This window comes from Zingiber officinale, chromosome 10A (genome assembly GCF_018446385.1).
Source record: "Zingiber officinale cultivar Zhangliang chromosome 10A, Zo_v1.1, whole genome shotgun sequence".
NCBI classification, from domain to species: Eukaryota; Viridiplantae; Streptophyta; class Magnoliopsida; order Zingiberales; family Zingiberaceae; genus Zingiber; species Zingiber officinale.
In genome coordinates, this window is record NC_056004.1 from 2895977 (window position 1) to 3020949 (window position 124973).

General features: G+C 39.6%; 6 protein-coding genes and 1 long non-coding RNA gene across 9 annotated transcripts; 5 read left to right on the forward strand and 2 right to left on the reverse strand.

Moving 5' to 3' along the window:
* Positions 1–44013: 44013 nt before the first annotated feature.
* Positions 44014–44749, forward strand: LOC122028028 (TIR-only protein-like). Its single transcript, XM_042587053.1, has 2 exons — positions 44014–44552; positions 44662–44749. The coding sequence occupies exons 1-2, from the start codon at positions 44014–44016 to the stop codon at positions 44747–44749; spliced, it is 627 nt and encodes a 208-aa protein (XP_042442987.1).
* Positions 44750–54989: 10240 nt separating this feature from the next.
* On the forward strand, positions 54990–56653 carry LOC122027404. 2 transcript variants are annotated; one of them, XR_006124406.1, is made up of 3 exons: positions 54990–55518; positions 55604–55731; positions 56523–56653. It is a non-coding gene; the product is annotated as an uncharacterized LOC122027404 (long non-coding RNA). The 2 variants fall into 2 exon arrangements; XR_006124405.1 differs by having other exon boundaries at positions 55604–56653.
* A 10894-nt stretch (positions 56654–67547) lies between these two features.
* LOC122028045 (gibberellin-regulated protein 5-like) lies at positions 67548–68217 on the forward strand. Its single transcript, XM_042587069.1, has 3 exons — positions 67548–67660; positions 67732–67762; positions 67864–68217. Exons 1-3 carry the CDS (start codon positions 67577–67579, stop codon positions 68043–68045), a joined length of 297 nt encoding a protein of 98 aa, XP_042443003.1. The 5' UTR covers positions 67548–67576; the 3' UTR covers positions 68046–68217.
* Positions 67946–69378, reverse strand: LOC122028044 (heavy metal-associated isoprenylated plant protein 25-like). 2 transcript variants are annotated; one of them, XM_042587068.1, is made up of 3 exons: positions 68771–69378; positions 68603–68684; positions 67946–68514 (listed from the first exon to the last, which is right to left on the reverse strand). In XM_042587068.1, exons 1-3 carry the CDS (start codon positions 68780–68782, stop codon positions 68318–68320), a joined length of 291 nt encoding a protein of 96 aa, XP_042443002.1. In that variant the 5' UTR covers positions 68783–69378; the 3' UTR covers positions 67946–68317. The 2 variants fall into 2 exon arrangements, with proteins under 2 accessions (XP_042443002.1, XP_042443001.1); XM_042587067.1 differs by having other exon boundaries at positions 68318–68514; positions 68767–69378.
* Positions 69379–69462: 84 nt separating this feature from the next.
* On the forward strand, positions 69463–70387 carry LOC122028043 (HMG-Y-related protein A-like). Its single transcript, XM_042587066.1, has 2 exons — positions 69463–69612; positions 69697–70387. The coding sequence occupies exons 1-2, from the start codon at positions 69568–69570 to the stop codon at positions 70174–70176; spliced, it is 525 nt and encodes a 174-aa protein (XP_042443000.1). The 5' UTR covers positions 69463–69567; the 3' UTR covers positions 70177–70387.
* Positions 70388–73306: 2919 nt separating this feature from the next.
* LOC122027303 (uncharacterized protein At3g17950-like) lies at positions 73307–74462 on the reverse strand. The gene is made up of 2 exons (XM_042586239.1): positions 74165–74462; positions 73307–74098 (listed from the first exon to the last, which is right to left on the reverse strand). Exons 1-2 carry the CDS (start codon positions 74237–74239, stop codon positions 73616–73618), a joined length of 558 nt encoding a protein of 185 aa, XP_042442173.1. The 5' UTR covers positions 74240–74462; the 3' UTR covers positions 73307–73615.
* A 1832-nt stretch (positions 74463–76294) lies between these two features.
* LOC122027942 (nudix hydrolase 17, mitochondrial-like) lies at positions 76295–77579 on the forward strand. The gene is made up of 3 exons (XM_042586957.1): positions 76295–76599; positions 77017–77314; positions 77403–77579. Exons 1-3 carry the CDS (start codon positions 76526–76528, stop codon positions 77520–77522), a joined length of 492 nt encoding a protein of 163 aa, XP_042442891.1. The 5' UTR covers positions 76295–76525; the 3' UTR covers positions 77523–77579.
* The last annotated feature ends 47394 nt before the right edge of the window (positions 77580–124973 follow it).

Genomic DNA, 124973 nt, shown 5'->3' on the forward strand with positions numbered 1-124973 from the left:
CGGCCAAAGTGTGGTTCATGGGTGCTTCAAGGTGGCCGGCCCTAGCTTGGGTTCAAGCTTGGTGTGGCTGGCCCAAATTAAAATAAAAGGATTTTTATTTTTTAAAATTTTTCTTATGTGGATAACATGATTTAAAATAGAGTTTAAAAATTTAAATCTTTCCTTTTATAAGATTCTACAAAAAATTAAGAGAAGAGCTAAATCTCTTTCCTTATTTGTAGATTAAAAGGTTGATTTTAATTTTGGTAAAAACTTTCCTTTTTAATCATGTTCATGATTTAAAAGAAAGTTTAAAAATTAAAAATTCTCTTTTATTAGTTTCTACAAAAGATTAAGAAATGATTTGATATCTTTCCTTATTTGTAGATTGAAAAGAGATTTTAATTTTTAGAGATAACTTTCCTTTTTGGAAAATTATCCACATGTTTAAAAGAAAGATTTTAATTTATAAAATTTCCTTTTTATTAACCAATCATGAAGGGATAAAAATTATTGAAAAATTTTATAAATTTCCAGAAGCAAATAAGGAAGTTTTAATTTGTGTTTAAAATTTTATTTGCTTGGAGATTTGTATATGGTCGGCCATTGTAAATTGAGAAGAGAAAAATTATTTTTAATTAAATAAATATTTCCTTTTCATGGCAAAAGAATTAAGGAAGTTTTTATTTAAATTTCCTTATTTGCCAAGACCAAGGATTATAAAAGAGGGGGTAGAGGTGCCTTCATGTGTGAACGACTCTATTATTTTTCTCCCTCTTTTCTTCCTTGGTGTGGCCGGCCCTTCCCCTTCTCTTCTCTCCATCCTTGTGGCCGAACCTCTCTTCCTCTTTGGAGATCAAGTGGCGGCCAGATTTTAGCTTGGAGAAGAAGGAGAGAAAGCTTACATCCCTTGGAGCTTGGTTGGTGGAAAAAGATCTTCATCTTTTGGAAGCATTGTGCTTGGCCGAAACTTGAAGAAAGGAGAAGAAGGTGCTTTGGTGGTTTCTCATCTCGGAAGATCGTTGCCCACACAACGTCCGAGGTTAGAAGAGGAATACGGTAGAAGATCAAGAGGTCTTTCTAAAAGGTATAACTAGTATTTTCCTTTCCGCATCATACTAGTTATTTTAGGAAATAATACTAAATACAAGAGGCATACGATTCTAGTATTTTGAATTTGTTTTCGATGTTGTGTTCTTTTGTTTTTTTCTTTTCCTTGTGATTTGATTGTTCTTTTCGGTTGACTTAAAGTTATTTAAGGAAATTAAATATTAACTTTCCTTAAAAGGCTTTGTCTAGTCGGTGGTGGTTGTTCTCATATCCAAGAAGGTCATGTGCCTCGCCACGTTAGTACTGGGAGCCAATTTTGGAAACTAATATTTAATGAAATTAATAACCTAGGTGATTTGGATCAAACGTGTTAAGTTCCGCAGGAGATCCAAGTCAAAACCTAAAAGAACAAATAAATTAAACTTAGGATCAAACGTGTTAAGTGTTGGAGCAATCTAGTGACCCTAGGTTTTGATGTTTGGGCAAAGGTTTAAGTTAGGTTTATTGTTGTATTTGATATGCATTGTGAGTGTGCAGGATACAGGTACAACAAGGAAGTCCAAGTGTGATCTTGGCAAAGGAGGAAAGTCCAAGGATGAGTCTTGGCGGTGTAAGTCCAAGCATGTAGTCTTGACAACGTAAGTTCAAGTGTAACTTGGCAATGGATGAAGTCCCGGAGGCGCGACCTCTTGGCAAAGGAAGACCCGACAACAATGACAAGGCCGATGGAAGCTCCAGAAGGCAAGACGTGAAGGATGGGGAGGCATCCGAGGGACGCAAGGCTGATGGAGGAGGCTAGAAGGCTAGGTCTAGGTTGGTCGGGCAGGGACGAGTGCTGAGAGATTGTACTCGGAGTAAAATACAAGAATTAGGGTTTACTGTAGCAGTACTGTAGCGTTACTGTAGCAGTACTGTAGCAGTCGACTGCATGTTTTAGCAGTCGACTGGTGCAGTCGACTGGCAGTGAACAGAATGTGTGAAATCGAGCCGTTGGGGTGTAACGGTCGAATTTCCACAGAGGGCAGTCGACTGCATGTTTTAGCAGTCGACTGGTAGGCGGGGTTTTCAACCCGCGGGCTATAAAACCAAAGCTTGGGAGCTTGGTTTGAGTTGACGAAATTAGACTTGGTTAAGGTCTAATTAGTAGTCTACAAGTGCTCAAGAGTTTTCCTTGTGTCCAAGAGGTCTTGGTGAGTTTGTGGTGAGGTTTCTCCACCCACAAGGAGTTTGAGCTAGCCGGAGGTCTTCCGGGGAGTAATCCACCGACGGATAGGGATCGTCCACCTTACGGACACGCCGTGGAGTAGGAGCTTTATCTCCGAACCACGTAAATGATCGTGTAGCTTGGTTTGCATTCTTTCTTGTCTTATATTTTGTTTAGCTTGTTTATTTTTGTATTATTCCGCTGCGCAAGCTAACAACGTAGGAAGCGAACGATTTGGGTGAGCCGCTATTCACCCCCCTCTAGCGGACGTCAAGGTCCCAACATTAAGTTCCGCATGCGATCCGAGTTTAATTTAAAAGAACACATGGTAGCTAAGAAAAGGTTCAGACCTTTGTACAAAATTTTTGTACAGTGAAACCATTAGATTTTCCGAGTAGCAACCAACACTTTAGGGATTCATCAATTAGCTGGGTGCTCGATTCTCTATCAAAGATCTAAGAACCTTTTCTTATTTTCTAAGTGTTAAAGTTGTTTCCTCTCCAAGGAGCCTTTGTCTCTCTCAAAAAAAAAAAAAATATTTTCATAAAATTCTTACCAGAATCAACATGGCTGACTCGAAATCTATTCAAATGTCTATTATCATGTATGTATCTCTGCACCTCTCTAATGACTCCCCTCCTGCGAACCTTACTTTGTATTACCAAACAGTTGCTAGTCTGCAATATCTCTCTTTTACTTGACTCAATATTGTCTTTGCTGTTAACAAACTGTCTCAGTTTATGCATGCTCTCACATCTCTCCACTGTGGGGATTTTAAGCATCTGTTGCACTATCTTAATGGTACATGCTCTTATAATCTGATTCTCCGACGACACTCCTCTCCCTCTTTGCATGCCTACTGTGATACAGATTGAGCTAGTGATATTGATGATCGCACGCCCACTAGTGCTTATATTGTGTTCCTAGGTTCCAACCCAGTTTCTTGGAACTTCAAAAAGCAAGGTTCGGTTGCTCGCTCGTCTACTAAGGTTAAATATTGTAGCATTGCCTCTACTGTGGCAGGACTACAATGGGTTCGATCTCTTCTTAATGAACTGGGTGTGGACACTGTGGCATCTACAATCTCTATCTATTGCGATAACATTAGAGCTACTTATCTCTACGCAAATCCTGTGTTTCACTTACGCATGAAGCACATTGCTTTGGATTATCATTTTGTTCGTGAACTGGTTCAGAGTGGTAAAGTCCGTGTCTCTTATGTCTTATCGTCTGACCAGTTAGCTGATGATTTGATGAAACCACTTTCCAGTGTTCGACTTCACCTTCTCTGTTCCAAGATTGGTGTCTCTACGAGTCATCATCTTGAGCGGACCTATTAAAATATCTTGAAATATATGATGCATAATTTTTTTTATATATGTTTTCTTATTTTTTTTTTTGTATATATTTTCATTTTATCTTTATCTATTTATGATATATATAAATATACTTTGTATTATTAGTCTTCTTGAATATAAAAAATATATTCTTTCAATATCGTTAACATAGCTGATCTCAATGAGCTTTTTGGTTGCGAAGAAGCACAGAAAGAATGTTGCTTGGCCTTTTAATACCTTTATCGTAAAGAATTCACCGTATTTAAATCACACATTAATCATGTTGTGTATAAAATATTGATAATTTAAGTCAGCGTATCGAAGAATAATTCGAGATCCTATTTGCTTGTATAATTAGTTTGAGAAAATGAATTTGAATGAGAGGTAGAGAAAGTCAGCGAATTATTGGTAACTCGCTCCTTAAATTGCAGACAGATCTTTCCAGGCTCGAAATTCACCACAGAAATTGATGGCATTCACTGCAAAGTAAATATGATGACAAATCAAATATAAGCACTTAATAAGCTTCAATAGACTATGGATTTTGGCTACGAACTTGTCCGGATTTCACTTGGGACGCCGGAAATTAATCTAGACATTCGTGAATAAATTTATACATTTACCTATTTTTTTTTTTATTTTAGAGGTATATTATATATATTTAAGATTTAAAATTTTAAAATTTAGAGTTGGCCTATAATAGATTTGAACTAATAAGATTTTTTCTCTAAGGTTCAAGCTTTCATCTTAGATTATAGTATTCAAAATTAAAAATTTTAGATGTTCACATGGTATATTATATATATTTAAGATTTAAAATTTTAGGATTTAGAGGTTGACTTATAATGAATTTAAGCTAAGATTTTTCCTTTAAGATTCAAGCTTCTCTCTTGAATTATAGTATTTAAAATAAAAAATTTTAGGAGCTTAAGAGGTATAATATATGTATTTAGGATGTTTTAAGAAATTTTTATTTTTAAAAATAAAAAAAATAGAGTCGAGGTGCCTAGATTAAATCCAGGCGCCCGACCAAACATTTCAAAAAAAAAAAAAAAAAAGAATCATGGACGGTTCCGTAGGGAACGGTCCGCAGGATATCATTACACGAAAAATCCAGACTCTTTATTAACTAATTCTCAATTAATTTGGTAAATTCTAAAATTAAATTACGTTAATATCCTTTTTTCTTTTCATACCGAAAATAGTTTCAAAGTTTATTAATAATACGCATCAATTAGGAATCTATATTTCAAGACTCAATTGCGGTATATTATTGAAATTTTTTCTCATTAATCAATCAGGAAGCTAAAGTTCGAAACTCAGCTATGATGTATTATTGAAAATTTTTCTCATTAATTAATTAGTAATCTAGAGTTCGAAACTCAGCTGCGACGTATTATTGAGAATTTTTCTCATTAGTAATTTTCTATGATTTCTCACATTTTAAGATTGATAACACTATGAGCGGAGAAGTTTCTATAAATACCTTAGGCCGACGACATTAGAAAACATATTTTTCTCGAGCGTTACTCTTACATTGTACTATTGTATAGGTCTGATGTACTCTTACCTAATTTATGAGCGGATTTTTGATGAAGATTAAATGTAGTTTTTTTATCATTTAATATTCGATATAAAAAATTAAATTAATTTTTATTTATATATATTTATGTATTATATTATACGATGTAATGTGTGTGTGATTACTAGCATATATTAAAAAACAAACAAGAGGTTAAAATTGATGCTTATTTTTCAAATGCAAGTGCATTTTTATTTAATTTTTGAATTATTGTATAGAACAAACTATTTATTTTTCAAATAAATAGCACGGTGGAACTGAAATTTTTACATTTTCCGTCCTTTTTAATTTTTCGTTTTTATCTTTAAAATTTCTATTCCGCCAATTGTATCACATAATTTGACTTTGCCTTCAGAAGTAAGAGAACTGAACACTGGTAAAGAAGTGCAGTTATTTCTATTCTTCTGAGAATTTAGTAAGGACCTCAAGAACTTTTATGTTGGTATAGCACCGCAAGCAGCAAAATGGAAGATCGAAGAACCACGCCACTTTATTTTTTTTTTTTAAAACAAGTTGTTTGATTGATTGGCGAATTAATTTGGGATAGCACATCTAAAATACAAAGAGAGAAAAAGTTCACGAGGAGCCACTAGATAAAGACATACAAGAAAGTGTGTAAATACGAGAAAGAAGATGAAAAGTTAGACAACGTACCCATTCTATGAAATAAGGTATCATAATCAAAATTAAAATCGACATAAATTAAATAATAAAAATAATATTTTCAAATTTATTATATTCATTATTATAATTGTATGTCATATTTAATTTTTTCATTATTATTTGAACAATTTTCTTTAAATAAGTATATTTGCTTTAATAAATAATAGATCAAAGAATTAATTCTCTATTTTATTTTTTTCTTATCTATTAATTTCACCATAGTATCAGAGTGATCTTCTCTTCCTCCCAATTTTCCTTATATCAGCTATAGAAATTTCTACGTACTGATTTGATATCATCGTCTACAGTATGACAAACTCGGTAACTTAGATGATGTCAATAGCAACTTCGGCAGCAATAATTTTTCTTCTCCTTTCATCAATAATTTTTTTTCCATCGATGACAGTAACTTGGGTAACATCAATTATAGCGAGACAGAGTTATTATTTATTTATTCTATTCTTTGATTCGTTTTATTTTTCTATTTATTTCTTTTTTTTTCCTTCCCTGATGTAAAAACAAAGCAGAAAAATAAAAATGGAAAAATAGAAAAAAATAAAAAAAAGTTAAAGAAAAGAAAAGTGGAAAAAAAAAAGGAAGGGAAAAAAAATATAAAGCATAAAAAATTATCTTCTTTAAGTTCTATTGAGATCTCTGCGTCATCACAAAATACCTCTTTCCCTTTTTATATAGTTCCTTCTTTTTCCATTAAACTCGATCATGATAACTATTTACTATGGAAATTATAATTTCTTCCATTACTTTGTGTTCATGATTTACTTGGTCATGTTAATGGTACTTCATCCCCACCTCAAAAAGATAATTCATCCTATGCTATTTAGTTTATGAAGGATCAATTAGTCTTGACTTGTTTAATCTCATCAATTACTGAGTCTATACTTCCCATGCTCGTTGGCCTCAACTCCTGATCTCATCAGGTTTGGGAAGCTCTTAATCATTCTTTTTATCTCACTCTCAAGTACGGATTCTCCAACTTCATCTACAGTTACAGTCTATGCAACGAGGAGATGCTTCTATCAATGTTATATGCAATCAGTCAAGACCATTGCCAACAACCTAGCTGCAATTGGACATCTGGTCTTTGATCTAGAACTATTAATGCATGCTCTTACAAGTTTGGGTCCTTAATATGATAGTTTTGTTCCCAGTGCGATGACTCGCATGGATAAGTGTCACTCGTAACTCTTTATAGTATGCTATCTTCTCATGAAAGACTTCTACAAATACAATCTCAAAGGATGTCAGATTCTTTATCTTTATCAGCTCACATTATTAGCAAAGCTTCACAATCTGATCAACATAATCAGCCTCCTCCCCAATATCGTCATCAAAATCAGATTGGAGGTTTTAAAGGCCGAGGTTGAGGTTGAAGTCAAGGTCGAGGTCGAGATCAAGGACGCTGTCAGATTTACTTCAACTATGGTCATTATGCTCAAAATTATTATAAAAGATATGATTCAAATTTTTAAGGACTTGTATCATCAAATCAACCATCTCCTTACCTTAGCAATCTAATACTCAATCATCTCGTTCTGGAGCATTCTTACTCTCCATCCCTCTTAATGCAACGTCATCAATTTCCAAAACCCTAGGATGACATTCGAATTCTAGAGTGACTTATCATATTATATCGGAGTATGATATTCTTACAGAAGCTTTGCCTTATCATAGACCCAACATGGTATAAATAGGCAATGACTCATGTTTGCAAATTGCTGACATTGGAAGCACTTCCTTTCATTCATGTGGTCCTATTTTTCGCATGTGCAACACTCTTCATGTTCCTTCTATTACTAAAAATTTACTTTTTGTATGTCAATTTGCTCTTGATAATATTGTATTTTTTGAATTTCATCCTCATCATTATCTTGTGAAGGATCCCACAATAAGAACTATTCTACTCCAATGGGACACTAAAAACAATCTTTATCCTCTTCAACACACCTTTATCAAAACCTTTGTTGGAAAACGTACAGATAAATTCTCTTAGTATGCAAGTCTTGGTCATCCGTCTCTACGTCTTGTTCAGGATATTATTAATCATTTTGGTTTACCAACTTCTTTAGAGTCATCATCTCATTTATGTGAAGCCTGTATGAAAGTAAAATCTCATAAACTACCTTTTACATCCTCTACTCACAACTCTAGTTTTTCTTTACAAATTATTCACTCTGATATGTGGGGTCCTGCTCCTATTCTTTCTAATTAGGATTTTTTTACTATGTTATTTTTATTGATAACTTTATCAAGTTCACTTGGATTTTTCCTAGGAAAAGAAAATCTGATCTCTTTGATATTTTTTTTTCATTTTTAAAAGTAGTTGAGCGTTATTTTTGTTGGACCGCGGGGGTTGGCTAGAAGGGGGAGGGGGGGTTGAATAGCCTGCAAATAATAAAACACAAACTCTTCTCAACTTTTCTTAAACTAACACTTTCATATAAAATAAATAAGCAGTAAATTAAAAGAAAAGAAGAGGCACACAGAGATTTACTTGGTTACAATCGGGGAGGTTGTTAATCCAAGGAATAAGTAGCACTAGTATCTCCTTGAGGCGGAGAAGCCTCTTACAACGATGAAGCGCAAAGAAATAGAAGCTAAACTACAACTAGAATCGCACAAGTGTTGGAATTACAATTCTTGAGTTGATGAAAAGCTTCTGGACCAAGGCTGTATTTATAGCCTTGGTCGGGGCGACCCGAGGGGGTTCCAGGCGCCTTGGGGGGATAAAACTTTATTCCCCAATGTTCAGATCGCAATTGACACGATCTGGTCAAAAAGTCAACTTCGGGCGCCCGGAAGGGTTCCGGGCACCCCGAAGGGGTTTCGGGTGCCCCGGACAGTTCCGGGCACCCCGACTGGGAAAGTTAACCCTGTTGACTTTTTTCAGCCCGAGTCTTTTGCTCCGGCTCCGTTCGCCTCAGACTGAGTCTTCCGCTCGCTTGGGTGATCTCTGCCATCTGGAATAGGGCTCACCCGAACCCAACTTCCGGTCTTCTCGAGCAGGCTTCCGCTCCGGCTTCTCGTCCCTCGGAATCGCCGCGTGCTACCTTCTCATCCGCCAGCGTACTCATCCGCAGTCTTCGTCCCTCGGTCGCACCTCGTGTCGACCTTCTCGCTAGCTGCGTCTCTTGCTCCTCGAGCAGTCTTCCTCTCCGGCTTCTCGTCCCTCAGAACCACCGCACGCTTCCTTCTCGTCCGCCAGTGTACTCGTCCGCAGCGCCTCGTCCCTCGGACGCACCGCGTGTCGTCCTTCTCGCTAGCTTACAAGACCTAACTTAACTTGTTGATCACACCAAAATAATCTTGGGGTTCTATCAATCTCCCCCTTTTTGATGCGAGCAACCCAAGTTAAGATAGGGTAAAGATAGACATAAAAATAAACTAACTAAATTTGCAATTAAGTGCAGAAAGATAGAAAATTTAGATTTTGGTTTACCTCCCCCTAGACTTATACTTTTCCTTCTCCCCCTTTGATCACATAAAAATAAAAATGGGGTTCCGAAAAAAATCTAAGGGTTAAAAATAAATTTCTAACTTTCTTAAAAAAAATTCTAAGTTTGAATAAATTCTAAGTTTAGAGAGTTTGTAATAATTTTTAGCAAAAAATATTCTAAGTTATACAATTTCTAAGTAATACTTTAAGTAAGAAAATATTCTAAGTGAAGCTTTAAGTGAGAGAATTTTCAAAGAAATTCTGACTTAGGAAATTTTGCAGAAATATTTTTAAAAAATTTTAAAAGTAAAAGTTTAAGCATAAATTTCTAATTTCAGAAGAACTTTTAACTTAGCCTTTGAATTTTTCTAAGTAAAAGTTTTACGCAAAAAAAAAAATTAAAAAAAAAATTTGAAAATTTTAAAAAATGATTAAAAGAATTTTTAAAGTATTATTTAATTCTAATTTTAATGTTTTATAGAAAGTTAATTAAATATTTTATTTCAATATTTTGGCTTCCAAGTCGTGGCGAGGCACTAGGCCTTCTTGGTTATTGGAGCAACAACTACTTCCTTAGACAAAGCCTCATAAAGAAACTCACTGTTTAATTTTCTCGCTGAAAGCGCTAAGTCTAAAGTTTTAATTTAGATCAAATTCTCTAATTTTTACATTGTGATATTTAAATTTCCACTTTAGTTTATCATAATTTCTCAAATCACAATTTTTCAAATTTGAAGCAAAAAATATTGAGCATGCAAAAAATTGTATAATCTGCATTTGTTCTTCTAACATGTCATTTTCTATTTTTAGCTTGTTTAAATCCTTTAATCGACAAGCTATTGTTAGAGTTTCTTTTATTTCAATATTCTTTGTTTTATTTTCAATTTCTAATTCACAAAAATATTTCGATAATATATTGATCGAATTAAGCAGTTGGTCAGGAGGTGAAGGTCGTACCTGACTTACCTTTTCGGCTGTTAATTCTCTCCCTGCTGAGCTTCTTTCTCCCGATGTTGCTCCCCCTTCATTGATGCTCTCGATGCTTTTTGAGGAAGAGTTGATTGCATCCTCTGGTAGATACTCGGCGGTGAGTGTTGTTCTGACAATTTCCTCCGTCTTGGATTCTTCTGACGGTGGTTTGGTGTCCATCGAGGAGTTGGATTCCACTTCAAGTGTTTATTCGTAGAGCTTCAAGAACTTTTCCCAAAGTTCTTTTGCGCTTTTGTGCTTAAAAGACTGGACTCGGCCTTACCATTTGTCATGAATTTGTCGCGTTGCTTGTCAGTCCATTGATGCTTCTCAAGTTCTTCTCCTTTTGCGTCCTTTCGAGCTTCATAACCAAATTCCATTATTAATAACATATTAAAATCAGTTTTAAAGTAAACATGCATTCGTCACTTCCAAAAAGCGAACCCCCCCTCGAACGTTAGTGGGTAGATGTTCATTCCGGCCATCTTGTTACTTCAGTCAGCCGTTAGTCTTTCTGAGGCGCCTTGGCTGTGATACCACTTGTTGGATCGCGGCGGCCGGCTAGAAGGGGGGTTGAATAGCCTGCAAATAATAAAACGCAAACCCTTCTCGACTTTTCTTAAACTAACACTTGCATAAAAAAATAAATAAGTAATAAATTAAAAGAAAAGAAGAGGCACACAGAGATTTACTTGGTTACAACCGGGGAGGTTGTTAATCCAAGGAATAAGTAGCACTAGTATCTCCTTGAGACGGAGAAACCTCTTACAACGATGAAGCGCAAAGAAATAGAAGTTAAACTACAACTAGAAGCGCACAAGTGTTGGAATTACAATTCTTGAGTTGATGAAAAGCTTCTGGACCAAGGCTGTATTTATAGCCTTGGTCGGGGCGCCCCGAAGGGGTTCCGAGCGCCCTGGGGGGAAAAAACTTTATCCCCCAACGTTTAGATCGCGATTGACACGATCTGGTCAAAAAGTCAACTCCGAGCGCCTGGAAGGGTTCCGGGCGCCCCAGAGGGGTTTGGGTGCCCCGGACAGTTCCGAGTGCCCCGGCTGGGAAAGTCAACCCTGTTGGCTTTTTCAGCTGGGATCTTTTGCTTCAGCTCCGTTTGTCTCAGACCGAGTCTTCCGCTCGCTTGGGTGATCTCTGTCATCCGGAATATGGATCACTCAAAGCCAACTTCCGATCTTCTCGAGCAGGCTTCCGCTTCGACTTCTCGTCCCTCAAAATTACCACGTACTTTCTTCTCATCCGTCAGCATACTCATCATTCTCGCTAACTATAAATTCTAAAATAATATGGATTTTCTTTAAGTGTCAAAGAAAAAACAATTAAGTGTCTATTCATGAATTTATTTTTATAGCACCATTTTATTTTTTTATATAAATATAAGAAATTTTCTTAACTTCGAGTTTTTTAAAATCTAGAGTCCGCCTTATCCCATCATGTTAAAATAGACTCCGAAAAATCATAATAAAATTCTATTACGAAAAATCTTAACAGAATTTTATTATAAAAAAAAAAATTCTCGCATGGGCTTTTAATCATATGAATCATCCGTTGATTATAGTTTTATAAATTTTTATTTATTTTTTATAAATTTAATTAAAAAATATTAATGAATATAATTTATATAAATCATCCGTTGTTTTTTCATCCGGACGTTCTCGTATTGGCTTTCAATCATATGAGTCATCCGTCGATTATAGTTTTATAAATTTTTATTTAGTTTTTATAAACTTAATAAAAAAAATTATTGATGAATATAATTTATAAGTTTTTTTCCATGTTGAGAAATGGTTCAATACAGCTAATTAATCCGCAAGAAATGATCATAACGGGAAAACAAAAGAATCTCTGTATTTTCAAAATTCAAAGCTATTGTCCACTTAATCATCGGAAACAGGCACAAGAGTTTGAACCATCGTACTCATCGTCTGTCTTTACTTCTACGAGGAATTTGAATCTCTCCCTTTCCAAATCCAACAACTGCATGCGGAGAAATTAGAAGAAGATGAAAAAAAAATGGTCAAAAGACGCGAAAAGAGAACGATGGTGGTAGCAGACCGAACTTCATAAGAAAAAAATTGCCGGCGACCACGATGACAGAGCGGCGGCTGTATTTACTGTATGCCTACGTTTTATTTTAGACTATGTTTAATAGGTTATAATCTGTCTTATAATATAATCAGGATTATATTGATTATTTTATTTATTTTAATTTTAAATCTGTAATATAATATAATCTCGATTATAAAAGTTAGTGAAGTTTTATAATCTGGATTACAAAGTAAATATTATGTAATCCGATTACATTATGAAGTCACTGTTTAACCAAAATTTCAATGCTGAATATACCTCTAGTTAGTCGCCGGTTGCCGGCCGCCGCTGCCGTTCGCCGTCACCGGTCGCCGCCGTTGTCGGTTGTTAGCCGTCGATTGCCAGTCGGCTCCGCCGGTCGTCAGCCGCCGACCGCCGACCGCCACCGTCGGTCGTCGGCCACCGCCGGTCACCGCCGCCGTCGATCGTCGTCGTCATCGGTCATCGGCCGCCAGTCGCCGACCGTCGGTTGTCAGTCGACCGTCATAGGATGTAAGCTCCGACAGAGATGCAGCGACTGTCGATAAAAGTCGTAGGATATTTTTATCATTTTTTAATAATATTAATTACATTCCTTATAAAAAATAATAGATACCAAACAAAAGAATATAATCATCCTTGTAATCAAAGATTATATACATTATATTATCAAAGGTAGTAATATAATCAAGATTTCATTACATTACATTATATTATAAATTTAATTACATTATAAGATAGATTATATTACATCCAATCAAACGTAGCCTTAGGGATGTATTAATAGTATGTATTTAGTTTTATTTTTATTTTTATTTTTATTTGACTTAAATTCTAGATAAATTATTTGGCCGTTAATATATTATAATTTTTTAATCTCTACAGCAGTTTCATTCTCACCTTGTACTTATCCTTTTTCCTAAGCGAGAAGACTTACAATTGGCGGGCTGGAATGGACTAGATGGGAGTCTCTTTCTAAGCTTGAGGAAGAGTAGTAGGTATGATGATTCGTCCCTTTCTTGTAACCTTCTTTCATTTTGATAAATCGAATTGAGCATGGAAACAAAGAAGGAATTAGGGCTAACGTAACGAGGAGACTAGGCAGTAGGCTCCATCAGAGTTGAGAAAGGGCAACTTCAAATGAGGAATCATAGCAATCCTATTCAACTTAGTTAGACTTATCCATTACCAGATTCATAGGATGCATGGGGCATATGTGAGACCTTGGTTCACCGAGCTTATAATCAGAAACTCTCACTTAACTCAGGACTCTATGCTTAAGAACAGAACGTCTGACGCGGGTAAATGCTCTATCAACTATTATTGACAGATTAATTATTTTTTAAAATTTTTGGACTATTATTGAGATTATGTTTTATTTGTGTGTTTGTATTTATTTGGATGTTTATCAATTTATATCTTGTATGTTGGTCCTTTTTCATTAGTTGTATATAATAGATTGGTTTTTCTAATGGAAAGTTAGGAGGCATGATGAAAAATATAATTTCATATTTTAAACCAAAAGCCAGTGCATCGACTAGAGAGGAGCATTCTTCAACTAATGTTGACATCTCAAACCTTGATGAAGAACATCCCGTCAAGTATGAAAGAGTTGATAATGATGTTAGTGTTTACGTTCAACTAGATCCGACCATGCGTACTCCAATATGACAATGCCTAGTCAATGAAAGAGATACTATCAAATGAGCTTATATCTTAAGAGGGTCATATGAACCTCTTATGGAGTACTCGAAAGCCAAATTAGGAGAACAATATTGACAATTTCAAAAATGTTGGTCTGAGCAATTTCTTTAATTGGAGTACTCTCCTAATAAAGATGCAGCCTTTTGTTTCCTATATTTTCTTTTCCAAGAAAAAAAACTCATTATTCTATATTTACAGTTGATGGATTTAAAGGTTGGAAAAAAGTTACTAATGGGAAGAGATGTGCTTTATTGATGCATGAGACATTATTCTATATTTAAAGGTTGGAAAAAAGCTCATTATTCTATATTTACAGTATAGGATAGGTAGGTTTTATCCTTTGAATCTTCCCTTATGAAGATTTGGTTACTTACTGGCTGATAGTAGACATGATGTCCTTAAACTATATTGTCGTTTATGTAAGCAGTGACAAATCTCACCCAAGACTCTCCCTAATACAACTCAATTCTTATGAGTATGTTCGTTCTTGTCCATGAACACGCTTCGTTCTATGAGAAGCTCTAAAAATTGTGTCTCCAATTCTCTTCGAAATGGCCCCACTTCTTTCTCACATAGGTGATCCCTTAAGAGTATTCCGCATTACTCTTCTTGGATCATTAAAAGTCGTGTGCTTAACCTCCAACTTTCACTGATTCATTGGGTTGTTTCCCTACAGTGTGTCTAGTCAGTGCAAATTAGTTGTTCCTTTAAACCTAGTTCTTGGGATCTCCAGTCAGCATAGGTTGGGTGTCCTCTGCACTGATCGCTGACAACGACATCAAGCTCATTCCTCGTGTTGAGCTCTCAACTAACTCTCGATTTAACCTTTTGGTTAGCGGGTTCGCTAGGTTATCCTTTGACCTCACATAGTCAACAGTGATAACTCCCGTTGAGAGTAGTTGTCTAATGATATTATGTCTACGACGTATATGTCTAGACTTATCATTATACAAATGGCTTTGTGTCCGACCAATTACTGATTGATTATCGCAGTGTATGCGAATTACCTGTTGGAGTGTATACTAAAAGTCTAGCTTTTGTAAATATTTATTTTGAAATAAAAGAATCATATTTGGTCAATATCTACATTTATCTGTTAAATGAGATTGTTCAATTAATTTATATAATAGATAACATGTAGTGTGGTGTCACACTCAGAAGATCATGTTATCGTTTCTTTATAAAGTATAAACAACTGCTCACGACTAAGATGGAAAGGAACAAACCATCATAATAGTTGTAGTGTAATTAATTATTAGTTTATCTTGATTAATAAATTACACTGATACACTTTAAGTGTATTGAGTAGGATCATTTAGGTAAGTTCTTTTTGTACTGACTTAGTAAAAGAACTAGACCTTAGTTATAATGGAAGTGTGTGCTCTTAATCCTAATATAATAACAAGCACATATATTTAATATTTATTTCTTTGACTTATCAAAGGGTGAGGTTTAGCTCGATAAATCAATATGCCCGATAAGTTGGGAAATGATATTACTTATAGTGTGTGTTGTTGATTATAGAAGGAATCTGTGTCCTAGTTATCTAGGTTGAGAATGTCCCCAAGAGGAGCTCATAAGGATTGTCATGTTAAACCCTGCAGGTGGACTTAGTCTGACATGACAATGAAGTTGAGTGATACTACTCTTGGAGCTAGATATTAATGAAGTGAGTTGTCAGTAACTTACTTAATTAGTGGATATTCGTTATCTTAAACACAGGGAGACTAAGATACTCATGATAAGAAGGAGCTCATAATGTAATTTGGGATTGGTGCGGTAGTGCGATAATAACTCTCTAGTGGAATGAGTTATTATCGATGAACTTGAGTTGTGTGTTCGGAGCGAACACAGGATACTCAAGCTCATCGAAAGGCCAAAACCAATTTCTCCTCTAGGTCCCTGTTGTAGCCTCATTATAGTCTTAAGTCCATCCAAATGTAAGGATCTTCTTGGTGTCCAAGAAGTGGGTCGGTCCAATGCTTGGTGACCAAGCAAGGGTCAGCCACATCCTCTTCTATAGGGGCCGACCCTTTGCTTGGTGACCAAGCATGAAGAGGCCGGCCACAATATTCAAACAAGGAGGGTTGTTTTTGAATTTTTAAAATCTTCTCTTTGTAGAAAACTATAAGTTTTAAAAGAGAGATTTTAATTTTAAAAACTTTATTTATTTGAATTTGGTCACATGTTTTAATAGAGAGTTTTAAAAGTTTTAAAACTTTCCTTTTTTAACCATCCTCATGGTTTAAAAAAAAAAGGAAGATAAGTTTTAAAATTAAAATTTTCTATCATCATGTTAAAAAATGAAATTTTATAAGAGAAGTTTTAAATTTTAAAACATGGTTTTAATTTTTAGAACTTTCCTTTTTTAACTCCTACTTTAGGAAAGAGAGCTTGTAAATTTTATAAGAAGATTTCTTCTTGTAAAATTTTTAAAAAATATATTTCCTTTTCTCTTGATGAGGTGGCCGGCCACCTTGCTTGGTGCCCAAGCAAGGGGGCCGGCCATAATTAAAATAAATAAAATTATCATCAATCAAAATTGGTGATTGATTCAATCAAGAGGAAAGAAAAGGAAAAATTAAAAGGGAAAAGGAAAAACTCTTGGATGATTTTATTTTTTGTAAAAAGTTTTTCCTTATTTGCCTTGGGAAAGTAATATAAAAGAAGGGGTGAGGGGGCTTCATGAGACACAACTCTTATTCTTTTGCTTGGAGATCTCAAGTGGCCGGCCCCTCTCTCTCCCTTCTCTTTTCCCTTTTGCTCTCTTCTCCTTGGTGGTGTTGGTGGCTGGATTTTAGAAGAAGGGGAAGAAGTTTTTGGGTGGTGTTCATCTTGGAGGATCGTCGCCCACACGACGTCCAAGGCGAGGCGAGGAATACGGTAGAAGATCTCGAGGTCATTAGCTTACAAAGAGAAGGTATAACTAGTAATTTTCTTCCGCATCATACTAGTTATTTTCTTTGTAAGAATTCTAAATACTAGAGGTAATTAGATCTAGTTTTTCGAATTAGTTTTTTGAGATTGTGTTTTCTTCTTTTTCGAATTTGTGATTCGATTATTCTTTTTGGTTAACCTAGAGTTATTTAAGGAAATTAAATATTAGCTTTCCTTAAAAGGCTTTGACTAGGCGGTGGTGGTTGCTCCCATATCCAAGAAGGTCATGTGCCTCGCCATGCAGTCCTGGAAGCCAATTTTAAAAATTAATATTTAATAGAATTAACAACATAGGTGGATTTGAATCAATAGTATTATGTTCCGCTTGCGATTCAAATCTAAACCATTAAGAACAGATAAGTTAAATTTGGAATCAATGATGTTAAGTTCCGTCTGCGATTCCTAATTTAACTTCTAAAGAACACAATAGGTTATTTAAGGAAAGGTTCGACACTTGTACAAAAAAATTTTGTACAATGGAACCGATACGTTTTCCTAGGACTAACCAACATTGCTGACACAGGTTTCAGCCATTGTGGAATATCTTCTTAGAATTGTTGTAGTCATTCAACCTCTTCACCACATTTGTCAAGAGCTACAAACTTATATTCCATCGTGGATCTTGTTATTACCGTTTGCTTAGAAGATTTCCAGAATATGACTGCACCTCCAAGAGTGAATACATATCCACTCGTAGACTTAAAGTCTTTTATATTAGATATCCAACTCACATCATTGTATCCTTCGATCATAGTAGGATATCTCGTATAGTGTAGTCCATATTCACGAGTATATCTCAAATACCTCAGAACTCTTGTTATCCCTTTCTAGTGCTCAACACCGGTATTGCTCGTGTATCTATTCAGTTTATTTACTACGTAGGCCAAGTCTGGTCGTGAACAACTCATCAAGTACATCAGACTTCCAATCACTCAAGAGTACTCTATCTGAGAAATACTTTCATCTCGATTTTTTTTATAGATGTTGACTTGTATCTATCAATGTTCGTGCCAACACAGTATCACCCTTGGTGAATTTCTCAAGAATCTTGTCCACGTAATGGGACTGACTAAGAACAAGTCCTTCTGTTGTTCTAAGAATTTTGATTCCTAAAATCACATCAACTAGGTCCATGTCTTTCATATCAAATCTTGAGTTCACCGTATCTTTAATGGATTTGATTATCTTATCATTACTCCCAATGATAAGTATGTCATCTACATATAGGCACAAGATGACATAGTCATTCTCTGTGATTTTCATGTAGACACATTTATCACATTCATTAATCTTGAATCCACATTCCTTCATGGTATTATCAAATTTCTCATGCCACTATTTTTGTGCTTGTTTCAAGCCATATAACGACTTCACCGATTTATACACCTTGTTTTTCTATCCTAGCACAGAAAATCTCTCAGGTTGCTCTATGTAGATTTTCTCTTCTAAAACCCCGTTTAGAAAGATAGTCTTTACATCCATCTAATGTATTTCAAGATTTCATAGAGCGATAATAGCGAACAATACTCTAATGAAAGTTATCCTCGACACCGGTGAATACGTATCAAAGTAATTAAGACTTTCTCATTGTCGGTATCCTTTGATTACCAATCTGGCCTTATACTTATAAATTGAGCCATCTGACTTCATTTTCTTCTTGAAGATCCACTTGCAACCTAGTAGTTTATTTCAAGGAGGAAGATCCACAAGTTCACAAGTGTGATTTTGCAAGATAGAGTCTATCTCAGATGCAATTGTCTCTCTCCAATGAGATCCATCAGAAGAGCCTACAGCTTCTGAGTAATTTTGGGGCTCACTTTCCAACATGAAAGTGATAAAATCTGATCCATAGGATTTTTCTACCCGAGCTCTTTTGCTCCATCTAAGCTCAACCTCCATTGGTTCCTCATCATCATCTTCACCTTGTGTTTCATATGCCCGCTTTGAGGAGCTAGCATCCTCTCGGGTCTTATATAGAAATACATGCTCGAATAATGAGATATTTCTTGATTCTATTATTGAGTTCTTATGTATCTCCAGTATTTGTGATTCATACACAACAAATCGATACGCACTGTTGTTCTGTGCATATCCTATAAATATGCAATCAGCAATCTTTAGTCCTATCTTAATCATTTTCGGATCAGGCACCTGTTGGAACCCCAAGGTGTTTTGATGTGATCAAACAAGCTAAGTTAGGTCCTGCGTTTGTTTAACCCTTGTGTCTAAGTGTGCAGGAGCTTATGAACACAGAAAGTCGAGCGGAAGACGCGGTTAGCGAGAAGGATGACACAGGGAGAGAGCTGACGGGCTCGGTGAGTCTGAGGGATGAGGTGACCGCGGAAGAGTACACCGGTGGACGAGAAGAACGTGCACGACGTTCGAGGGACGAGAAACCGGGAAGGAAGGCTGCTCGAGGAGAAGGTCGGAAGTTGGGTTCGGGTGAGCCCTATTCCGGATGGCCGAGATCACCCAAGCGAGCGGATCCGGAGGAGAAGAACCGGACCGAGGCGGGGCTGAACTAGAGAAGAGTTCCCGGACGAAAAAGTCAACTTCTGTTGACTTTGGGCTCCGGGGTGCCCGGACCTGGATTTTGACCAGGATCGCGTCAAACGCGATCTAATCGTTGGGGGATAAAATTTTATCCCCCCAGGGCGCCCAGAACCCCTTCGGGGCGCCCCGACCAGTGCTATAAATATAGCACTGATCTGCACAGTTAAATGATATCACTTGTAATTCATTTCTTTCTGTGCTTTCTATTCTTTTGTACTGTCAACGCTGTAAGAGGCTACTCCGCCCAGAGGAGAATCAGATAGTGCGCCATCTTTGCCTTGGATTAGCAATCCTCTTATTGCAAACCAAGTAAACTCTCTTTTGTCTGATCTTTTAATTTAGTCTCTTCTTTTTATTATTACAAGTGTCTGTTAATTAGTTGAATATCCGAGAAAGGTTTTTGGTTTAATTTTTAGGTTTTTGGTTTAATTTTTGTAGGGCAATTCACCCCTCCCCTCTTGCCGGCCTCCAAAGGGACCAACAACACCAACACTTTGGCAAGACACCCTCACATTCGTAAATATTTGTAGGATGGTTGTCTTCCATTCCACAACTCATAAGAGCTCTTATCTATTTTCTTTCAGAGCACCTTATCTAAAAGGTAATTAGTTGTTAACACAGCTTCCCCCAATCCAAAGCTCAATAGAAGAGCATTCATCATCTTCTTTAGAGTTTGATTTTTTTTGCTCAACAACTCCATTTTGCTTAGAAGTATAATGAGCTGTTGTTTCGTGTCTGATCCCATGCTCAGCACACAATTCAACAAACGGTGATACATATTCACCGCCTCGGTCACTTCAAACCATCTTAATCTTTCTATTAAATTGGTTTTCAACCTCATTTTTATAAAGAGCAAATTTCTCTATAGCTTCATCTTTACTTTTGAGAATATACACATAACAATATTTTGTATTATTATCTACAAAAGTGATGAAGTATTTATTACCACAACATGTTGGCGTTCCTTTTAGATCGCACATGTCAGTGTGGATTATGTCAAGTGGTTTGTTACTTCTTTCAATATGTTGAAAGGATGACCTTGTCATTTTCGCTTCAATACAAATCTCATACTTGTGTTTTGGGCCAAGGTGGAATGTAGGTATGCTTTGCATATTTATTAATCTACGTAACACATCATAGTTAACATGTCCTAGTCTACCATGCTACAAACATGAAGACTCAAGCATATAAGTGGAAGAACTTTCATTTTTATTTATCTTAGGCCTAATGGCCATTACATTGAGTTTGAATAGTCCATCAGATACATAGCCCATTCCTACAAATATTCCATTCTTGGACAATACAACTCCGTCTGACTCAAAAATAATGCGAAAGTCATGCTTGCTTAATAGTGATCTGAACACTAGATTCTTCCGAATATCCGGAACATACAACACATTGTTTAGATCGCAAGGTCCTTGCCCGAGGTCATCTTCAGCTCCACTTTGCATTGGCCCATGATGTCCGAGGTTGCTGAGTTCCCCATGAACAGTTTGTATCCAATGACTTCTTCGAAGTTATGGAGCAACTCCTTGTTGCAGCATAAATGCCCGATAGCTCCTATATCGATCAACCATTAGTGCGGGTTTGAACTGACCAGGTTCAGTTCTGAGACCACTGCACAGAGGTCTTCCATTTCTGGTCCCTCGTTCAGGTTGACCTCTTGCTTCTTCTTCGGTTTCCTGCACTTCGAAGATTTGTGACCTACTTGGTCACAATTGAAGCACTTCCCAGAGAAATTCTTCTTGATGATGCCTCCTCTGGGTCCCATCTTGGAAGATTAGGGGTTCTTCCATTTTGAGCTTTGACCATGCTCGACCACGTTGGCCTTCACAGTAGCCTGAGAGAACAACTTTCTCTCTAAACTCTTGTTATCTTCTTCGATGCGAAGTCTAACAATGAGTTCCTCCACATTCATCTCCTTCCACTTGTGCTTCAGGTAGTTCTTGAAGTCCTTCTAGTCGAGAGGCAGCTTCTCAATGATAGCGGTCGCTTAGAAGGTTTCACTCACAACCATCCCTTCTGAGTGAATCTCATGCAAGATCACCTGAAGCTCCTGGACTTGGTTGATCACCATCTTGGAGTCAACCATTTTGTAATCTAGGAATCGACCCACAATGAACTTCTTGGCCCCTGCATCCTCCATCTTGTACTTCTTGTCCAAGGACCCCCACATCTCCTTAGCAGTTCTCTTCATGCTATACATAGCGTATAGCGAGTCGACAAGGAGTTGAGGATGTAGTTTCGGCAAAAGAACTTAGAATAAGTCTATGCCTCCACTACACTGATGGTCTGGGTATCAGCATCCTCAGCATGCTTGGGAGGGTCCTCAGTCAAGAACTGAGCCAGGTTGAGTGTGGTCAAGTAGAAGAGCATCTTCTGCTGCCACCTCTTGAAGTTTAATCCATTGAACTTCTTTGACTTTTCCCCATGATTGATTGGCACAGTTCCAATCGGGGCAGAGGGAGCCTTCAGGTGTTGAGTCTGTTGCATAACAACATTCTGTTCTATGGCCATCTCAACAGAACCAAAGTCTGTTTCAAGATTGTTGGCGAAAAACAATATACTGCCAGAGATTTATGGGGTATTAGCTGAATTTAAATACACCGAATTAAATTCACTTATATGTCGAAATGGCCTGAGCTAATAATCTCAAGCTGCCAGTAGAAGCTGGTGTCTGCCAAGTGCTTAACGCAGACTTCATAGTGGTCAACCGAGAGAGTTAGATGTCGACCGAGCGAAGAGGCTGATCGAAAGTAGAGTCTTAGGCCAACTGAGCGAAGCTTAAGGTCGACTAAACGAAGAGTCCGACCAAGTGAGAGGCCGACTGAACGAAGAGTTAGACCGAGCGAAGATTAAGGCCGACCAAGTGAAAGGGCGAGCGACCGAGCGAAGAGGCTAACCGAGCAAACCAAGGCCTGCGATAAACATAGTTTCCTTGAAATAGATTTGCCCCACTTTCGGCTGTGCTTCAAGGCTTTCTCGGGACGTCTGTTTTCCAGAATACAACGGTGAACCATGATTCCATCAAGCACTGGTGGTCATGGTGAACTGAGTGGTACCCGAACTCCCCCATGCATTTATTCACATCCTCAATGCATGTGAATCAATATAAATCAACCAACATGCCATGAAACTCCCAATGTGGGACTAAAGTCTCATTCACAATAGAGCTTCTTTCGTCTTCCACCTCTTCTCCATGCACATCACTTATATCCAACAAGTACTAGGTATGATGATTCGCCCTTTTCTCATAACCCTCTTTCATCTTAATAAATCGAATAGAACATCGAATCAAAGAAGGAATTAGGGCAAACGTAACGAGGAGAATAGTCTCCATCAGAGTTGGGAAAGGGCAACTTCAAATGAGGAATCATAGCAATCCTATTCAACTTAGTTAGACTTATCCATTACCAGATTCATAAGATGGGGCATATGTGAGATCTTGGTTCACCGAGCTTATAATCAGAACCTCTCACTTAACTCAGGACTCTATGCTTAAGAACAGAACCTCTGATGCAGACAAGTGCTCTATCAACTATTATTGACAGATTCATTATTTTTTTTGAATTCTTGGACTATTATTGAGATTATGTTTTATTTGTGTGTTTGTATTTATTTGGATGCCCATTAATTTATATCTTGTATTTTGGTCCTTTCTCATTAGTTGTTTATAATAGGTTGGTTTTTCTAATGGAAGGTTAAGGAGGCAAGATGAAAAATATAATTTCATATTTTAAACCAAAAGCTAGTACATCGACTAGAGAGAAGCATTCTCCAACTAATGTTGAGATCTCAAACCATGATGAAGAACATCCCACCAAGTATCAAAGAGTTGATAGTGATGTTAGTGTTTATATTCAATTAGATCCGGCCATGCATACTCCAATATGACAATGCTCAGTCAATGAAAGAGATGCAATCAAATGAGCTTATATCTTAAGAGGGTCATATCAACCTCTTATGGAGTACCTGCGAGCCAAATTAGGAGAACAATATTTGACGATTTCAAAAATATTGGTTTGAGCAATTTCCTTGGTTGGAGTACTCCCCTAATAAAGATGTAGTCGTTTGCTTCCCATGTTTCCTTTTCCAAGAAAAAAAAAGCTCATTATTCTACATTTATAGTTGATGGTTTCAGAGGTTGGAAAAAAGTTGTTAATGGGAAGAGATGTGCTTTATTGATGCATGTGGGGAGTCCCACTTCACCATATAATAATGTCATTCAATCTATGAGTGTTTTGATGAATGCAAGCGGTCACATTGATAAATTGAAGAATGCACAAACTTTAGAAGAAGTGAAGAAGAATAGATTGAGGCTTACAACCACAATTGAAAGCATCTGTTTGCTTTGTTTACAAGGATGTGCATTGAGAGGACATGAAGAATCTTCATCTTCTAAAAATTAGGGCAATCTTCTAGAGATGATAAAGCTTATGGCCAAAATAGATGTTAATATTAATAATGTTATTTTATAAAAAATACCAAGAAATGTAAAATACATCACCAGATATTCAAAAAGATTTTTGCATATTCTTGCTTAGAGAGTGAAAAAAAATACATGAGGAGGTTAGGAGTGCAAAATTATATATTTTGGTGGATGAGGCTAAAGACATATCAGAGAAAGAGTAAATGGCTATTGTGTTGAAATTTGTTGATCATGAGGGCTTTTTAATAGAGTGTTTCTTTGATATTGTGCATGTTACTGATACCATCATGGTAATGTGCTTGGGCAACACCAATTACATATTAAAAATATTCAAGGTCAAGGATACGATGGAGCTAACAATATGCATGGCTCCTAGAACAAGCTACAAGCTCTTTTTTTGAGAGATTCTCCACAAGCATATTATGTACATTGTTTTGCACATAGACTTCAATTGATGTTGGTAACTGCTGCTGAAAAGGAGAGTTCTGTTTGGCTATTTTTTTTCTTCAAAATTGACTTCTATTTGTAATCTTATTAACACATCACCAAAATGTCAGTTGCAATCTACCCAAGCTATTGAAATTATAAATATGGTTGCCACTAGCATTCGCGAGACATGTAATAAACTTAATCATATAATTTATAACTAATTAATCAAATTGAGTTGTCATTTGATATCTCATTAATCATCAATTTTTTTTTTTTTTTTACACAGGTACTGGCCTTAATCAAATTGGTACTTTGAAGCGAGATGGTAAGATGCGTTGGAGTTCTCATTTGAGTCAATATGTAGTATGATATATAAGTACAAATCAGTGATTGTTGTGCTTAAGCACATGGTGGAGGAAGCCTATCTTCGAATTCTATACGTGGGAAAGCTACGGGTTCTTTGATTGTGCTTAGATTATTTGATTTCATATTTTTTTTATATTTGATGCACAAGATTATGGGGATAACAAATTTACTTTGTCAAGATTTGCAAGAGAAGTCTTTATACATATTAAATGCAATGGATCTTGTCTCAACTACAAAAGCTTTACTTCATACTTTGAGAGTAGAAGATTCTGATATTCTTCTAATGATTGTGCAATTAGTTTGTGAAAATAATGGTATTGAAATATCATATATGAATGCTTGTTATAGATCTACTATAGGACGTTCATGCCAGCAAAGAGATTCTATTACATTTGAGCACCATTATTATTATTTTGATATATTCAATGCTACAATAGATTTTCAAGTGGAAGAGCTAAATAGCAAATTCGATGATGGGGTTGTAGAACTTCTTAGACTTAGTGTTGTTTTAGAACCTCAAGACAACTTTAAGTTGATTAATGTTGATGATATTTACAATCTTGAAGAGAAATTTTATCCGAGTGATTTTCATGAAAAAGAACTATATTATTTGACAAATTAGTTGGAGCATTATAAGTTAGATATAATTTATCATGAGAGGTTTCAGAATATCTTTATTGATCCTGTAATGATAGGGGGTCCAATCAAAGATGGGTCAAAGTAAGGAAGATCGGTTGACGTAGAAGATAAAGTTAAGCGGGGTATCCTAGTCCGCCGAGCGAACCATGCGTGACGAGCGGATCGGGGGATGGTTGAGCAAGCCAATTACGGCCAAGCGGATGGTAATAGCTTCGTAGACAAGTACGTCGGGCTCTACCCCGGCCAGGTAAAATGACCCTCCGATAACAAAGAGAAATCAGCAGCAGTTGGTCTCGCCGGCCAGGCTTTGTGTCCGGTCAGAATGGGATAATCATGAACAGTCAGGACACAAGGAAAGAGACAAGTTGGCAGGCCCTGAGGACATCGCTGAGAGAGGAGGCCGCCTAGCCGAGTGGACCCTGATCAGCTGTGCATGACCCCATCAAGTATCTTATCATATCCTTTTGGGAGTTTGTGTCACTGACAGTAGCACATATCCAGCAGACAGTCGTACTTTAGAAGCTTCTAGGTTGTCACATCAAAGAATTATATGGTTGCTTAAGGAATAGTGTCAGAGACACTTTTTGACCTCTCTTCCTAGGACACCTAGGAAGATGTGCCTACGCCTTGAAATGCATGCATGAGCACCATGTTGACACTATAAAAGGGGGTTCTTAGCCACAGGGAAAGGTATGCATAACTTCATCTTTTACATCTATTAGCTACAGTTCTTTGTTTCTTGAGATTGCCGGAGACTAATTTGAGCATCGAAAGATCAATTCCTGGAACCCCGTCACGGCCCGGCACTATCGCTTTTGTGCTACATGATTACATGGAGTCTTCACTACGTCAACTTTGAAGCCACATCTCCAGATTTTCATCTTCGTTGTTTTTGAACAGGATCATTTACCATTTCTGAATTATGCTAAGGATTAGTAGAGACTAAAAAGCAAAGTATTATCACTTAATTGATAAGATGATTCTTCTTGTTTTAACGCTTTTTGTTACTACTACGACAACGGAATGATCATTCTCAGCTATAAAATTTTTTAAAACTTTTCTTCAAAATAATATGGAAGAAGAGCTCTTGGTAGATTCTATAATTTTCTACGTTGGAAGGGAGTTTACTACAAAGATCGACACTAATTCAATAATAGATGAGTTCCATTCTATGAAAAATCACAAGGCACATCTTCAATAGTTTTATCTTTTTCGATGTTGTCCTCTCGGGACGGTCTAGTGGCTAGCACATAAGGTGTTGCCACCATCTTTTTCGATGTTATTATGTCATTTTGTGTAGTTAACATTAAATGTGTTAGTGTTTCTTGATTATAAGTTAGTCTATTATTATAGATATTAAATATTAAATTTATTAGATCAGTTAGCCCAGGGTCAGTAGATTTTCCAGCTACGCCCCTGTATGCACCATACTATAGTAAAAAGCAAAATCATCATGGTCTCTTTAGGACGGTCTCATATACTCTAGAAGGGAGTAATAATAGGGGCATTTGTATTAGTACAATGGCTTTTATATAGAGAGATCAGGTATTCAACGAGACATTTTTATCCATTAAAAATTAACTCTAAAATCTATTTTAACAAATACTCACGCAGGTACCAACTATATCAATCCATGAAAAAATTGTGCATCATACTGAAGGGCCAATGGATAATTCAATGACAACAATAAAGCAACACATATAAAAGTAAAAACCCCCCCCCCCCCCCCCCCAACATGGCGCAGCGGTTCAGATATAACAGAGCTAAAGGGAGTTCCATGATTCGATCCTCTACTGAGACATATGTTGACACTAAATTTAGTGAAAAAAAAACTTAGACTGGATAGTTGTGGGCCAAAGTACCCATAGGTAGAAAAGCTCATGAGTTTACCTTCATGAGTGAAGTACCAATTCGACATTGGAAGGTTTTACAGGGATGACAAAAATTGTTGGGGTCCATTGTCGATGACTTGCTACCTTTCATCGAACCACCGGTCATCTTCCCAATTAATTCGATCTTAAGAACTGCCCAACTCGATTACACACGCACATAATTTTGATAACCTACACATCCTTATGTGAGCAACCGTGGGTGACATCCCACGTGGGCACCTAACGTAGCCAAAATCTAAATTTTTTAATCCCTCTCTTCCTTCGCGTGGGCTTTTTTTGCTCTTTCTCTTCATTCTCTCACCTCTCTTCCCTAAAACTAAAGCCCTAAACCCTCTTCGCCTCTCTTTCGTTCCTCTTTTCCCCTAGTTCAAATCCTAGACAGGGGTTATCTTGTTCAATTATCAGCTCGCGGCAAGTGACTTAGGATTTTTATCAAAACTATACTGGTCATCTCCCTCCTCTCCTTTTTGTACTCTTGTTTCGGAATGACACAAGAAGATGTTGCAAAAGTATGTTGAGTATTTGTCTTTTACCCATTGTGGTTTCTAAGAACCATCTGTTTAAAACCAATGTGAGATCACTTTGGTGCTTGATTTTGAAGAACAAACCATCCTGAAAGCAAGTATGAACTATTATGAGTATGATGGTGATGGTTTTCAAAAATGGGTACATTGGTGCTAGTTTTCAAAAATTAACACCAATGTGGTGCTTGTTGTTGGGGCAATTTTCCTTGATCAAGTTTGATCAGTTTGACTAAGCTTGAGTTGAGTCAAGTTTGAGTCGGGATTTGAGTTTTGATGTTTGACAATATATGGAGATTGCTAGGGAAATCGTCCGGTTGTGGAGATGGTCAAAGGGCTGACCAGGTTTATGAGAATACAAGTCAAATAGGTCAGGATTGACAGGAGACTTGACTCTGGAAGTCCTAACTAGAGGTTAGGTAAATTGGAAAGTCCTAGTGAAGTTAAGCAGGAGAAAGTCCTGGTAAGGAGCCAGACAATTGGAAAGTCCAAGTGTGATCTTGGCAAAGGAGAAAGTCCTGGTGAGGAGTCAGGCAATGGGAAAGTCAAAGTGTGATCTTGGCAAAGGAGAAAGTCCTGGTGAAGAGCCAGGCAAATGGAAAGTCTAAGTGTGAACTTAGCAAAGGTTATACGTCCAAACATGTGGTCTTGGCAAGGTAAGTCCTAGTGTGACTTGGTAAGGAGAACTCGACAACTAGGATGAGGCCAAAGGAAGTTCCTGAAGGCAAGGTATGAAGGATGGGGAGATATCCGAGGGGCGCATGGCTGATGGAGGAGGCTAGAAGGCTAGTTCGAGGTTGGTCGAGTGTGGTGATATAATCCGACAACTAGGATGAGGCCGAAGGAAGCTCTTGAAGGCAAGGCGTGAAGGATGGGAGATATCTGAGGGACACAAGGCTGATGGAGGAGACTAGAAGGCTAGTTCGAGGTTGGTCGGGTGTGGCCAAATGCTAGGCATGGAGACCCAACAGGTCACGGTTAACCGGGAGTTGGGTTTGGGAATTTGGACTTGAGTTTGAGTCAAGTACAGATTGGTCAATCGATTGGGCGATCGATTGAACCAGAGTCCAATCGATCAGTGGATCGATTGGAGTGTGTTGCGATTGTGGGAAGGCCCAATCGATCGGTCGATCGATTGGGATGTGAAATCGCGAGCACAGAAGCTTTCCTAATGGATCGGGCGATCGATTGGGAGCTTCCAATCGATCGGTCAATCGATTGGGATTCGACCGTTGGGCAGGATGCAGGTGATGGACGGCTGCGATGGAGCGGTGCTGACGTGGCAATCGATTGGGGATGGATTAGATCGATTGGGAGCACTGTTTAAAGCCTTAGCGAAGCGTTTTCTCCGCAGATCTTTGCAATTTCTTCTTGCAATTTTCTGCGATCTTCACCAGCGATTTCCTCTGAGTTTCTTGCCAGTTCTTGAGGGTTCTTGGAGTGCATCTCCAAGATTCAAGAGGCAACAACAACGCACAGCAAGTAAGCAAGAAGAGTGTATTTTTACTTGTATTTTTGTATTTCTCTTCTTGTGTGAGTTGTATTTGTGTGTTTGGGTTTGTACGAGGCTTCTCCACCTCCGGCTGCGACCGAGAAGGAGTATTTCATAGTGGAGGAGTGAGTTGGTGTGTGGGTCCTTGGATTAGTCACCTCTTCTTGAGGTGGATACCAAGTAAATCCTACTTGTTAGCATTGTATAGTTTGTCTTCGAGTTGTATTCCGCTGTAAACCATCAAGACGGAGCAAACGACGCAAGCGCGCGACGAACCGCTATTCACCCCCCCTCTAGCGGGCACATCGGTCCCAACAATTGGTATCAGAGCGAGATCACTCTTTTACGGACTAACCGCTAAGAGAGCAAGAAGCTAGAGGAAGAAGAAGATGGAGAGTGAAGGACCTCTCGGATGGGACATCCGGATTCCACCTCCATACGACAAAGAGGACTTCAATTTTTGGGGGAACCGATTGGAGACTTGGTTCCAAATGGATTGGAACCAATGGATGGTCTTGGAGGACCCATTTGAAGCTCCAACGAACAAGAAAGGGAAGTACTTCCGACCTCAACATTGGACCAAGGAACAATGGGAACAAGCGGAGGCCGATAAGGAGGTAACTAAAATTTTGCTAAATTTATTACCTTCTAATATCATTGTGAGTGTAGGTAAATACACAAGTACAAGTGATCTTTGGAAAAAGATCATTGCTTATCATGAGACCCCTATACAACTCCAAGGAGTGGAGGAGCCCAAGGAGAAGGGCTCATTGGTCCAAGAAGAAAAGGACCAATTGGATGTTGACACGAGTGCAACATTCGAGGAAGAAAAAGAAGAGGAGGAGAAGGAAGATGAGGAGAGATCATCCACATCTTCAAGAGAGGAAGAGGTGGAAGCATCCACATCCTCACAAATTGAAGAGGTGGAAGCACTCACACCCTCAAGAGGAGAAGAAGAAGAAGAAGATGATGCTACCTCCACAATTCAAGCTACATCAAATGGAGAATCAAGCATCATCTCTACAAGCAAAGGTATAGAAACTTCAATTGTAAATAACAAAAATCATATCATTTTCTTTGAGTGTAGGGAGCATGGGCACTACAAGAGCAAGTGTCCCAAGTTGACCAAGAAGAAGAGCCAAGTAGTACCCAAGAGCAAGGAGACAATCCCCACAACAAAGAAGAGCAAGGAACACATTGTGTGTTTTTTGTGTAATCAAAATGGACATTATCGAAGTCAATGTCCAAAGGGGAAGAAGTCGGTCAAGGTCAAAGGAGGAAGCACAAGTTTAGGGGGAGCTTCCAAGGTAAAAACCAAGGTATCATTTAATGAACCTATTCCTTTGACACATGATAAAAAGCATGCTAGAAATAACTTTTATCATTTTGATGCTAATTATCATGAGAATAGGAGGCATGATGGTTTTAAGGATAAATATATTTCTCCTCATGCTAGAACTACCATACCTAAGGTTAGGAAGGTAGATAACAATTTACTCAATAACTCTAAGGATTTTAGATACATGCCTAAATATAAAAATGCTCATAAGGGTCAAGAAAAATCCAAACCTATGGATTTAATGACGGAAAATCATGTCTTGAGGTCAAGACTTGATAACTTAGAGAGGACTCTAGCAAGAATGAAAAATATACTTAAGGGTCAAAATGAGCAAACTCTAGGGAGAGCTAGACAAGAGTCATCCAATGGCTATAGAGGTTTGGGATACAAACCTAAAGCCAAGAAGGATGTGACTTCCTTTAATAGAGTTCCATATAGCTATGAGACCAACCTTAGGTTTAGAGGTCAAGTCAAAGATACTAGGGAAGGAATCCCTAAAAGTACTTTTGTCAAGACCAATGTGACTAAGACTTCCAAGAAGTCTAACAAAGCCACAAAAAATGTCATAAGGGAGGTCATTCCTAGAGTTGAGCTAGTAAAGGTGACTAAGGCTCCAAAAAGGCCAAATAAAGTCACAAAGAAGGTTACAAGGGAAGTTAGTCCTAGAAGTGACCTAGCGGAAGTGACCAAGGCTTATAAGAAGTTAAGAAAGGCCCTTAGAAAGGTATCTAGGGAAGTTATCTCTAGTGAGTACCTAGAGCATCCAAGGAGCACCAATAGGTATTGGGTTCCTAGGAGCATATTCTCTACACCCTAGATAGGTTTAGAGAGTGTCAACTCTAATCAGAAGGGTAGTCAACCCAACCTTGATGAAGTTGGCACTTGGAGAGCATTTTCAAGGTTTTACTAACCTTTGAAAATGAGAAGGATTAAGAATTACTCTTTGGAAGAGTAAGTTGTGCCAAACCTTGAGGAATCACATCAAAGGTAAGTTGGCACACTTGGAGAAAGGATAAGAAATGTCTAGTTGAGATATTAGTATGTTCTTAAGGGATTAAGAGCAAAATTAAGTCTCAATCTAAATGTTTGATCCTTAAAGAGAGTAATATGTGTCAAACAAATATTTGAGGATTGAATTCTTAATTTCAATTGGCACAAATAGAAAAGGGGTAAAAAAAATGTCAAGTTAGGTTTTGGCATTCCTTCAAGAGATAAGTAATCTAGGCTTAATTTTAAGGTTTTAGCTAAGGTTTAAGGATACTTAGATAGATTATCTAGGTATATTTTATTTATGCTAAAATGTCATGATTGATTGCATATTATATGTCATGACATCATGTGTTGCATTCATTTTATTATGAAAAATATAAAAATATCATGTCATGTCATACATACATCATGTAGCTATAACATGTTTTTTATTTTGAAAATTACTTATTTTGATGTATGTCATTGATCATCATGCATTATTAGGGATGTAAACGAGCCGAACCGAGCCGAACATTATTAGGCTCGAGCTCAACTTGAGCTCGAATCGAACTTTTATCACAAGGCTTGAGCTCGGCTCGTTTTAGTATTATCAAGCTCGCGAACAGTTCAAGCTCGGCTCGTTATTAGCTCGATTATCAAAGTTAACGAGCCTAACTCGTTAAGCGAGCTCGGTCTCGTTTTCGGGCTCATTTTTGGCTCATTTTAGAGCTCATTTTTTGTCTCATTTTAAAGTTTTTTTTTTCTCATTTTAGAGCTCATTTTTTGTCTCGGTTTAAGGCTCGTTTTAAGGCTCATTTTTTTGGCTCGCGAGCCTATAAACGAACATGTTCACGAGCTCACGAGCCGAATATCCTTAACCTCGAGCTCGGCTCGATAAAACTGTCGAGCTCGAAATCGAGCTCGAGCTGGGCTCGATAAGATAAATGAACGAACTCGAACGAGTTTTTTACCGAATCGAGCTCCGAATAACTCGCGAACCGTTTGGTTCATTTACATCCCTATGCATTATGTCAATTCCCTTGTAATTAAGGACAAAAAGCATTTATCATGAATGGTAAATATCCCAATTAGTGGGATTATACCAAATGACATTCTAGGTGAATGATCATAGGTCTTATAATGCTTAGATAGATATGCATGATCCCTTAGTTTATGACAAAATCAAATATACATTTCACAAGAACTATAAGGTGACTTGAATGTGTTTTAATACACGTTAGATACAAGTGAGATGTTAGGATGGTGAACAAAACTCAAAATGTTGATTTAGTGCATCTTGTTGAGTTTTAGGTTCATCAAAGCATATAGTCATGTGATTTCCAATCATTGGGAAAGCTAATGTACAAGTCATGTGCATTGAGCCCAAAGAACATGGTTGGATATTGGTTTTGAAAATGATTTTAAAATACTTTTTGAAAACCTTGGTGAAAATTATCTTTTGATAGTAATCATAATTGAAAAGTTAGACACAAACTAGAAGAAAACATTAAAGTTTTCAAGGGTTTTCAAAGTTGTGTCAATCTTTGAAAATAGAAAGTATTTTCACAGAAAACTATTTTTCCTTGATAAAGTATACCCTAAATAATGACTACATGAGTTTTCATGATTTTTTAGATTTTTATAAAATTTTTAGGGAGTTTCTGAATTTTGTTGAAACTGGATTTCAGATAAATAAGAAACTCAATCGATCAGCCAATCGATTGGATTGGGTTCAATCCATCAGCCGATCGATTGGGAAGCCAATTCCTGCAAACAGAAGGGTAGTGAACTGATCAGCCGATCGATTGACCCAGGCTAGATCGATCAGTCGATCGATTCAGGGGAAATTTCTGCGAGAAGTAGCTTGTGGAATCGATCAATGATTCGATTGAAGTGATTCCATCGATTGAGTCCCAACTTCAATCGATTGGGAAGTTTATTTTTGGCTAGAAAAGCCTAATTTTAGCACTTTAAGTCACTTTGAGTCCCATTAACCACTCCAAACCCCTTGGAATACATTTTTATACGTTTAGGGGGAGTTTTTCATGATGAAAACAAGTATAGATTGGTTAAGAGAAATCAAAGTGAAGTTTAGGATAATGTTTAGTTTCAATTTTGAATTTTGGAACCTTAGAACTTCAAGTTTTGGTTTTCAAGGGTCATTAACGATTCCTAACCCTTTGGAATATATTTGTATACACTTAGGGAGAGTTTTCATGATGAAAACAAGCATGGTTTGATTAATGTAGACTTAGGTGAAGTTTAGGTTAAGGTTTAGTTTCATTATTGAATTTTGAACCTTAAAACTTCGAGTTTTGATTTTTCTAATTATTTAGGAACCCCAAGTCATTGTTGGTGTAATGATAGAAGTTTGACCATGTTTTTAGGGGGAGTTACTCTTTGAAAATATAAAAATCTTTTCAAAGACCTTGGAAGGGGGTTAAACCTTCGTGATGAATTAATACTCAGGGTCGAGTATTGGGGAGCAATGGAAGATTGGTTATTTTCATTGCTAGGATGATAAATGCTCTCGGATGAGCATTGTGGAGTAGATTACTACTCAAGGCGGAGCATTGGGTTAATGAAGGGGATCGGTCCTTCATTGGTAAAGTGAAAAATGCTCTTGGATGAGCATTGAGAAGAAGATTACTGCTCAAGGGGGAGCATTGAATACAATGAATGAGAGTTTCATTGGGAAGTTGATGCATGCTCTAGGATGAGCATTGTGAAGTGAAGTAGAGCTCAAGGGGGAGCTTTGGTGGCAATGAAGACTATGAGATCTTCATTGTGGGATTGTTAACAACATATGAGGTTGTAAACAACGAAGAGTTAACTCTTATGGAAAAGAATTTATTTTCTGGTTTTGATGTGTGACAAAGGGGGAGAATGGAAGGTTAAGTTAGACTTTCATCCCAAGAAGAAGGTTAAGGCTATGTGATTTAACCTTGGTATAAAGAACAGGTTAAGACTATGAGATTTAGCCTAACTTAGAGGTATTAACTTAGAGGTATTGTCAAATATCTAAAAGGGGGAGATTGTTGGGGTAATTTCCCTTGGTCAAGTTTGACCAATTTGACTAAGCTTGAGTTGAATCAAGTTTGAGTCGGGATTTGAGTTTTGATGTTTGACAATATATGGAGATTGCTAGGGCAATCGTCCGGTTGTGGAGATGGTCAAAGGGTTGACCAGGTTTATGAGAATACAAGTCAAATAGGTCAGGATTGATAGGATACTTGACTCTAGAAGTCCTAACTAGAGGTTAGGTAAATTGGAAAGTCCTAGTGAAGCTAGGCAAGAGAAAGTCCTGGTAAGGAGCCAAGTAATTGGAAAGTCCAAGTGTGATCTTTGCAAAGGAGAAAGTTCTAGTGAGGAGCCAGGCAACGGAAAAGTCTAAGTGTGATCTTGGCAAAGGAGAAAGTCTTGGTGAGGAGTCAGGCAAGTGGAAAGTCCAAGTGTGATCTTGGCAAAGGTTGTAAGTCCAAACATGTGGTCTTGGCAAGGTAAGTCCTAATGTGAATTGGCAAGGAGAACTTGACAACTAGGATGAGGCCAAAGGAAGTTCCAGAAGGCAAGACATGAAGGATGGGGAGATATCCGAGGGGTGCATGGCTGATGGAGGAGGCTAGAAGGCTAGTTTGAGGTTGGTCGAGTGTGGTGGTATAATCCGACAACTAGGATGAGGCCAAAGGAAGCTCCTGAAGGCAAGGCGTGAATGATGGGAGATATCTGAGGGACACAAGGTTGATGGAGGAGACTAGAAGGCTAGTTCGAGGTTGGTCAGGTATGTCAAATGCTAGGAATGGAGACCCAACAGGTCACGGTTGACCGGGAGTTGGGTTTGGGAATTTGGACTTGAGTTTGAGTCAAGTCTAGGCTGGTCAATCGATCGATCGATCGATTGAACCAGAGTCCAATCGATCAGTGGATCGATTAGAGTGTGCTGCGATTGTGGGAAGGCCCAATCGATCGGTCGATCGATTGGGATGTGAAATCACGAGCACAGAAGCTTTCCCAATCGATCGGGCGATCGATTGGGAGCTTCCAATCGATCGATCAATCGATTGGGCAGGGGAGTTCTCGTGCGATCGCGAGAACACAGAAAGCTTCTGAATCTATCCACTGATCGATTCAGATGTTCCCAATCGATCCGTCGATCGATTGGGATTCGACCATTGGGCAGGATGCAGGTGATGGACGGCTGTGATGGAGCGGTGCTGATGTGGCAATCGATTGGGGATGGATTGGATCGATTGGGAGCACTGTTTAAAGACTTAGCGGAGCGTTTTCTCCGCAGATCTTTACAATTTCTTTCTACAATTTTCTGTGACCTTCACCAGCGATTTCCTCCGAGTTTCTTGCCAGTTCTTGAGGATTCTTGGAGTGCATCTCCAAGATTCAAGAGGCAACAACAACACACAGCAAGTAAGCAAGAAGAGTGTGTTTTTACTTATATTTTTGTATTTCTCTGCTTGTGTGAGTTGTATTTGTGTGTTTGGGTTTGTATGAGGCTTCTCCACCTCCGGCTACGACCAAGAAGGAGTATTTCATAGTGGAGGAGTGAGTCGGTGTGTGGATCCTTGGATTAGTCACCTCTTCTTGAAGTGAATACCAAGTAAATCCTACTTGTTAACATTGTATAGTTTGTCTTCGAGTTGTATTCCGCTGCAAACCATCAAGACGAAGCAACGACGCAAGCGCGCGACGAACCGCTATTCACCCCCCCTCTAGCAGGCACATCGATCCCAACACTTGTTTCTAAAAATCAACACCTCCCAATTTTGAAAAATAGAGAAGTCAAACCAACATAGTTTAGTGTATGTTTGAAAAACCAACATCACTGTGATACTGTAATATGAAAAATATCACCACCTCAACATATTGATAAAGACATAGAAGTCAGGAAACATAGTGTTATATCAATGTCAAAATCTTAGAACCATTTGTTTGTACATATGTACATTTGTTTATTAGTGTTAATAATATATTTTTTGAATAATTCTAGGCAGCGGTTAATGTTGGTCATAAACTCTAATGGACCAATCTTTTAGATCACTTTAATGGTTTTTTTGATCATCCAACAATGAAAGGAAAGGATTGTGGGTCTGTTCATTTACATTATCAACACAAATCGATAATTAAACAGTCCCCTTTTGCTATTTTTTTAGATATACAAGATATTCAACAAATTCATGGTCTACTAGTGAATATATTTCAAAGTTGAGATTCAGCATTTCAAACATTTATAATTTCAAGTACATTTTCTAGTTTTAAAAATTAGATGAACATAATAAAAAACTAATCATTTTAATTTTTCAGGTGTCCCAATTGCTTTCACTAGAAGAAATGTATCTCTATTACTTGGTATTTTAGATAGAGGTGCTTTCGTTCCTATGAACTCAACTAATGTATTGGGTGACCTCTTTCTTGCTCACTTCTCTAATAAAAAAGAACTTACTAGATCAAGAATTAAGAAGTTGCTTAAACTCTATTCTCATAGAGTTGAAGTAGATGATAATATTTTATAAATTATATATTTTGTATATATTTATTTGTGTGTTATTTTCTTCTAGTACATATAAGGTTCCATTATATCTTATAGATATTGTAGATGATTTTAAAAATCTTGATAGATTCAATTGGGTTGAAGAGATTCATCAATTTATTGCTTCCCAATTACCTACTATCAGGGATCTTTTTTCATCAAGTCAGACATATCAAACGATCACTTCAATTTCATACTTAAAGAGATTTATTGATCTTTTGGAATTGTAAGCTTTTTTTTAATGGTAAATATGATTTTTTTTATATGGATTATGTTTGTACAATTTTCATATAATGAAGAAGGTATGATTTTTAGAGCATGTCCCAATCCAGAAATCATATAATACTGAAGGTGTACAAATAAATAAGTGGAGGCCTACTCCTTCACATATTAGCAAGGTGAGAGCTTTGTTGGACCAAGTCTCACTTGAAGAGGTAAATATTGAAGACTATAACCTAACTTTCATTTGCAATTTCTAAATAATTATTTCTAATTTTATAGGTTATTAGTGAACTAGTCCCTACCCCTTCTGAAAATACATTGGTAGAAAATCTTCTTTACCTCGATGATACTCCACATCCATTAGAGACATCACTGATACATGATATAGAAGTTAGATACCCAAGTGATAGTGAATACCCTAATTATATTATTCATCAGAACAAAATCAAGGAGCTAATAATGAAAAATATATAGTTAAATGAAAGGGTGAAAGAATTACTTAGAATAATAGAAAAGCAAGGCATCTTGGCCGAACCAATCTACCTTGTAGTGGATCCTCATCTTGAACCAGTTGCTTCTTGAACAAAGACTAGAAGAGGACGTCATTGAAGTCACTATGATTACAGGGATACTCCTATTGATAGTCCTATGTGGTTCAAACTTTTACCTCAGAAAAAGATAAGTAAGATAGAAATCTATAAGCCTTCTAAGACCATCACGGGACAAGGAGCAACAATATGGTGCTAATCTTCATAAACCAGTACCAAGCTTTGTGATCAGAACCCAAGAGGCTCACAGGAGTCCAAGTATACCATCTTTTACTATTTTTAGACCTTCTCAGCATTGCTCCAAATGATTTGAATCTTTTTATACATAATTATGTTAGTATGAGAAGATCAGCACCATGTTGGTGTTGATCTTCGGAAACCAGCACCATGCTTGATGATCAAAACCAAAAGAGGCAGCATTGGTGCTATTTTATGGAGACCAACACCAACGTGGAGCTGATTTAGCAATACCAACACCACATTGGTGCTGGTCTTCCTAAACCAGTTCTAACGTCTGTGTCACTTGGCACACAGCTAAAGATTCTTGTGAGAGTCTCAAAACTATATTTTGAGGTCATATATACCTTTTATGCACTCACCTCTTCCATACCATTCTAAAATTTTAGAATTCCAAGCCCCCTAGGTTCATCAATGGGTTTCGATCAAAACCCTATGATAGACCTATAAAACTTTGATCGGATCCATTCTAAGTTATGTGGGGTTCACATGGCTCATGGGAGTCCAAATATGCCCTATTTCACTATTTTTAGATCTTCGCAGTATTGCTCTAAACTATTTGAATCTTTTTTGTATATAGTGGTGCTGGTATGAGAAGATTAGCACAATGTTAGTACTAATCTTCGAAAACCAGCACCAGGTTTAGTGATCATAACTAAAAGAGGTCATGTTAGTGTTGGTTTAGCAAGACCAGCACCACGTTGGTGCTGGTCTTCCTAAACTAGTACCAAGGTTCGTGCCACATGGCATGCGACCATAGTTTCTTGTGGGAGTCTTAAAACCGTGGTTGGAAGCTATATATGCCTTCTAGATACTCGCCCCTTCCATTTTAGGCCAAAATTTTATAAATCCAAGCACTTTAGGTTAATTAATGAATTTTGATCAAAACTCATTGATAGACCTTTTCAAGTCCTATGGGTACACTTGGCTTACATGAGTCTAAATATACCCTCATTTACTGTTTATAGACCTTCCCAGTATTGTTTCAAAAGATTTGAATCTTTTTATACATAGGCTACTAGTATGAGAATATCAACACTAGCTTGGTACTTATTTTCAAAAACTAGCACCAGGCTTTATGATAATTTACATTTTTAACTAGCTAAATTAGATCCTCTAAATTTTATAATTTTCTTTTTCTCTCCAAATTAGATCCTCGATAATTTCTCTCTAAATTTTATCCTTTTCTTTTTATTTCTTCTCTCTGATTGTCATTTATTTATTGCCTATACTTATTAGTAATTGATATTTTTATAAAATTACTTTACAAAATCAAAAATATATTTAATATTTACTATTATTATGTCATATTCAATTAATACTGAAGTTTTATAGAATAACCTCGAGTATCTTGTTATCAAAAAACTTTCTAAATTATCAGTTAAATTTTGCTCCTCTAAATCATATATTGCTCCAACCTTTACATCTCGTGTCCATCATTTGAGTATATACTTATCAGGCAAATGAAACACTTTGTTGATATAAAAATAAGCTAACATATGCCTGCATGGAATGCCCTTGAACTCAAATTTCATATAGCTACATGATATGTAGTCTTTATGTTGGTCATGTGTGAGCATCCTTGGTTTAAAGGAAGAACAACTTTAAAAATTCATCATATGGTAAACCACTGAGTCAACTAATGTAGATGTTTGTTGCATATAATAAGCATGAACATAACTCATTTCACTTTGAAACTCCAGCCATATCATGTACAGTTTAATCATTTGAATTTTTATTGGTCAGTTTGTCTTATTAATCTTGGGATGCTCATTCATATTAATATGGTCTGCAACTAACTCATTGTGTCTTTGGTATCTTAGTGCCCTATTGAAATGGGTGATAAAATTCATTAATGAGTTTTTACTTGAGACATATCTCTTGAAAAATGAATGTGAGCTTTCAGATCTCTAACTACGTGACACTCCAACATAAAATATATGCCTAAAATAAACTGGCACCCACTTGTGTCACAATTCATACATCAACGACAATCAATCATTTTTTTCAAGCTAGCACACTTGATGACCTCTTCCCATGAATTTTTAAATTTATCAGGTGTTGTAGAATTTGCAATGACATTCTTCATGCTTTGATAGTAGTTTCAAATAGTCAAAGGATATAATTTATCTAGGAATTTATTTAGTATGTACCACAAATTAATAATATTGTTCACTATTTTGAGGGAAACTTGTGCAATGACTTTCGTTATAGCAGGATCTTGATCGGTAATGATAATGTTTGGTGCACCTTTAAACATGACTTCTATGAACTTCTTAAGCAACCAAACAAAAAAACTCAGTTTTTTCATCACTTGGAAACGTGCAACTAAAAATAATTGTCTAATGATGATAATTAACTCCTACAAATGGTATAAAAATTAACACATATTTATTAGTGTTATATGTCATATAAAATATAACTATATCACCAAATAGACTATATGCCCTCCTTGATACATAATCCACTGAAAATACATATTAAATTTATTATCTTAATCATTCTCGTAATTAAAGAGAAAAAAATTGAACTATTCTCTTTCTTATAGGCAAATAACTCAATCAGTGTTTCAACATCGATACCCTTTTGTTCATTCCTTAGTTTTTTCTTGAAATTTCTAATATCTTTTCTGTACAACCTACATGCTCAAGCTCTCTATACTCTATATCCAATATCGTACTTGTTGACAAGTTAGCATATTATTCTTTAAAAATTGTTCAGTCAATACTTTCTTTGCTGTCAAAATACTAAGATATTAGTATAGTAAATGCACCTTTGAATGAGTCAAGAGTAGATGATTATGACTTTCAATAAAGTTAGTGAGAATTCAATTAGGTCAAGTTTGTTCCTTCACTAATGAATTCTTTGACTTACATCCAATTATAACTTTGTCACTTACTTTTTTTATTTTATTTTATCACCTTGTATCTACATATCCCGTTAAGCATAAAACTTTTTTCTATGCCACTTTATTAGTTCTCTTATTTTTCTTGCTATTTCTTATTCTTGTGCTAAATTCCAGCTTCTCATGCATATTGATTATATGTAGAACAAAAATACCTTCTCCAATGGTACAAATTTCATCTCAGTTTTTAGTTTTCGATCATCATCAACTTGGAGAATGTATAGATGATCATCATAGAAATTTTCTTCCATTAATGTAAAATGTCTTATTCAAAAAATCGAGCAACAGTATAAGTGGGAGCATAAATAGTATATTAATTACTGGACAACTATAAGTCAAATAACAATTTTCTTGCTTGATTTTTGAAGCTCACTGTAATCAGAATCTCATTCAAAATTCAATATACTTGAAAATTTCTTTGTTTAGGCAAGAAAGAAAAGAATTCTATAGAGATTCATGTGAATTATAAGATGGTGATGATAATAATAATAATGATACAAATTCCTAAAAAAAAATATTAGTTTGTAATATTAGGTACATTGGTGCTAAAACAAGCACCAATATTCCATAAAATCAATGTGGAATGTGGATTTGTTGGCACTTAAGCTTTTCTACTGTGAGATACAACATATGTAAGAGAGTACATTCCATCAGTAAAATTAATAAAGATCCAATTATACTATTTTCATCTACATGAACGAAATTTAATAGTTTGAAGATTAATTTTAAAGTATATTACAAGGAATAAACCTAGCAGAAATATAAGAATTACCAAACCAAATTTTGCAGTTACATATACTTAAGGGAGCGGCATCAGCAACGGAACTAGTGGCAGCAACAAGGGATCTCCGGAGAGGCAGTGTGGACGGCTTGGGTTTTAGGGTTTAGGGAAAACAAAATTGTTAGAAAACAAACCAAGGGTTCTCTTGATCTGACACTCCTCAATTCAACCTTCGGTGATAGAAAATAAATAGTATTATAATGGAAAGACTAAATATAAAAGCATATCAGGCTCACAAGAACGAGCCAAAGGTACTGACACGGAGGCGGAGGACGGCATGGATATGGAGGACGACGCGAAGCCGGAGAACGGTGTGGAGCCGGAGGATGGCCTAGAGTCAGAGGATGGCGTGGAGTCGGAGATGACGGCATGGAGCGGGATGCAACATAGATCTGAAGGCGATGGCACGGAGCCAAATGCAGCATGGATCTAGAAGGTGGCACGTAGCCGGAATACAACAACACACAAGCCGAAATATGACAGCGATAAAAAAGTCGAAATATAATAGCGACTCGAAGACTGAAATATAAAAACAGCTCGCGGGCCGAAATATAACAACAACTCAAAAGTTGAAACATAATAATAACACGAAGGTTGAAACACAACACATAAGTTGAATTGGCATGAAGGTCAGAACACAGAACACAGAACACAGACCAGATCGGTACGAGATCATCACGGAAAAAAAAACAATAGTATCTCTACCTATTTCCCACTCAGTCATCGGTAACGAGCTATCACAAGAATATGCAATCACGTCACCTCTAGAGAATTTGAACCATAGTCTTTATCTCTTATCTCTACTTCTACGAGGAATTTGGACCTCTCCTTTTCCAAATCCAACAACTGCATGCGGAAAAATCAGAAGAAGATGAAAAAAATGGTCAAAAGACGCGAAAAGAGAACGATGGTGGCATCAGACCGAACTTCATAAGAAAATATTGCCGGCGGCCGGCCTTGGCGACAGAGCGGCGGCTGTATAGTGCTGCATGCATGCGTTTAAAGAACTTCTCCTTCTCGTCCTGCTTCGCCACCTTCGGCGTCTGGCCTCGGACATTCCCTCACCAGCCACCGTACCGAAAAGGCCATCCAATGGATGATCGACGACAACGATAAACCAACTCATAGAAAAGTAATTAAAAATATTCAAATCTGATGAATAATCTTTTTCCCTCCCTTTATCCCCTCGTCATACTTTTCGACCTCTTTGATTAGACTCTTTCAAACTGCCTTTTTCAAAAAAAAATAAAAAATAAAAAACTTCCATAATAAATAATCTATTGCTGTTAATTACTTTGTGCTCCAGTAATTAAATTAATAAGCTGTACACTCAGAACTACGCGCGTAGTCTCTCTTGCCCATTCTTCGGGTTCGGAATGTCTGTTATGCCTACGTTGTGTTCCAGACAAATATCGATTACGAAAATACCAAATGGCTAATATTATATGATGTATTTGACTGAGTCTTACGCGCGATGCATCTAAATGACAAATTTTGTTTCCTTGACAAGCAAGGTTAGCTCGCATTTCAGTAAATCAAAAAATCGAACGAAAATCTACAGGTCAAATTTCAAGCCAACGTTGACATGCGTTTTCAACAAGATCAAACTATAATAACTGCGCGTCTCATCCATCTGATGCAGTCTCCTAAATAAAATATTCGGATTTTAGAATTTTTCGTCCTCGATTAATGGGCGATAGCAAAGACCAGACGATCAGTCCATTTTTCATGATGTTTTTTTTAAATAATAATTTTAAAAAATATTTTCTGATTTTTAAAAAACCTCGGTCCCGCCCAGCCTGACCGTCGGATACGGTAGTTTACTTGTTCCCGTATCAGCACACATGGTTACGTATAACTAAACAGTAAATTTATTTTTATTAATTAAAAAAATAAGAAAAATCAAAGTTTCACGGTCCTCCATTTTGAAGCAGTCTCCCTTCAAATTAACTCAATTCACACGTACTCGTTGGAAAATCAAAATCAAAGCTCAGACTCTTGTCGTCGTCGATCCATTCAAAGTTCCTCGATCATGATGCTTATAAATTCCATACCACTTAACACATTGCACAACCAATTACTTCAGTATTAATTAGTTGAAGCGGAATTAACTACACAAATAATCCCACATCGATCAATTCATTCCACTAAAATCAATCCATTAATTCCTCTGTTTTATTGATTTGCCATGGCCGCGTCTTCCGTGCGCCGCGCTGTCGTCCCCTTCAGCGCCACCGCCTCGCGGGTCCTGGCCAGGAAATCAGTCGGCGCATTCGTGGCGGCGACGCGGAAGACGACGAAGGCGCCGGAATGCACGCCGGGCGTAGAGGTGTTCCTGAGCCACCGCGGGGTCGACACCAAGAGCTCCGTGGCGGGGCTGCTGTACGACCGGCTGGTGCAGATGAACGTCCGGCCGTTCCTAGACAACCGGTCGATGGAGCCCGGCGACAAGCTGTACGAGTGCATCGACGAGGGAATCCGGCAGAGCAAGGTCGGGGTGGTCATCTTCTCCCGGCGCTACTGCGACTCCGTGTTCTGCCTCCACGAGCTGGCGATGATGGTGGAGGCCAACAAGAAGCTCATCCCCGTCTTCTGCGACGTCAAGCCGTCGGATCTCGTCGTGCTCGGCGACCCCGCCGAGCATTCGCCGGAGGATCTCAAACGCTACGACAGGGCGATCGCGGAAGCCAGGCGCACCGTCGGCTTGAACTTCGACTCCAAGAACGGGTAAGCTTTAATTAATTTTCGATCGGTAATTGAAAAATTCCCTTATAATTTACTAATTAATCAACTCGAGTAATTAATTCTAATTTTCGGTGTCGATTTAATCGAACAGGAATTGGTCGGAGTTGGTGTCGAGGACGGCCAACATCGTGCTCAAGTGCTTGGAAGAGGAAAAGTCACGAAGACGTTCGAGACACTGAAGACGTACGGCACGTGCATGCAATTTATCGAATGCATGCATTCAGATTGAGTGATTTAATTGCTGATGATTCTTTGTAATAAAACATTAACAATTTTTGGTAAATAAATTATAGATAAATCAGAGAAAAATTACTAAATATAACTTTAATTTAATTTGTATGTAGTTTCTATCTGTAAAAAATTTTATTTCCACTCCTTAGCGTATAAAATTTCATTTACTTTAACTCTCCTTCATACAAATATTATTATCTAATTATCCTTCATATTTTTTAATAAAAGAAATCTAAAAATAAATATAATTCTTTTTAAATTCAGTATTTTATACTAGAATCAAATATATTTTTTTTTTTATCAAATTGACATAATTCCTCCTAAAAAAGTTGGGATCAATTCAAATGGCATAGGCTGAGCAAAGAGGAAGTAGTGGGAAAATATATTTTTCCTAAATAAAATGTTTTATCATTATCATTATTATTAAAGTTTGATGTATAGAAAGAATACTATATATATTCAACAGAAAGAAGAGATTTACATAGCGGTGCTATCAGCGATTAAGGATGTTAACCACTTAATTAACTTAGGAAAAGGTTACTTATGCCAAACAAATTGGAGCCGAGAAGACGGAAGTGGGAGTAAGTAGCATACGTATTGAAAACACAGAAAATGAATACTTGCAGTCCTTATATAAGACATATTAATTAGTCACCTAATTAAGTGGACATAATTATCATAACGACCAATTAAGATGGTCTAATTAGGCCATCTCATCTCGACTCGACTAGACTAGATGCGTTGACAAATTCAACAGAGAGGTATCTGAAAGGTCAAATCACACTAATTAATTAAGCTAGTCGCCGGCCGGCGGCCGGTAACCACGTGTTCAATATATTATACCGGTCGTAAAGCATAATCAGATTCTGTATCGTAAATTGTTAATCGTAAAGTTGATCGGATAAGGGGATCTGCAATTGAAGATTTATAATATATAATTTATATTATAAATTTTTTAATATAAATCCTTCTTCTATTATATAGAGGAGGTTTATAGATTTTTTTATAAATCTATATCAAACTCTTAAGATCAGGTTATAAAAAAATAGTGAAAAGAGGATAGAGAAAGAATTTTAAAAAAGTGAAGTTTTTAAAAAAAAAAATTATGATAATAAAATATGATTTTTAATAGAATTAAAGTTATTAAATTTTGATGTGATAATTATGTGACAGAATCTTGCACGGCTGACGGAGATACTTCTGCTGCCCACGTTTAGAATGAGCAGTTATAGTAGATCCAAATTGGATCGAGTCCATTTCTACGAATGCACCATAAGTTTGACTAATATTTCCAATTTGATCTTTGTCCGTTGACCCTGGTATCCCAAGCAAGCCGCCTCTTTCATTCCGTACAAGCTGCCTCTTTCATTCCGTACTTCCACAAGTCTGACAGAAATGCGTATTTGCTTTAATTAATTGATGCCCAACAATTAATCAATCTGCTACACTCTTTTATAACTTAACATGAGACAGGGAACACTTCCATTGCTATTGATACGGCAAATAAGATGAGTATTTGAGTCAAGTCAAAATTAAGGAGATCGACTGAGATGATAATTAAAGTCAACGAGGTATCAATACTCGAGGTCAGGGCAGACGATTGTCCCGACCGAAAGATCATCCGATCGAACCCTTGGGGTGGACGGACCCCTAGCTCCTCGGTATTGATGAAACTCTAAGTCAAGTCAGTACCATCCAGAGTCAAGTCCTCTTCATCACTCAGGGATAATACGGTTAACTATTTCAACCTAGTAATCTAGCCGATCAGACCTATGGTTCGACCGAACAAACTGGACACTTAGTCCGATCGAACTCTAGTGCCAAACGGAGAGGTTGAGCAAAGGATGAGCTCCGACAACATTCCTCAAATCTGACCTGGTTGCTCTTGCAAGCAACAGCCGATCGGACTATAGAGGGACTCGGTCTGTTTACCAACTAAGCATATTAATGACTCATCAACCCAACGACCTTACATTTATTTTTGACATTTTATGTCACAGATGACAAAGAATAGTTCATATGCAAGTTGTATACTAGAAGCTTCCACCCTGCCAAACGTAGAGATTATGGGTCTACTTTGGAAAAGGTGTTGGAGCATCTTTATAGTCTATCATATTTTGGAAACGCTTTGAGATTCGTGCACAAACATATAGTAACACTATAAAAGGGAATCTCAATCTACAGGTGCACGTACGCAAGCCTACACGATTTAATGCATCCATAAATGTTGGAGCAATCTGGATACTTTAAGTTTTGATGTTTGGGCAAATTGTTAAGTTAAGTTTATTGTTGTATTTGATATGTGCTTGTAAATATGCAGGATGCAGATACAACAAGGAAAAGTCTAAGTAGAGTCTTGGCGTTATAAGTTCAAGAATGTAGTCTTGGCAACATAAGTCCAAGTGTGACTTGACAAAGGATGAAGTCCCGGAGGTGGGGAGTCTCTTGGCAATGGAAGACCCGACAACAAATGACAAGGCAGAAGGAAGCTCTTGAAAGTAAAGTGTGAAGGATGGGGAAACATATGAGAGAAGAAAGTCTGATGGAGGAAGCTAGAAGGAAAGGTCGAGGCTGTACGGGCAAGGACGAGTGCATGAGAGATTTTCTCAGGGTAAAATCTTAGGCTAGGGTTTTACCAGTCTACTACAAATGGACCAATGGAGTGCAATTGTAAAATACCGAAAATGGATGAAATACCTTAACGGAATTTTTCAGAAATTTTAGAATTTTTTTGAGAATTTTTCGGAGACCGTATGGTGTAGGTTACGAGGATAAATATTGGAGCTAGTGGAAAGTCAGTTTAGGCTACCCCATTTAAGTGAGAAAAAGTTTGATTTTTATTTTTCTTTTCATTTTTCTTTTTCTTCTCACGTCGCCGAACCCATGCCCAACTCCTTTCTTCTCTTCTCCTTCTTCCTCCCCGAGTCGATCCCCTTCCTCTTCCTCTTCTTCCCTTCTCTCGCGCCGTCTTCTCCTCCTCTTCATCTTCCCCAACCGGCGCCGCTTCGCGCTTCCTCTCCCATGCGAACAAAGCCTCGGCAAAGGAGGAAACCGGCCATATCTCCTCCCCCTTCCCTTTTTCTCTTGCCTCTGCACAAAGCCACTGATCGCTCTCGCGTCGCCCCTGGTCGCCACAGCCGACGCCGCTCCGATCTCCGACGCCACTTACCACCGGGTGCCACTCCGATTAGTGCTACCATCTTCGCCAACCGATTGTTGATGCCGACACCACCACACCCTCTGCCCTAGCCTCTCCGCAGTTCGCCGCCCACTTCTCCCTATGTCGCTGTCGATTGGTGCCACACGACGCGTCGCCGGTGTCAAACGATGGTTGGCCTCGTGCCCTAACCATCCACCTTCTACCCGACACCGCCTCCTCTTCTCTTCCATAGCCCGATCTTGCTAGCACCGGTTGCTGATAACCAGGTTCTACCGAGCCACCCCCTGGTCAGATGTGGAGCTTTCGTCTGTATTTCCCCAACCAGCACTGTTTCCGGCCAACAACACGGTTTCGGCCAAATTCGATGATCGACTGTGGGTAAGTTGTTAGTTTAAGGGTTGTGGACTAAGAATTTGAGATTTATTCTCAGATGTGGGTCCTTTAGTATTTATTCAGTAGTGATTCGGCCATATGATCTGTAGACAGGATTTCGGTTTCACCTTGCTCTTACCACAATTGTCTGACAACAAGAATCTCCGACTGTGAGGCAATAGAGGTGTCTTAGAATTTAGGTGAGTTTTGGGTTGGTTCATATATTAATCTAATCAAATTTGATTGTAGATTGTTGGGGATACCTAATCCAATGTAGTTGTGAAATGGGTTAAGTTAAACCTAATTGGATTTGGATTAATGGCTAGCTAATTAATGCATAAGGGAATTAGCTAAATCCGTATATGTTTGATATTACAGGACTTTGATTCGAGATGACATCTCAACGTGGGATCTATTTCGGATACAATCTCCATTTTGAGGCGGGTACCTTGACTTATCTCTTTTGATAATGTCATGTTGATATGCGTAGTAGGTTATAGTCTCTAGTAATAATTATATATGTTTATCTTTATTTTGGTATGTCACTACATGATACTTGTTGCATGCTTTTATCTGTTCTGCATTTATGTTTTATACCCTCTTGTTTATTGCCATGATTATTTATGCTCATAGAGGTAGTGACATACCATGCCTTATGATACACAAGACTAGACATTTACCATATCTGACACGTGTACCTCGATCTGTTTATTTGATCTATTTATTTTTTATACATATTTTATGGAGGTAGACATGGTCAGGATTTTTATGCTTAGTGTCATGCACAATCTCGCATGATTGCATGCTGAGCGATTGTCGGCTCCATTATTGTTGAGCACATCGTCATTTATATGGATCTGCACACACAACCACTAATGAGTTAGTGGTTTTTATTCAGGCAGGGTGTGTTGCAGCAGGTTGCTCTGTTAGGCTCGGCTGGTCCGTTCATGGGTAGTGGTTACACAGCGTGGTAGCCGACAAGGATCCCTCCTCTGGATTATCTCAGGGAGATGAGAGCATTGAGCTTCGCGACTTATGATTTGGGGTATGAGGATAGGTGTACTCCGACAGCATCTTGTCCACTCGGTCACTCATCAGGAGCAATGATGGCAAAGTGCACAGTTGTCATAGCCCTACCCACTCGGTCTCACCGTCGTGTGTGAGATGACTGACTGACATCAGGGGTGACCAGGACATGTCATTTGCATCATATGCATGATTGCATTTATTGCTTGTGTTTGTTGTACTTTGTTTACTGTATATTTGGTGGATGCATATGATTGACATGTATACATGAGACATGAGATATCTGGTCTGACGACCTTTATGTCAGGATAGGAGGCCCTGATAAGTACAGTTTTCTTTAGCCTTTTTTTTAATTTTGCATTTCCAGCTTTTGTCCAGGAAACTGTACTCTATGATTATTACTATTAGTTATAGTTTATTATTCATGTCAGATTGATATCCGCTGAGTGTTGGACTCACCCGTTGATTATATCTATTTCAGGTTGAGGCAGTTAGGAGATTCCAGTCGCTAGTCTCCACTTTGTGTCGCGGCGATTTTCTGCTTACGGACTTGGTTCCTTGTTTTTGTGTTGATTTACTTGTTATGTATTTTTCTATATACTTGTGATACGTGATTGTACTCGACGATTTTTATCGAGTTTTGGTCTACTGCACTTATTTTTTCGTTGTGTTGGTTTCTCTGTTGTGGTTTTAAGTTTTCCGTCGTTGTAGTGGAGTAGGTTTTAGTTAATATAAACCACATGGTTGTGCCAACTAGAGGCTGAAATACATAAACTGCGTGGTTTGCTTGTTTACTTTTATTGTTATTGTTCCGACCGTGTTGGTCGAGGTATATGTGGCCTTGAGGACATGTAGTATGGTTTCATATTGTCACCCGTATAGGGAAGATGCTGTCGAAATTTCTTCTGGCAGAGATTACTTGGGGCGTGATAATATTTTTAATATCAAAGTGGGTTTATGTGTTCTGTTTTTCGTGTTTTATATTTTCAAGATAATCTGATACCAATATTTTTGGTATTAGTGCAGGTTTACAATGCATGTTTGTCCTGTTCTAGATTTTCGAGATAATCTGATACCAATATTTTTGGTATCAGAGCAGGTTTCCGATACCTGTTTTTTGTGTTTTGGATTTTTGAGTTAATCTGATATTAATTTATTATTTAGTATCAGAGCCCATGTTATTCGAGTAATCTGGGTATTTTCGGATTTGTACGGATTTTCGTCGATTTCCTTGTTTCGGAGTTCCGAGGTCATAAATGGGGATTGGACAGCGATGGAACATCTCCAAACGGTAAATAGGTAAAATGTTAATTTTTATAATTTTGATGCTTGTAGCAATATCTGGGATATAATTTAACAGATATGACGAGATCTACACGTGTTCCCGCTCCAAGACGTGGTGCAGGACGTCCACGCAAGAGGACATTGGAATCCCTAGCGACGGAGTCGTCAGAGATGTCTGCTGGGGTCGAGCCTGTCGGTCAAGAACAGACTCCACATGGTACTGCAGGCACGTCGGACTCTCAGACTCCGATGGTTTCAAAGATACCTACCTCAACTGTACCCGCCGTACCCACTCCCACGGTATGATATAAATCTAGAATAATGGACCATGCATTCATTTGGGTATGTTTGGTACGGGTTTGTACCAGTACTATTCCATAAGGATAACCGGTTGGACTTCCTAAAATATCTTTTTCTTCTTGTATTTGATTCCTTCATTCATTCCTTTGCTTTCCCTACCCTTTCTTACCTCCTCAACAACACACTTACATGAGTTATGTGATTCCTCTTCCTTTTCCTAGTCCTCCTCCTCCTACGTCTAGGGTTGGTGATTAGTACAATCACTAAAAATTCAGTGGCTTCCTCCACTTAGAGTTGTGCTAGGGACCAATACTATCACCCCGGACACTTGAAATGTCTCATTCTGACAGTGGATTGAAAATTTATCTTGGTTATGAACAAATGAAATGCATTGTACCAGATCCTTACCAAGTTAAGCTTCGGCCCTGATATTTAAATCACTGAGCATGGTAGGCCAGAGACTGGACGAATTCATGCGGTTACCAGAAAGATACACAGCGGGCCGACGAATCCGTTTTCTACAGTATGATTTTACTTTATGCATTATCCGTTGATATGATGATAGATACTGGTAGCTTGCATTCCTTTATTTCCCGTGCCTTCATGAGGGACATAGGTATACTACCTACTCTTAGATCACAGCGACTGACCGTCTCCCTACCGTCCGGTGATACATTGGACGTCACTCAGGAGGTCAGAGGTTGCCCGTTATACTTTGGTAGCATGATACTCATGGTTGATTTATTAGTGTTGGAAATGGTCGAGTTCGACATTATCTTTGGCATGGATTGACTATCTGCATATCATGTCATAGTTGATTGCCAGACGAGGGTGGTCACCTTCCGACCTCCGAACCAACCCTTGTGGGATTTCACTGGCATCAAGGATGACGGCATATCAATCATTTCTACGATTCAGGCTCAAAAGCTGTTGTCGCATGGCTGTCAGAGATTTCTTTTGTCTTTGATTAACACTGACGACAGCAGTAGTTCCCATCTCTCAGACGTTCCAGTGGTTCGAGAGTATCTGGATGTATTTCTAAATGAGTTACTAGGCTTGCCTCCCAGAAGACAAGTGGAATTTGCTATTGAGCTTATTCCGGGGACTGTGCCAGCAACAAAAGCTCCTTATCGTATGACACCGAAAGAGTTGGACGAGCTAAAGGTCCAACTCTAGGAGTTATTAGACATGGGATTTTTTCGCCCTAATGTTTCTCCATGGGGTTCTCCGATATTATTATTTGTCAAGAAAAAGGATGATACTATGAGGTTGTGCATCGATTACAGATAGCTGAATGCAGTGACCGTCAAGAATAAGTACCCCTTACCACGGATCGAGGATTTGTTTGATCAGCTCAGAGGTACATCAGTATATTCTAAGATTGATCTACGGTCCGGATATCATCAGCTGAGAGTTAAAGAATCTGATATTCAGAAGACATCATTCCGTACTAGATACTGACATTATAAATTTTTGGTAATGTCATTTAGGCTTACCAATGCTTCAGCGGTGTTTAAGGATTTGATGAACCACATTTTTCTGGAGTGTCTAGATCAGTTCGTTGTCGTTTTCATCAAAGACATTTTGATCTACTCTCGTTCCGAGGAGGAACACGCACAGCATCTTCGCATAGTCTTGGAGATTCTTCGACGACATCGTCTATACGCGAAGTTCAGCAAGTATGTTTTTTGGATATCCTCAATTGATTTTCTGGGGCACATGGTTTCTAGTCGAGGTATTTTAGTAGACCCTCAGAAGATCGAGGCTGTCACCAGTTGGGAGCAGCCGAAATCAGTTTAGGAGATCCGTAGTTTCTTGGGATTGGCCGGATATTACAGACATTTTGTCGAGGGTTTCTCGCGTATTGCTATGCCGCTGACGCACCTGACTAGTTAAGGCGTGAAGTTCACTTGGTCAGAAGCATGCGAGACTAGCTTCCAGGAGCTGAAACGGAGATTAGTGTCGGCACCAGTTTTGGTTTTACCTTCTGGAGAGGACGGATTCGTACTCTGCACCGACGCTTCTCTACAAGGTTTGGGCGTTGTTTTGATGCAGCACGACAAGGTAGTCTCCTATGCTTATCGTCAGTTAAAGGAGCATGAGAAAAACTACCCAGTACATGATTTGGAACTGGCCACTATTATCTTTGCTTTGAAGATTTGGTGACATCATTTGTATGGTATTACATTTGAGATTCTCATTGATCATAAGAGTCTCAAATACTTTTTTACTCAGAAGGAACTTAATCTCTGACAAAGAAGATGAATAGAGTTCCTGAAGGATTACGACTGTACTGTTAGCTACCATCCAGGGAAAGCTAATGTGGTTGTCGATGTACTTAACCGGAAGTCCAGAGGGACTTTCGCTTGCCACCGAGTTGTGGTCACAGACTTAATGCAGGGTTTCTCTGAGTTGGGCCTTGAGGAGCAGGGAAGGACAGAGTAGGGTATTCTGATTATCATGGTTGCTCAGTCGTCGATCAGGACGAGGATCCTAGAGGCCCAGGCCGGTGATCTGTACTTACAGTCCATTGGCAGCCAGATAGCTTCCAGGCAGCAGACAGAGTCACTACAAGAAAACAGGGCTTTAGAAATGGATTTTTAAAACAAAAATAAAATCTGTTTTAGATTTATATAAATCAGAGACAGATTTAATACGGAATTATTAATTCGTTTCATTTTAGTAAATTATATATTTTTTTAAAAAAATTAAGACAGAATTTAAAATAAATTTGAAACGAAATTACATATAAATTTTTATAAACAAAAATAAATATGAATTATAAACAAAATTTGAGACTGTATCATTTCTGTGACAAATATTGTTTATAAATTAATTAAAAGTTAAAACGGAAATAAAATCTGTTTCAGATTTATATAAATCAGAGACAGATTTAATACAGAATTATTAATCCGTTTCATTTTAGTAAATTATATATTTAAAAAAAATTAAGACAGAAGTTAAAACAAATTTGAAACGAACATATAAATTTTTATAAACAAAAATAAATATGAATTATAAACAGAAGACTGTATAATTTCTGTGACAAATTTCGTTTATAAATTAATTAAAAGTTAAAACGAAAATAAAATCTATTTCAAATTTATATAAATCAGATACAGATTTGTTACATAATAATTAATTTGTTTAACTTTAATGAAATATAATATTTGAAAAGAAATTTAAAACAAATTTTGATACGAAGCTATGTACAAATTTTATTAAAAAAATAAATATGGATTATAAACGGAATTTGTGATCGTTTAAATATTTTTAAAACGAAAATAGAATTTGTTTTATATTTATATAAATCAGAGACATGGAATTGTAAATATATTCACTTTGATAAAATATAATATATGAAAAAACTTTAAGAAAGAATTTAAATCAAATTTAATATGAAATTATATATAACTTTTTATAAAGGAAAATAAATATGAATTAGGTTTTCTAACCCTTTCTCCTCGTCTTAATTTGGCTTTGGCTTTATCAGAGTAGGTACAAATTCTTTTTCCCCCGCCTCTGATTTTATTTTTCTCGTGCTTGGTGGCTATCTTATACTGCTGCAAAGGTTGCTCGTAGCTGCGAGGTCGACCGTAGTTGTGAGGGCGATCGTAACCACTTAAGGTTGTCTACAGTTGCTTCTCAAGGCCGCAAGGTTCGCGACCTTTTCAATTAGCCCCCTCATGCGACCGTGAGGTCGTCCACCCTACAGTCCTTGAATTCTTATTATTTTTATTGATTTTTACTAATAATTGTGCACTTTTATTGTAAAATACGACAATAAAAAAATAATAATAATAATTAAATAATAAGATTTAATTGGGAAATAATCTTAACGGAATTTTTAGACATTTTTAGGAATTTTTCAGAGCTCGTAAGATGTAATTGGAGGGGACATATTTGCACTTGAGAAAAATCTATTTGGAATACCCAATTTAAGTAGGAGTTGATAAAAGAAATTACTTAGGTTTTAATTAAAATAAACCTAGTTATCTAATTTAATTAATGGTTATAATTCCTCACCGTGCCCTATTCCACCCTAATCGTCGAATCCTTCCTCACCTTATCTCGTCGCCGCCCCGATTCTTCCTCCTCTCTCACGCCGTTTACTCTCTACTCTTCTTCTTCTCCTCATCTTCTCCAACTGGCGCCCCTTTCTCTTCTTCCGCGTCATCTTCCCTCCTCTGCCGTCGTCTCCTCGTCGCGCAGGTCCTCACCACGCCGATTGTCACGAGAGCACCGCCGGCAGCAGTCCTTCTCTCCGCGAGCCTCACCAACACCAAGCTCTCTGGGCTATCAGGCGGCCCGATCCTCTTCTACTTTTCCCCTTGAGTCTCTGCCCTAGATGCAGCTGGCGTCATCGCATCCGACCACAGTACCTGCAATTTTGGGCGGCTAGCGTCGCCGCCATCTCTTTCATCGGCTGCCACTTCTTCCTCTTCCATCTGCCACCGTCGGAGAGCTGAGTACACAGGAGAGTAGGGTTGTTCTTTCGCGTATCAGCAGTTGCGAGGGGTTACCACGCGTTGCCCCCTTCAATTGTGTCGTGGCCATCCGGTCAGCCACAAGGAGGTATGAGATGTTGTCATCTCTATTCCTCTTCCCTGTTTGACAGCCGTCACAACTTATCAACGGATTGGCATCTTCTGGATTGCAGATCCATTGCTGCGGTGACCCCATTTGTGCTTGGATTTGTGCCACTGTCGTGTATCGGTGAATTCTGAGGCGGTGAGGGTTGTTGGACAGATTTACCATCGTCAGAAGAGCCACAAACTGCTGATAAGGGTAGTAATCTGAACCTGATCAGATTTATTAGGTTGTTTCTTTTATCATGTTGGATGTGTGTTATGTTTCTTATTGAATGCTTATATCAAACTTGATCTCCCTTAATTAGAATGCACACACTTGGCTTTAATTGTTTCATGCACCCAACTTGTTTGATAAAATATTCCGTAGTTAGGTTCTAATTTTTGCATGTCATGTGTTCATTTCACGTTCGGTGAAATGTCTCTTTCAATAGTTAGGTTCTATCTGATGCATCTTAGTTTACTTAACTCTTGCTTTGTATTGCTCTTTCAATTGTTAAGTTTTATGTCTTCATTTAAATTCAATTAGGTTAAGTTAGATTAGGTTTCTTTAATGCTCTAGGTTTTGTTCCATGCTTAGTTTCATTAATTACTTCATGTTGACTATTATTTTCTGCAATTGTATTTTATTCATTAGGTTTGATTTCATAGTTGCTTTGCTATTTCAAATCTTAGTCTTAGAATCCAAAATTTTCTATTATCTTGTATTTGATTTTGTTTTATGTACTTAGAGATTCTAAGTTTAAGATTCAAATTTGAAGAAAATCCTACTTAAGTATTTGTTCACACTGACCTAATTTTTATGGTTTTGTGATGCCTATTGTTTCAGAGCCAAAAGAGTCTTCATGACTTGTTAATTCTTTAGCATTGACAACTATGGACTAATTAGTGGGTGATCATTGATATTGATTATGACTTTTGTATAATTTTAATTTATTTGTATTAAAAATTCTGATATTGTAAGACTTGTTTCATATTTTGATTTGTTAGATTTTCTCAACAAAATTGGTTGGTTCATTAATCTGTACAAGAGAAGCAATTTATCTCATGGAATTCGAAGACAGGGAGGGCAAAAAGAAGAAAATGAAGGCATGCATGTTATTAGCTCGAGGATAGAGGAACAAATTATTGAAAGAGAAAAAAAACTTATTATTATAGAGGGAAGAAAATCTCAAGGAGATGATTTGGAAATGATTCAAGAAATGGAATATACAAATCATTTATATCTAGGAAAATTTGATCTTTATAGTTTGATTATTGGTCAAATTTGTTTGGATAATGTAAATATTTATTTATTTTAATGTTAATTGTATAATACATTTGGAATTAGAAGTTATTTCTTTTTAATAATTTTAATTTATTTGAAATGAAGAATTATTTAAATATATTGATGAAAAATATAAAAATGTAATATAATAATATTTAGTGATAAATTTAAAAATAAAATTATATACAGATTTATAAATAGAATTGTAAACAGATTTATAAACAGGATTAATAACAGATTTAAAATAAAATTAGAGACAGAATTTACATTTGAAATTAATTTTATTTTGTTAACTTGAAACATATTTATAAACAGTTTTTTCATCCGTTTCAAAAATTAGAGACAGAATATTTCCGTTTCAAAATTAGCTACGGGGCTTTCACTAACGGATTTTTGAGACGGAATATTCCGTCTCAAACTTTCTTTAGAGACGGAAAAATGATTTTCAAAGACAGATTTTTTCGTCTCTAAAGCCCTGTTTTCTTGTAGTGAGTTCACCGGAGATGACGTGGGTATTATATATTTCCGAGGCCGGTTATGCGTACCTTGATCTCACCCGGTCTTGCAGGAGCTACTTCAGGAGGCTCATTGCTCTCGATTTGCTATCCACACAGGTGGAACTCGCATGTACCGAGATTTGAGACGTTCCTATTGGTGGAATGACATTGATCCTGTCCAAACGCTAAGTAGACGGATGCTGGGGACGTGGCGCTCTCCTATATCTCCAACCCGCTGCACCAATCTCCGGCGAACCTGCAAGGAAGTCGGGCCGGGAAGGGGTTCCCGGTGACGACCCTTTGACGCTCAAGTCAGGCAAGAGGAAAATGCGGAGGTGGTTTCGAATATCAGAGAATGCGTACCTCCGGCGAAGTATGAGGACCCTTATATAGAGCTGTGAGGAGGCTTATGCACACATACCGAGGCATACACGTGTCCTCTTACCATACCTCAGTATGGGCTTGCCAGAGGAGCTTGCCTGACACCATACCGCTACAGTCCGAGCACCTCTCTGATGGGACAGTAGAACCTTTCGTCATAGGATTCTGTGTATGGCTTGGTCTTCAAACATGCTTGTTGTCAGAGAATGTTCCTTTGTCCTTTTGTCTCTTCTCCTCCCACGCCGAGTGCCTAGCCGCTCGACAGCCCCATCATGTCCGACCGGACACAGGTACTGGTCTGCTCAGGAGATTCCTGGTTGTGTGCTCAGCTAAGGCAGCTCACGGCATTGCTGCCTTATGCCTCGGCCGAGCGGACCACCCGCTCGGCCTGACAACCTTGTTCACCATGAGCGTCGGAAACCCGACTCCCCGCTGGGTTGTCTTTGATTATGTTCTGACCCGTTCGGCCGGTTGACCCAACCCTTACCCGATCGGCCGAACCTCATCTTGCCCTTGCACTTTTGACCTCTACGTGTCATTGACTTCCCTCAAAGGGGGTCCCCCGTCCTTACTGCCGGATCAGGCATGAAGAAAGACATCGCAAAATTCGTAGCTAGATGTCTAGTCTGTCAATAGGTGAAGGCTAAGCACCAGAGACCTGCCGGATTACTACAGAGGATTCCTATTCCTGAGTGAAAATGAGAGCACATTACCATGGATTTTGTGGTGAGATTGCCTAGGACATGACGAGGCCATGACGCGATTTGGGTAATCGTTGATCGATTAACTAAATTCGTACACTTCTTAGCGATCCGGAAGACCGATTCTCTGGATTGATTGGAAGAACTGTATTGTTGGGAGATCATCATATTGCATGGTGTTCCATTGAGTATTATATCAGATAGAGACCCACGATTCACGTCCCGGTTCTGGCAGAGTTTGCAGCAGGCATTGAACACTCAGCTCTGTTTCAGTATGGCTTTCCATTCACAGACAGATGGACAGTTAGAGCAGACCATTCAGACTCTAGAGGACTTGCTGAGGTCTTGTGTTATGGATTTTGGAGGCAGTTGGGACTTGGAAGGACCACTTGCCATTGGTAGAATTTGCCTATAACAACAGCTATCATTCGGCTATCCAGATGGTACCGTTTGAAGCGTTGTATGATAGACCTTGTCGGACACCCATCCTCTGGGAGGAGGTTGGGGAGGCCCAGCTATTAGGACCTCAGAGAGCTCAACAGGAGGTAGAGTTGGTCCGCACTATTAGATGGAGGAGTCAGATGCGCAAGACCGCCAGAAGAGCTATGTTGATTGGAGACGTAGACCCCTGGAGTTCTCCATTGGCGACCATGTTTTTCTTAGAGTCTCACCCACAAAGGGGTTGAAGAGATTTGACCTCCGAGGTAAGCTAGCTCCATGATATATTGGGCCTTTCCAAATCTTGGAGAGGATTGGAGCAGTAGCTTATCGTCTGGCGCTACCACCGGCTCTGGCAGGCATTCATGATGTGTTCCATGTGTCTGTGCTGAGGAGATATATAGCCGACCCAGAACATATACTATTAGATATACTAGTTCCCGTTCAGCCTGACGTTATCTACGAGGAGGTTCCAATACGGATTCTGAACCAAAAAGAGCGTCAGCTGCGGAATAAGACTATTCGATTGGTTAAAGTCGGATGGTAGCAGCATTCTGACGAGGAGGATACATGGAAGCTCGAGGATACGATCCGAGCTCGATACCTCCATCTTTTCACTTGAGGTATGCGGGTTAATTTTCGTTCAGCATTTATACTATCTATTTATTGCTAGTATTTGCTGATGGTAGATAACGAAATTTGGAAATCAAATTTTTATTAGTGTGTGAGAATGTAAAATATCGAAAATGGACAAAATATCTTAACGAAATTTTTAGAAATTTTCTGAAAATTTTTCGGAGGCCATATGGTGTAGGTTACGGGGATAAATATTGGGGTTAGGGGAAAGTCTATTTAGGATACCCCATTTAAACGAGAAAAAGTTTGATTTTTGTTTTTGTTTTTCTTCTCCCGTTGCCGAACCCTTGCCCGACTCCTCCTCTCTTCTATTCTCCTTCTTCCTCCCCAAGCCGATCCCCTTCCTCTTCCTCTTCTTCCCTTCTCTCGCGCTGTCTTCTCCTCCTCTTCATCTTCCCCAACCGGCGCTGCTTCGTGCTTCCTCTCCCACGCGAACAAAGCCTCGGCAAAGGAGGAAACCAGGCAGATCTCCTCCCCCTTCCCACTTCCTCTTGCCTCTGCACAAAGTCACCGATCGCCTCTCGCGTCGCCCCCGGTCGCCACAGCCGACGTCGCTCCGATCTTTGATGCCACTGACCGCCAGGCGCCACTCTGATTAGTGCTACCATCTTCGCCAACCGATTGTTGATGCCGACACCGCCTCACCCTCTGCCCTAGCCTCTCCGCAGTCCGCCTTCCACTTCTCCCTATGTCGCCGCTGATTGGTGCCACCCAACATGTCATCGGCGACAAACGACGACTGGCCTCGTGCCCTAGCCATCCATCTTTTACCTAATACCGCCTCCTCTTCTCTTCCACAACCCGATCTTGCCAGCACCGGTTGCTGATAACCAGGTTCTGCTGAGCCATCCCCAGGTCAGATGTGGAGCTTCCGTCTGTATTTCCCCATCTAGCATTGTTTCTGGCCAACAACATGGTTTCGGCCAGATTCGATGATCGATTGTGGGTAAGTTGTTAGTTTAAGGGTTGTGGACTAAGAATTTGAGATTTATTCTCAGATGTGGGTGCTTTAGTATTTATTCATTACTGATTCGGCCATATGATCTATAGACAGGATTTCAGTTTCACCTTGCTCTAACCACAATTGTCTGACAATAAGAATCTCCGGCTGTGAGGCAATAGAGGTGTCTTAGAATTTGGGTGAGTTTTGGGTTGGTTCATATATTAATCTAATCAAATTTGATTGTAGATTGTTAGGGATACCTAATCCAATGTAGTTGTGAAATGGGTTAAGTTAAACCTAATTGGATTTGGATTAATGGTTAGCTAATTAATGCATAAGGGAATTAGCTAAATCCGTATATGTTTGATATTACAGGACTTTGATTCGAGACGGCGTCTCGACATGGGATCTATTTCGGATACGATATCCATTTTGAGGCGGGTACCTTGACTTATCTCTTTTGATAATGTCATGTTGATATGCGTAGTAGGTTATAGTCTCTAGTAATAATTATGTTTATCTTTGTTTTGGTATGTCACTACATGATACATGTTGCATGCTTTTATCTGTTCTGCATTTATGTTTTATACCCTCTTGTTTATTGTCATGATTATTTATGCTCATAGAGGTAGTGACATACCATGCCTTATGAAACACCGGACTAGACATTTACCATATCTGACACGTGTACCTAAATCTGTTTATTTGATCTATTTATTTTTTGTACATATTTTATGGAGGTAAATATGGTCAGGATTTTTATGCTTAGTGTCATGCACCATCTTGCATGATTGCATGCTAAGCAATTGTCGGCTCTATTATTGTTGAGCACATCGCCAGTTACATGGATCTGCACACACAACCACTAATGGGTTAGTGGTTTTTATTCAGGTAGGGTGTGTTGCAGCAGGTTGCTCTGTTAGGTTCGGTTGGTCCATTCATGGGTAGTGGTTACACAGCGTGGTAGCCGACAAGGATCCCTCCTCTAGATTATCTCAGGGAGATGAGAGCATTGAGCTCCGTCACTTATGATTTGGGGTAGGAGGATAGGTGTACTCCGACAGCATCCTGTCAACTCGGTCACTCATCAGGAGCAGTGATGGCAAAGTGCACAGTTGTCATAGCCCTACCCACTCGGTCTCACCGTCATGTGTGAGATGGTTGACTAGCGTCAGGGGTGACCAGGACATGTCATTTGCATCATATGCATGATTACATTTATTGCTTGTGTTTGCTGTACTTTGTTTGCTGCATATTTGGTGGATGCATATGATTGACATGCATACAGAAGACATGAGATATCTGGTCTGACGACCTTTATGTCAGGATAGGAGGCCTTGGTGAGTATAGTTTTCTTCAACTTTTTTTTTAGTTTTACATTTTCAACTTTTGTCTAGGAAATTGTACTCCATGATTATTACTATTAGTTATAGTTTATTATGCATGTCAGCTTGATATCCGCTGAGTGTTGGACTCATCCCATTGATCATATCTATTTCAGGTTGAGGCCGTCAGGAGATTCTAGTCGCTAGTCCCCACTTGGTGTCGCGACAATTTTCTGCTTACGGACTTGGTTCCTTGTTTTTGTGTTGATTTACTTGTTATGTATTTTTCTATATAATTATGATGTGTGATTCTACTCGAGGATTTTTATCAAGTTTTGGTCTACTACACTTATTTTTCCGTTGCATTGGTTTCTCTGTTGTGGTTTTAACTTTTCCGTCGTTGTAGTGGAGTAGGTTTTAGTTAATATAAACTGTGTGGTTGTGTCAGCTAGAGGCTGAAATATAAAAATTGCGTGGTTTGCTTGTTTACTTTTATTGTTATTGTTCCGGCCGTGTTGGCCGAGGTATATGTGGCTCTGAGTGTTGGGTCTTTCGGGCCGCGAAAATCGCTTTTCGCGTCGCGGAAACCCCGAATCACCCAAGGCCAACAGATCCGTGCAAGGAAAAATCGAACGAAAATACGAATACGAGTTTCAAAATCTTTAGATCTACTCCTAGATCTATGTGTTGAGAACTTTACCCTTGTTGCGTGCCCTTTCGCGTTCCCGCTCTTCCAAGGAGTTGCCGGATCTCAAGACCGTCAAGCGCCGGTCCTCTAGAAGTATCCACACGGACACGTAGGTGGAGAAACCTCACACAAAAGGTGTGCTAGCACCTTGGTGAGATTCGGCCAAGCAAAGAGGCGAGGGAGAGGGAGAGCTTGAGGAAGAAGAAAAGAGTAAATGAGGAGTTGAATCAAAAATTCATTTCCTTCCCCTCACTAAAGTGGCCGGCCACATTTGGTTATGTAACCCCCATTTTCACTTAATTACAATTAAGTGGAGGCCATTAAGAGGTGTCTTGTAACTCCCATGAGGTGGCACACCATGAAGATGTGGACCATTACCATTGGTCCACATCTTGCCACCTCACAATGATGTGGCAAATGAGTAACCTCCACTCATTTAATGTGGCCAACCCACATTAAATGCAATCGAGGCTTGTAACCTCCATGAGGTGGCAAAACAAGATGATGTGGAACAACACTATTGGTCCACATCTTGCCACCTCACTCATGATGTGGCAAAGAGTCAAGTCAAACTTGACTCTTCCTCTTCCTCTCTAGTCAAGTAAAACTTGACTCAATCTCTCTCATGGTTGATCTAATCTAACCATTTGATTCAAGCCAACTTAATATAATGAATCTAATTCATTAAATTAAATTGATCTAATGAGTCATAATCTAAATTAGACTTATTAAATACATGAATCAACTTAAGTCTAACTCAATTAGCCCAATTTGGATTACCCTTAATCCAATTTGATTCATCAAATGAATCTAATCCTCTTGGTTCATCATATGAACCAAATCTCCATCTAAATGTCCTAAGTGTGTGACCCTATAGGTTCTTGTAACGTTGGCAATGCCTTAAACCCATTTAGGAGCATAAGTAATGAGCGGTATCTAGCAACACATCATTACTACCCAAGTTACAAGAATGTCGAGATCCGACATCACCTTGTGACTACTAATTGTGACTCCTCACAATATATGTCATTGTCCTTCTATCCTAGACATCTAGATTGATCAATATGAGGCATAGACCGTGTCATCCTCTAATCAATCTAAATCTTGAACTCCAAGTAGACTCACTCGATCAAATGAGCTCAACATCTAATGTTGACTCATTTGGGCATGGCCATGCACTTCGTGGTCTAACTCTATCAAGAATATTGATGTCGCTCCCGTCATATGGGAGGGATAGATCCCATCTACATCACTCACATCCCTCTGCATAATTTGTTACATACCCAGTAATCGCCTTTATAGTCCACCCTGTTACGGGTGACATTTGACGAAACCAAAGTACATAACTCCTTATGTAGGGATCCATGGTGACTTCAGGTCTAAGAACTAATAGTCATACTAATAGCCACATGAGAAAGTATATGACACTCATATAATGATCCATGATACTTTCTCATGGCGGGTCATTCAGTATACATTCTCTAATGTATACCCATGTGTCAACTTGATATCTCTATATCCATGACTTGTGAGATCAAGTCATCGAGTTGACCTACATGCTAGTCTTATTGCATTAACATTGTCCCTGAATGTTAATACTCAACTAGGAATGATTAAGAGTAGTGTTCCCTATATCATCTCACTATCGGTTCAACTAATCGATTGATATAGGTGAGAACCATCTACTCAAGGACATTATTATACTTAGTTTATTTGGCACCAATACAAGTAAGTATAATAACCAAAATCCAAATGCCTTTATTAATATACAAGAATATGATACAATGAGTCCATACAATTATCAAATGATAGACTCTAGGGCTCTAACTAACACTGAGGGCATGTAGTATGGTTTCATATTGTCACCCATACAGGGAAGATTCTGTCGAAATTTCTTCTGGCAGGGACTACCTGGGGCATGACAGAAATTGGACCAGTCGACTGGGGCGGGGCATAGAATGTTTCTGTGTCCGACAGCTGCGAAAACCAGTCTACTGGTATTGTAGCAGTCAATTGGTACTGTAGTAGTCTGTTGGTCCTCTAGCCACCAGCTAGAGGGGGTTAATAGCCCTGAAAATGCAAACTCAAACCTTTCTTGATCTTATACCTTGATTAAAATAAACACTTGTATAAAAAGATCTTATACCTTGATTAAAATAAACACTTGTATAAAAAAATTAAGAAGTTAATTAATTAAAAGAAAGAGATAAGAAAAGATTTACTTGGTTTGCAATCAGGAGATAAAGTTCACTATGAAAGTTTCCTTTGGGCAAAGTAGCCTCTTACAACGTGGACAGCTCACACAGTAGTATACCAGAAAAAGAAATTGTTTACAAGTGTTGTGTTTCAATCACTGAAATTCAGGTTATATTTATAGTGTTGATCCAGACATCTAGAAGGGTTCCAGGCGCCTGGGGTGGATAAAATTTTATCCACGATGCAACGGATCGCGACAACATGGCGAGAGATAAGTTTTGTGGTCCAGGCGCTTGGACCCACTTCGGGCGCCCGGATTCGATCAAATTTCATCCACAGCCAAGGGCGCTCTCAACACCCAAAGTGGTTCGGGTGCCCGAACCAAAGTCAACAGCAAGTTGACTTTTCGTCCGGGCTTCTGTTCTGTCTCCACTTACTTCGGTGATTTCAGCCATCCAGAATAAGTTTCACCCGAACTCAAATTCCTGCCTTCTCGAGCAACCTTTCGCTCCGACTTCTCATCCCTCGGAACCGTCGCACCCTTCCTTCTCGTCCACCAGCGTACTTTTCTGCAGTGCTTCAGCCCTCGGATGCACCGAGCCCGTCGACTCTCTTCTGTGTCGTCCTTCTTGCTACCTGTGTCTTTTGCTCAACTTCTTGTGCTTCTGAGTTCCTACACACTTAAACACAAGACATCAAAAGACAATAGGAGCTAACTTGATTTGGTTGATCACATCAAAACCACCCCATGGTACTTACAATCTCCCCCTTTTTGATATGGATCAACTCAAGTTAAGTTAGGGTAAAAAAAAAAAAAAACATTAAATGAATATTCAAGTTTAAAACATTAGATACGCAATATTTGATAAAAATATACCTCCCCGTAAACTTAACTTCAAACTCTCCCACTTTAATCGCATTATAAATAGGAGTTTTGCTAAATTAAATTAAAATTAAAGTTTAAGGAATGTAAAAAAAAGTGATTAAGACTTGGAAAAATTTTTGAAATTTATTATCGAAATTCTATTTTTTTAATTAAAAAGTAATTTTTAACAAAAATTATTTTATTTTTTGAAAAAAATCCGAGAATTTTTATAAATGTTAAGTACACGTATCCAAAGTAGAAAATTTTTATGAGAAAATAAAATTAATTTAAGCATTAATAAATTATTTACTATAGAAGGATGAATTTTTCTTAAAAATACTTAAAAATATATTTAAGGTTTAAAAAAACTTGAGAAATTTTCTAGAGTGTAATAGAGTAATTTTATAAAAAAAATAAAGTTTTTAAAATTAAATGTTCGAGAATTTTTAATATTAAATATTAGTATTTAGATGAATAATTTATAGAAAATTAAATATTAATAAAAAAATTTTAAAAATATTTTGTTGGACAGAACATAATAAGATTTTATTGAAAAATAAAGTTTTTAAAAATAACTCTTGGAAATATTTTTAAGTTGAAAAACATAATTTAAAACAAAAATAATACAACTGTCACATAAAAATTTAAATTTTTTTTGTATAGATAGGAAATAAATTTTTTTTTTGGAAAAATGAATAATTAATTAATTTTGAACAAAAATTATATGAAAAAATTTATTTTAACACATTGGGCAATTAAAACACAAATATAAAATCAAATTGAAATTAGAAATATGCATAATTTAAATTAAGCATGATTTTGAAGTCCAATACAAGTTCCTTACTACTTTATTAATCAAGTATTTTCCAGGGATACCTCTCTAACGGTGATCTCTTGGTGTATCTCTCTAACGTGTCCTGCTTTTAAGAGCTAATCAACTTCAGCCCGAATGGTCCTATTTTGCTCGGTCGAAAAGTTCCTCTTCTTCTGCTTGATCGGCTGGAACTCAAGCAAGTGATGAAGTTTGTGCTCAGCTACCTCGGGCTTGACTCCCGATAGCTCTTGGGGGGACCAAGCGAAGACGTCCTTGTTGCGCACTAGACATTTGACCAGATCCGACTTGATTTCAGCCGATAGATCACTTGATATGTGAGTGATGCTTTCAGGGCCATCAGGATAAAGCTGGACCTCCTCCCAGGGAATGAATTCTTCCGCTAAGGTAACAACTCCTCTTGAATAATGTGAACTACAGGAGGGACTCGGTCAGTTTACCAACTAAATATATTAAGGGCCCCCAACTCAACGACCTCACATTCATTTTTGACATTTTGTGCTACGGATGGAAAAATATTCCATATGTAAGTTGTACACTAGAAGCTTCCACCTTGCCAAACGGAGAAATTGCTAGTCCATTTTGGAACATGTGTCAAAGTATTTTTATAGTTTGTCCTTTTGTAGAAACCTTTGAGATTCGTGTATAAACAAACAGTAACATTATAAAAGATGATTTCTATCTACCAGCACAAATATGCGAGACTATACAATTTAACGCATCAATAACCATTGTTTGTTCTATTATTTATTGCCTTGAGTTTGATCATTGACTTGAATGTCAGAATATTTACATCAGAGATTTTTTCCTAGCCCGATTACTGATATTCCTTTTGACACACAAAATCATATGGAGTCTAGGAGTCTATTTTTTTTAATTAAGAGTGTTCACCCAATCAAGATAATCATCTATCTAATACGCTATACGATCAACTATAACAAGAAAGAACACGAACGACCGCATGTGCACAGGCCGATATATAGCCAATTAAGTCGTCCCGCAATCCACGTAAAAAAGTACACCATGTGCTCGAGCGAATGCCGGAAACAAACTCGCCTCACATCACATGCATGGCCATAACCACGCACCCACCGCAACACCGACGACGTACGTACCATGTTTGTTCGCCGGATTCACCGCCGAACCACTTGCGCAATCTAGTCAACGGATCCTTGTCGTTTCTGGTACCAGAAAGGTGCGTAATGCCCGATCGCCTTTATTTAAACGGCAAGCCTTTATCACAATCATCAGCATTAGCTACTAGTTAACTAAGCAATGGCGGCAGCTGCGCGTTCTTCTTCGATATTTCTCTCCTGCCCCTTGCTCCTGGCGCTGCTCCTCGCGTCCTCTCTCACGGAGGTGAGTCACGGTCGATCGACTTAGTTCCATTCGCGGCATACTTGATGTTCTTTAATTGTTTCTTCAAACAGAGCGTCAGTGGCGGTCAGCTTCAACCACGAGGTAATTATGTTTGTTTCTGAAATTAGAATGCAGGAATGGTGTGTGGAGGAGGATTGGGCGCCGAGGGTAATTAAAATTGGTTAGTTGATCATGGATTGCAGAGTGTCAGGGGAAATGCGCGTATCGATGCTCGGCGACGTCGCACAAGAAGCCGTGCATGTTCTTCTGCCTGAAGTGCTGCGCCAAGTGCCTGTGCGTGCCGCCGGGCACCTACGGCAACAAGGAGACCTGCGCCTGCTACAACAACTGGAAGACGCAGGAAGGCCGCCCCAAGTGTCCTTGAACAAGTTATAACCAAAAGCATTCGAGTTGAAGATGGAGAATTAAGATCACCATTAAGATCCAATTACTTAATTTACCATTTGGCTAAGTATTTATGATAAACTTGGAACTTTTGTTTACGCATGCCGGAGGCGAGATCATGTTAATTAAAATGGTGAATCCCTTCCGTGTTACCCTGCTTCCATGCACTATTCGTATTTCTATAACATCAAATCTATAGTTCAGAAGATAGACAATCTTCTTAATTATAAATAATTAATACACCGAGAATGGCTAATTAACTTGAGGGGGCCTCTGGGCTACAGTAGTTCTACTGCTGATCTCATGGCTAACATCCATTTCCTTGATCTCCAATATCTCGACTCGCCGATTAGTCTTCTGCCTTATCCTTATCGCAATTTCCTGCGGGATGAACACCCCGCGCACGCTCACCCTGCTCTGCTTCTTCTCGATTAAATGGCTCTCCAAATCTGCATCAGAACTACGTTGATCACCGTCAAGAATAGGACGAACAAATTAAATTTAAGATCATATATTAAGTTAAGATATATATTTAACCTTGTATTTGAAGAAGAGCTCTGCGGATCTTACGATAGCAGCCATCGCAGTCGATGTTCATTCTCATCGTCATGCAATAGAACTGACAAATTAGAGAGAGAAAAGGATGACAAGAGCTGAGAAATATTCATGATGATCGAGTAATTATTCAGCAATTAATTAACCTGCCTTCTGTGACATTGCAGAGGGGTGTTTCGCACAAGATGGAGTTGGGATGAACTATGGAAAGGGTCGCCATAACCCATAAAGATGGGACAATGATTTATTAAAGTCGAGGGAATAATTAAGGAAAGAATTCCCTTTTGCCTGAGCCTCTCTTTAGGGTCATCCTTTATGAAGTTCCAGTTTGGTGTGGCGGAATCCGATTCTAGTTGAAGCTATGATTGTTCTTTGCCTTTTCTTTCGGTTCAATTCCCTTGCACCATCAGCCAAGTCACCAAAGAGTGGAGGGCAACTCCAATCGGTAGTTTCTCCTCTTCTTCTGGCCATGTGTAGTCGAAACAGGAAAACAGAGATGAAGGGGATTTCACGCGCGCAAATAATATTAAGAAAATGATCATGTAATATGCGTTAACGAGATATATTGCTAAATCTAATCCAAATTTTGGACATAATTTTTTTTTTTTTTAATTTTAACAAATATATATTGTGCAAATAAATATTATGAAGAAAAAGGCGCCTTTCTTAATTAAGGCATATCCCTACGAAAACCAGATATAACGCCGCAACCGGCCACCTCATCGATCCGCAGCGCCCACCGCCTAAGCTACGACCGACGCTTCGATGGGCGTCGCGTCCTCGCATCGCAGCCGTTGCTTCAGCGAGCGTCTTCACGTGCACTGCCCTTTATTTTTCTTCTAATTTTTTATTTTATTTTTTGTTCTTTACCAATTCAATCTCGATTGCTTTTTTATTGCCCTTCTGGATCCGTTTCTCCTCCTCCTCCTCTCAATTGAATCGGCGCCATGGCTACTGCTGCCGCTGAAGAAGGTAACAGGGCATACCCGGAGGTGAGTAGGTTAATGATATACAGTTCCATGGTGGTTGTTTATGGATCGCTGCGAAATCTTAATCGATGGCTTGCTTTGTCGCAGATGATCATGGAAGCGATCGCAGCGCTGGGCGAAGGGGGCGGCGCCGACAAGGCGGCCATTTCGGACTACATCGAGTCCAAGCAAAAGGACCTGCCGCCGGACCACTCGTCGCTTCTGGCGACGCACCTCGACCGCATGAAGGAGAACGGGGAGCTCCTGCTCGTCGACGGAAACTACACGAAGCCGGCTTCCAGCACGCTCGCTAAGCGAGGCCGCGGCAGGCCGCCCAAGCCCAAGCCGGAGCTCGCCGCCGGCGCCGAGGTTCCCTCGCCCCGTCCTCGTGGACGGCCGCCGAAGCCGAAGGATCCGCTGGCCGACGCCGTCGCCAAGGTGGCATCCGGGTTTCCCCGCCCGCGTGGCCGGCCTCCGAAGGCCGACCGCGCCGCGGATTCGGGGACGAGTGCCGCTGTGGTCGGCGTCAAGCGGGGGCGCGGGCGGCCTCCGAAGGTGAAGACCGCGCTCGTGGCCGAAGCGGTCTGAGTGGAGCAGGAGCGAACCGGGACACTTCGACAGGATTTGAAGCTAACCGCTCGTTGACTGCTTGCTTGTGGTAGTTGTACTTTCAGTCGTCGTCTGATGTAGCCATAAGGTTTGTTTAAGTTTGAAATCTCTGCGTGTAGAGGGTTTGGTTGATTGTGATATTTTGATAACGACCCACTAAAAGCTAATTACTGCTCTCCAATTATGATTATAACTTGTTCCTGTATGATTGTCTGTGTTGGCATGAGATTTAACTTCTTTATACCTTCTCTACTGTTCAAACTAGCTTCCATTGGCTTCTAAATATGCTATTACTAATGCTCGAAGTAACTTCCGAGACATCCTTGAGCTTAAGTGCAAGCTACGACTTGAGTTTGAACCAAAAATTTCGGAAGGCAAACTTTGTCGAACATGGACGGTCGTAGAGGAGCATTTTGTCCAAGAGCAGGATGAGAGAGAATGCAGCCCATGGGCGACAGTCCGTGGAAGATCGCCTTCCTCGCCCCAGCAAAATACAACCTTTTGAAACATCGAACACATTCATTTCAGTTTTATGCCATAACTACAACATCAAAAGGTGATCATTCAATGTCTTGGAATTGAGTCAACTTTGCCGTTAACGGGCGTTCCAAAGTATTTTTCAAGAGATCCTCGAATTCCTGGAGCGTGTAAATGTGTCCGTCGGCAATAAATGGCTGAAGAAAGTTGTTGATATAGTCACTGCTTCCTGAAAAAAAATATATATGTGCACAATTATGTATCTATCTTGATGAAATAGCATTTATGAAGAATTTGGTTTTGTGGTTTACCACAGCCAACTAAAAAGATGGCCTCATTGCTTAGTTTCATTGCTTAGTTTCTCAGAAGCCACTTGATTATGTCCGAAAGCTGAACCGGATAGGAGAGTTGGTGATGAGAGTAAAGACATTGACGAAAAGAAGACTTGATCTAGGGTCTATAAGAGCGTTGTAGGCCTTTTTATCTTACAACGGAGGGGATGGAGGTGAAAGAAGGGTCATCATGGTATCCATGAATTTGCGCACACAGAGAGATTATATGAGAGTTTTAGAACGAGAATCAGAGAAGAAATTCTTATTGCAGGTCTTCCGATACTCAAGTCAAGAGCAGCACAAAACGAAAAGTGTAGAAGAAAATAAATAGTAGTACCATAGTATATTAGGGATGATAATGAGTCGGATTTTATATCCTTCGTCCCCATACCTATCGGGTATAGGATCTCCGATGGATATATTCATACCCATTAAATAATCGGATATCTTCTATAGTTATAATTTTTTTTCTTTATTTCCAATTATTATCATTCAATAAAAATATATTAAAATTAACAATCTATTTAAATATATATATATATATATATATATATATATATAATTAAAAAAAATAGATTAAACATCTATATAGTCTCCTCCTAATATCAACAAAAATAGTAAGTTGATTTTATGAAAAGAAAATTTCTTTAATATATGTATATATATTATTTAATCGGGTATTCGGGTCGGGTATCGGGTATTGATAGTCCCTCCATATTCTCTTCCATTCGGGTCGGATGTCGGATCCTCCATCGGGTTCGGGTGAAATTGCGATCCCTATAGTAGATGTATATGTGTGCGGATACCTAGTCAATAGAGAGGGTCTTCTTTTTTATACTGTTTCTCATAACCTTCGCAATGATGAAGTATCAGAGAATGTTGGGTGTCAAAAAAATGTGAAACCGTCACATCAACGACCCCTCTAGAGCCGGTCCCACGAATATGGAGGGAGGTAAATGCAGGTACACAGCTGAAAGCGCATAGCCGGGACGCTAACCTCAGGCAATGACACCCCGAGGATCGAACCCTGGACCTTTCGGTCACGAAACGATGCACCCCCAGCTGTGCTACGCCCTGGGGACGAGAATGTTGGGTGTCAAGGTATGTCGGATGATGGATGAAATACGGTGGATTTACATTGGGTAAAAAGATGAGTATTGAAATATTTTCTGATAAATAATTATTATTTTCTAATAATTTGTTATGATTTTCTAACAGTAGTCTCCTGACAATAGTCTAATCGGCACTAGCTAAGAAGCCAGCCGGAAGTAAATGAGACGATGCCCAGGAGGCATGCCCTAGCCCTGGGCCCAACCAATTAAGAGATCGATCGGGAATAGATCGAGAGCCGTGCTTATAAGGTGGGAGAGTCTAAGTCTCAGGAGAACTTCTAATCTTGACTACTGACCCTATCATATCAGATCCTTCATTATACACTGTATCACCATCCTTCCAAGTTTGAGAGTGATTGCTTCCTTTGTCTTCTCACAACAGAGAGCTTATTCAACCTGTGAACCCGCATCTCACTAAAGTTTATCGATCAATGAAGCAAAAAAAAAAACACACACACAACTGACAAAATAGATTCCGGTTTCATTGAGAATTCCTGCTCCACCGGAAGCATAGTTGACACCTTTCAGCACGGCATCATCATACTCGGACAGAGAAAGATATGGCACCGGAGATGGAATCCCCAGGTTGGCAGCTGAATTCAGTAATGAACAGGAATTACAGATAATTAAGACTAGTTTAATTTCATATATGCTTTTAATTAATTCAGAAATGGTTTAGACATACCAATGATGTCCCCTTTGGCCTTGCCGGGTCATGAGACTGTGTAGTAGGCAGCATAGATTTGTGGGAACTTGATGGTGTCCAATGATTCTGCAAGTAAAAAGACTAGAAGGTTGCTATGTAACTTGCTTTGTTACTGTAGAGCAGAGTAGCAATGCAACAGCCGAGTCGAACTCATCTCAAATAAATGCTCTAAAGCCAAGTGGGTACTTTTGGCCCATCAGTTCACTCTCCCAATTCAAGTCGAGCAATCCACATTTATTGATCTGAAAATTACAAATTTCAATTTGTTTGGCACATTTACCAATTTATTATTTATTGAGCTGAACATTTTACTAGCGTTCCATTTCAAACATGGAATGAAAGTGCCCGCCCGCCTTGCATATCTGCGACACCTCGTTAGTTTTTCACGGGTAAACAGTAGAGATTACTTTATAATGATAAAACGTTTTACTAAAATATTTAAAACTTAATGTAGCACTAACTTTGTTACAGTGGAACAGGGATTTACTAGCAAACAATGCATATAAAATTCCAATTGTCTCCTATTTTATACAATAATTTCAAATCAGTGCCAATGCTAGATCCAATCCACCGACATCATACTTCGTGTCCCAACGCTTCTTTTCTTGTCTCTCACGCCACACCATGAAAAAAAAACAGTTAAAAAAAGAAGAAAAACAAGTAAAGCAAAGGCCAAGAAATAAGAGTTAAAAAAATGAAGGAAATAATTAAAGATATTTCTTTTTTTTTTAAGAAAAAAAAGAGTTTTTTTGTTGTTCTGCAACTTGTCCACGCGCCGCGAAATCGCAAGTTTATCCCTCGCCGCCGCTGCAGATTCCAGGGATGAGCAGCGCCGGCAGCCGCCCCATCGACTCCGTCCGCCTCTGCCGCACGGCCGGAGGAGCCGGAGGCAGCACCACGCCGTCGGCGAACAGCGGCCCTCCGCCCACCGCCACGTGCTCCGCGGCGGCGGAGGCCGCGGCGCCGCCGAAGACGTAGTGCCCGTCCGCCACGTCTCCGCCCGCCATCCGCCGCTCCACTTGCAGGAACTCCCCCAGCGAGGTCGGCCCGGACATCTCGTCGCGGCAGAGCCGCCACCAGCTCCCCTTCCTCCCGCGTCGCCGCCGCCGCTCCGCCGCCCTCGGCTTCGGACGCCGCGCGGCGGCGCCCCCGCTGGCGTGCTCGCGGCGAGACGGAAGACGGGCGGAGCGGGAGGCGGAGACGGTGGCTGCGAACGAGACGCCCATGAGCGTGCCGAGGGTGGTGCTCCGGTCGGGAAAGAAGGAGCTGGTCGACTGCGTAAATTGCCACCCGCAAAGAGGTTATCACCGGAAATAGAAAAAGAGGAAGCTTAATATTACCTCGGTGTCGAGATCGGAGGAGGAAAGGGACGAGAAGGAAGGAGAGGAAGGGATGAAGTCGGTGTCCCGATCCATATAGCCTCCTACTCCAATAGACAGACCACGGAGATCGGAGAAAACCTCGGACTTTTATTACGTTGCGGAAGAGAGAAGGAAGAATAGAGTCGAAGCTAAATGACATAATTACCCTCCAAAATATTCATCCCATAATCACAAGGAAAGTGTGCCGTTCCACTGTTAGCTTCATCATCTCCGATGCGTGTTCAATTTTCAAAAGCCATACGAAGAAATTCTACAGAAAATTTACCTGTAATTATTAAGAGTCCACAGTTGGGATATTCTCTTGCACAAATGCACAAGCCAAAAATATGGACTTGTTTTTTGTGTGACAGGACAAATTCCGTGGTCCTCGAGACGACATCGATCATGGTGGAATCCAACAATAGCCATGATAGGACTTAGGAGGCCTGGCTTTTAATTGAGTCGTCGTCGTCCTTACCGGCTCCGGAGGGCAGCATGAATAGTCTAGTTCATTAATATCGATTGAAAATGAAATTATTTTTTGTCTGGATTCCACGATCTCTAGATAACTAGCTGTTCGTTCCTGTAATTCCTTTTAGCGTTATAAAGAACAGATGAAATTCAGTGGTAAATTAGTTGATCAAAACTGAAGTTTGATGACCGCGCGCGGGAAATTTGAAGTAGCACAGCACGTGAACTATATATCATTTGAAGTAGTCCCTACAAATTTCTAAAGGACCCCTAGGTGTCTAGCATTCAAATTATAACCATCTCTTATCATAAATAAATTTGAGAAATATAAAAATTCTTTATAGGTTGCAAGAAATATTATTTTGAATCAAATAAAATAAATGTATTAATAATAAAAATTAAAAGGAAAACTTTACAAATGAGCAGTGTGCTGCGTTGTTGCTCTCAAGCCTTTTATCTAATAATTACCGATTTGCGTCAGTCACTGCCGTGACGACTCCGCTACCATCGTACATGCTCGACTCGATGTCGCGTGAACTGAAAGCAATTCTTCCAAGGAAAGGAGGAGCGAGTATTGATTCTCGAGATAGCAGGTCGCAATGATGGTGTCAGAGTACCAGTCCGAGTTGCTTATTGAAGAGGAGAGACGAGGAGTGAAGTCCGGCATCAAAGCACGGTACGCACTTGATCCCCAACAGGCCCAGCTAGCTGCCTTTTGGTGGCATACGACGGCGTGGACCAGCGCGTGCGGGTAGGGAATAGAGATGTTCCCTTGTCTTGTGCGGTCAGTGCGACGGAATATACCCACAGCTTCACAGGCCGGCCCAAATAAGAGCCCGGCTCGACGCGACGACTGGGCTTCACTTTGGGCATTTCGCTGACCTCGACCGTACATCTCCCCTCTCTGATTAATCACGTGGTTGTGTTTCGACGTCGACTGCGTGGCTTTGACGGCGCTTAGCCGCCACCGGGTGAAGCGAAGTCGAGCAACAAAATTAATCCTTTCCAAGCTGGTCAACCAAATGTCAGAGTTTGGCAATCTCGTCTTTTGTCAACGCGCACGCGCTTCGTTAGCCCAGGCAGCGTGTTCTTCGTAATCAACCAATTTCTGCAAGTAATTTACATAACGAAGAAATTATAGCGGATGCGAATGGTTTCTCTATTGTAAACAACGCTGGTTTCAACCTGAACGGGGGCTGCATACAAATTTTCAAAAATGACAAAGTACGGAAGTGAAAAACTTCTAATAAAACGTTCAAAAAAAGAAAATTTTGCGATCGATATCGATTATTATATATTTGAAATTTGATTTCGGTGGACCTAAAATTTGTATAATGATGGGGCTTAAGACAGTGGTTGGTGGGTGCGCAGTCGATTTGGATTTGGAGAGGCACGCGGGGCACGCACGGCGGCCCCACCGCGCCGCCGTTCCTCCACTTCGCTCTCCCCGCGGTGTCGCTCTCCTTCACCACACTTGCCTCAGCATCGCAAGCCCCGCGGCAAACCACTTTGTCTGGCGCCCTTAACGCGTCCTTCTCCTCTTCCTGCCATCCAAATTCCTCCATCAGCGTCATCGTCCTCTTTGATTCCGCGCTGGCCTCCACCACATCTTCCTTTATATAATACGGCAATTATCCATACTTCGCCCCCAATCCCACCTCACAGCATTCATCTCCTCTCCTCTCCTCTCCTATCCTTTCCTATTTTAGGTGCAGCTACGGCAACCAGACGAGCGAGACAGTTCCCGTGCAACTTTTCTGGGCTTTAATTAGCATTCCAGGGTCCCGGGCAAAATTTCAAACCACGTACGGGAGAATTACTTAATTGATTCATCTGCTAGATTAATCAGCCAGAAAGAAGAAGAGGAAGATGGTAGCTTTGGTTTCTCGACAAGGAAGGCAACTGCAGCGCTACAACAATTGCGGGAGCCGCCTCATCGTTGGGTGCGTTTACGTTCTTATCTCCTTCCCATCTTCCTCTCGACAAGATTTTTTGATCCGAAATTACCTTAATTCTCTGAATGCAATCAGCAATTCTGGTTTCAGTATCTGAGATGAATTTAATTCGCTTTAGAACCTACACTGAAAAATGGCATCTTGATCGTTCTCTCCGACTAACCCCCCCGTCCCCAAATCCATCAGTGCCTTTGTTCTTATTCATAACCTTCCTCGCGAGATAATCCTTATCTCAATAATTGATGGCCCACTCGTTTCATTGGTGGCACATCTCTTTCACGGTTAGCACAACATTAGCATCTAACCCAAGCCTTTCCGGATTAACATTCTGAACAACAACAAACAAACAAAACAAAATAAAGCAGCAACTTTTCCCCTGACACATCTTGCTTGTCATTCCTTCAGGTGTATTCCCTACAAGCTCAAGCAAAATGGGGTCGAGGTGCTGGTCGTCACCTCCCAAAAGAGAGAAGACATCATGTTCCCAAAGGGAGGTTGGGAGCTGGACGAGACGATGATCCAGGCTGCGTGTCGCGAGGCGTTCGAAGAAGCCGGCGTGCAAGGAAAGGTCGAGGATAAGCTCGGGGAATGGAGATACAAGAGCAAAAGCCATGACAAGATCCACGAGGCCGTCATGTTCCCTTTGAATGTCACGGAGGAATTGTATTATTGGCCGGAGAAGGCTCTGAGAACTCGGAAATGGGTAAGTCGAAGAATTCAAGTTGCAGTTGAAGTTCAAATATCTCTTTATTGCCTGCCTGGATGTTGATAATTAAAATGGACATGAACAGGTGAACGTAGCAGAAGTAATGGCGGAGTGCAAGCAGTCGTGGATGAAGGAGGCATTGGATAGATTGATGGAGCGTCTCTCGAGCTCAGATTTGATGGAGGAGCTGGTCTTCTCGTGCTGATTGATAAGCTTGGGATAGTTGATCTTTTGTACAAAGTAGCAGAGCATGTATTGGGCCGAAGACAGAAAGGAAGGGGTGTAAATTGTTATTCGTTGGTTAATTTCATTGATTTATTTTAACTAAACATCTGTGTTGAAGAAATTCATAATCGATAAAATCTTTGATTTATAAATCAACTAACACGCTAGTTTATAAGACAACTTGATGTCAAATCTTACCATAACATTAATTTTTCTTTTTGAAAAAAGGTTCTAATTGAAATTTGAAATACTTCTTCATTTAAGAGGAAATACGACCACTCATCCACAATGAAATGCTTGATTGATATTAAAGTAACTTGGAAGCGACAAGCATTTGGCAATTCCCGTTAAAAAATGAGATAGAATAGATGGCAAGATGCTTGTCCAAAGGCCAATTTTCACATGTTTTTAAACAATAATTTTTTTAAAAAATATATTGATATAGCGAACAAGGTGGGATGTCTGAAGTCGAGGTCGACATAAAAAAAAAATCAATTGATATGATTATCATGTTCCAGGTAATTTCTGTCAGAAGAAATTTCAATAGTATTTTTTTTGTACAGATGATAATCTGAAATTTCCTACAACTATTCAGATATCTCGACCAACACGGTCAGAATAATAACAATAAAAATAAGCAAACATCCACGCAGTTTAATAGTCAAACTAAACTAATACAACGATAAAAAAAATCATCTAAAAAATCCTACTCAACTACACCCATAAATCTCAAAACTTATATCCTATTCAATTACACCTATAAAACACAAATCACAACGACACAAATAAAATCAACTCACCTCTTCTGCCGTCTAGACAGACATGTAGCAGAACATATCCAAATAAAACCCAATGGTAATTAGGGACCCTACAAGATCCAAGTGTCAAAATCCAGAACAAGTCTAAAACACAGTTTAGATAGTATAATAAGAAAAAAAAAATAAAAGACCAGATAAATATCCTCGCGATCTGCAAGGGGACTAACGATTGGAACTCTCCGGGCAGCCTCAACCTGGAAATAGTAATAACAATGGGGTGAGTCAACTTCTCAGCGGGTAACTACTGACATGCATAGTAAGAAAATAACCAATAGCAATAATTATGCGTACAGTCTCCTGATATAGGAATGATAAATGCAAACTGAAATATATAGGAGAAAAATTGTACTAACCAGGACATGGTGTATGGATAATAGACCGAGAGATATAGAAATCCTGTATGCATGTCAAACATATGCATCCACCAAATATGCAGCATATAAGTGCAGCAAACACAAGCAATAAATGCATCAATGCGTATGATGTCAATGACATGTCCTGGTCACCCCTATTGTCAGTCAGCCGTCTCACACACGATGGTGAGATCAAGTGGGTAGGGCTGTGACAACCGTGCACTCTGTCATCACTGCTCCTGATGAGTGACCGAGTGGACGGGATGTTGTCAGAGTACACTCATCCTCCTTACCCCAAATTATAAGTGGGCGAGCTCAATGCTCTCATCTCCCTGAGCCAGTCCAAATGAGGGATCTCTGTCCTGCTACAACGCTGCGTCACACTACCCATGAGTGGACCAACGGAGACCTTGACAAAGTAACCTATTGTAACACACCCTGTCTGATAGAAACCACTAACCCATGAGTGGTTGTGTGTGCAGATCCATGTAACTGGCGATGTGCTCAACAATAATGGAATCAACAATTGCATAGTATGCAATCATACGAGATGATGCATGACACTAAGTATGGAAATATCCTGATCCTATCCATCTCTACATAATGTGTACCAAAGGATAAATGAATCAAATCAATGGTCTAGGTACACAGGTCAAATAAGGTATAAAAACCTAGGTCCTGAACATAAAATGACATTGTTATGTCACTACCTCTATAAGCATATAAAATCAGGTGGGTACTAACATGGAATGCATAACAAGTAAGCAAAAACAAGCATGTAATAGGTATCCGGTAGTGACAAACCGATGCAGATACGAAACATAATTTTTACTACTTGTTAAAAATTACTATGCATATCAAATGACATATCAAAATAGATAAGTCAAGGTACCTACCTCCAATAGAAAGGTTCAATCCAGTCCAAACCCGACTTCGAGATACTCATCTCGCGTTAAAGTCCCGTGTCACCAATATATATATATATACATTTTTATTTAGCTACAATTCTAATAAATAGCTAAATAAAATCTCTAACCCTAAATTAGGGCAAAATCCTAATCAACACATAAGCATAAACCTAATTCACACTTAACTAATTTGTATCAAATTCCCCTACACCTTACCTCAATTCACAGCCGCTGCGAAAACAAGGTGATGTTGGATGAAGGGTTGTTTGCTGCTGCAATTCAAGAACACCTATAGCAAATCCTACTTCACGATCACAATTCCAGCACCACAGAAACGTAACCTCTCTGTTGGATTCCAGTATACTGTTAGGATCAAGATTGGAATCAACTGGATCAAGTAGAGATCAAGCAGTGGAGATCACAGATCAAATAAACAACCTAACTCACCGTGTTGTCACCTTCCCGGAACACCACTACTGAGAAGAGGAGACGAATCTCGAAGCCAGGGCACAGGCAACGGTGGCGCTGGGTCGGACCTGGTGGTCGGCGTCAGTGCTAGGGCACAGCGGATGGGACTCAGTCGCTCCAGCGAGGGTCGACGTAGTTCTTGCAGCGGCGACGACAGATTCAAGGTAGGGCATAGAGGAGGCGGCCATCTGTCGGTGCTAGAGCAGAGGGACCGAGGCATCTGCGGGTGGCGCCGTTGTCGGGTGGAGAAAGCGTGGCCGAGAAGATGGCTAGGGCTCAGAGAAGACCGACAACACCACTGCTCTGGCGAGGGCTAGCGCAGCGCGGATGTCGATCGGTGCAAGGAGGAGACAGCGCGATCAGAATCTAGGGAGAGGATGAAGCTTCGGGCAGTGGCGAGAAGAAAGAACGAGACCCTTGCCGAAGTGTTTTGTACGCGGGGGAGCAAGAAATCGTCGCGTGCGGTTAGGGCAAGGATCGGGTGTGAGAGGAGGCTCGGCACGAAGAGGCGTCGGGTGAGGGCTCGGGCACGCGGGGGAAGAAACAAAGGAAAGAATAAAAGAAAAAGAAAAAAATAAACTTTTTCTCGCTTAAATGGGGTAGCCTTAAACAGGCTTTCCAGGGGTCCGGTTTTTATCCCTGTAACCGAAGACATACGGTCTCCGAAAAATTCTGAAAAAATTTCTAAAAATTCTAAAAAATTCCCTTATGGTGATTCGTCCATTTTCGGTATTTTACATTCTCCCTCACTAATAAAATTTGGTCATCAAATTTTTGTTATCTACCATCAGCAAGTACTAACAACAGATAAAGAATATAATGTTGAATGGTAAATTAACCCACATACCTCAAGTGAAAAGGTGGGGGTATTGAGCTCGGATCGTATCCTCGAGCTCCCAGGTAGCCTCCTCGCCCGAATGATGCCGTCATCCGACTTTAACCAGCCGGATAGTCTTGTTTCGCAACTGACGCTCTTTCCGGTCCATAATCCTTACCGGAACGTCCTCGTAGGTAACATCAGGCTGAAGGGGAACTAGTATATCAGATAACACATATGCCGGGTTGGATGTATATCTCCTCAGTATAGACACATGAAATACGTTGTGAACGCCTACCAGGGACGGTGGTAGTGCCAGACGATAAACTACTGCTCCAATCCTCTACAAGATTTGGAAAGGTCCAATGTAGCGCAGAGCTAGCTTACCTCTGAGGCCAAATCTCTTCACCCCTTTCGTGGGTGAGACTCGCAGAAATACATGGTCGCTTGTAGAGAACTCCAAGGGTCTCCGTCTCCGATCAGCATAACTCTTCTAGCAGTCTTGTGCCTCTGACATCCTCCGTCTGATAGTACAGACTAACTCTGCCTCCTGCTGAGCTCTATGAGACCCTAGCAACTGGGCCTCCCCAACCTCATCCCAGAGGGTGGGTATCCAACAAGGCTTACCATACAATGTTTCAAGCGGTGTCATCTAGATAACCGAATGAAAGCTGTTGTTGTATGCGAACTCTACCAATGGCAAATGGTCCTCCCAACTGCCTCTGAAATCCAATACACAAGACCTCAGCAAGTCCTCTAGAGTCTGAATGGTCCGCTCTGACTGTCCATATATTTGTGGATGGAAAGTTATACTGAAACAGAGCTGAGTGCCTAAGGCCTGCAGCAGACTCTGCCAGAATCAAGTCGTGAACCGAGGGTATCTATCCGAAATAATACTCAAAGGAACTCCATGTAATATTATGATCTTGTTGGGACCGAATGTAGCTAGAGGGGGTGAATAGCTCTTCGTTCTTGTCGTGCTCTTTGTTGCTTTGTTTCTTCGATGATGTGCAGCGAAAAATACAATAAACAACAACTACAATGCTAACACAAGGGATTTACTTGGTATCCACCTCAAGAAGAGGTGACTAATCCAAGGATCCACACACTCACGCACCCTCCACTATGAAATCACTCCTCTACGGTAACTACCGAAGGTGGAGAAGCCTTACAACACTCTCAATACAAGAAGAAAGCAAGGGAAGACAAATATAAGAAATATCTTACAAGATATGGAATGAAAACCCTAACCCTATCTTCTTGTTCTTGCTGTAGATCCGCCTCTTGACTTGGAAACGCCTCCAAGAATCTTCAAGATCTGGCGGTGAGAGCTCTGTGAAGAAGCTGTGGAATCGCTGTGGTCGCATGGAAGAAAGCCAAGGAAGAAGTGCTGAAGGAATCGCTCGCCAACGGCTTTATTCGCGCCAACGGTCGAATCCCAATTGATTGGATTGCTCCCAATCGATTGGGGAGGCTTTGGATCGATCAACCGATTGATCCAGAGCGCCTCTGTGCTCTTGGAAATCACCTGGATCGATTGATCGATCGATCCAGGGCTTATCGCGTAAAATCACAGCTCTCAATCGATCAGCCGATCGATTGGAGGCTCCCAATCGATCGGTCGATCGATTGGGAGACGTTCTATGCGAACGGAGATTTCCCCCAATCGATCTACTGATCGATTGGGAGGATTTCCTTCGGCGGGACTCACCCAATTGATCAACCGATCGATTGGGCATGAGCCAATCGATCGGTTGATCGATCCAGCCCATGTGAGACTTGCCAAATCAAGTCCAAACGTCCCTTGAACCAACATATGGTCAACCATGACCTGTTGGTATATCATGCCTAGCATCTGGTCACCCTTGACCTGCTAGGACTCCCTCACCAAGTGCTCGGCAATCCCTTTGACCCATTTGGACTTTCTTCTCATGCCAAGTGTCCGGTCAACCTTGACCCACTTGGACTTACCAATACCGGTGACTGATCAAACTTGATCCACCTGGATTTTCCTATGCCTGGCTTCACTCACCAGGACTTCCCTTTCTACCTAGCTTCACTCACTAGGACTTCCCATCTGCCTGACTTCATTCACCAGGACTTTCACCTAGCTTCACTCACTAGGATTTCCCAACTGCCTTGCTTCACTCACCAGGACTTTCACCTAGCTTCACTCACCAGGATTTCCCAACTGTCTGACTTCACTCACCAGGACTTTCACACCTGCCTGGCTTCACTCACCAGGACTTTCACCTAGCTTCACTCACTAGGATTTCCCATCTGCCTGCCTGGCTTCACTCACCAGGACTTTCACAACTATCTGGCATCACTCACCAGGATTTTCACCTAGCTTCACTCACTAGGATTTCCCAACTGCCTGACTTCACTCACCAGAACTTCCACAACTGCCTGGCTTCGCTCACTAGGATTTCCCATCTGTCTGGCTTCACTCACCAGGACTTCACAACTGTCTTTATGAAAGAGGGAGCTGCTACTAAGGTGGCAGCTGTTGCAGTGGGAGACGTCTACTTATTTTTTAGTAGAAATAGAAATTTGGTTTTAAGAAATTGTCTTTATGTACCCAGTTTTAGAAAGAATTTAATTTCAGTTTCTAAACTATTTTTAGATGGATATTTAGTTTCCTTTAGTAACGATGTAGTTATTAAGAGAAATAAAGTGATTATCTGTTCTGGTACATTAGTTGGCAATTTATATATTTTAAATCCAATTTCTCCCACAAAGCAAAACATGAAAATTTATAACTCATCTTCTAACTAAAATAAGAGAAAAGAACATTCGGAAATGAACCAAGCATATCTTTGGCATCTAAGGTGTAACGACCACCCTTCTCACTACTACTACTACTCTCTAAGGGCGACCGTTACTGAAACATCCTGTACCCAACTTTTTTTTTTTTTTTTTTTTACCATTCGCAAAGCGCAACTAGCATACACTTATAACGTAATACCAATTCCAAAAGAATATTATTTCATCAAATGTAAAAGTCATCATTCCTCACAAAGTTTAACAAAGAGACTCAACACTCTTGACATCACCAAGGCAAAACTCTTCCCATGGGCAACATAGGCTCAACACTCCTAATGTCCAGACAACGTCATGCGTCCATCTCGCCTACTCGCCTACTCCGTCTGTAGACCCTCCATCGTGCCCGGAGACACATCCTCACCTGAAATGTAGGCATCATGAGTCTACAACCCAGCAAGTAATATCTCATGTGATAAAGCATGACATCCATAATGTAGTAAAGATAGGAGGCTAAACAATAGAACATACCTAAAATATTACCTATCAGTGAAGGAAAATGTGGTAAATAAAGTTCCTACATAGCTAAATAAGATGAATATGTCACATATCCGGTAACCACAATTAGAGCCAGTCAACAGTCCCATGAACCTAGAGGTACCTCCTAGAGAACATGCAATCATATAGCCGAAGCTAACATATATTCCAGTATCAGTCAAGTTTGGATGGGCCCTCCCCGGAGCTCATCCCGGGTCACCCATCCCGTACTGCTACCACATATGTTCATATTCAATCAACCAGCTATATAAGACTTAATCTACCCATAACATAACCATGTCTTCATTTCAATTCCATATCATCCAGTAACCATGTCATTTCAATCCTGTTCATGCACGCCCAAGCTAATGCAACCTAAGAAGTATTTATGAGGTGCAAAATTCATATGCAGCAACATAGCATTACTTAACAATTGAAGCTTGCAATACTAAACCGGTAAGGAAATCAGTACATATAATAGTTTAATTAATCCGTGAAGCTTGCTATACGAATCAAATGCATAATGAAAAGAAATTAGTCCATAAGGCAGTTATCAATTCTACCAGAAACCAACAGTCATTTAAATAGCTTCCCAATCAAAACTCACTCTCCATGGTTTACCAAACACCAAACCCAATATGCACAGATCCATAACAGAGATGTGTGGAAAAACTTCTAACAACGATGTGAAGATCGAATCCGCTATAAATCCGTCTGTTTGAACCAAACGAAACAATCCAATTCCCACTCTTCCGGACACACACCTCCAACCGCAAACATCAACAAGAACAAACAGTCAATAGCAACTAAAATCCCTCAAGAAGAACGCAGAAATTCCAACAGCTCCCACTACCAAAAACCTCTACCAAATCTCAAGACCAAATCGTCAAACGAAACGTAAATCTGTCCACCACAGGAAAAACCGATTCCAAATCCAGAATTCCACAGAAAAGCCCAAAGAAAATAAATCATTCCCCAATTAACATCCCAAACCAACACAGTTATCCTACAAAACTCACAGCATCAACTTAATCTCGTATCAATTTCACAACTAATTCAAGAATAAGAGCACATTCCGGCGAAGCATGACAGAGCCACAAAAAAAAACAATCCAAAACCTCAACTAGTGGGTAGATCAATACCATTAGAACTGCAGGAAAATTAAACCAGAAATGTAAACCATCAAAGTGTAAATCATTCACAGTCTATCCGAATCTATCATGAACTATAGCATAAACGATCGTTCACAAAACCCATTGAAAGACTCCACAGAAAACAATATTTCACAGAAACCATAAACCAAAATGAAGACTCCACAGACCTCTCAAAACACAGCTCGATCCACCAAATTCCTCTCGGCTAGGCATATTGACAAACAGGTAGTGTTCATAAACTCACAACATCTACAACCTGAAGAAGAAATCGATGCTCAAATCCTTCACAATCAAGCAACACGGCATAAATCATGCACAGAACAATCCCCTGGCAATCAAGTACCTCAAATAGCAAATTGCTCCGGCGAAGAATACCAAAAGACATGTGAACCCACGGTAGGGAAAGGAAACAAACGGACGCAACAACAAAAGAAACAAATCGTGGCATCTCCGAAGAAAACCGATCAGAACATCCGTAGGAAGAATTAACCAGTCAAAATCTATACCATAACTCACCTTCCTTAGGTTTCCCACTTCGCACTATCTTACAGATCTCAAGTTATCACCCTAAGATGTACTTGCCTGCTCTTGCGCTTCCCCGTTCTCCCCGAGACCCCCGTGACTTCCACTGCGCGTCCTCGTTTTCCCCTGTCCGATCTGCTCCTCACGATGGCAGTCGGCTTCCAAAACCAGCGTCGCCCCCAGCTTCCACCACCGAAGCAGTAGCTCCGCCGAGGTTGACGGCGCGTGAGGAGATAGTGATTGCACTGTAGGGTACCGGTTTATGTGAAGGTTAGGACTCTTTATACCTAGGGTTATCAAGTTAGCACTAGCTTAGGTTATTAACTTAGATGAGAGTGGCCAATATACCCTTATTTGTATCCCTAATGAGTGTCAATTTAGGTAAGTATAACCATTTAATTTCTACATTTGTTTCCCTTAGTTGATGTTAACGTAGATAAGTTGAGTTATTTAACCCCTATTTAATTCCTCTTAATCTTATCATTTTGATCCTTCTAACCCTATTGTATCAATTCATCTTCTGTCCTCGCCTCTATCCCTTTTATTTTCACGAAAATTCATTAATTTAAACCTCCCGTTTATGCCCATGAAACCTCATTCGGTTACTTTATTTAATAGCCTCCCCAATTAGGCTTAGGGAGCCTTACAATTCTCCCCTCCTTATAAGAATTTCGTCCCCGAAATTGACTTACCAAATAAATCCGGATAACGGTCGCGCATATCTCGTTCTGTTTCCCAAGTGGCCTCCCCCATCTGCTGGTTGCCCCATAAAATCTTCACCATCTTGATCTCCTTGTTCCTCAATTTCCGTACTTGACGCTCAAGAATATGTTTCGGGCGCTCCTCGTAGGCCAGATCTGAGGTCCACTGCATGGACTCATGTCCGAGCACATGAGAGGGGTTAGATATGTATCGTCTGAGCATAGATACATGGAACACATTGTGTACCCCGGACAGATTGGGTGGTAGAGCAACCCTATAAGCTCGTGTTCCAATCCTGTCCAGAATCTCAAATGGCCCAATATACCTTGGACTGAGCTTCCCTTTCTTCCTGAACCTCAGTACCCCTTTCATTGGTGATACTTTAAGAAATACATGATCTCCAACTGAGAATTCCAAATCTCTTCGTCGCTGATCAGCATAATTCTTTTGACGACTTTGCGCTGCTTGCATTCTATTCCGAATCTTCTCCACCAGCTCCACTGTTTGGGTCACTATGTCTGGGCCCAGAACTGTCCTCTCACCGACCTCATCCCAATATAACGGCGTTCTGCACTTCCTTCCATACAACGCCTCATATGGAGCCATACCTATGGTTGCCTGATAACTATTATTATAAGTGAATTCTATCAGAGGAAGCTTTGACTCCCAATTTCCCTTGAAATCCATCATACATGCTCGTAGCAAGTCCTCCAAAATCTGAATCACCCGTTCAGACTGACCATCCGTCTGGGGATGAAAAGCGGTACTAAATGTCAGCCTGGTACCCATTCCCCTATGTAGACTTTCCCAGAATCCCGAGGTAAATTTTGGGTCTCTGTCTGACACAATTTGAACTGGGATCCCATGTAGCCGCACCACTTCTCTTATGTATAGCTCTACATACTGCGTCATCGTGAAGGTGGTCTTTACCGGTAGGAAATGTGCCGACTTGGTCAATCGGTCCACAATAACCCATACAGCGTTTGATCCCTTGGGAGTGATTGGTAGACCCACCACAAAATCCATGGCAACTTCTTCCCACTTCCAGACAGGGATCGGAAGTGGCTCCAGCAATCCTGCTGGTCTCTGATGCTCAGTCTTTACTTGTTGACATGTGAGGCATTCGTGCACTACCTTGACGATGTCCTTTTTCATACCTGGCCACCAATTCAATAACTTCATATCCCTGTACATTTTTGTGCTCCCAGGATGTGTGGAATATGGGGTGTTATGCGCTTCATTCATGAGATCCTCTCGAAGTGTACCCATCTTAGGTACCCAGATGCGATCCTTGTATCGCACGACTCCACCCACGGTAGAGTAAATAGCTTGCCCTTTTTCTTCATCTTTCCGCTTCCATTCTGTTAACTGTTGATCCACCCTCTGACCTTCTCGGATCTGATCTAGTAAATTTGACTTTACGACCAATGCTGACAATTTAAGCTGCTCCCTTGGCGCTACTACCTCCAAATTCAATCGTTGAAATTCCGATATCAACTGTTGTTGGCTGGTCAGTTGCGACAACGTAGCGGATTTGCGGCTCAAAGCATCAGCTACCACGTTAGCCTTACCCGGATGATAGTTGATGTTACAGTCGTAATCCTTCACTAACTCTAGCCACCGTCTCTGTCTCATATTTAATTCCTTCTGTGTGAAGAAATATTTCAAACTTTTGTGATCTGTGTAGATCTCACATCGTTCCCCGTAAAGGTAGTGCCTCCAGATCTTTAAAGCAAATATAACCGCCGCCAGCTCCAAATCATGGGTGGGATAGTTTTGCTCATGTACCTTCAACTGACGTGAGGCATACGCAATAACCTTCCCGTTCTGCATTAGCACAGCTCCCAATCCAGTTTTAGAGGCGTCAGTGTATACCACAAACCGTCCAGAACCATCCGGGATCGTAAGCACCGGTGACATCGTCAATCTTCCTTTCAACTCCTCAAAGCTTTTCTTGCACCGATCTGTCCATTCATATCTTACCCCCTTCTTAGTCAGCGAGGTCAGCGGCAGGGCAATCTGGGAAAAATTCTGGATGAACCTTCGATAATACCCTGCCAACCCCAAGAAGCTCCGTATCTCAGAAGCATTCTTTGGCGTATCCCAACTCCGGATTGCCTCAACTTTGGCCGGATCCACTTCTATCCCATTCCCTGAGACAATGTGCCCTAGAAATGGAATCTGATTCAACCAAAAGTCACACTTGCTAAATTTAGCATACAACCGATGTTCCTTCAACGTCTGCAACACCGTGGTTAAGTGCAGACGATGTTCTTGGCAATTTCGAGAGTAAATTAATATATCGTCAATGAAGACAATAACAAACTGGTCCAAGTAGGAATGAAATACTCGATTCATCAAGTCCATAAATGCCGCTGGGGCATTTGTGAGTCCGAATGGCATAACCAGGAACTCGTAATGCCCGTATCTGGTTCTGAAGGCTGTTTTGTGCACATCTTCCTCCTTCACCTTCATCTGATGATACCCTGACCGCAAATCAATTTTTGAAAACACTGTTGCTCCTTGTAACTGGTCAAACAGATCATCAATCCTGGGCAATGGGTATTTGTTCTTGATTGTCACTCGATTCAACTCCCGGTAATCAATGCACAGTCGCATGGTCCCATCTTTATTGCGTACGAATAACACCGGGGCTCCCCATGGCGACACGCTTGGTCGTATAAAACCCTTGTCCAGCAATTCTTGCAACTGCCCCTTCAACTCTTTCATTTCGGTAGGCGCCAACCGGTAGGGTGCTTTTGATACCGGCATAGTCCCCGGTACTAGTTCTATTCCGAATTCCACCTCCCGAGTCGGGGGTAGACCGGTAACATCCTCTGGAAACACCTCTGAGAAGTCTCGGGCTATTTCCACTTCCTCCAAACTTGGTCGTTGTGCCCCCGACGTAACCGAGATGTGAACTAAGAGCCCCTCACATCCTTTGCTCAGCATTCGTCGAGCTTTGCACATGGAAATCATGTGGGGTACCGCTATCTGTGAAGCTGCTTGAAAAATGAGGAATTTTTCATTTGGTAGCTTCAACTTAACCGTCCGCTGTTTACAATTGATGACTGCATCGTGCTGAACCAGCCAGTCCATGCCAAGGATCACATCAAACTCTGTTATTTCCAACACAATGAACCTCGCGCCCACCATATGATCTTGCATCATCATTTGACAATTCTTTACCATTCTGTTGCTATGCAATTCTTCCCCTGACGGTAATGAAACACTATATTCCGCAACCATTCGTTCAGGTATAATGCCCAATTTTGTGAGATAAGCCTCAGATATAAAAGAATGTGTAGCTCCGGAATCTATTAATACACAGGCCGGAATATTGGCGATATAAATCATACCTGTGATAATAGCTGTGTCCAGGTCCACCTGCTCTTGAGTCATCGCAAATACTCTCCCCTTGGTTGGCTCCTTGAGCAATGGACATTCTCTAGCGAAGTGTCCTGACTTCTTACACATATAGCAGGCATCTGTACCCGTCAAACACTGCCCAACGTGAATCTTCTCGCACTTGGAACAGCGAACCTTGTTTTCAGCCCTGGCACCAGTACCCTCAGCTGCTTGTGTCTTCTGAATTTGCTGCCGCGACTGCGCCTGCTTAAATGACTGCTTCCCTGGATTCTGACCCGTAACTGACCTCTTCTTTCCCAGCTCCTGCTGATCCCGTCCCTGATAACTCAATCTCTTGTTCTGAGCTTCCTTGACCATGTCATTTCTGTCTCTTTCGGACATCAGTGCCTGGTCAACTGCCTCTCTGAATGTGGTGACTCGACTCAGCCTGACATCATGGCGAATAGCCGGCCGCAACCCTTCGGTGAAGTGCTTCAATTCTTCGACTGGTCGACTGGTAATCATAGGTACGAAATAGCGTCCTCTCTCGAACCTCCTGACATACTCTGCCACCGTCATATCTCCCTGACGAAGCTCCAAGAATTCCCGTGCCAGTCGTGTCCGGTTGTCAACTGTGAAATACTTCCCATAGAATATCTCCTTAAAATCAGCCCAAGTCAAAGTAGTCAAATCAACAGTCAGCCGCACCCCCTCCCACCATACCCGAGCATCATCCCGGAGCATGAATATCGCACACCTGACCTTGTCCGCATCTGTGAGCTGCATGAAATCAAATATCGTTTCCAGAGACCGAATCCATCCCTCTGCAACGATTGGGTCTGTGGTGCCTTTAAACTCCGTCGGTCCAAGCTCCCGAAACTGCTTGTAGACCGGTTGCGTACTTGGTGTTGAACGTCTGGGGGTGCTTCCCTGCTCCCTAGCCTGCAGTATTTGTTGAATTTGTTCCCCATGAATGCGGTTCTGCTCATGTAGAAGTGCAGTAAGTCCTTCTAGAAACTGATTGTTCTGACCGCCCAACTCTCCGTTATTGTTGTTCCTTCTACCAGCCATATCCTGTACAATTTCCGATTTAATCTCATTCATATACCATAATTACATATCAGTATAACAATCATAGTATGACTAGGTTATCGCATTAAATACAGAATTAAAATAATGTAGATCTTACAAACTGTTGGCTGAAGTAGTCGAGTTCCTGACGAGATGGCTAGCGCATGGTGTCCCCTAGGAGTGTGTTGCTCTGATACCAACTGAAACATCCTGTACCCAACTTTTTTTTTTTTTTTTTTTTTTTTTTTTTTTTTTTTTTACCATTCACGAAGCGCAACTAGCATACACTTATAACGTAATACCAATTCCAAAAGAATATTATTTCATCAAATGTAAAAGTCATCATTCCTCACAAAGTTTAACAAAGAGACTCAACACTCTTGACATCACCAAGGCAAAACTCTTCCCATGGGCAACATAGACTCAACACTCCTAATGTCCAGACAACGTCATGCGTCCATCTCGCCTACTCGCCTACTCCGTCTGTAGACCCTCCATCGTGCCCGGAGACACATCCTCACCTGAAATGTAGGCATCATGAGTCTACAACCCAGCAAGTAATATCTCATGTGATAAAGCATGACATCCATAATGTAGTAAAGATAGGAGGCTAAACAATAGAACATACCTAAAATATTACCTATCAGTGAAGGAAAATGTGATAAATAAAGTTCCTACATAGCTAAATAAGATGAATATGTCACATATCCGGTAACCACAATTAGAGCCAGTCAACAGTCCCATGAACCTAGAGGTACCTCCTAGAGAACATGCAATCATATAGCCGAAGCTAACATATATTCCAGTATCAGTCAAGTTTGGATGGGCCCTCCCCGGAGCTCATCCCGGGTCACCCATCCCGTACTGCTACCACATATGTTCATATTCAATCAACCAGCTATATAAGACTTAATCTACCCATAACATAACCATGTCTTCATTTCAATTCCATATCATCCAGTAACCATGTCATTTCAATCCTGTTCATGCACGCCCAAGCTAATGCAACCTAAGAAGTATTTATGAGGTGCAAAATTCATATGCAGCAACATAGCATTACTTAACAATTGAAGCTTGCAATACTAAACCGGTAAGGAAATCAGTACATATAATAGTTTAATTAATCCGTGAAGCTTGCTATACGAATCAAATGCATAATGAAAAGAAATTAGTCCATAAGGCAGTTATCAATTCTACCAGAAACCAACAGTCATTTAAATAGCTTCCCAATCAAAACTCACTCTCCATGGTTTACCAAACACCAAACCCAATATGCACAGATCCATAACAGAGATGTGTGGAAAAACTTCTAACAACGATGTGAAGATCGAATCCGCTATAAATCCGTCTGTTTGAACCAAACGAAACAATCCAATTCCCACTCTTCCGGACACACACCTCCAACCGCAAACATCAACAAGAACAAACAGTCAATAGCAACTAAAATCCCTCAAGAAGAACGCAGAAATTCCAACAGCTCCCACTATCAAAAACCTCTACCAAATCTCAAGACCAAATCGTCAAACGAAACGTAAATCTGTCCACCACAGGAAAAACCGATTCCAAATCCAGAATTCCACAGAAAAGCCCAAAGAAAATAAATCATTCCCCAATTAACATCCCAAACCAACACAGTTATCCTACAAAACTCACAGCATCAACTTAATCTCGTATCAATTTCACAACTAATTCAAGAATAAGAGCACATTCCGGCGAAGCATGACAGAGCCACAAAAAAAAACAATCCAAAACCTCAACTAGTGGGTAGATCAATACCATTAGAACTGCAGGAAAATTAAACCAGAAATGTAAACCATCAAAGTGTAAATCATTCACAGTCTATCCGAATCTATCATGAATTATAGCATAAACGATCGTTCACAAAACCCATTGAAAGACTCCACAGAAAACAATATTTCACAGAAACCATAAACCAAAATCAAGACTCCACAGACCTCTCAAAACACAGCTCGATCCACCAAATTCCTCTCGGCTAGGCATATTGACAAACAGGTAGTGTTCATAAACTCACAACATCTACAACCTGAAGAAGAAATCGATGCTCAAATCCTTCACAGTCAAGCAACACGGCATAAATCATGCACAGAACAATCCCCTGGCAATCAAGTACCTCAAATAGCAAATTGCTCCGGCGAAGAATACCAAAAGACATGTGAACCCACGGTAGGGAAAGGAAACAAACGGACGCAACAACAAAAGAAACAAATCGTGGCATCTCCGAAGAAAACCGATCAGAACATCCGTAGGAAGAATTAACCAGTCAAAATCTATACCATAACTCACCTTCCTTAGGTTTCCCACTTCGCACTATCTTACAGATCTCAAGTTATCACCCTAAGATGTACTTGCCTGCTCTTGCGCTTCCCCGTTCTCCCCGAGACCCCCGTGACTTCCACTGCGCGTCCTCGTTTTCCCCTGTCCGATCTGCTCCTCACGATGGCAGTCGGCTTCCAAAACCAGCGTCGCCCCCAGCTTCCACCACCGAAGCAGTAGCTCCGCCGAGGTTGACGGCGCGTGAGGAGATAGTGATTGCACTGTAGGGTACCGGTTTATGTGAAGGTTAGGACTCTTTATACCTAGGGTTATCAAGTTAGCACTAGCTTAGGTTATTAACTTAGATGAGAGTGGCCAATATACCCTTATTTGTATCCCTAATGAGTGTCAATTTAGGTAAGTATAACCATTTAAATTCTACATTTGTTTCCCTTAGTTGATGTTAACGTAGATAAGTTGAGTTATTTAACCCCTATTTAATTCCTCTTAATCTTATCATTTTGATCCTTCTAACCTTATTGTATCAATTCATCTTCTGTCCTCGCCTCTATCCCTTTTATTTTCACGAAAATTCATTAATTTAAACCTCCCGTTTATGCCCATGAAACCTCATTCGGTTACTTTATTTAATAGCCTCCCCAATTAGGCTTAGGGAGCCTTACAGTTACTTAACTACTAACTCTACTTAACCGGTACGCTACTTAACTACGAGAAATCCCTACCGAAAAATTTCGGCAGAATCTCCCCTGTACCGGTGACCAAATCAGCAATACAAACAAATAATAAACCATCAGCCACATGCGGCTGGTATAAATACTTCACAACCACGCAGTAATAATGTCACAATAACTAAAAGGAAACTATTCTAGGAATAGTAAACGAATAGAACTCCAACGATAAGACATACCAAGCTACAAGTGCGGAATAGACTCAATTACAATCTCAACTTCATCATAGCATTAAAAGAGAAGTAAAATAACTAAACAGAAAAGTCTTGGCAATTTGTCAGCTCATTCTGGATCTCTCCATAGTCCAGTCATCACACACCTTCATCACCACCACCTTATCGCCTTCCTTGCTAAATCTTTTCCTTTCCTTTATCTGCAGTAGGAGGAAGTGTAGTCTATAAGCATAAAGCTTAGTGAGCGCTATCTACTCACAAAAACTCGATATGCATGTATATAAATAAAAATATGCTAAAACTGAATGCTAACATGTAAAGCTACTCATGCTCATACATAGCAAAGGAATCATGCTAACTGAAATACTAAACATGTATAGTTAATCATGCTCATAAGAATGAAACTATAAAAGAAGCATACTAAACATGTAAAGCTACTAAACATGTAAAACTACTAAACATGTAAAACTACTAAACATGTAAAGCTAAACATGTAAAACTACTAAACATGTAAAGCTACTAAACATGTAAAACTACTAAACATGTAAAGCTAAACATGTAAAACTACTAAACATGTAAAGCTAAACATGCTGAATAAGCTAATAGCAAGAAACAAATAAAACTACTACTGCATGCATCAAATAACAAGAAACTAAACTTTCTAATTCTAAACATATTTGAAGCTTGTTTCATTTGTTTTAAAACTTATACTTTAATACTTCAAAATAGTAATCAACTTCTTCTTGGGCCCGGCATTGTACCACTTTGCGCGCATTCTTAATAAGAATCGAGGTAGCTAATCCCGAAACTACTAAGATACTTCTAGGCCTTGTGCCTAGGGGCAACTTGGAGCCCATCCCTTGGACCTTGTGTCCGGTACATGCCCTTTAAAAGTAAAATACTTTTTTATCTTAATTACTTATTCTTTAAATGCCTTGGCATTTTAATAGACACCTTGTGTGCCAAAAATCCCTAAAATCTTGACTTTGGGATTTATTTAAGGCCTTGGCCTTTCTCTTTCTTTTCTTTTTCTTTCTTTTACTTGTTAATACTTCTAAAAGTATTTAATAGGATTCTCATTTTTCCACTAGAATACATGGCTGTTCATGCATATTAAAATAGCAAATGAAAACAACTTTGAGCTTACTAATCATGCTATAAAATAGAGTAAAAGAAAGCAACTTTGAACTTACTAATCATGCTATAAAATAGAGCAAAAGAAAGCAACTTGGACTTTCTAAACATGCTGTAAAATAGAGCAAAAGAATGCAACCTTGAGCTTTCTGTACATGCTGTAAAATAGGGCAAAAGAAAGTAACTTTGGACTTTCTAAACATGCTGTGATAAGAGCAAAAGAAAGTAACTTTAAGCTTACTAATCATACTTTAAGCAAATCTACATCCTAAGCTTAACAAATCTGCACTATACTGCTTAATGAAATCTGTAAAAACAAAGTGGATGTTCTAAATTTTCATGGGAAAAACTAGTAGCACATGCTCTACTGAATACTCCCAAAACTAAGGTTGTACATGTCAAATGCATGGCACAACAAGACTATAATCTGCTAAAGTTTAAACCTATGTAAAGCTTGGTGCAGTAGCAAATGAAGTCAATTATTCTGTTATAATTGCATTTCTGGTAAATAGCACAGAAATAACAGATTTCAAAGAAATAAAACCACATGTACAAGTACTACTACTACTACTCTATTTCAAGTTCAGCAGATCCTTTTCACGGTTCTGTTGTACGTGTGGTTCAACAAATATTGACTTGATCCGATTTAATAAATCTGAGCCTTCTTATAGCCAGCTCAGTAGCCGAAATTGCACAGCAACCCAGTGGAAGTTACTCGTGCCCCTTTTTCTTTGCATAAGATCAAGTTCATCTTGCTGTAAAATTTAAAATAAACCTAAATGACACCTTCACAACTAACTCTTATTGTAAAGCAACCCAAAATCTCCAACGTGCTGCTAATAGGGTAGAACTACTACTGGAAACCTAAGTTTTGTAACTGTTCTTCATGCTTAACCTAAACTAATCCTTTTCTTCTTTCTTCAACCTCACGACAGCAAACATGAGGTGGCAACCTGTACGGTATGATCCGAAAACAGGGAAGCAAGGGAACAAACCGAAACCTAAATTTGCATGGCAAAATACCTAGCAACAACTAAAGGAAGGGATGCATGACAACCCTAGGACCATCTATTCGGCACAATAGAATCCATGAGCAAGGAAACGAAAATCGAAAACTCGGAGCTACTCCTACTGCAGGTGAGAAGCAACTCACCGTGATTTACTTGGACTTACAACCAATCGGGACGAACACTAGGGCTTCGGAAAGATGAAGTCCTCGGCTTCCTCTTATGCTCACGCGTGCTCCTCTCTGTCGGGACGACCACCACGGATGAGGTTGGCCGGAAAACAGCTTCGCCGGCGCCGGAAGGAGGAAACCTAGCTCCGTCGCCCTTTCTTCCGCCGAGAGCAGAAAATCGCCTCGCCGCGCCGCGCGTGCGTGAGAGGAGAAGAGGTGAGAAGGAATTAGGTTACGGGAAATAACTTAAGTCCTCTCTTTATAACTTGAGTTATTTTTGGTTCCAACTATAGCTTATATATTTGCCGCTGCCTATTTAATTAGCAACGATCGCTAGCCCAGTTGGTCCGTTGGGCTTTGCTCGAAGCCAGAGGTATGTGCTTCGATTCTCAGTCGCGCCCCTTTTTCTTCAATTTATTTCAAACGTTCCAGCTACTGCATATATATATTTCGCTCCATATAAGGTTAACAAAAATCGTGTAGCTCAGCTGGTTGGGCCGGTTTTGCTTGGGTCAGTCCGACCCGAGATCATGGGTTCGAATCTCACCTTCAACATTTTTTTTTAAAACTTCTTTCTTTTTGTAACCCTACTAAACGACCTCTAAAAATTACGTAAAAATACTCTAAAAATTCCTAAAAATCTCTAGAATATTTTAAAAGTATTTCCAAATATTTTTATGGACTTTTAGAACTTGAAATAGGGAAAATTGGGTCGTTACAATTCCCCATACCTTATAAAAAGTTCGTCCTCGAACTTAGAATAGCTCTGGATACTTCTGTCTCATACTGTCCTACCACTCCCAAGTGACTTCCTCGTGCTTCTGGTTCTGCCAGATAACCTTCACTAGTGGCACTTCTTTATTTCTTAGTCTCTTGACCGCTCTGTCCACTATCTGTGTAGATCTGCTCTCATAACTAAGATCCTCTTGGATCTGCACTGACTGAGGCTGAATCACTTGGCTCGGGTCATGAATACACTTTTTTAGCATAGAGACATGAAATACATTGTATATTGCTGACATGTCTTGTGGTAAATCCAGCTTGTAAACTACCTTCCCAATCATGTCTGTAATCAGGTAAGGTCCTACATAGCGAGGACTTAATTTGCCCTTCTTGCCAAATCTCATCACTCCCTTCATTGGAGCAACCTTGAGAAAAACTGAATCCCCTACTTGGAATTCTAGTGGCCTACGGCGTGTGTCAGCATAACTTTTCTGTCTACTCTGGGCAGTCTCAATTATCTGTCTGATCTTCTGGATAGCCTGAGTGGTCTCATCTCATCTATCATCTCTGTCTGAATGTCTAGTTCTACTTTCATTTATTTTCTTTCACCTGCTTCTTGCCAGCCAATGGGTGATCTACACTTCCTGCCATACAACATCTCATAAGGTGCCATCTTGATGGTGGCCTGATAGCTATTGTTGTAGGCAAATTCAGCTAAGCACAGATACTTGCACCAACTTCCCTTGAAATCTAGTGCACAAGCCCTGAGTATATCTTCTAAGATCTGATTTACTCGCTCTATCTGTCCATCAGTCTGAGGATGGAAGGCTGTGCAGAACTTGAGTTTGGTGCCTAGTGCAGTCTGAACACACTCCCAAAAGTGAGAGGTGAAGCGCCCATCTCTATCAGAAACAATAGATTTAGGAACTCCGTGAAGTCTGATCACCTCTTTAACATACAACTGTGTCAACTGCTCTATAGAGTGGGACACCTTGATGGCTAGAAAATGGGCAGACTTGGTCAATCTATCCACTATTACCCATCTTGCATCATATCCATTCGTAGTTCTTGGGAGACCTGTTATAAAGTCCATGGATATGTCTTCCCACCTCCACTCCGGTATTGAGAGAGGTTATAGCATCCCTCCCGGTCTCTGGTGTTCTGCTTTGACTCTCTGGCATGTCAGGCAGGTACTGACATATTTAGCTGCATCTCTTTTGAGTCCAAACCACCAGAACCTCTGTTTCACGTCTTGGTACATCTTGGTAGAACCAGGATGCATGGAGTACGGTGTACTGTGAGCTTCTTTTAAGATTTTCTTTCTTAGCTCTTCATCATTGGGAACACAAAGGCGACTCCCCTGATAAAGAATTCCACTGTCTGATACTCAAAATTCGAAATTTTCTTCTTCCTGTATCCCTTGCTTGATCTTTTGGATATCTGGATCTTCACTTTGCTTTCTCTGTATATCCTCAAGCAGGGTTGACTCTAGAGTCAATGCAGAGAGTTGCCCATAAATAATTTCGACTCCAAAGTCTGACAACTCTTTCTGCAGTGGCAGGGCTAATGATGACAGAGACATCAGGGATGCACTGGACTTTCTGCTTAGTGCATCTGCCACTTTGTTAGCTTTACCTGAGTGTATTACATCCTTCCGCTTTCAACTGATGGTTCCCAAAACGCAGGTATATTTTAGGGAACACTGTTGCCCTCTTTAGCTGATCAAATAGATCATCTATTCTGGAAAGAGGGTACTAGTCCTTAACTGTTACTTTGCTCAGCACTCTAAAATCTATGCACATTAGCATAGATCCGCCTTTCTTCTTGACAATCAACACAGGAGCTCCCCAAGGTGAGTGACTAGGGCGGATGAAACCCTTGTCAAGTAGCTCCTGAAATTGTTCTTGTAACTCTTTTAGCTCTGCTAGAGAAATTTGATACAGGGCTTTTGAAATTGGGCTGGCGTCAGGAACCAATTCAATTTCAAATTCCGCTTCTCTGTTGTGAGGTAGTCCAGGTAACTCTTCTAGAAATACCTTTGGATACTCACAGACTACCCGAACATCTTCCTGCTTGGGTCTTTCTTGTTCTTCTGTACTCCAGTTCTTCTAGAAATACCTTTGGATACTCACAGACTACCCGAACATCTTCCTGCTTGGGTCTTTCTTGTTCTTCTGTACTCCAGTTCGATTACTTGACTAGGGTCTCTGTTTCCCCACTGTCTTGTCTTCTATCTTAACTGACTTGTGTTGCGTTTGTTGTGTCTTGATGCTGTTCAGATAGTGCTCACTAATACCCTGCTGACCAGCTCTTCACCAATCTATGGTCGGTGAGTTTCACTACTCACATTAGGTGTTATTTCTGGTCTCAGCATTAGGAGCATCAGTCTGACTCATTCTTTCACTGTACTTACTAACTCTAGGCAAAGGTGAGCTAGCTTGTCAAATCTTTTAACCGCTTCTTCTACTGGTAGGTCACCTGGTCCAAATTCTATAAACTGCTCATAATGTTTATTGGTGATCCGTTGCGGAAGAACTCTTAGTAAAACTCTATCTCAAAGTCAACCCAGCTCATCCGGTTGACTGCTCTCCTACTCTTAACTCGCTCCCACTATATACGAGCATTTCCAGATAGACAGAAAGAGGCGCACTTGACCTTCTCGACTTCTGGCCAGTCAAGAAGCTCCATTGTGCTCTCAAGTGTTTTGAACCAAGCCTGGGCATCCCAGGGCTCAGTCGTGCCTGAGAAGCTTTCTGGTTTCAGCTTCATCCACTGGATGAGGTATGCTTCTTGTCTTCTAGGTGTTGTGGTGACTTCCAGGGCAACCGATAGAACTTCAGTCACCCCTGGAGTCTCCACATTAATGGTTGGGGGAGTGGGAGGAGCTGGCTTCTGATTGGTCATCTAGTTGACAATCACTTGTTGCTGCTCTACTACTTGTCTCTGGAGTTGGGCAAGAACTTCAGAGAGATTGGGCTCAATTGATCTAAGCTCTTCGTTCACCTGATCTTGGTTCTCAGTACGAACGGTGCGGGGATATCCTCTTCTTAACATCTAGTTATGCAAAGAAAAGGCTTGATATCTTCTCTATCCTTTCTAACTTCTCTATCCTTTCTAAACAAACATATGTATGAATCAAGAAAGGAGAAACAGTAACTTCTATCTTACTTAAGCACTCATAAGCAATTACTCGACTGTGCAGTTAATAATAAGGAAAGCAATAAAGAAAGAACTTAAATATTTTCTTACTTGAAGACGGCAAGGTTGATGCTGATTGTGTGTGATCTGGAGAATGGGACCTGCTCTAATACCAACTGTAACGACCACCCTTCTCACTACTACTACTACTCTCTAAGGGCGACCGTTACTTAACTACTAACTCTACTTAACCGGTACGCTACTTAACTACGAGAAATCCCTACCGAAAAATTTCGGCAGAATCTCCCCTGTACCGGTGACCAAATCAACAATACAAACAAATAATAAACCATCAGCCACATGCGGCTGGTATAAATACTTCACAACCACGCAGTAATAATGTCACAATAACTAAAAGGAAACTATTCTAGGAATAGTAAACGAATAGAACTCCAACGATAAGACATACCAAGCTACAAGTGCGGAATAGACTCAATTACAATCTCAACTTCATCATAGCATTAAAAGAGAAGTAAAATAACTAAACAGAAAAGTCTTGGCAATTTGTCAGCTCATTCTGGATCTCTCCATAGTCCAGTCATCACACACCTTCATCACCACCACCTTATCGCCTTCCTTGCTAAATCTTTTCCTTTCCTTTATCTGCAGTAGGAGGAAGTGTAGTCTATAAGCATAAAGCTTAGTGAGCGCTATCTACTCACAAAAACTCGATATGCATGTATATAAATAAAAATATGCTAAAACTGAATGCTAACATGTAAAGCTACTCATGCTCATACATAGCAAAGGAATCATGCTAACTGAAATACTAAACATGTATAGTTAATCATGCTCATAAGAATGAAACTATAAAAGAAGCATACTAAACATGTAAAGCTACTAAACATGTAAAACTACTAAACATGTAAAACTACTAAACATGTAAAGCTAAACATGTAAAACTACTAAACATGTAAAGCTACTAAACATGTAAAACTACTAAACATGTAAAGCTAAACATGTAAAACTACTAAACATGTAAAGCTAAACATGCTGAATAAGCTAATAGCAAGAAACAAATAAAACTACTACTGCATGCTTCAAATAACAAGAAACTAAACTTTCTAATTCTAAACATATTTGAAGCTTGTTTCATTTGTTTTAAAACTTATACTTTAATACTTCAAAATAGTAATCAACTTCTTCTTGGGCCCGGCATTGTACCACTTTGCGCACATTCTTAATAAGAATCGAGGTAGCTAATCCCGAAACTACTAAGATACTTCTAGGCCTTGTGCCTAGGGGCAACTTGGAGCCCATCCCTTGGACCTTGTGTCCGGTACATGCCCTTTAAAAGTAAAATACTTTTTTATCTTAATTACTTATTCTTTAAATGCCTTGGCATTTTAATAGACACCTTGTGTGCCAAAAATCCCTAAAATCTTGACTTTGGGATTTATTTAAGGCCTTGGCCTTTCTCTTTCTTTTCTTTTTCTTTCTTTTACTTGTTAATACTTCTAAAAGTATTTAATAGGATTCTCATTTTCCACTAGAATACATGGCTGTTCATGCATATTAAAATAGCAAATGAAAACAACTTTGAGCTTACTAATCATGCTATAAAATAGAGTAAAAGAAAGCAACTTTGAACTTACTAATCATGCTATAAAATAGAGCAAAAGAAAGCAACTTGGACTTTCTAAACATGCTGTAAAATAGAGCAAAAGAATGCAACCTTGAGCTTTCTGTACATGCTGTAAAATAGGGCAAAAGAAAGTAACTTTGGACTTTCTAAACATGCTGTGATAAGAGCAAAAGAAAGTAACTTTAAGCTTACTAATCATACTTTAAGCAAATCTACATCCTAAGCTTAACAAATCTGCACTATACTGCTTAATGAAATCTGTAAAAACAAAGTGGATGTTCTAAATTTTCATGGGAAAAACTAGTAGCACATGCTCTACTGAATACTCCCAAAACTAAGGCTGTACATGTCAAATGCATGGCACAACAAGACTATAATCTGCTAAAGTTTAAACCTATGTAAAGCTTGGTGCAGTAGCAAATGAAGTCAATTATTCTGTTATAATTGCATTTCTGGTAAATAGCACAGAAATAACAGATTTCAAAGAAATAAAACCACATGTACAAGTACTACTACTACTACTCTATTTCAAGTTCAGCAGATCCTTTTCACGGTTCTGTTGTACGTGTGGTTCAACAAATATTGACTTGATCCGATTTAATAAATCTGAGCCTTCTTATAGCCAGCTCAGTAGCCGAAATTGCACAGCAACCCAGTGGAAGTTACTCGTGCCCCTTTTTCTTTGCATAAGATCAAGTTCATCTTGCTGTAAAATTTAAAATAAACCTAAATGACACCTTCACAACTTAACTCTTATCGTAAAGCAACCCAAAATCTCCAACGTGCTGCTAATAGGGTAGAACTACTACTGGAAACCTAAGTTTTGTAACTGTTCTTCATGCTTAACCTAAACTAATCCTTTTCTTCTTTCTTCAACCTCACGACAACAAACATGAGGTGGCAACCTGTACGGTATGATCCGAAAACAGGGAAGCAAGGGAACAAACCGAAACCTAAATTTGCATGGCAAAATACCTAGCAACAACTAAAGGAAGGGATGCATGACAACCCTAGGACCATCTATTCGGCACAATAGAATCCATGAGCAAGGAAACGAAAATCGAAAACTCGGAGCTACTCCTACTGCAGGTGAGAAGCAACTCACCGTGATTTACTTGGACTTACAACCAATCGGGACGAACACTAGGGCTTCGGAAAGATGAAGTCCTCGGCTTCCTCTTATGCTCACGCGTGCTCCTCTCTGTCGGGACGACCACCACGGATGAGGTTGGCCGGAAAACAGCTTCGCCGGCGCCGGAAGGAGGAAACCTAGCTCCGTCGCCCTTTCTTCCGCCGAGAGCAGAAAATCGCCTCGCCGCGCCGCGCGTGCGTGAGAGGAGAAGAGGTGAGAAGGAATTAGGTTACGGGAAATAACTTAAGTCCTCTCTTTATAACTTGAGTTATTTTTGGTTCCAACTATAGCTTATATATTTGTCGCTGCCTATTTAATTAGCAACGATCGCTAGCCCAGTTGGTCCGTTGGGCTTTGCTCGAAGCCAGAGGTATGTGCTTCGATTCTCAGTCGCGCCCCTTTTTCTTCAATTTATTTCAAACGTTCCAGCTACTGCATATATATATTTCGCTCCATATAAGGTTAACAAAAATCGTGTAGCTCAGCTGGTTGGGCCGGTTTTGCTTGGGTCAGTCCGACCCGAGATCATGGGTTCGAATCTCACCTTCAACATTTTTTTTTTAAAACTTCTTTCTTTTTGTAACCCTACTAAACGACCTCTAAAAATTACGTAAAAATACTCTAAAAATTCCTAAAAATCTCTAGAATATTTTAAAAGTATTTCCAAATATTTTTATGGACTTTTAGAACTTGAAATAGGGAAAATTGGGTCGTTACAATTCCCCATACCTTATAAAAAGTTCGTCCTCGAACTTAGAATAGCTCTGGATACTTCTGTCTCATACTGTCCTACCACTCCCAAGTGACTTCCTCGTGCTTCTGGTTCTGCCAGATAACCTTCACTAGTGGCACTTCTTTATTTCTTAGTCTCTTGACCGCTCTGTCCACTATCTGTGTAGATCTGCTCTCATAACTAAGATCCTCTTGGATCTGCACTGACTGAGGCTGAATCACTTGGCTCGGGTCATGAATACACTTTTTTAGCATAGAGACATGAAATACATTGTATATTGCTGACATGTCTTGTGGTAAATCCAGCTTGTAAACTACCTTCCCAATCATGTCTGTAATCAGGTAAGGTCCTACATAGCGAGGACTTAATTTGCCCTTCTTGCCAAATCTCATCACTCCCTTCATTGGAGCAACCTTGAGAAAAACTGAATCCCCTACTTGGAATTCTAGTGGCCTACGGCGTGTGTCAGCATAACTTTTCTGTCTACTCTGGGCAGTCTCAATTATCTGTCTGATCTTCTGGATAGCCTGAGTGGTCTCATCTCATCTATCATCTCTGTCTGAATGTCTAGTTCTACTTTCATTTATTTTCTTTCACCTGCTTCTTGCCAGCCAATGGGTGATCTACACTTCCTGCCATACAACATCTCATAAGGTGCCATCTTGATGGTGGCCTGATAGCTATTGTTGTAGGCAAATTCAGCTAAGCACAGATACTTGCACCAACTTCCCTTGAAATCTAGTGCACAAGCCCTGAGTATATCTTCTAAGATCTGATTTACTCGCTCTATCTGTCCATCAGTCTGAGGATGGAAGGCTGTGCAGAACTTGAGTTTGGTGCCTAGTGCAGTCTGAACACACTCCCAAAAGTGAGAGGTGAAGCGCCCATCTCTATCAGAAACAATAGATTTAGGAACTCCGTGAAGTCTGATCACCTCTTTAACATACAACTGTGTCAACTGCTCTATAGAGTGGGACACCTTGATGGCTAGAAAATGGGCAGACTTGGTCAATCTATCCACTATTACCCATCTTGCATCATATCCATTCGTAGTTCTTGGGAGACCTGTTATAAAGTCCATGGATATGTCTTCCCACCTCCACTCCGGTATTGAGAGAGGTTATAGCATCCCTCCCGGTCTCTGGTGTTCTGCTTTGACTCTCTGGCATGTCAGGCAGGTACTGACATATTTAGCTGCATCTCTTTTGAGTCCAAACCACCAGAACCTCTGTTTCACGTCTTGGTACATCTTGGTAGAACCAGGATGCATGGAGTACGGTGTACTGTGAGCTTCTTTTAAGATTTTCTTTCTTAGCTCTTCATCATTGGGAACACAAAGGCGACTCCCCTGATAAAGAATTCCACTATCTGATACTCAAAATTCGAAATTTTCTTCTTCCTGTATCCCTTGCTTGATCTTTTGGATATCTGGATCTTCACTTTGCTTTCTCTGTATATCCTCAAGCAGGGTTGACTCTAGAGTCAATGCAGAGAGTTGCCCATAAATAATTTCGACTCCAAAGTCTGACAACTCTTTCTGCAGTGGCAGGGCTAATGATGACAGAGACATCAGGGATGCACTGGACTTTCTGCTTAGTGCATCTGCCACTTTGTTAGCTTTACCTGGGTGTATTACATCCTTCCGCTTTCAACTGATGGTTCCCAAAACGCAGGTATATTTTAGGGAACACTGTTGCCCTCTTTAGCTGATCAAATAGATCATCTATTCTGGAAAGAGGGTACTAGTCCTTAACTGTTACTTTGCTCAGCACTCTAAAATCTATGCACATTAGCATAGATCCGTCTTTCTTCTTGACAATCAACACAGGAGCTCCCCAAGGTGAGTGACTAGGGCGGATGAAACCCTTGTCAAGTAGCTCCTGAAATTGTTCTTGTAACTCTTTTAGCTCTGCTAGAGAAATTTGATACAGGGCTTTTGAAATTGGGCTGGCGTCAGGAACCAATTCAATTTCAAATTCCGCTTCTCTGTTGTGAGGTAGTCCAGGTAACTCTTCTAGAAATACCTTTGGATACTCACAGACTACCCGAACATCTTCCTGCTTGGGTCTTTCTTGTTCTTCTGTACTCCAGTTCTTCTAGAAATACCTTTGGATACTCACAGACTACCCGAACATCTTCCTGCTTGGGTCTTTCTTGTTCTTCTGTACTCCAGTTCTGATTACTTGACTAGGGTCTCTGTTTCCCCACTGTCTTGTCTTCTATCTTAACTGACTTGTGTTGCGTTTGTTGTGTCTTGATGCTGTTCAGATAGTGCTCACTAATACCCTGCTGACCAGCTCTTCACCAATCTATGGTCGGTGAGTTTCACTACTCACATTAGGTGTTATTTCTGGTCTCAGCATTAGGAGCATCAGTCTGACTCATTCTTTCACTGTACTTACTAACTCTAGGCAAAGGTGAGCTAGCTTGTCAAATCTTTTAACCGCTTCTTCTACTGGTAGGTCACCTGGTCCAAATTCTATAAACTGCTCATAATGTTTATTGGTGATCCGTTGGCGGAAGAACTCTTAGTAAAACTCTATCTCAAAGTCAACCCAGCTCATCTGGTTGACTGCTCTCTTACTCTTAACTCGCTCCCACTACATACAAGCATCTCCAGATAGGCAGAAAGAGACACACTTAATGGTATCATCCTTCTTGACTTCTGGTCAGTCAAGAAGCTCCATTGTGCTCTCAAATGTCTTGAACCAAGCCTGGGCACCCCAGGGCTCAGCTTTCTGGTTTCAGTTTCAGCCACTGGATGAGGTATGCTTCTTATCTTCTAGGTGTTGTGGCGACTTCCAGGGCAACTGATGGGACTTCAGTCACCACTGGAGTCTCCACATTAATGGTTGGGGGAGTGGGAGGAGCTGGCTTCTGATTGGTCATCTAGTTGACAATCACTTGTTGCTGCTCTACTACTTGTCTCTGGAGTTGGACAAGAACTTCAGAGAGATTGGGCTCAATTGATCTAAGCTCTTCGTTCACCTGATCTTGGTTCTCAGTACGAACGGTGCGGGGATATCCTCTTCTTAACATCTAGTTATGCAAAGAAAAGGCTTGATATCTTCTCTATCCTTTCTAACTTCTCTATCCTTTCTAAACAAACATATGTATGAATCAAGAAAGGAGAAACAGTAACTTCTATCTTACTTAAGCACTCATAAGCAATTACTCAGTACTGCAGTTAATAATAAGGAAAGCAATAAAGAAAGAACTTAAATATTTTCTTACTTGAAGACGGCAAGGTTGATGCTGATGTGTGTGATGCTGGAGAATGGGAACTGCTCTGATACCAACTGTAACGACCACCCTTCTCACTACTACTACTACTCTCTAAGGGCGACCGTTACTTAACTACTAACTCTACTTAACCGGTACGCTACTTAACTACGAGAAATCCCTACCGAAAAATTTCGGCAGAATCTCCCCTGTACCGGTGACCAAATCAACAATACAAACAAATAATAAACCATCAGCCACATGCGGCTGGTATAAATACTTCACAACCACGCAGTAATAATGTCACAATAACTAAAAGGAAACTATTCTAGGAATAGTAAACGAATAGAACTCCAACGATAAGACATACCAAGCTACAAGTGCGGAATAGACTCAATTACAATCTCAACTTCATCATAGCATTAAAAGAGAAGTAAAATAACTAAACAGAAAAGTCTTGGCAATTTGTCAGCTCATTCTGGATCTCTCCATAGTCCAGTCATCACACACCTTCATCACCACCACCTTATCGCCTTCCTTGCTAAATCTTTTCCTTTCCTTTATCTGCAGTAGGAGGAAGTGTAGTCTATAAGCATAAAGCTTAGTGAGCGCTATCTACTCACAAAAACTCGATATGCATGTATATAAATAAAAATATGCTAAAACTGAATGCTAACATGTAAAGCTACTCATGCTCATACATAGCAAAGGAATCATGCTAACTGAAATACTAAACATGTATAGTTAATCATGCTCATAAGAATGAAACTATAAAAGAAGCATACTAAACATGTAAAGCTACTAAACATGTAAAACTACTAAACATGTAAAACTACTAAACATGTAAAGCTAAACATGTAAAACTACTAAACATGTAAAGCTACTAAACATGTAAAACTACTAAACATGTAAAGCTAAACATGTAAAACTACTAAACATGTAAAGCTAAACATGCTGAATAAGCTAATAGCAAGAAACAAATAAAACTACTACTGCATGCTTCAAATAACAAGAAACTAAACTTTCTAATTCTAAACATATTTGAAGCTTGTTTCATTTGTTTTAAAACTTATACTTTAATACTTCAAAATAGTAATCAACTTCTTCTTGGGCCCGGCATTGTACCACTTTGCGCACATTCTTAATAAGAATCGAGGTAGCTAATCCCGAAACTACTAAGATACTTCTAGGCCTTGTGCCTAGGGGCAACTTGGAGCCCATCCCTTGGACCTTGTGTCCGGTACATGCCCTTTAAAAGTAAAATACTTTTTTTATCTTAATTACTTATTCTTTAAATGCCTTGGCATTTTAATAGACACCTTGTGTGCCAAAAATCCCTAAAATCTTGACTTTGGGATTTATTTAAGGCCTTGGCCTTTCTCTTTCTTTTCTTTTTCTTTCTTTTACTTGTTAATACTTCTAAAAGTATTTAATAGGATTCTCATTTTTCCACTAGAATACATGGCTGTTCATGCATATTAAAATAGCAAATGAAAACAACTTTGAGCTTACTAATCATGCTATAAAATAGAGTAAAAGAAAGCAACTTTGAACTTACTAATCATGCTATAAAATAGAGCAAAAGAAAGCAACTTGGACTTTCTAAACATGCTGTAAAATAGAGCAAAAGAATGCAACCTTGAGCTTTCTGTACATGCTGTAAAATAGGGCAAAAGAAAGTAACTTTGGACTTTCTAAACATGCTGTGATAAGAGCAAAAGAAAGTAACTTTAAGCTTACTAATCATACTTTAAGCAAATCTACATCCTAAGCTTAACAAATCTGCACTATACTGCTTAATGAAATCTGTAAAAACAAAGTGGATGTTCTAAAATTTCATGGGAAAAACTAGTAGCACATGCTCTACTGAATACTCCCAAAACTAAGGTTGTACATGTCAAATGCATGGCACAACAAGACTATAATCTGCTAAAGTTTAAACCTATGTAAAGCTTGGTGCAGTAGCAAATGAAGTCAATTATTCTGTTATAATTGCATTTCTGGTAAATAGCACAGAAATAACAGATTTCAAAGAAATAAAACCACATGTACAAGTACTACTACTACTACTCTATTTCAAGTTCAGCAGATCCTTTTCACGGTTCTGTTGTACGTGTGGTTCAACAAATATTGACTTGATCCGATTTAATAAATCTGAGCCTTCTTATAGCCAGCTCAGTAGCCGAAATTGCACAGCAACCCAGTGGAAGTTACTCGTGCCCCTTTTTCTTTGCATAAGATCAAGTTCATCTTGCTGTAAAATTTAAAATAAACCTAAATGACACCTTCACAGCTTAACTCTTATTGTAAAGCAACCCAAAATCTCCAACGTGCTGCTAATAGGGTAGAACTACTACTGGAAACCTAAGTTTTGTAATTGTTCTTCATGCTTAACCTAAACTAATCCTTTTCTTCTTTCTTCAACCTCACGACAGCAAACATGAGGTGGCAACCTGTACGGTATGATCCGAAAACAGGGAAGCAAGGGAACAAACCGAAACCTAAATTTGCATGGCAAAATACCTAGCAACAACTAAAGGAAGGGATGCATGACAACCCTAGGACCATCTATTCGGCACAATAGAATCCATGAGCAAGGAAACGAAAATCGAAAACTCGGAGCTACTCCTACTGCAGGTGAGAAGCAACTCACCGTGATTTACTTGGACTTACAACCAATCGGGACGAACACTAGGGCTTCGGAAAGATGAAGTCCTCGGCTTCCTCTTCTGCTCACGCGTGCTCCTCTCTGTCGGGACGACCACCACGGATGAGGTTGGCCGGAAAACAGCTTCGCCGGCGCCGGAAGGAGGAAACCTAGCTCCGTCGCCCTTTCTTCCGCCGAGAGCAGAAAATCGCCTCGCCGCGCCGCGCGTGCGTGAGAGGAGAAGAGGTGAGAAGGAATTAGGTTACGGGAAATAACTTAAGTCCTCTCTTTATAACTTGAGTTATTTTTGGTTCCAACTATAGCTTATATATTTGTCGCTGCCTATTTAATTAGCAACGAAGCCAGAGGTATGTGCTTCGATTCTCAGTCGCGCCCCTTTTTCTTCAATTTATTTCAAACGTTCCAGCTACTGCATATATATATTTCGCTCCATATAAGGTTAACAAAAATCGTGTAGCTCAGCTGGTTGGGCCGGTTTTGCTTGGGTCAGTCCGACCCGAGATCATGGGTTCGAATCTCACCTTCAACATTTTTTTTTTTAAAACTTCTTTCTTTTTGTAACCCTACTAAACGACCTCTAAAAATTACGTAAAAATACTCTAAAAATTCCTAAAAATCTCTAGAATATTTTAAAAGTATTTCCAAATATTTTTATGGACTTTTAGAACTTGAAATAGGGAAAATTGGGTCGTTACAATTCCCCATACCTTATAAAAAGTTCGTCCTCGAACTTAGAATAGCTCTGGATACTTCTGTCTCATACTGTCCTACCACTCCCAAGTGACTTCCTCGTGCTTCTGGTTCTGCCAGATAACCTTCACTAGTGGCACTTCTTTATTTCTTAGTCTCTTGACCGCTCTGTCCACTATCTGTGTAGATCTGCTCTCATAACTAAGATCCTCTTGGATCTGCACTGACTGAGGCTGAATCACTTGGCTCGGGTCATGAATACACTTCTTTAGCATAGAGACATGAAATACATTGTATATTGCTGACATGTCTTGTGGTAAATCCAGCTTGTAAACTACCTTCCCAATCCTGTCTGTAATCAGGTAAGGTCCTACATAGCGAGGACTTAATTTGCCCTTCTTGCCAAATCTCATCACTCCCTTCATTGGAGCAACCTTGAGAAAAACTGAATCCCCTACTTGGAATTCTAGTGGCCTACGGCGTGTGTCAGCATAACTTTTCTGTCTACTCTGGGCAGTCTCAATTATCTGTCTGATCTTCTGGATAGCCTGAGTGGTCTCATCTCATCTATCATCTCTGTCTGAATGTCTAGTTCTACTTTCATTTATTTTCTTTCACCTGCTTCTTGCCAGCCAATGGGTGATCTACACTTCCTGCCATACAACATCTCATAAGGTGCCATCTTGATGGTGGCCTGATAGCTATTGTTGTAGGCAAATTCAGCTAAGCACAGATACTTGCACCAACTTCCCTTGAAATCTAGTGCACAAGCCCTGAGTATATCTTCTAAGATCTGATTTACTCGCTCTATCTGTCCATCAGTCTGAGGATGGAAGGCTATGCAGAACTTGAGTTTGGTGCCTAGTGCAGTCTGAACACACTCCCAAAAGTGAGAGGTGAAGCGCCCATCTCTATCAGAAACAATAGATTTAGGAACTCCGTGAAGTCTGATCACCTCTTTAACATACAACTGTGTCAACTGCTCTATAGAGTGGGACACCTTGATGGCTAGAAAATGGGCAGACTTGGTCAATCTATCCACTATTACCCATCTTGCATCATATCCATTCGTAGTTCTTGGGAGACCTGTTATAAAGTCCATGGATATGTCTTCCCACCTCCACTCCGGTATTGAGAGAGGTTATAGCATCCCTCCCGGTCTCTGGTGTTCTGCTTTGACTCTCTGGCATGTCAGGCAGGTACTGACATATTTAGCTGCATCTCTTTTGAGTCCAAACCACCAGAACCTCTGTTTCACGTCTTGGTACATCTTGGTAGAACCAGGATGCATGGAGTACGGTGTACTGTGAGCTTCTTTTAAGATTTTCTTTCTTAGCTCTTCATCATTGGGAACACAAAGGCGACTCCCCTGATAAAGAATTCCACTATCTGATACTCAAAATTCGAAATTTTCTTCTTCCTGTATCCCTTGCTTGATCTTTTGGATATCTGGATCTTCACTTTGCTTTCTCTGTATATCCTCAAGCAGGGTTGACTCTAGAGTCAATGCAGAGAGTTGCCCATAAATAATTTCGACTCCAAAGTCTGACAACTCTTTCTGCGATGGCGGGGCTAATGATGACAGAGACATCGGGGATGCTTTGTAGTGTCATATCTGGTCCTGTTAGCTTTACTGGGTGTATTACATCCTTCCGCTTTCAACTGATGGTTCCCAAAGCGGTAGATTTTAGGGAACACTGTTGCCCTCTTTAGCTGATCAAATAGATCATCTATTCTGGAAAGAGGGTACTAGTCCTTAACTGTTACTTTGCTCAGCACTCTAAAATCTATGCACATTAGCATAGATCCGTCTTTCTTCTTGACAATCAACACAGGAGCTCCCCAAGGTGAGTGACTAGGGCGGATGAAACCCTTGTCAAGTAGCTCCTGAAATTGTTCTTGTAACTCTTTTAGCTCTGCTAGAGAAATTTGATACAGGGCTTTTGAAATTGGGCTGGCGTCAGGAACCAATTCAATTTCAAATTCCGCTTCTCTGTTGTGAGGTAGTCCAGGTAACTCTTCTAGAAATACCTTTGGATACTCACAGACTACCCGAACATCTTCCTGCTTGGGTCTTTCTTGTTCTTCTGTACTCCAGTTCTTCTAGAAATACCTTTGGATACTCACAGACTACCCGAACATCTTCCTGCTTGGGTCTTTCTTGTTCTTCTGTACTCCAGTTCTGATTACTTGACTAGGGTCTCTGTTTCCCCACTGTCTTGTCTTCTATCTTAACTGACTTGTGTTGCGTTTGTTGTGTCTTGATGCTGTTCAGATAGTGCTCACTAATACCCTGCTGACCAGCTCTTCACCAATCTATGGTCGGTGAGTTTCACTACTCACATTAGGTGTTATTTCTGGTCTCAGCATTAGGAGCATCAGTCTGACTCATTCTTTCACTGTACTTACTAACTCTAGGCAAAGGTGAGCTAGCTTGTCAAATCTTTTAACCGCTTCTTCTACTGGTAGGTCACCTGGTCCAAATTCTATAAACTGCTCATAATGTTTATTGGTGATCCGTTGGCGGAAGAACTCTTAGTAAAACTCTATCTCAAAGTCAACCCAGCTCATCTGGTTGACTGCTCTCTTACTCTTAACTCGCTCCCACTACATATAAGCATCTCCAGATAGGCAAAAAGAGGCACACTTAATGGTATCAACCTTCTCGACTTCTGGTCAGTCAAGAAGCTCCATTGTGCTCTCAAATGTCTTGAACCAAGCCTGGGCATCCTAGGGCTCAGTCGTGCCTGAGAAGCTTTCTGGTTTCAGCTTCATCCACTGGATGAGGTATGCTTCTTGTCTTCTAGGTGTTGTGGTGACTTCCAGGGCAACCGATAGAACTTCAGTCACCCCTGGAGTCTCCACATTAATGGTTGGGGGAGTGGGAGGAGCTGGCTTCTGATTGGTCATCTAGTTGACAATCACTTGTTGCTGCTCTACTACTTGTCTCTGGAGTTGGACAAGAACTTCAGAGAGATTGGGCTCAATTGATCTAAGCTCTTCGTTCACCTGATCTTGGTTCTCAGTACGAACGGTGCGGGGATATCCTCTTCTTAACATCTAGTTATGCAAAGAAAAGGCTTGATATCTTCTCTATCCTTTCTAACTTCTCTATCCTTTCTAAACAAACATATGTATGAATCAAGAAAGGAGAAACAGTAACTTCTATCTTACTTAAGCACTCATAAGCAATTACTCAGTACTGCAGTTAATAATAAGGAAAGCAATAAAGAAAGAACTTAAATATTTTCTTACTTGAAGACGGCAAGGTTGATGCTGATGTGTGTGATGCTGGAGAATGGGAACTGCTCTGATACCAACTGTAACGACCACCCTTCTCTAAGGCGACCGTTACTTAACTACTAACTCTACTTAACCGGTACGCTACTTAACTACGAGAAATCCCTACCGAAAAATTTCGGCAGAATCTCCCCTGTACCGGTGACCAAATCAACAATACAAACAAATAATAAACCATCAGCCACATGCGGCTGGTATAAATACTTCACAACCACGCAGTAATAATGTCACAATAACTAAAAGGAAACTATTCTAGGAATAGTAAACGAATAGAACTCCAACGATAAGACATACCAAGCTACAAGTGCGGAATAGACTCAATTACAATCTCAACTTCATCATAGCATTAAAAGAGAAGTAAAATAACTAAACAGAAAAGTCTTGGCAATTTGTCAGCTCATTCTGGATCTCTCCATAGTCCAGTCATCACACACCTTCATCACCACCACCTTATCGCCTTCCTTGCTAAATCTTTTCCTTTCCTTTATCTGCAGTAGGAGGAAGTGTAGTCTATAAGCATAAAGCTTAGTGAGCGCTATCTACTCACAAAAACTCGATATGCATGTATATAAATAAAAACATGCTAAAACTGAATGCTAACATGTAAAGCTACTCATGCTCATACATAGCAAAGGAATCATGCTAACTGAAATACTAAACATGTATAGTTAATCATGCTCATAAGAATGAAACTATAAAAGAAGCATACTAAACATGTAAAGCTACTAAACATGTAAAACTACTAAACATGTAAAACTACTAAACATGTAAAGCTAAACATGTAAAACTACTAAACATGTAAAGCTACTAAACATGTAAAACTACTAAACATGTAAAGCTAAACATGTAAAACTACTAAACATGTAAAGCTAAACATGTAAAACTAATAGCAAGAAACAAATAAAACTACTACTGCATGCTTCAAATAACAAGAAACTAAACTTTCTAATTCTAAACATATTTGAAGCTTGTTTCATTTGTTTTAAAACTTATACTTTAATACTTCAAAATAGTAATCAACTTCTTCTTGGGCCCGGCATTGTACCACTTTGCGCGCATTCTTAATAAGAATCGAGGTAGCTAATCCCGAAACTACTAAGATACTTCTAGGCCTTGTGCCTAGGGGCAACTTGGAGCCCATCCCTTGGACCTTGTGTCCGGTACATGCCCTTTAAAAGTAAAATACTTTTTTTATCTTAATTACTTATTCTTTAAATGCCTTGGCATTTTAATAGACACCTTGTGTGCCAAAAATCCCTAAAATCTTGACTTTGGGATTTATTTAAGGCCTTGGCCTTTCTCTTTCTTTTCTTTTTCTTTCTTTTACTTGTTAATACTTCTAAAAGTATTTAATAGGATTCTCATTTTTCCACTAGAATACATGGCTGTTCATGCATATTAAAATAGCAAATGAAAACAACTTTGAGCTTACTAATCATGCTATAAAATAGAGTAAAAGAAAGCAACTTTGAACTTACTAATCATGCTATAAAATAGAGCAAAAGAAAGCAACTTGGACTTTCTAAACATGCTGTAAAATAGAGCAAAAGAATGCAACCTTGAGCTTTCTGTACATGCTGTAAAATAGGGCAAAAGAAAGTAACTTTGGACTTTCTAAACATGCTGTGATAAGAGCAAAAGAAAGTAACTTTAAGCTTACTAATCATACTTTAAGCAAATCTACATCCTAAGCTTAACAAATCTGCACTATACTGCTTAATGAAATCTGTAAAAACAAAGTGGATGTTCTAAATTTTCATGGGAAAAACTAGTAGCACATGCTCTACTGAATACTCCCAAAACTAAGGCTGTACATGTCAAATGCATGGCACAACAAGACTATAATCTGCTAAAGTTTAAACCTATGTAAAGCTTGGTGCAGTAGCAAATGAAGTCAATTATTCTGTTATAATTGCATTTCTGGTAAATAGCACAGAAATAACAGATTTCAAAGAAATAAAACCACATGTACAAGTACTACTACTACTACTCTATTTCAAGTTCAGCAGATCCTTTTCACGGTTCTGTTGTACGTGTGGTTCAACAAATATTGACTTGATCCGATTTAATAAATCTGAGCCTTCTTATAGCCAGCTCAGTAGCCGAAATTGCACAGCAACCCAGTGGAAGTTACTCGTGCCCCTTTTTCTTTGCATAAGATCAAGTTCATCTTGCTGTAAAATTTAAAATAAACCTAAATGACACCTTCACAGCTTAACTCTTATTGTAAAGCAACCCAAAATCTCCAACGTGCTGCTAATAGGGTAGAACTACTACTGGAAACCTAAGTTTTGTAACTGTTCTTCATGCTTAACCTAAACTAATCCTTTTCTTCTTTCTTCAACCTCACGACAGCAAACATGAGGTGGCAACCTGTACGGTATGATCCGAAAACAGGGAAGCAAGGGAACAAACCGAAACCTAAATTTGCATGGCAAAATACCTAGCAACAACTAAAGGAAGGGATGCATGACAACCCTAGGACCATCTATTCGGCACAATAGAATCCATGAGCAAGGAAACGAAAATCGAAAACTCGGAGCTACTCCTACTGCAGGTGAGAAGCAACTCACCGTGATTTACTTGGACTTACAACCAATCGGGACGAACACTAGGGCTTCGGAAAGATGAAGTCCTCGGCTTCCTCTTATGCTCACGCGTGCTCCTCTCTGTCGGGACGACCACCACGGATGAGGTTGGCCGGAAAACAGCTTCGCCGGCGCCGGAAGGAGGAAACCTAGCTCCGTCGCCCTTTCTTCCGCCGAGAGCAGAAAATCGCCTCGCCGCGCCGCGCGTGCGTGAGAGGAGAAGAGGTGAGAAGGAATTAGGTTACGGAAATAACTTAAGTATAGATATTTTTCTCCTTATTTAATAACAAATGATCGCTAGCCCACTTGGTTCCAGTTTTGCCAAAGCCCAGGTGAGCTTCGATTCTCATCCGTGCCTTTTTCTTCAATTTATTTCAAACGTTCCAGCTACTGCATATATATATTTCGCTCCATATAAGGTTAACAAAAATCGTGTAGCTCAGCTGGTTGGGCCGGTTTTGCTTGGGTCAGTCCGACCCGAGATCATGGGTTCGAATCTCACCTTCAACATTTTTTTTTTTAAAACTTCTTTCTTTTTGTAACCCTACTAAACGACCTCTAAAAATTACGTAAAAATACTCTAAAAATTCCTAAAAATCTCTAGAATATTTTAAAAGTATTTCCAAATATTTTTATGGACTTTTAGAACTTGAAATAGGGAAAATTGGGTCGTTACATAAGGCTTTGTCATATTAACTTAAGTAGGATTCAGAGGCTTATAGCTGATGGACTTTTAAGTTCGGTAGAGTTGGAAAATTTTCCAACTTGTGAATCTTGCTTGGAAGGTAAAATGACCAAGAGGCCGTTCAAGGCCAAGGGGTATAGAGCCAATGAAGTGTTAGAATTGGTTCATTCTGATTTGTGTGGTCCTATGTCTGTCCAGGCAAGAGGTGGTTTTGAATATTTTGTCTCTTTCATAGATGATTATTCAAGATACGGATACATTTACCTAATGCGCCGCAAGTCCGAGTGCTTTGATAAGTTCAAAGAATACAAGACTGATATGGCAAAACGACTAGGAAAAAGTATCAAGACACTACGGTCTGATCGTGGTGGCGAATACCTCTTAGGAGAGTTTAGGAATTACTTATCAGAGGTCGGAATTCAATCCCAATTGTCTACACCTAGAACACCCCAACAGAATGGTGTGGCAGAATGAAGGAATATGACTCTTATGGAGATGGTTAGATCGATGATGAGTTATTCAGAATTACCAAATTCGTTTTGGGGATATGCTCTGGAAACAGCAGTATACGTTCTGAACTTAATACCTTCTAAATCAGTTTCTTCTACTTCCACAGAATTGTGGAATGAGCGAAAACCCAGTCTAAGACATATTCGGATTTGGGGTAGTCCAGCACATGTGCTGAAACCAGATGCTAATAAGTTAGAATCTCGTACAGAAGTTTGCGTGTTTGTGGGATATCCCAAAGGAACAAAAGGAGGTTTATTTTATAGTCCTAAAGACCAGAAGGTCATTGTTAGCACCAATGCCCAGTTTTTAGAAGAAGACTATATAATGGATCACAAGCCCAGTAGTAAAGTTATTTTAGAAGAACTAAGAGAGGACACGTCTACTTTAGTACCAACAGTACAAGATGAAGTACCACAAGAGACTGCAACACGTGTCACACATGATACACAACCACAGACATGTTGGAGTGTATACTGAAAGCCTAAGCTTTGTAAACATTCATTATGAATAATGAATCACATTTGGTCAAATTGTCTACATTTAGTTGTAGTTGTTCAATTAATTTATACTGTAGATAACATAGTATGTGGTGTCACATGCAGAAGATGATGTTATCAGTACCTTATAAATTATAAACAGTAGCTCACGACCAAAATGGAAAGGAACAAACCATTAGAAGGTCGTAGTGTAATTAGGTATCAGTTTATCTTGACTGTATAATTACACTAGTACACTTAGAGTGTATTGAGTAGGACCATTTGAGGTCGTTTCTTTTATACTGACTTTATAAAGAAACAAAGATCTCGGTTATTATGGAAGTGTGTGCTCTTAATCCTAATATGATAACAAGCACATATATTTGATATTTATTTCTTTAATTTATCAATGGGTGAGATTTAGTTCGATGAATCAATAAGCCCGATAAGTTGGGAAATGGTATCACTTATAGTGTGTGTTGTTGATTATAGAAGGAAACTGTGTCCTAGAGATACTAGGTTGATAATGTCCTCAAGAGGAGCTCATAAGGATTGTCATGTTAAACCCTGCAGGTGGACTTAGTCCGACATGATAATAAGGTTGAGTGATACTACTCTTGGACTAAGATATTAATTAAATGAGTTGTCAGTAACTCACTTAATTAGTGGACATTCGATATCTTAAACACAGGGAGACTAACACACTCATAATAAGAAGGAGCCCAAAAATGTAATTTGGGATTGATGCGGTAGTTCAATAATAGTTCTCTAGTGGAATGAATTATTATTGATAAAATTAAGTTGTGTGTTCGGGGCGAACACGGGATGCTTAATTTTATCGGGAGACCAAAACCAATTCCTCCTCTCGGTCCCTATCGTAGCCTCTTATTTATAGAGTACTATACCCACCTATACCCACCTTCTATACCCACCAATAGGGGGTCGACCAAGCTAACTTGGGAATCAAGCTAGGGCCGACCTAGGTATAAATTAGGGTGGCCGACCCTAGCTTGAACCCAAGCTAGTGGGGGCCGGCCAAATTAAATTAAAAAGAATTTTAATTTTAATTTTTATTATGTGGAAGAAATAATTTATTAAAGAGAATTAAAATTAAAATATCTCTCTTGTAAAAGATCTACAAAAGATTAAAGAAAGAAATTAGATCTCTTTCCTTTTTTGTAGATTGGTGAAATATTTTATTTTCTCTTTAAAATTATCCATATATTGATAAAATTAAAATTATAGAAATTTCTTTTTATCAACCATGAAGAGATTTTTAAAGAGAAATTTTAATTTTAAAATTTTCGGAAACAAATTAGGAAGTTTTAATTGTTGATTAAAACTTGTCTAATTTATCTCTTTTGATGTGGCCGACCATTAGAGATTAATTGGAGAAATTTTATTTTATTTTTCTCAATTAAATCATGTCAAGGGAATTAAGGAAATTTTATTGTAATTAAATTTCCTAATTTGCCTAGGCCAAGGAATATAAAAGAAGGGGTGAGGGTGCCTTCATGAGACACAACCTTTATTATTTCTCTCCCTCTTTTATTCCTTGGAGTGGCCGGCCATCCTCTTCCTCTCTCCCTCTTTGTGGTGGCCGAAACTCTCAAAGGCTTGGAGCTCTTGTGGCGGCCGGATACTACTTGGAGAAGAAGAAGAAGAAGAAGGAGAGAAAGCTAGCATCTCTTGGAGCTTGGTTGGTGTTTTATTCTTCATCCTTGGTTAAGCTTTTTGTGGCCGAACCTAGCTAGGAGGAGAAGAAGGTGGTTGGTGGTTTCTCATCTCGGAAGATCGTTGCCCATACAACGTCCGAGGTTAGAAGAGGAATACGATAGAAGATCAAGAGGTCTTTCTAGAAGGTATAACTAGTAGTTTTTCCTTTTCCTCATCATACTAGTTATTTATGGAAATAATACCAAATACAAGAGGCTTACGATTCTAGTATTTCGAATATGTTTTTCGATGTTGTGTTCTTTTGTTTTATTTATCCTTGTGATTTGATTGTTCTTTTCGGTTAACCAAAAGTTATTTTAGGAAATTAAATATTAGCTTTCTATAAAAGGTTTTGTCTAGTCGGTGGTGGTTGCTCCCATATCCAAGAAGGTCATGTGCCTCGTCACGTCAGTACTGGGAACCAATTATGGAAATTAATATTTAATGGAATTAATAACTTAAGGCGATTTGGGTCGAACGTGTTAAGTTCCGCAGGAGACCCAAGTCAAAACCTAAAAGAACGAATATATTAAGTTTTGGATCAAACGTGTTAAGTTCCGCAGGCGATCCAAAATTTAATTTAAAAGAACACATGGTAGCTAGGAAAAGGTTCAGACCTTTGTACAAAATTTTTGTACAGTGGAACCTCTAGGTTTTCCGAGTAGCAACCAACAATTGGTATCAGAGCTAGGGTTTTGCCTCTGTGTATTTGGTATTAGTTTAATTATGCACATGTCATACATAATTTAGGCAGGATAATAGTAGGATGTGCTAACTTTGTGGATGCAGGATCCAACTATTATGGCTTTTAGTTATTATGTGTGTGATTGGACCCTTGGACATGTCAAGGGCATTTATTTGTGTGTGCATGATTGTATTAAAAATACTGCAGGAGCTGTATTTAGTTTTATTAGGATTTTATTTTTGATCTAGATACATGTACATTCCTTTTATGGAATATAGGATCAAAAATGTAAAATTCTATTTATGTCGTGGATCAAATCTTACAAAGCGTGGAACCTTCTGAGGACCAGAGGCGCAGCGGAACAAGGAACAAGATGGATGCGACAGCTAGACCCGGTGGCGGTGGCCAAATATGGCAGCAGCTTGGGATGACAACACACGGAGGACAACTATAAAAGCCATAATAGTTGAAAATTAGATTTTCTAGTTATTGCTTTTATATTATGCTGTGTGTGCATGTTAGTATACATGACTAGTAGGCTAGCATAGTTAAAATTCCTCGTTTATAAATAACTAAGTGGGAGAGGGTTTTTTAAATAAATCCCATGGTCTCCATTACTGGTTTGTAAGTGATGCAAACAAGCTTGCGCGTTGGCTCTGAGTGCCTTCCTCCATAACGGATGAGCTTGTTTGTGGATCACTAGAACAGACTTCCATTTTTGGATGACTATAGGAAGTTAATTAAGAGCGTGTGATCTTCCCCAACGGAAGGGGCATAATCTTATTAATGGACTTAGTGTCAAGTAATGGTATACACTTAGACACATCTAATAGTATCCTCCCCATCGGAGTCACTGCTATTATTTGTGTGACCAAAAGATACCAACTATTAATTTTATTTGTCAAAAAGTTAGGTTGACAAGATAATAAAATTAATGGGTTAAAACCCTCCTTTTACAAATGTTGAATTTGTATACGTCCACACTAACGTGGCATACAAAATTCACGGTGTTTTGAGGTGTTGGTTAATTTAAAATAGTATTGTTTGAGGAATCAATATTATTCTAAATTTAGAGTTCTGACCAAAAGTTATTTGTGATTCTTAGGATGACTTTCAACCCACTGTCCATCATACTTCAACAGAATAGACTTACTGGACCAAACTACATAGATTGAAAAAGAAACCTGGACATTGTTCTTACTGCTGAAAGCTATAAATTTGTACTGACTGAGCCTTGCCCTGAATCACCTACTGATGAATCTACCCAAGAGGAGATTGAATATCATAGGAAATGGGTAAAAGCTGATGAGATGGCGCGGTGTTACATTTTGGCTTCTATGTCAAATGTATTGCAACATCAGCATTAAGATTTACCAACAGCTTATGATATTATGAATAATCTCAAGGAACTCTTTGGTCATCAGGATAGGGCTTCTAGGCAAGAAGCCATGAGAAAGATAATGACAGCCACCATGCAAGAGGGTACTCCTGTGAGGGATCATATCCTAAAGATGATGGCTTATCTAAACGAAATACAGATCCTTGGAGGAGAAATTGATGGGGAAACCCAGATCGATATGATCCTCCAAACGCTACCTAGAAGTTTTGAGCAGTTTCACCTGAACTATAATATGAATAAGAGGATTTATTCATTAGCGGAACTACTGACAGAACTTCAAGCGGCAGAAGGATTATTTCGTCACAATGCTCAAATTCACTATGCTGAAAATGGTTCTACTTCTAAACTGAGAGGAAAGAAGAAGAAGAAACAAGTCGGTTCAGCAAAGAAAGTGAATAAATCTCAGAGTACGGGATTTAAAGCTGGAGTGAAGAAGCCGAAGGGCAAGTGCTTCATCTGCAAGCAGGCAGGACATTGGAAGGCAGACTGTCCTCGTAGGAACCAAAACAAAGGGGTTCCAGGAAACCCGACGACTATCTGAAGGAGAGATTACCGTCTACATGGGCAATGCTACTAAGGTGGCAGCTGTTGCAGCGGGAGACGTCTACTTATCTTTTAGTAGAAATAGAAATTTAGTTTTAAGAAATTGTCTTATTTTAGAAAGAATTTAATTTCAGTTTCTAAACTGTTTTTAGATGGATATTCAGTTTCTTTCAGTAACGATGTAGTTATTAAAAGAAATAAAGTGATTATCTGTTCTGGTGCATTGGTTGGCAATTTGTATACTTTAAATCCAATTTCTTCCACAAAGTAAAATATGAAAATTTATAACTCATCTTCTAACTCTAATAAGAGAAAAGAACCTTCGAAAATGAACCAAGCATATCTTTGGCATCTAAGGCTTAGTCATATTAACTTAAGTAGGATTTAGAGGCTTATAGCTGATGGACTTTTGAGTTCGGTAGAGTTGGAAAATTTTCCAACTTGTGAATCTTGCTTGGAAGGTAAAATGACCAAGAGGCCGTTCAAGGCCAAGGGGTATAGAGCCAAAGAAGTGTTGGAATTGGTTCATTCTGATTTGTGTGGTCCTATGTCTGTCTAGGCAAGAGGTGGTTTTGAATATTTTGTCTCTTTTATAGATGATTATTCAAGATATGGATATATTTACCTAATGCGCCGTAAGTCCGAGTGCTTTGATAAGTTCAAAGAATACAAGGCTGATGTGGAGAAACGATTAGGTAAAAGTATCAAGACACTACGATCTGATCGTGGTGGCGAATACCTCTTAGGAGAGTTTAGGAATTACTTATCAGAGGCCGGGATTCAATCCCAACTCTCTGCACCTGGAACACCCCAACAGAATGGTGTAGCAGAGCGAAGGAATAGGACTCTTATGGAGATGGTTAGATCGATGATGAGTTATTCAGAATTACCAAATTCATTTTGGAGATATGCTCTGGAAACAGCAGTATACATTCTGAACTTAGTACCTTCTAAATCAGTTTCTTCTACTCCCATAGAATTATGGAATGGGCGAAAACCCAGTCTAAGACATATTCGGATTTGGGGTAGTCCAGCACATGTGCTGAAACCAGATGCTGATAAGTTAGAATCCCGTACAGAAGTTCGCGTGTTTGTAGGATATCCCAAAGGAACGAAAGGTGGTTTATTTTATAGTCCTAAAGACCAGAAGGTCATTGTTAGCACCAATGCCCAGTTTTTAGAAGAAGACTATATAATGGATCACAAGCCCAGTAGTAAAGTTGTTTTAGAAGAACTAAGAGAGGACACGTCTACTTTAGTACCAACAGTACAAGATGAAGTACCACAAGAGACTGCAACACGTGTCACACATGATACACAACCACAGACAGTGCCTCGTCGTAGTGGGAGGGTTGTAAGGCAGCCTGAAAGATTCATGTTTTTGGGAGAATCTTCGGACTTGATCCCGGGTAAACATGAACCTGATCCCCGGACATATGACGAAGCACTCCAAGATAAAGATGCAGTATCTTGGCAAAAGGCGATAAATTCAGAAATAGAGTCTATGTACTCTAATAAGGTCTGGGAGCTTGTAGAACCACCTGATGGTGTAAAAGTCGTTGGATGTAAGTGAATCTACAAAAGGAAAAGAGGGACAGACTGTTGGTTGCTACTCGGAAAACCTATAGGTTCCACTGTACAAAAATTTTGTACAAAGGTCTGAACCTTTTCCTAGCTACCATGTGTTCTTTTAAATTAAATTTTGGATCGCCTGCGGAACTTAACACGTTTGATCCAAAACTTAATCTATTTGTTCTTTTAGGTTTTGACTTGGATTTCCTGCGGAACTTAACACGTTCGGCCCAAGTCTCCTTAAGTTATTAATTCCATTAAATATTAATTTCCATAATTGGTTCCCAGTACTGACGTGGCGAGGCACATGGCCTTCTTGGATATGGGAGCAGCCACCACCGACTAGACAAAACCTTTTATAGAAAACTAATATTTAATTTCCTAAAATAACTTTAGGTTAACCAAAGAGAACAATCAAATCACAAGGAAAAGAAAAAACAAAAGAACACAACATCGAAAAATATATTCGAAATTCTAGAACGTAAGCCTCTTGTATTTGGTATTATTTCCATAAATAACTAGCATGATGCGGAAAGAAAAATTACTAGTTATACCTTGTAGAAAAACCTCTTGATCTTCTACCGTATTCCTCTTCTAACCTCGGACGTTGTGTGGGCAACGATCTTCCGAGATGAGAAACCACCAAGCACCTTCTTCTCCTCCTAGCTAGGTTCGGCCAAAACAAGAAAGCTTCACCAAGGAAGAAGAAAAACACCAACCAAGCTCTAAGAGATGCAAGCTTCCTCTCCTTCTTCTTCTTCTTCTTCTCCAAGTAGTATCCGGCCTCCACAAGAGCTCCAAGCAATAGAGAGTTTCGGCCACCACAAAGAGGAAGAAGAGAAGAGATGATGGCCGGCTACAACACCAAGGAAAAGAGGGAGAGAAAATAATAGAGGTTGTGTCTCATGAAGGCACCCTCACCCCTTCTTTTATATTCCTTGGCCTAGGCAAATTAGGAAATTTAATTACAATAAAATTTCCTTAATTTCCTTGACATGATTTAATTGAGAAAAATAAAATAAAATTTCCCCAATTAAA

Excerpts from the sequence above, each read along its gene's own strand:
- LOC122028044 (XM_042587067.1), bottom strand. The coding sequence starts at position 68,847 with ATGGGTTATGGCGACCCTTTCCATAGTTCATCCCAACTCCATCTTGTG. Across the intron at positions 68,685-68,766 it reads TGCAATGTCACAGAAGGCAG|TTCTATTGCATGACGATGAG; the intron begins GTTAATTAATTG and ends CTAATTTGTCAG. Across the intron at positions 68,515-68,602 it reads AGCTCTTCTTCAAATACAAG|ATTTGGAGAGCCATTTAATC; the intron begins GTTAAATATATA and ends GTTCTGATGCAG.
- LOC122028028 (XM_042587053.1), top strand. The coding sequence starts at position 44,014 with ATGGCCGCGTCTTCCGTGCGCCGCGCTGTCGTCCCCTTCAGCGCCACC. Across the intron at positions 44,553-44,661 it reads AACTTCGACTCCAAGAACGG|GAATTGGTCGGAGTTGGTGT; the intron begins GTAAGCTTTAAT and ends TTAATCGAACAG.
- LOC122027942 (XM_042586957.1), top strand. The coding sequence starts at position 76,526 with ATGGTAGCTTTGGTTTCTCGACAAGGAAGGCAACTGCAGCGCTACAAC. Across the intron at positions 76,600-77,016 it reads GGGAGCCGCCTCATCGTTGG|GTGTATTCCCTACAAGCTCA; the intron begins GTGCGTTTACGT and ends TCATTCCTTCAG. Across the intron at positions 77,315-77,402 it reads CTCTGAGAACTCGGAAATGG|GTGAACGTAGCAGAAGTAAT; the intron begins GTAAGTCGAAGA and ends GGACATGAACAG.
- LOC122027303 (XM_042586239.1), bottom strand. The coding sequence starts at position 74,239 with ATGGATCGGGACACCGACTTCATCCCTTCCTCTCCTTCCTTCTCGTCC. Across the intron at positions 74,099-74,164 it reads CCTCCGATCTCGACACCGAG|TCGACCAGCTCCTTCTTTCC; the intron begins GTAATATTAAGC and ends CAATTTACGCAG.
- LOC122028043 (XM_042587066.1), top strand. The coding sequence starts at position 69,568 with ATGGCTACTGCTGCCGCTGAAGAAGGTAACAGGGCATACCCGGAG. Across the intron at positions 69,613-69,696 it reads GTAACAGGGCATACCCGGAG|ATGATCATGGAAGCGATCGC; the intron begins GTGAGTAGGTTA and ends GCTTTGTCGCAG.
- LOC122028045 (XM_042587069.1), top strand. The coding sequence starts at position 67,577 with ATGGCGGCAGCTGCGCGTTCTTCTTCGATATTTCTCTCCTGCCCCTTG. Across the intron at positions 67,661-67,731 it reads TCGCGTCCTCTCTCACGGAG|AGCGTCAGTGGCGGTCAGCT; the intron begins GTGAGTCACGGT and ends TTCTTCAAACAG. Across the intron at positions 67,763-67,863 it reads CGGTCAGCTTCAACCACGAG|AGTGTCAGGGGAAATGCGCG; the intron begins GTAATTATGTTT and ends CATGGATTGCAG.